The sequence below is a fragment of the Plectropomus leopardus genome, chromosome 21 (assembly GCF_026936395.1).
Source record: "Plectropomus leopardus strain MGB_pleo_1.0 chromosome 21, ASM2693639v1, whole genome shotgun sequence".
In the NCBI taxonomy this organism is placed as follows: Eukaryota; Metazoa; Chordata; class Actinopteri; order Perciformes; family Serranidae; genus Plectropomus; species Plectropomus leopardus.
This window is the reverse complement of record NC_142196.1, coordinates 16,452,219-16,589,466: the sequence shown is the minus strand read 5'-3', so window position 1 is coordinate 16,589,466 and position 137,248 is coordinate 16,452,219. Positions and strand designations below refer to the sequence as shown.

General features: G+C 38.1%; 19 protein-coding genes across 25 annotated transcripts in view; 6 read left to right on the top strand and 13 right to left on the bottom strand.

Moving 5' to 3' along the window:
* The window catches only part of vipr1b (vasoactive intestinal peptide receptor 1b), a 63,853-nt gene extending 48,616 nt beyond the window's left edge, over positions 1 to 15,237 (bottom strand). The window contains exons 1-2 of one of the 2 annotated variants that reach the window (XM_088072036.1): positions 13,682 to 15,237; positions 2,220 to 2,351 (exon numbers count right to left, since the gene is read on the bottom strand). The gene's annotated coding sequence lies outside the window, so the exon portion shown is untranslated. The remainder of the gene's footprint in view (positions 1 to 2,219; positions 2,352 to 13,681) is intronic. The other variant, XM_088072034.1, reaches the window with a different exon arrangement.
* An 8,801-nt stretch (positions 15,238 to 24,038) lies between these two features.
* Positions 24,039 to 33,892, bottom strand: LOC121960816 (uncharacterized). 2 transcript variants are annotated; one of them, XM_042510677.2, is made up of 17 exons: positions 33,406 to 33,892; positions 32,848 to 32,891; positions 32,239 to 32,300; positions 32,008 to 32,153; positions 31,416 to 31,476; positions 31,088 to 31,286; positions 30,839 to 30,922; positions 30,548 to 30,628; positions 30,186 to 30,362; positions 29,358 to 30,046; positions 27,921 to 28,448; positions 26,948 to 27,533; positions 26,791 to 26,861; positions 26,383 to 26,517; positions 25,185 to 25,345; positions 24,952 to 25,042; positions 24,039 to 24,360 (listed from the first exon to the last, which is right to left on the bottom strand). In XM_042510677.2, exons 1-17 carry the CDS (start codon positions 33,427 to 33,429, stop codon positions 24,278 to 24,280), a joined length of 3,222 nt encoding a protein of 1,073 aa, XP_042366611.2. In that variant the 5' UTR covers positions 33,430 to 33,892; the 3' UTR covers positions 24,039 to 24,277. The 2 variants fall into 2 exon arrangements, with proteins under 2 accessions (XP_042366611.2, XP_042366612.2); XM_042510678.2 differs by having other exon boundaries at positions 26,948 to 27,470; positions 33,406 to 33,890.
* Positions 33,893 to 35,114: 1,222 nt separating this feature from the next.
* On the bottom strand, positions 35,115 to 38,627 carry LOC121960978 (uncharacterized). 2 transcript variants are annotated; one of them, XM_088071777.1, is made up of 8 exons: positions 38,588 to 38,627; positions 37,889 to 37,998; positions 37,267 to 37,411; positions 37,005 to 37,118; positions 36,738 to 36,882; positions 36,414 to 36,562; positions 36,176 to 36,315; positions 35,115 to 35,396 (listed from the first exon to the last, which is right to left on the bottom strand). In XM_088071777.1, exons 2-8 carry the CDS (start codon positions 37,986 to 37,988, stop codon positions 35,245 to 35,247), a joined length of 945 nt encoding a protein of 314 aa, XP_087927903.1. In that variant the 5' UTR covers positions 37,989 to 37,998; positions 38,588 to 38,627; the 3' UTR covers positions 35,115 to 35,244. The 2 variants fall into 2 exon arrangements, with proteins under 2 accessions (XP_087927903.1, XP_042366814.2); XM_042510880.2 differs by having other exon boundaries at positions 37,889 to 37,994; positions 38,588 to 38,612.
* Positions 38,628 to 41,383: 2,756 nt separating this feature from the next.
* LOC121960817 (nanos homolog 2) lies at positions 41,384 to 43,313 on the bottom strand. Its single transcript, XM_088071943.1, has one exon. The coding sequence runs from the start codon at positions 41,998 to 42,000 to the stop codon at positions 41,530 to 41,532; it is 471 nt and encodes a 156-aa protein (XP_087928069.1). The 5' UTR covers positions 42,001 to 43,313; the 3' UTR covers positions 41,384 to 41,529.
* Positions 43,314 to 43,967: 654 nt separating this feature from the next.
* kpna1 (karyopherin alpha 1 (importin alpha 5)) lies at positions 43,968 to 54,864 on the top strand. Its single transcript, XM_042510163.2, has 14 exons — positions 43,968 to 44,080; positions 45,278 to 45,411; positions 46,009 to 46,122; positions 46,221 to 46,320; positions 46,657 to 46,751; positions 47,541 to 47,672; positions 47,897 to 47,985; positions 48,098 to 48,197; positions 48,367 to 48,530; positions 48,919 to 48,997; positions 50,332 to 50,457; positions 50,574 to 50,701; positions 51,217 to 51,392; positions 52,869 to 54,864. The coding sequence occupies exons 2-14, from the start codon at positions 45,286 to 45,288 to the stop codon at positions 53,054 to 53,056; spliced, it is 1,617 nt and encodes a 538-aa protein (XP_042366097.1). The 5' UTR covers positions 43,968 to 44,080; positions 45,278 to 45,285; the 3' UTR covers positions 53,057 to 54,864.
* A 236-nt stretch (positions 54,865 to 55,100) lies between these two features.
* fam162a (family with sequence similarity 162 member A) lies at positions 55,101 to 60,570 on the bottom strand. Its single transcript, XM_042510164.2, has 5 exons — positions 60,413 to 60,570; positions 59,283 to 59,384; positions 58,773 to 58,884; positions 58,198 to 58,306; positions 55,101 to 55,896 (listed from the first exon to the last, which is right to left on the bottom strand). Exons 1-5 carry the CDS (start codon positions 60,453 to 60,455, stop codon positions 55,780 to 55,782), a joined length of 483 nt encoding a protein of 160 aa, XP_042366098.2. The 5' UTR covers positions 60,456 to 60,570; the 3' UTR covers positions 55,101 to 55,779.
* A 750-nt stretch (positions 60,571 to 61,320) lies between these two features.
* Positions 61,321 to 64,818, top strand: mix23 (mitochondrial matrix import factor 23). The gene is made up of 5 exons (XM_088072216.1): positions 61,321 to 61,469; positions 62,970 to 63,095; positions 63,197 to 63,343; positions 64,361 to 64,420; positions 64,502 to 64,818. The coding sequence occupies exons 1-5, from the start codon at positions 61,329 to 61,331 to the stop codon at positions 64,550 to 64,552; spliced, it is 525 nt and encodes a 174-aa protein (XP_087928342.1). The 5' UTR covers positions 61,321 to 61,328; the 3' UTR covers positions 64,553 to 64,818.
* A 435-nt stretch (positions 64,819 to 65,253) lies between these two features.
* Positions 65,254 to 66,950, bottom strand: LOC121960835 (stefin-C-like). The gene is made up of 4 exons (XM_088072217.1): positions 66,879 to 66,950; positions 66,705 to 66,787; positions 66,492 to 66,602; positions 65,254 to 65,584 (listed from the first exon to the last, which is right to left on the bottom strand). The coding sequence occupies exons 2-4, from the start codon at positions 66,774 to 66,776 to the stop codon at positions 65,441 to 65,443; spliced, it is 327 nt and encodes a 108-aa protein (XP_087928343.1). The 5' UTR covers positions 66,777 to 66,787; positions 66,879 to 66,950; the 3' UTR covers positions 65,254 to 65,440.
* A 1,621-nt stretch (positions 66,951 to 68,571) lies between these two features.
* Positions 68,572 to 69,671, bottom strand: LOC148186043 (stefin-C-like). The gene is made up of 4 exons (XM_088072248.1): positions 69,527 to 69,671; positions 69,353 to 69,435; positions 69,141 to 69,251; positions 68,572 to 68,902 (listed from the first exon to the last, which is right to left on the bottom strand). The coding sequence occupies exons 2-4, from the start codon at positions 69,422 to 69,424 to the stop codon at positions 68,759 to 68,761; spliced, it is 327 nt and encodes a 108-aa protein (XP_087928374.1). The 5' UTR covers positions 69,425 to 69,435; positions 69,527 to 69,671; the 3' UTR covers positions 68,572 to 68,758.
* Positions 69,672 to 74,617: 4,946 nt separating this feature from the next.
* LOC121960855 (cystatin-A-like) lies at positions 74,618 to 75,538 on the bottom strand. Its single transcript, XM_042510732.2, has 3 exons — positions 75,382 to 75,538; positions 75,172 to 75,273; positions 74,618 to 74,943 (listed from the first exon to the last, which is right to left on the bottom strand). The coding sequence occupies exons 1-3, from the start codon at positions 75,451 to 75,453 to the stop codon at positions 74,812 to 74,814; spliced, it is 306 nt and encodes a 101-aa protein (XP_042366666.2). The 5' UTR covers positions 75,454 to 75,538; the 3' UTR covers positions 74,618 to 74,811.
* A 793-nt stretch (positions 75,539 to 76,331) lies between these two features.
* On the bottom strand, positions 76,332 to 78,130 carry LOC121960366 (stefin-C-like). Its single transcript, XM_042510025.2, has 4 exons — positions 77,990 to 78,130; positions 77,103 to 77,191; positions 76,893 to 76,997; positions 76,332 to 76,665 (listed from the first exon to the last, which is right to left on the bottom strand). Exons 2-4 carry the CDS (start codon positions 77,178 to 77,180, stop codon positions 76,528 to 76,530), a joined length of 321 nt encoding a protein of 106 aa, XP_042365959.2. The 5' UTR covers positions 77,181 to 77,191; positions 77,990 to 78,130; the 3' UTR covers positions 76,332 to 76,527.
* On the bottom strand, positions 78,087 to 78,981 carry LOC121960853 (cystatin-A3-like). Its single transcript, XM_042510729.2, has 3 exons — positions 78,825 to 78,981; positions 78,618 to 78,722; positions 78,087 to 78,409 (listed from the first exon to the last, which is right to left on the bottom strand). Exons 1-3 carry the CDS (start codon positions 78,894 to 78,896, stop codon positions 78,275 to 78,277), a joined length of 312 nt encoding a protein of 103 aa, XP_042366663.2. The 5' UTR covers positions 78,897 to 78,981; the 3' UTR covers positions 78,087 to 78,274.
* A 1,043-nt stretch (positions 78,982 to 80,024) lies between these two features.
* Positions 80,025 to 81,058, bottom strand: LOC121960852 (leukocyte cysteine proteinase inhibitor 1-like). Its single transcript, XM_042510728.2, has 3 exons — positions 80,901 to 81,058; positions 80,703 to 80,801; positions 80,025 to 80,363 (listed from the first exon to the last, which is right to left on the bottom strand). Exons 1-3 carry the CDS (start codon positions 80,976 to 80,978, stop codon positions 80,217 to 80,219), a joined length of 324 nt encoding a protein of 107 aa, XP_042366662.2. The 5' UTR covers positions 80,979 to 81,058; the 3' UTR covers positions 80,025 to 80,216.
* Positions 81,059 to 84,291: 3,233 nt separating this feature from the next.
* Positions 84,292 to 91,056, top strand: LOC121960856 (cystatin-A-like). 2 transcript variants are annotated; one of them, XM_042510734.2, is made up of 3 exons: positions 84,292 to 84,509; positions 89,761 to 89,862; positions 90,080 to 91,056. In XM_042510734.2, the coding sequence occupies exons 1-3, from the start codon at positions 84,471 to 84,473 to the stop codon at positions 90,209 to 90,211; spliced, it is 273 nt and encodes a 90-aa protein (XP_042366668.1). In that variant the 5' UTR covers positions 84,292 to 84,470; the 3' UTR covers positions 90,212 to 91,056. The 2 variants fall into 2 exon arrangements, with proteins under 2 accessions (XP_042366668.1, XP_042366667.1); XM_042510733.2 differs by lacking the exon at positions 84,292 to 84,509 and adding an exon at positions 89,534 to 89,658.
* On the bottom strand, positions 86,122 to 87,455 carry LOC121960854 (cystatin-B-like). The gene is made up of 3 exons (XM_042510730.2): positions 87,271 to 87,455; positions 87,067 to 87,168; positions 86,122 to 86,406 (listed from the first exon to the last, which is right to left on the bottom strand). Exons 1-3 carry the CDS (start codon positions 87,340 to 87,342, stop codon positions 86,275 to 86,277), a joined length of 306 nt encoding a protein of 101 aa, XP_042366664.1. The 5' UTR covers positions 87,343 to 87,455; the 3' UTR covers positions 86,122 to 86,274.
* Positions 91,057 to 92,544: 1,488 nt separating the features above from the next.
* LOC148186042 (stefin-C-like) lies at positions 92,545 to 93,463 on the top strand. The gene is made up of 3 exons (XM_088071934.1): positions 92,545 to 92,700; positions 92,800 to 92,901; positions 93,138 to 93,463. The coding sequence occupies exons 1-3, from the start codon at positions 92,632 to 92,634 to the stop codon at positions 93,264 to 93,266; spliced, it is 300 nt and encodes a 99-aa protein (XP_087928060.1). The 5' UTR covers positions 92,545 to 92,631; the 3' UTR covers positions 93,267 to 93,463.
* Positions 93,464 to 102,297: 8,834 nt separating this feature from the next.
* On the bottom strand, positions 102,298 to 104,017 carry LOC121960826 (cystatin-B-like). Its single transcript, XM_042510699.2, has 3 exons — positions 103,858 to 104,017; positions 103,640 to 103,741; positions 102,298 to 102,613 (listed from the first exon to the last, which is right to left on the bottom strand). Exons 1-3 carry the CDS (start codon positions 103,924 to 103,926, stop codon positions 102,485 to 102,487), a joined length of 300 nt encoding a protein of 99 aa, XP_042366633.2. The 5' UTR covers positions 103,927 to 104,017; the 3' UTR covers positions 102,298 to 102,484.
* A 1,603-nt stretch (positions 104,018 to 105,620) lies between these two features.
* Positions 105,621 to 107,468, top strand: LOC121960825 (thiosulfate:glutathione sulfurtransferase). Its single transcript, XM_042510698.2, has 4 exons — positions 105,621 to 105,827; positions 106,298 to 106,420; positions 106,503 to 106,665; positions 107,048 to 107,468. The coding sequence occupies exons 1-4, from the start codon at positions 105,650 to 105,652 to the stop codon at positions 107,100 to 107,102; spliced, it is 519 nt and encodes a 172-aa protein (XP_042366632.1). The 5' UTR covers positions 105,621 to 105,649; the 3' UTR covers positions 107,103 to 107,468.
* Positions 107,469 to 110,343: 2,875 nt separating this feature from the next.
* drd3 (dopamine receptor D3) lies at positions 110,344 to 136,968 on the top strand. 3 transcript variants are annotated; one of them, XM_088072020.1, is made up of 8 exons: positions 110,344 to 110,689; positions 112,301 to 112,630; positions 119,975 to 120,087; positions 123,066 to 123,202; positions 126,361 to 126,554; positions 128,779 to 128,844; positions 131,475 to 131,850; positions 134,429 to 136,968. In XM_088072020.1, exons 2-8 carry the CDS (start codon positions 112,343 to 112,345, stop codon positions 134,587 to 134,589), a joined length of 1,335 nt encoding a protein of 444 aa, XP_087928146.1. In that variant the 5' UTR covers positions 110,344 to 110,689; positions 112,301 to 112,342; the 3' UTR covers positions 134,590 to 136,968. The 3 variants fall into 3 exon arrangements, with proteins under 3 accessions (XP_087928146.1, XP_087928145.1, XP_042366531.2); XM_088072019.1 differs by having other exon boundaries at positions 131,478 to 131,850; positions 134,368 to 136,967; XM_042510597.2 differs by having other exon boundaries at positions 134,368 to 136,966.
* The last annotated feature ends 280 nt before the right edge of the window (positions 136,969 to 137,248 follow it).

Sequence of the window (137,248 nt, the reverse complement as noted above, 5' to 3'; positions counted from 1 at the left end):
TTTTGTAATCTCAGAATGAGCTGTTTATATCTATCTAAGGAGCAGGGTCCGCCATGTTGCACTGCCATCTTTCTACAGCAGCCCCAGAATGGACAAACCAAACAGCAGCTCTAGATTAAGCCATTCATGTTTTTATGTTGGCCAGTGTAGTTAGCAGCAGCAAGAGCTTCAGAATAACACAGATTTCTTAAAAATGTGAAACCGCTTTAAACATTATTTTTACAGCTCTAAATCACTGGCTTTCTTTTGGAGAGGAAGAGACCTCTGCAGCTAATTCGACTCACAGTAACCCCCAGTAACAAGCCAAACAGTGTCACAGAAAACGACACTTTCTCATCCAAAGTTGTCACATATTGTTACTTTGCAGTGAACTTCTGCGTCTATATATTATGCTCTAGATATCCTGCTGCATCTGCTGTTTATGTTCCAGGATACTACTGACGTCAACAAATCCACATGGTGGGAAGACGCAGCATGTGATTATGTTAAGAAGACACAAGCACATGGCAACCATTGCTGGGATGTCAATGAACTCACATGCTGGCACGGGTGATTAGGATTAGGGGAACGTGGTAAGGTAAAGAAAAAAACCATCACATTGACATGGGACACCAACAGCAGACTCCTGCATGAAAGTCTGGGGTTTGTTGGACCCATCCACCACCCTTCCTACCAGCCCTCACACTACTTACTGTATATTGCATTGTTATCAGCAGCTTTCAACCTGACAGCGTCCTTACATGTTTACCAGGACCGTTTCTGCCCAGCTGCATTCTTATTTGATGCAACATTTTATGTGAATGGAAAAGGTGGCTTTTGCCGTTGCTATCTTCTGCCAAAAGCACTGTAGAAGCAGCAGTATTTCACAAGTTTGGTATGACAACAGGCTGAAGGAACAGTTGTGTGTAACGTGAAACTGTTTTACTCAGCATTTTTACCTATTTTAATCAACTAGTCTATTTGCTTTGAAGACAGAGAGACCTCTGCAGATAATTTGGCTCCTGATAAAAACCTCTTTAACAATGAAAACTAAAGAAATTCTAACCAGGAGAAGTTTCAGATGGCTGCAATCTGCAATCCTCACCACTAGATGCCACTAAATCCCGCTAAAACTCAAACGTCAATCTTTTAAAATTAGAAACATATGCACATATTTTACATATTTGTGAGTATACTGTATATCTTCCTTGCAAAAAAAATAGTTCATCCTTCCTTTTGTGCTACCTTTATATACTTTGTCCTGTTTTATTGTCCAATTTAAACATATAAATGCTACAACTGCATTTCATTTTACAAACCTGTTTTGTATAATGACAGTTAAACTAAAGCTCGAAACCTTGAAACGTTCCTTTGTTATGTGCAAACAATGAGGACAAATGAGTTTGCCATTATTGGTTCAGATCAGGCACTACATGTGTTGGGTTTGAGTGTCAGCAGCCAGAGTTTTCATTATTGTTCAGCTGCACGCAGCAGAGACACAAAAAAAAGGCAGCATCACCGCAACACAGCCCAAAATGAGATTTCAATAAATACAGTTAGAAGCTAACATAAATGCAGCTTTTGAGGATTTTTATTCCATCATCAATCTAGCTTGATGCTTCTCCATGTTGCAACAAATAAATATTGTACATTTTGTATAGATAAGTATTACTGTCAGTCTCATCTCCATTCATCTGGCTCTTGGTCTAATTTGTACCATAGGCACTAGTGCTGGCTGGGAATTTTAAAGCTTATTGAAGGCAGGAGAAAGGAAAAAGAAGAAGAGTCATGTAAGTGGTTTGCAGCCCTCTGGCTTTTTTGTGTCATCAATCCAAAGATCAAAGAAAATACTCCACACAGTCTTTGGCAAGCGTTAAATCAATATGGTTTGGGGTTTTATCTGAGCTGCTGCAATCAGAAAGCAAACTGAAGAGCCACTTCCTGCAGCCTCACACAATTAAGGCAATTGCTCCAGTGGCCAGGCTACCTCCTGGGTGATGCTCACAAACCAAAAGATGAGCCTGGTGATGCACAAAGTCACAAATATGCTAACATTCCCAAAGACAAATACATTACACAAAGGCTTTTCTTTTTGCTGTACTGAATATAGACTTTATATGTCGTCTTTTGTTTAGTTTACAAGAGATTCACTTCCGCACATATGGCTCCAGGCAGTTGGCTCAGTGGTGAGTTCTTGCATGTCAGTAATGGAGGTGCAGGTTTATGTGTGAGTGCCAAACCTCAACATCCAGCGTTCAGCGCGGTCTGGAGGCTTAGGATAAGCTCTCTTGCTTAAAGGCTCTTCATGTCTTGAAGGCAAGTTTGCACTTTGGCTCCTGTGCTGTTTGCAGTAGAAACATGGCTGCAAGCTGCTGGAAGAAGAACATGAAAAACACGATAAACATGGTGCATCATAATGGAGGCACAGTGTGGTGACAGCAATCACATTGACAGCCAACGTAATTTTCTCTGTGGTGAGGTATGGAAGAGCAGCCTGCCAGCTGTGGTACAGCCGCTAAGCTGGTGTTTTTATATTCTAGCTATATATTCTCATTTATGTTTGTCTCTGCATGCACCAAACACAAAGCCAGAACCAGAAATGGAAAGTAACCAAGTACATCCATGAAAGTAGAGTTCTGAGGTATATGTACTTAAATTGAGTATTTCAATTTCATATGACTTTTTCACCTTTGCTCTACAATATTAAAGAGGGAAACACTGTATTACTCCACTACAATTATCTGACAGTTATAGCTACTAGCTAGAACTCTGACAAAGACCATTTTGCCTTAATGGTGGCTACTGATTGGTACTTTTTATTCTTTTGTTGTTAACGTGCGAATGGCCCTATCGAGGGGCGACATTAGATTTGTCCATTTTGGGCTACTGTAGAAACATGGTGGACTCCTTGGAGGAGGACCCTCTCTGTATGTTAAGATAAACTCTGCAATTAAATGTCCTTAAATTCCACCACATGTGACCTTTAAGTAAATGATGTTGGTAATAGTAATATGCTTTTTAAAAAAAATCTGTGCAAGACGTCACCCCTTTGAAACTGAAGCAAGCAATAAGAAATGGCCCAAGAATTAGCAAGAAATTAGTAAAAAGTTATAAGAAAATACCTAAAATAAGCAAAAAAAAAAAAACCCCAACAAAAAAACCCTACGAAACTGGCCTTAAGAAAATGTTAATATTTTTTTCCTGTGTTTTCAAAGAAATCAAACAAATTTTCTCAGGTGTGGTTTAAATTTTCATGAAAGACATCTGAACACAGCACAAGAAAACTGATGCAGATGCAGGTGTTAAAGGGTTCTCTTGCAATTAAGTATTTTACAGTTGCTGCTTTTAAATATTTTTAAATTTAAATGATAAAACACAAAGAATCTGCAGTAACTTGATCGGAGCCGGGTGATGGAATGACTGCAGCGTCTCCCCAAGGACCAACAGAGAGCCTCTTTTTACCTGTGTGATTTGCTCTCAGAGTGTACTTGGCAATAATGAAACCATTAACAGACTGCCGCTGCTGGAGGGAAGCAAGTGTGAGCTTTCTGTTTTATTTTTTATCACTGATATATGGCTGACATCTGTTTCAAGTGACCTAATAGAAAGACAGGTAAAGATTGATCTGTAATCAGTACAAGATGCGTTTAAACACCTAACCACTGTCCTGACAAGATAAAAGTTTCTGTCACTTGTTTGAAGGATTTAAAAATGTCGATGGGAGCGAAGTGACTGTAGCCGACCAAAGTCACTGTGTCTGTATCCTCCTCCACCAAAACTCATCACTTCCTTCAGGTACTTCTGTGTCCATTTTTGACAAAGAGCTGCTCCACTCTCACAACCTCCCAGAGGGGAAATTAGCTCAGCTGAATGCTATTTCACACTGAGACCTCACCTTCGCCCTGCTGTAATCATTGTGTTTCTGGAGTGTAGAACGGTTATGGCCTTGAAATGTAATTGGAGGACCTGCAGTGTCACAATGTCTGAAGGGAAAAAAAAGGATGTGGAGTAGAAGAAAGTATTACTGGTGCTCATAAATCCTTGCAGCTAAGGATTTATGTTCGTTGAATTTAAGTGCATATATTGTTAACAAATGATGCAGGTTGTATTTATAAATATGACTGTGGTGTTAGTTATGTCTGAAATTATGGCAGCTCCATCTGATCAATCATTCAATCCACCCACCCGTCTCTAGTGTTTATCCAGGTCTCACTCCTAACTCGACAAATATGGCAGCTTGGCCAGAGGCCCAATGCTTCAAACTACTGTGCTCTGGATATCCCTCTAGTGTCAGTTCTGGATGCTAAGGGACGGCATTTCAATTTACACTTGTCACATAAATACTACATTATTATCCTGGATAGTTTCACATTTGAGTAAGCTGAAAGCTTCGTACGTCTTATACAGACACGGTGAGTCAAAATCAGATGTGGATGGCCATTAACTCAGCTGCTGTTTTTCCTGTAGGCTTCATCTAAAAATCACATGGGAATTATTTTTTTCTAAAACAACAAACGCAAAAAAATCCAAACGAACTCATTCACCCACAGAGATACGCCATGGTCCAATAACATAAAATTTACTGTAAAACTACAGTATGTGCCGTTTGATATTGTACAGACTTCATGCTCCCATCAGGATGAATTGTAACTGGTGATCCCTTAACTTTCATTAGGTTGTGCAATTCTTTAAATCAAGAGCCCTTTTTTTTTGCAAAACTAATGATGTTCCCATCAGCCTCAGCTTTACTTTTATTTGGTGCAAATGAGCAAAAGTCACAATATGTGGAAAATGTTATGCTAAAATGTAAAACCAAGATTGTTAACATGATCATAATCTTCTATTGTAATGATGTGACTGATTGAAGAAAGTTTTACTAATATACAACCTCACTGACTCAAAATTTCAAACAAACAGTTTCATACTTGATCTTGTTTGCAGTTCGAGGTGTCCTGTCAACACTTTTACAGACGTCTCTTTTACAGTGGTGGCTTATGGGAAAAAGTAGAGTGAGTGGCACTGCATTTGCTTCATTTTTCAGCCCTGGAGGTTGCCACTTGGTCTGCAGCTTCATATAAATGCTAGCGTGGCTAGTGCTAAAATTAGAGAACATTTGAGTTAAAATGATGTAAAACTAATTATAGCTGTTTTATGATTAAGAATGTCATTTAAATGTTTGGTCAAGGTTACACGTAACAAAATCCATGTATACACAGTGATACACACTGGAGGGTTTTGTTTTACTTTTCATCTTCTCTGTGTTGTTCTTCTCTTTTAATAACATATAATTCAGGTGCAGTTCAATATGTGTTCACAGTAGCAGGAGGATCTCGACTGAATACGCTCTGCAAGGACACCTGAAGAGCTGCCTTGGCAATCAAAATGAAATTGGTCCATTTCTAAACCTCAGCGCTGCTGAATAAGAGTAATTTTGCTGAAAGACTTTGTTCAACAGCTTTCATTTGTCAGAGCCGTGACAGATAAAATGGTTACATTATAGTCCAGTGACTAGTTATGTCACATCTGTGTGAGCAGCTTTTGATTCTCCCAATCACCTGCCAAACACAAAAAAACTTCAAATTATATACCCTCATAATTCTTGACTACATGGGGAATACTGGCATGATAACAACAGCACAGTATGTTTGCAGGTTTTCAAAGTTATTCAAAGTCAGTTGACAAAACTGTTGCTGGATTTCATAAAGTAAATATTTAATAAATGAAATCAGATATTCTCTTAGGTATTCATAATACATGTGACACCTGTTGGCTCTGTGTCAGCTCCACTGCTGAGTAACATTTATTTTAACTGCAGGGAGTCATCAGAGTCATCTTAGAGCAGCAGGCCAGCAGAGATCTGACAGGACGGAAAAATGACCCGAGAGAGGTTTCATTAAATATACAGTTTGGGCTTAAACAATAAATCTGTGAATCTGGCATGTGTGTTTGACACCTGAAGTTGAGCCGCTGGCTCAGAGCAGCTTTGACACACAGGTATTGACATTTTGAGACCATCTCAATCAGTCAGTGTTGGTCTATTTCAGTTGACCTAAAACTGGCACTTTTAGTCTTCTTTGTGTATCTTTCTTGTTTAGTTTAATGTCTGGTAACATTCTGAAAATACGATTTTTGTTCTTTAATATTACTAAAACAAATGAGGCACCCAACTGAGTCAGCATCCAACTAACAACACAATCCTGCTGATCATATTATTAAGTCGAGATCATGTCATTTTCCTTAAAACAATGGTCTGATCGAGTCTTTTCTCTGTCTCTAAGCAGCCTAATCATCAGTCATGCACAGCCAGAAGCAAATCATCAACGTGAACTCTGAGTTTTCATGGCATCCAGTCTCTAACAGAAAGCAATACAGTTCAGAGGGAGAATAAGTGAAAGTGTTTTTGTGCAGCTTCAAAATGAAGCACAGTACTTGTCACATGTTTTGCAATTGTTTACTACCTCTTCACTGTCAAATCAACAAAGCAAAGCACCTCTAGATGCACAAATCTGCATCCATAGCATGCAGCAGCAGTAACGGGAGCTGCTCATGTCGCACCAGATAACATTCAATAATCTTAAAGTCAAGTGATTTTCTGTTTTGAGCAGAGATGACACAATATGCTTATGGGATTGTCTGGTAGAATTACATCACTGCTGGGAGGAGCGGGCCATTGCAAGCTGTCCGAGGAAACAAACAAACTAAATAAATAAATAAAAACTAGTCACAATTTCAACTGCAGGCATGTTGATCCCCGGGCCCCAGACAGCTGGTGTGAGCTAAAGGCTCAGTGAATACATTTACAGACAGACATTTATACTCTCTGAACTGAAAATGAACCTTCCCTGTGTTTGCCTGCAGCTTCAGAGTTGTCAGTCTTAGTTTTGATCCATGGAATCAAAGCTGTTCACATGCAGAAGCTTGTTTATTTAAATATATATATAAATATATTCATTAACTCAGCACAATAGAGTCAAAGTAGAGCTGTCATAAACTAGCAACATGTCCCGGGTGTTTCCCTGCCTGGTGCATGCTGGGAGAGGCTTCACAATTACAACACAGTGTGTTTAGGGAGGGAAATGATCCAAAAGTTTGCCTAAAAAAATGTTTTTAAAAATGCAACAAATATACCTAAAAATTATAAATAAACAAACACTATATCAGTTGCACTTATTCAAAAGGAAAATGCAGAAAATGTATAGTGTCAATACATTTTTTGTTAAATAACAATTAGAAATTAAATGTCAATTTGTTGCATGAAATAACTTGGTTTTAAACAACATCTGTGACCACATATGTTATTGATACCCCAATCTGTCAAAAAGTGAAGTAAAACACATAAAAAGAGTGTTACTTACATGTAGACGACTTTGTTTACACACTAGCACACTTGAAGCATCATTTTACATTTGGAAATTTTAATATAGCATATATGGAAGATAATTATAACCATTCTTACATTTTTTTAAAGCTGCTAACTCAAGATAACGAGATAATCAACCCTTTATCCTAAGAAAACAAAAAGGTTATTTCCTATTATTAGATCCTTATTAGACTACTTAAGACTACTTATTAGATTATCAGAGATCAGAAGTGCCATGCCAGGATGCAGATGGCGTCTTGACGACCGTGGCAACTGATTCAAATTGAATATGTCCGATGACAGACTACCAATTACTGATCAATGCATCAAGGAGTACCAATAATTGATCAACACAACTTCAATCAAGTTGTCACACAGACAGAAATCAATTGAGTCTTTACTTTGCTAACACTACACGCATCACAACAACAGACTACAATTCATTTTCAATGGAAGCCGATGACATCAAGCCATAAACTGGTTCTATCATATATGATTAATAAAAAAGAAAAAAAAAGTCTTCACATTTGACAAGCTGCAGCCGGTGAATATTTGGCACTGCACCTAAAAACTGATATATAAATTTTTTTTTAAACACTTCATTGCTATTCAGCTGAGTCACAAAGCTAATATTAGAGTGCTCATTTAGGTGTGTTCCTGCATGTAAAAGCAAAAGTTAAAGGATTTCTCTCTGTATTGAATAAGAGTCCACAAGGTTGTCTAATGAGACCTCGACAGTACGCTATCTTCATTAGAGAGACTAGATTTTATGGCTCATCTGATCCAGTAAATAAACTGGCCTCTAAATTACTCCAGCACCTCCTCCGAGCAGTGCACTTTACCTCATCTATCTGACTCCAGCAGAGCAAATCAATACTTTAAAAAATCTTTTTCTTGATTAGGCCACTTAGCATTGAGTTGTTAACATGTAGATGCTTCTGTGAACAGTTCAGAGCAGATTTTTACACAAAACAAGGACAAAGTAAAATAAAAGCATTGCAAAAAAATAAAAAATATGATAGTGTTATTATTAAAGGTCAGACTGTTTGGGAGCAGTATCCTCACTTATGCTAAAGCACTGTTTGGTGCTGTGCTGCCCCAGTGACCACACATATTAGTCTTTCATCTTCATACCCTCAGGATTACATCATAGATCAATACTGTTTTTCAAACATCATTCTAGGCCACATCCAGATTAAACACTGGCCCACTGGCCAGAAGAAAATGTTGTTCTTGTATGTTTCTGCAAACACACACTTATACGTTTCAGGTATTATCAATCATTATCAATGCTTCTAACATGACGCAGTTCTAATTATACGTATCTGAGCTGAGTTTTCTCATCAGGACATTGCAGGGGCGGTGGATAGCGACACCGGTTGAGACACTGCAACACTTCTAGTCATGTCAGTGGCACCAAAACCAGATATTTTAAGCATAAAAATAATGGCCATAGCTACACTGAAGTCCCCCATTGGTCTTTGGTCTCCTGTTTTGTAGCCTTGGCTACCAAAACACAGCATACATGAAAAAAGTAACACCTGCACACTTACTTCATGCCACAAAAGTTTAATCAAGACAAAGATTTGATCCTACTCCGATTATTATTATTATTATTATTATTATTATTATTTTATTTTTACAGTTTTTGACCTGATGTAGAACCACCCCATCTCATCTGTCTCTTTCTAAGCATAACCAAATGTCTTTTGTGCTTAAACATAACTGCACATTTACCACAGTGATGTTGAAATGTAAAGAAGCTTGAAGTTCAAACATATCAGCCACATTATAATGTACAAATGTTACAAATCAATGGTTTGCAGAAATGTTCAGTGCCAACATTTACTCAGCAAACACTCATTCTGTCTTTTCCTCTCCACATGCGTCACACCCTTTATTCGTTATCATCACCTGAACTTTAAAATAAAAAAAAAAAGTGCCTCTGAGGCACATCTTTTACTTGCTTTCAATCCAACAAACGTTTCACCTCCCAGAATGCGTCTGCAAGTCAGATTAATTTAATTGAAATTCAGGGGGGTCCGTGCGTCAGGCTTTGCATTTATTTCAAAAAGGCGCCCTCTCCACAGGCAACCTGCCCTGCAGCCAGCAGCAGCATCTGAATAAAAAGCATCAGAGATGTTTTTTTACCATGACCAACTTACAGCCAAACCTACACACAGAATATCGATGTAAATTTTAGATGCCATGTGAACAAACTCACCATGTAATGCATTTTGTAGGCATGGACTTTTTTTTTTTATTTTATGACAGCATCTCTGCTCCTCCATCATTGATTTAGTTTACGCTGTTGCCTCACAGTACATAGCCAAGCATGCAGAGTGGAACAGAATATTAACTTGCACAGGCTTTGATGCCAGCTCTGAATAAAACTGCTATTTATCAACACAAGCAGAACTCATAAAAGTCTAGCACACCTTCGCCAAGCACTGAGACCACTGTCAAATAAATTTCTTTTCACAACCTCCTGCTGACACAACAGGTGTCCAGCAGGATCCAGTTAACCAGAAGACATGCAGATGCTTTGTTAAAGACATTTCTCTCTGTGCACACAGACAGTCACGGATAAGGCTGCTGAATTACCACACGGCTGTCACTTCGATTGTGGTCAGAAAGAGGATGTGCACTTACTGAAATTGCAGCCTCTGGACCGCTGTATATGATGGCACTCATCATTGATTCTTGTCTTTACAAAGTGTAAATGGTTTTTGATGAAAATATACAAGGTTTATAAAACTTCCTACTGTGCTGGAAATAGCTCAAATGATTCAATGTTACCTTGCTTGACCTCACCAAGCCTGAAGGATAGTCTTTTTGAGCATATTACCTAACAGGGTATGAGAAAAAAAAAAGGGAAACATGTTTAATGTTTGGAAAATTGTAGAAGTTGACTAGGGCTCATTATTATTATTATTATTATTATTATTATTATTATTATTATTATTATTATTATTTATGTTTTATTTTTTATCACTGATAAGTGGCTGACATCTGTTTCAAGTGACCTAATAGAAAGACAGGTAAAGATTGATCTGTAATCAGTACAAGATGCGTTGAAACACCTAACCACTGTCCTGACAAGATTATTATCAGGATTATATTTCATTATTCTTATGTTGTTAGCCTATATTTGCAAGCCTATAGAGCTCTATCGCGCACACGGAAATGTTGAGTACCTCAAAGTTTTCTGATTAAAATGCATAGTATGGGTCCCAAACATTAGGAAACTGTTGGATGCTAACTTGCATATGTTGGGCAATTTGCATAATATACCCAATTTGCATACATTTGCATAACTGCATATCTTGACAGTATTTCAGCCACTGCCTGGCCAATTTGGACATTATTTGGGTGGTCAAAATTCAAAATGTATGCTTTAAACCAGAAGTCTGCATTTGGGCTAATTTTACACTAAAGAACAAAAAAAGTCACAATGCATTTATCAGGCGTAAACTGACAAGCCATCCCAGAACGTGAACAATAGACGCCAGAGGACACCTATAGCGTGTAATTTGTGGATGTGAACTGAACTGAACAAGCAGTGAATGTTTGATGAGTTGGGGTGAGAATGTGCTGCACAATCTCATGGTGGTTCACCAAAACCGGAGGAACTCTGCCTCTCTATATAGCTGACTTAAGTGCCAACCATCAGCTGTCAGCTTCAGTCACAGCAATCATTTTCTATAATAGAACAAATTACACCATTTTTTTGTGTATTTTCCTCGGGCTGCGCTTCACAGGACACACTCAAAAGGACAACAGGCTTGACCCTATGTCACTTCTGTTAAAGCACCCAGGGGAGAAACCTCCAATACAATTACTGGAGCAGGAGTTTCATTTACCCTTTACACATGTTGCACACACACACTTCACACACACAGTGGGTCATTTAGGAACTGCAGATTCCATTCAAACTGAAAAAACCCTCTAAAGCAAGAAACAAACATGCCTTTGAGATGGATTTTGCCACAAATATTGTGACCTCAATGCTGATGACGTTAGCAAGGAAATTATAAATCCAGCTGTTGATTAGTGAGGCCCCATTATGGGCATGCCACACCTGTCATAAAACAATACAATTTCCTGCCTAATTATTTGGGATTGTTCCTTTCTTATTAGAAAAACTGCTACACAGGTGGCAGAACCAACAACACTAGTGTTACTAGAAAACATCAATTTATAGGAAAAATCTGAATCATCTACACCGATGTTAAAAAGCAGCTTTTAATCCCATTTTTGAGGGGCCATGCAACATTATATGAATGTTTCTAGTTACAGTCAGGTACAACTGCCAGTCCCTCAGAATCAAAACAAAAAGAAAAAAAATCAATATCTCACGAGGCAGCAGCATCAACAGACCATAATGCAACACAGCCAGAGGACATGGTGCATGCGAGTAAGAACTGCAACTCTGAAGTGTAAAATCTCATTATTTTCTTGCCTATTGAGCTAAAACAGCTGAAGTCAACAAGTGGACATCCTTTAAAGGAGGCTGTCAACAAAGAAGATGACTGTGGCTGATCAGATTGTGAAAATGATGATGAGCAGCAGACAGCTCAGATTACCACCACAATACTTTACCTAATCATTTTCAGTGGCTGAGAGAAATTGGGGCCAAATTGAAACACTGGATCAATGATAGAGAACCATAAAGGTGTTGGGTTTTTTTCTTTAGATGTACCTTTATTGTTTCTCTCAAACTTTGTGTCTCTTCCTCCTAAACGATTAAAAAAAAGTGGAGGGATCTTTAACACAAATCTTTACAAGACATATTGTTGTCATCTCTGGCTCTTGAATCGGTACCAGAGAGGGCTGACTCAGCATCTGCTACGGATTAATTTATTCCCTCGGATGAATCTCAGAGGCTGCTGGCTGCTTTTCAACAACATTATATGCGGCTCCAAATGTCAAATTCACAAGGTGAAAGAGAGAAGATCCACAGAGCTTTTACACTAATTGGTGGCTTTATGAGTGCGACAGAGAGAGTGGGCGGTACTACTTTCACAGCCTCTGACAACCCTTCTGGCAAAACATCCCAGCCAGCTGCCCGACTTTGATTGTAGCCAGAAATAAACCTGACCGTGACTAGCCTGTCCTCAGTTTCCTCCTGTGAACATCCTGTCTAGAAACACAGGTGGGAGGTGAGGAACTTAGGGGAAAGAAAAGTCCCAAAACAAATATGAATATTTGATTAATGGATAAAGCTGGTGAGAACACCGTTGGATTAAGTGCTGGAGAGCAACACTTAACACGGAGTAAAAGTACAGATATTTTGCAAACACATCAATTTGGTAGACGGTTAAGTCACAAAAGGACCACTGTGTAAGATTTAGGGGGATGAATTGGCAGAAATAAAACATAATATAAGAAGTGTTTACTTTAGTATATAATTGCCTAAATATAAGAAAGGATTTGTTTTTGTTACCTTAGAATGAGCCGTTATTGTCTACATTCAGAGCAGGTTTCTAGTTTATGGAGATCCACATGTTGCATCACAATGCAGTAACTTTTAACAGTCACTGGCTCCAGATACAGATGTGCGTTTTTATGCCGGCCACTGTAGTAAAAAGCCCAACTGCAATGACCAGCACCGGAGATACACTATTTGTATCATGAAAGCGCTTTATTGTGTTTCTAAAATCACCTGATCCGTTTGTTTTGGAGAGGAAGAGGCCTTTGTGGATAATAAGGCTCTCACTGAAAACCTCCTGAACATTTTGCACGTAAGTTATCGCAAAAAAGAGGTGACTTCCATTTTGTGTCTGTTGACCCAGCAGCCCAAAGCAACATGCCAGAGTGCATTGGAGAAACATCCATTTTTAAACCGAAACTGCATTATTCAATTTTTGATCATTTTAAATCACCAGGTCTGTTTGTTTTGGCGAGGAAGAGACCTCTAAGGACAATTTGGCTCACTGTGAAAACCTTCTAGATCTGGATTGGACAAAGGTGAGAGAAAAAGGGTTAGCATACTGTGGGCTAGCAGCCCATCCTTAAAATGCAAAACTGTGTCAGAGATTTGCTGACTGACATGAAACAGCTTTATTCTGTGTGTGGCGAGAGACGGGGGTGAGAGTATAAGAGTTTTTGGTCAGATTGTACACTTCAACTATATTGTTGCCAACAACGCCACCTGGGGAGTTTCACTCCAGGAATTAGTTTTAAACCAATTTCACATTTAAGGCACGCAGTTCATTTTACTCAAGGCAGAGTAGACACGGTTCCGTTCAAACAAACGTTTTTTATTTTAACAATCGATTTAAAACACCATTCACACAGGGACAAATCAACGGGGGGAACTAAATTAAAGCTGAGGCTTACCGGGGTGCGTGGGCTACTGACTGATGCGGAGAATCCCCAACCAAAAATATAAACACCCAAACACACGTGACAGTCACACACAGCACACACTTGGTAAGGAAACCCAGAACCCAGGGGAGCACAGCACACGAGAAGGGGGGGGGGGGCCCACCACCAGGTCACCACCACCACCACCGGACCTCAGCAACTAAAGAGGAAAACAAAAGAAAATTAGTGGGGTCGCAACAAAATTCAACGAACAGAAATATCCAAAACTTATATACAAATCAGAAACTAAACAATACAAACTACCAACCACAAATGAAAGAAATAAAGACAAATACTGAAAGAATAACCCTCTGCCCAACCAAAATGTCAAAACCAAAGAAATTAGATAACAAATAAGGCAGACAGGCAGAGAAACTAAATAAGTAACTAATGAGAACAAAAACAAAAGAAATAAACAAATGTGGGGAGGGATCTAACCCCACTATTCAATCACTACATTAAAATTGGTGAATTAATGGTGATTAAAACCTTGGTGCAGAAGCAAAGAAAAATAGAAAAAGCAAAAACAGAAGGCATAGCACCAAAAGCAGCACCTAAAACAAGGACAAAGCAGCAGCGGTAAAAAGCAGCAAGAAAAGCAGCAGCGGTCAAAAGCAGCAAGAAAAGCAGCAGCGGTGAAAAGCAGCAAGAAAAGCAGCAGCGGTCAAAAGCAGCAAGAAAAGCAGCAGCGGTCAAAAGCAGCAAGAAAAGCAGCAGCGGCCCCCTGTAGCTGTGGCCATGTGTCACTTTAAACCCGCCGCACCCGATCAGCTGATGCCGACGTCACTCGCGCACTGTTGGGCAGCTGACGCTCATACACTCTTGGGCTGCTGGGATCGGTTAGCAGGGTCGGCTGGGTATGACGCACCAGAGGAAGAGGGAGAGAATCGCGCGGTCATGACTAGCAATTTACAGAGAGGGAGAGAAACTCACCGCAGCAGGCCATCTAAGTGACACACACACACACACACAGGAGTCTCTGGAAGCCCCAAGTCAGCCGCTCTGCATGACACACAAACATCAGCTCCCGGCCACATGTGCCGAAAGCAGCAGGTGAGCAGACAAACCGCGTTACCTGTCCAAGCACAAAGGTCCGACCCGGAAGTGACGTCACCGTCAGGAGCAGCGAGAGAGAAGCGGCAAGGAGGGATCGGCCCCTTTTATAGGAGGGTGCGCCTCTGATAGAGATAGAGATAGATAGGTACTTTATTGATCCCGAGGGAAATTTAAGATCTGGTGGTTGGCTGTGGTGTTGCTTATTAGGCAGGCTCACCCACAGGTCTCTATACTGCCACATGTGTTTATAGCTACATATATAAAAAACAACAACAACCCAAATTTACAAATTATAATAATGATTATGATAATGATTTTAAAAGAATAATTATGATAATTAGAAATATGGCACATTTTCCATAGCTTTTTTAAAAAAAACATATTTTCATTATATAAACTAATCTATTTCAATTTGCAGAAGATTTCTTGCCAAGTTGCCTTTTTTCCTATATGTTTTTGAAATAAATGGAACCCAAAGTTCAAAGGTTTAAATACTTGTGAAAAGCACCTGAATACAGCAAATGAAAAGTGATGTCGATCCTGGTTTCAGAGGGTTAAATGTACCTTACTACATGCTGGTAATAAAACTTTATTTCTTACCTTTGTCTGTTTCCTGCCTTACACACTCGCTTTGTATCAGTCTCATTAGTCCTTCATTAGTCTTCCTTGCACACCTGTCTTGAATAATCCTCTGCCTGCCACACCCTCATTGTCTCCAATGTAATCCTGTCCTTGTGCTTCCCTCCTTATGCCAGTGCTTACCTACTCCAGCCGTGCCTTTTTCTCCTATTTAGTTATTTGTGGCTGTGTTTAAAATCCCTCTTTACCCACGATACAAATTATCTAAAACATTCACACCACCCGCGGGTGAAGTAAATAACTTTGATCATCGCAGTACAATGCAAAGTTCTCATGGGGAACATTTAGTCTTGGCATTTATGTGGACGCCCCTTGACGTGCTCCAAACATCTGAACACCGTTGCAGACCAACTGCACCCCCCTCGTCGAAACAGCACTTATCCTGTCAGCAGGATAATGTATGAAATGAGCGGGGTATCTGAATGGGTTAATGTTTTGGCTGAATGGTGTAGTCCACTACATAAGGAGTTTGCCATTTTTTAGTGATGTCAGACAGTGCGTACAGTTGGAATTATTATACCCTAAATAGTGGACTCAACAATCCCACAATGCATCGTAAAAGTAGTGTACTACAATGGTCACTAACTAAGTGTCATAGTATAACCTGAAGAATATGTTTAATGTGACCAGAACAGCGCTTCACAACACAAGCGACCACATTGCAGCCCACTTTGTGACATTATTCATTAATTTGGGAATGTGGCATGCTAAATCAAATGGGAAAATAGCATTTTGTCAAGGGAACCAGGGTGCTAACTTCTTGGTTGACCTACAACAAAAAAGATAATTAGTCTTTTAAATTTAAGATCTTTGTATTTATCTGTGGGGAATTTAACACCAATTGAGGTGGCCTTGAGGAGTTTGTAAACTCTAATTGAAACTGAATAAAACTGAACCATGTTGAACTTCCGATGTGGCTTTTAACTGAGATTGAAAAGCACAGATAATTAAAAATGTGGCCTGTTTGTCCAAGGAAAACTTTTAAATAAAAACAAACTGGAATAGGGAGGATTTTTATTCATTTATTTCTGTGAATTGAGCTTACAAACTCTGCAATCTCACTTTTTGACCCCTTGTGCCGATTTTAAAATTTAAAAATGAGTCTCCTTTTCCACACAAGAGTTTCTCTCAAGAGTTGTTGATGCGTTACTGGACTTTAATTTTTAAAACATAGAGCTTTATTTCATGACAGATTGTATTTCTGGATTTATATATAAACATGTCCAAGCCAGTGCTTCACCCTGCTCTGATCGGCTTAATGATTCTCCCCCTCTGTGGACTTGATGGTGATATGTTTTTCACACTTGTGTTGGTGAAAGATAGTCGGATGCAGGAGGAGGGACGCTGTTTCACACAGTGAATGATGCACACTGCTAACATGATCATTCACTAAATCACTGTGCAATGACATTGTCAGTTCTCAATTCAACACGCATGAAAAGAACCCAGAAATGTGTTTGCAGCAGGATGATATGGACCAGTGGAGTTGAAAATAAAGCAAAGGAATGTTTCAGATTGACTGGTCAGAGAGAACAAAAACATTATAGACACCTGGAGACAGCAGAGACATGTTAAAAATGTAAAGCCTTTCTGACTGTTTCTTATTGAGAGCAGTGATGAAATAAAAAGCCAACAGCAACATGAGCTAAAGCAGATGAAATAACAGCAACACCTTTATAATGCAACCCAATAGCTCTGAAATATGCACCTCCTTATAAGGCATGGTTGGATTCTGTATTGTGGCTGTCAGAGAAACAGTGATTCAACTCTGTGGTAATTTTTGAAGCTTTGAAGCTCAAATCTGTGACAGCAACACAAATATTTTTGCAACTTTACCTGCCTCCTCATTGCAAAAAAAACACCATGCAACATGCATCACAATTTATTTGGAAAAGCTGATCAGGCCTCAACAACAAATAAGACCTGAATAAGATTGCATTATTATAGAGTATTTTTAATACAGTGCAATTTTCACATTGCTTAAAAGGGACAGTTCAACCCAAAATTTTAAAAAAAAACAAACAAAAAAAGAGACTTTGCTGTTGAGTTTTTCAAATTATTTTGACATCTCTATGGGCAATATCTCAAACACGCAGCAAATAACATCAAACAATCTAGACTGAAAAATAGCACTACAGGTAATAAGGAAAATACGTAATTTTTTTAACGCATCAAGATCCTTTGACTTAAAGTGGTAAACGCAAACTTAAAGAAAATGTAAACTTTCATTAATAGTTAATATTTAGTTTAAAATCTAATCACATTGGGAACTTGGTAGCTTTACACTGTGGGAAAAGATGCAAACTGCTTGACCACATAACAGAACAGGATTTCCTCTGTTTCAGATCTGATCCAATCTATTAAATAAAACGTCACACATTGGCAGCAGTCAGTTTCAATTAAATATCATTGTCCTTCCACTGCAATGCATATAAATATATGAGAAATGTCTTGAGCGTTTTCTCCGCTGTTTCATTTTCATGAAAATTGGTTGTTGATTTCCAATAGCTCTCCCTCAGCAGAGGCAGCAGCTTATATCTTCTATTTTCCCACTCCTCTTATAGACTTTTACTCAGATTGTGTTGTCTTCCTGGTGGTGTCATTGCAGCTGAGCACTGGAGCAAACTTTATTTCCCTCCAGTCTGTACTTTTAAGAGGAAAAAGTTTCTCAAAAAGTCTTTAAACTTAGATTTGAGAGAAACAGATTTAGAGCTTTAGTCACAGAGACAGGGAAGCAAAGAGAAAGAGAAACCGATTAATTGGTGTTTTTTCTGCTACAGCGGTTCTCAGGCGTGTGCTGCTGAGATTTCATTCCAACCAAAATCAGCTGATTGGGTGTCTAATGGTTTAGAAATACCCTGAGTGTGGAGTGTCTTTATCTTCATTTAAACTCATTAAAGTGGCATGACCTCCCAGGTTCGCTTTAGCCCCAGAGCATGACTGCGTGTCGTCTTACTCGCCGTAAGTGTTGCTGTTCCTCTTTGCTAAAGCAGACCTCAAAGTCGTCTTTTAAAAAGTTAAAAGTTTCTCTCTGTTCTTTTTTGTTGGCAGTACTCTCCAATTTATTAACAAACAGGAATTTCTCCCCAATTACTAAGGCTGGTAAATCACTCGACATGTGGTGCTCAAAGCAGCAAAAAAACACATTTTAAAAACTCAACAGCAGTGTCTCTTTCCAAAAATCAATCATCTGAGAGCCAATAATATTGGTGAGAAGGCAGACATCTAAACAGTCAGTATCAGAAAGTGTAGCGGAACGGTTACAGTTAATTGATTTTCCATTTTATTTTATTTTATTACATATTTATGTTATTTTAATTTGGTTGTGTTTTTGATTATTTTTGAATTGAAATTATTTACTTATTCCTACATGTATAATATTTACATGTACGCTACATATTATTATTTATTCATTTATTAAAGAAAAATAAGATTTTTCTTTTAAATCCAATATAATAGATGGCCCCATATCTGTATTTATATCCTCTCCCCCTCCTCCATCTTATATCTCAGAGCCCAGGAAGCCCACAGGCAGTTCATTGATTTCTTTTTCAAGTGATAACTCTTAACAAGCCTATTTAATTAAGTTGACAAAGGAACATGCAAGGTGAAGCTACCAAACCAGCTGTCAAAAGATAATTGGACTTCTAGATTCAATGATGTTTTTTTTCTCCCAGAAGCCTCATCAAGACGGTAACCCTGAACATTTGCTCTATGTAGCTAGTATAATTCATTTCCCTTCATTTTTTAGAGAAACACAGGTCCACCATAAATCAGCCCTGAGTGCTTTTCCTTTGAGAGTCTCTCATGTGTGCAATCATCAGTGCAACCGTGTATCGGAGGACCAGGACTCAATAAACGTGGGAAACGGTGGGTGGATGTGATGCAAGTAGCTGCTGAGGTGTACAACAAGTAGAAGCCTTTAAGGCGAAAGGTCAGCATGGATTTAAATTAATGTGTTCAAGGGAGGTATTATTGTATTGCAATGATCTCTCCATACAGGGTAATGCTGGAAGGTGTGGCATTTAAATTTTGAGAGCATACTAGAAAGTTAAATTTTCTTTCCACTTTTATAATAATAAACTTCAGTTTCAGTATCAGAAAAGCAATTTGCCTCCTTTTCACTCTTTAATTGTTACATTCAAAGGTTATTTTTGAGTGCTACTTATCACATATCAGGGACGAAACAAAACTGTTAATAAAAAGAAGTCAAAGCAATTGCACACACGTCTTTACACCCACTTTGACGTCTCACTCGAATGAACACGAAACAGGTCCGTCCTGGTACACTGAGAGCATCATGTTGTCATTGTGTTATTATGTTGTCAGTCATCTGCTTGGCTACGTAAAAAGACCAATATAATATAATTAATTAACAAGAAATTACAAATGCATCACTTTCTTCACGTCAGTTTCCCTAAAATCAAAGTAATTAAACCCCATTAAAAGTATAAGTGAAATGATATGCCATCCCTTGTAATTTATTTTTAAATAATTCATTTATTGAGCACTGCTTATCCTAGCACAGACAATGATGAATAACGCTTGTAGCGACAAATGTAAGTATTTTTTTTGAAAACGGTCATTTTTGTAGGGTCAAATGCAGGTATTTTTGAAGACAGATAAGGACACATCCAGCTATGTGACAAAACCAGGAATTTTTTAACAATTCGTGACATGTCCAGTTGTGTTTGTAGCAACAAAGCGGCCATTTTTAAATGACAGTTTGTGACACATCATGGCCATGTTTGTAGTGATGCAAGAAGATATTTTTAACAACAGTTCGGGACATGTCCAGCTGTGTTTGTAGGGACAAGAGCAATCATTTTTTAAAAATATTTGGGGAAATGTCCAACCAAACCGGGAAGCCAAAACATCATGTTTTCCTAACCTTTCCCTTTTCTTTTTGTGCCGAAACCTAACCAAGAGTTAAAATTTTAAATTGAAATGTAAATGTGAAAATACTTGCTAAATGCAGCCTGTCCGTGGTTTGCAAAAATCAAAAAAGCATTTATGCTGGTGACTGGGTTGGTAAGAATTGAAGTTATTAAGTCTCAATAGATGGAACACATATCCAAAAGGACCTCATGTGCACAAACTCATAAACGATATTACAACATTTAAACAGTCCTTCCTCTGTGTATTTCCACATTGCACATTGGCTGTGTATATCATTTATTGTCTCAGTGACTTGAGCATTCAGCCTGTTTACGTGAACAAACTCTTCAGTAACTCATGTGGATAATTAATCAATGAAACTCACTATCAGATTTACTCATGTTGTGTCTGGGCCATATGTGTGTCAGTGTCGTCTGTTAGCTGTCAACAAGGGTGTAACCAGGATGTAAAACAACAGTAGAGTTTACCTCGGGTTATGCAGCTGTTTGCTGTGAATTCAGAGTGCATATTTGGGTGCAAAAGTTGCCCAAATGCCTTTAATTTTCCTGTCATATTGATTGTGTTTATGTGGAAATATGCTAAAATAAATATCAAAAAATGAATTTCCTGTTATTTACTTCAACCTGAAAGGGTTCTTAAATTGTTAAAGGATGATTCATGGAGCAACACCTTCACTGTAAAGAGTTTATTATTCTCTCTTGTGCCAGCTGGCCACGAAACAAAAATGCTCAGAGCCAACATGAACAAAGGAAGGAAATCATACTCAATGCTTGAAGTCTGTTCCAAGAAGTGAAACTCAGACTAATCACTGAAAGCTTGTATAGCCTTTGTGTGGACAAATGTATTCATGGCATGCGAAGCTCAGCAAAGGTAAATACTGAGTAATTAATATACTCTGATTACTGAATGTGGTCACCGGATGCCACCTTTTTTAGTGTGACACTGTTTCTTCCTGCTTCTTCAGGCTCACAATGCAGCGTGTGGGATTTGTCATTCAGAAATGTAAATATTTGCAGAGTAAAAGAGGCTTATGTTAGCTTTTGCTGCATCTGTGGTTTAAATATACCAAAAATATGCACAGCCCAGTTCACAGAGCTCTTTAGTCACTTCTCTGTATTGTTATTTCATGAATAATCTCATTGGAGATTAAAACAAAAACTGTATTGTCACTGTCACAAATTGCCATCTGTAATTAAGCCTCTAAGCGTGGTACCTCTGGTGGCTAAATGAGTCATTACTGTGTCAAATTCACTTAAACTAGACGCATTAAGGGAAAGCAGTGTGGGTAAGAAATTGCATTTTGTTTGTGGGGGCTGAGATTAAGCTCCATGTGAAGCAGACTTTCATGAATGCATTATTCAGTGGCTCTCACCACTTAGACTTATCCAGTGATGGGATTCTGCATTTGATTTCGAGTTAAGGCAGCAGACACAAACACACAGCCTGTCCACTTTGCTTTTTTGGCTGGTTATGAGTTATTTATCTACTGCAAGGCTATTTGGATAACATGGTCAATCGGTCAGCTGGTTATTTTTTGTCCAACTGAAATATTTTAACAACTGCTGGATGGTTAACTTGGAAATGTGATACTGATATTCATGATATTTGGACTTTCCGCTGACTTTTCCTTTTGTGCCTGCAGGTCAAAGATTTAAAATTAAAATGAACTAAAATCAAAAAAATCTATAATACCTTTCTTCCACTGCCTCCCAAATCTGAATTGCCATATCCACATTTTTTGTATTCTGTTCTTGTCAAATGGTGAAGTGAGTTAGATTGCAGAGGAGGGCCTAATTCCAGCCTTGCCGAGCTGATCCCATGACTGAATTTAGTCTAAGTGTAATTATTTATTCATTGTCTCGCCTGAACTGAGGGTTTCCCTGATGGGGATGCTGCATAAAGTTTACAATCCTGCTGCAGTAAATTACTCCCAGCTCACCAGGAGGCATCTTTCTCACTAAAACAAATCAAACATATAATCCAACACCTTTATCTTAAAACAATTCGCTCCCCCTTTTCTTTTCATGGACACAGAGCAGATGTATCTGACTGTGCAGATGTTATAGGCAGCATATTTGGTCACAGACATGCTTTATAATTAAAGACCTGGGAGGCCGTCCCTGGGTGTGCTCTGGTGATCGGAGCAGCTTCCACTTCTCTGAAGGAGATCCTGCCCAGAGGCAAGTCAGGGCACGGCTAAAACTAGACGTTCAGGGGAGATACATTTCCTAAACTAGCAGTGTGTTGAAGCTCGACCGTGGAGAGGAAACTCTTTTCATCTTGTTTGTATTCAAGTCAGGGGTGTTGATTACTTTGAGTGGCTCTCTCAGCCAGTCTGCAGCTGCGATTTTACAGCCTGCAGAAACAGACTTTGAATAGAAGGGCCATCATTTCACTGTATTCACGCGGCCTGTAACAGCTAAATCCCTGCGCCACAGATCAAGGCTTCTTCAAATATCAGCGCGAGCAATCCCAAGCTCCTTGTTAAGAAACATGTTGGGATCAGTGTATCATGAACTATTCAGTGGTATAGATAAAAGATAATAGATTCACATACAGGCAGATAATTCAGTCTTGGTGACATAGGTCAGTAAATGTTTGATGACATCACAGGGGGTATGACTTTATGCCCACCAGAGTGTTGTGTTGTGTCAGTGTGGGAATATTAACTGTTATCTATATATCATATCAGTCATATGCTAACTGAATGATACCACCAACTATACTTTAACCACAAGTATTTACTTCCTCTTATGTATTAATGCGGACTCTCTACTTGTGTTGATAGTCATGTCAAATGTACCTTTTATAAATGTGTTACTATATGTTGACAGTCATTTTAAATGTATGTTTTAACCCTTTGAAACCTAAGAAAAGAAGCCTGATTTCTTTCAAGAACACAAACAGACTTCAAGTAGCAACTTTACAAGAAATGAGCATGAAATTAGTCAAAGATAAAAGAAAAACCCCTGAAAGTTTTCCAAAAAAGGTAGAATAGAAAAATGTATTACAATCATAATATTTCTAAATGTAGTTTTCTGGACACCTTTTTACTGTTTTTTGTAATTTGCATGACATTTCTTGCCAGGTTACTGATTGCCTTTTTTTGCATATTTTGGAAATAAATTAAACTCATTTGCTTAGTTTCCAATGGTTTTAAATGCCTTTAAAAGGTGTCTGAATACAGCACATAAAAATTTGCTGATCTAGGTTAACAAATAAAATAATTAAGGATATATGTAAGGTTAGGTTCAGGTTATTGTATATGTTATATGCAATTCGACACCACTTTTTTCACTGAACAAAAATTTAAACGCAACACAGTTTTTGCTCCCATTTTCTGCTCCCAAGACTATTTTATGCACTAAATATCTCTGTCAACTCCAAGTACACATCAAACAAATTGTTCCCAAAGACAATAGAGGATTTCTGTCACTTAAGATAGTTGTTATCACCCTGTTGTTTAAGTCTTTATTTTTCGAAGAAGTTTGGTTATATTTCGTATATTTTAGACGGTTGGAACTCGATACCGTGGAGATTTCTGGCTCCAAATTATGTCACCAGCACAAGATGGCAGCGTCATTTTTGCACATTGGGAGGAAGTGAACACGCATCATCCATCTTTATATACAGTAACTGACACAAAGTGGTGCATAAAACTTCACCAGAATGCAGGAAATGACTCAAAATACAACCAGTGTCAAAGTCTGACTCAAAATATGAACAAGCACACAACTTTATTTGAAATCATTTTTACTTCTGTTTTTTTCTAGAATTGTTTCATTACAAGCACAAGCGCTACAAATCAAACAGGTTCTTTAAAAACTAGCCACACTTTCTCAATTTACAAAAAGTAAAACAATTTACATACAGAAAAAAAGTCTCTCACACCCAGATTTTTCTCTTTTTAATTTACAACATTTAGGGTGTTGAGTCATTTCTCATTTCTGGCAGCTGGTAATCCAGCCAGCAACTTTAGTCTGAACTTTCTTCCAATATCCTGGTGAAGTACACAACTGCAGGCTGAGCAGTGACGTTCTGGATGCTGTAAGCATGTCCTGTGTGAACAGAGCCGTAACATCAGAAAAACACAAACAAAACAAACAATTTTATAGATATACATCTCAAATGTGTAAATTCATGGCTAAAAAGGACTCATCCCTAGGACCAACTGTCTGCCTTGAGCAGCGTGCGAGCAGCTCTGGTGCAACTCGGCTGCAGCACATCTAGAGAACATGAGTCTCGCCTTTTTTTCCCCATTTCATGCATGTGATTTCAGCAAAAATAGTGAAAATGATCTTTTGATAATCATATTGACATTGTACCATCTTTTCCTACAGTTTCAATGTCTGTATCACTCACAGACAAAAAAATATAAATACTTGTTTTAAACTCAACACTTACTGTTTCCGTTTCACAATAAAAGCCTTCTGACAACATCTAATTGTGCAAATATAGCAGTCATAGCAGCAGGCAGCTCTACAGCAGCAGCGCTGTCTGTGTAAATGCCAAATTTGTGCGAGCTGCAGCAGTTTGATAAGGCAGCTGTCAGGCGCTGCTCGTGCAAGCAGTGTGAGCCAGGCATTAGAGGATACATGTGCAGCACTGACATTACATATCACATTATATATCTAATATCACATTCTTACCACATGGCACCAGAAAGGATTGTCCAGGATGGAAGCGGGATTCCTTGCTATCGATGGTTACACTCACAGAGCTCGTTAATAATTCAAAAACCTTGAAAAACACAAGAATGAAAGAAATGATTGTAATAAAACATATTTAGGGCCTCTGGGGTAGAAGAGGACAGGGAGGGAGACAATAAGACGACATTAAACGACACAGGAGTGGAACACAATAATATGAGAAGTTGACTCACTGTCGTGGCGCTGTGATCGACCCACAGAGGCTTCTTCATGTAGGAGCCCAGCAGGATTTTTCCGTTACAGATTGAGCCAGAGTTCAGGTCCACCAGGAAGCCAATAGCTCTGCCTTGATAGAAATACCAGTCAAACTGGTCCGGAGTGATCTCAGCGCCTTCTGCAAGATTAAACAGTGAAAATTATTTAGTGACAGCTCTGGCCATTCATTAACACTGTTTTATAAAGAATCTATTGATAATAAAAATAAAGGAGAGTTTAGATTAAAAATATGTTGTCTACAGTACAGATAAAAAATGCAAAAACCAATTCTCTGTAGAATGTAAGACATGAAACAATGCCATGTGAAAATGAGTTTTATTAATCTATATTTTGATGCAATGGAACATCACTGTGAAAAAATTACTTTGTGTATTCGCTCATATATGAAAGGAATACTTTGCCCATAAAATTGTAATTTGTAAATTAGTTAGTCACACTGTTTTACCTTGAATTTGCAAGCCTCCAAAGAAAACAGCAAATACATTAATTTATTGAATGTGAACTCTAACACGTGCAGTATAATCCAAGTCTCATTTATCCAGTCGTATAAACACACACATGCATTTTCACCAAAATCTTAGAAGTGAACTGAAAATAAAACTTATTTATGACTCATTCAAAGCCAGACTGGATAAATGAGTCTAAGATTATATTGCATAAGTTGTGTGATAGTTTATAAATTGATATTTTAGTATAATTTCACTGTTGTTAAACCAATCATTCAATATGTTTGCTGATTTCCATGCAAAAAACAGTTTTCTTCAGAAATTCAAGGTGACACATCATGACTAGCTGATCTACAAACAGTCATTTTGTGGGTAAAGTATTGCTTTAACAGTGTCCACATTGCGCTTGTCTCTGGTTTGTTAGAAATCACTTCCAAGTTCAATTTTAATTACCATAACTACTGGGATGACAAAGCATACCTGAGACCCAGAATGTAACGGGAATGCAATTAACACACAAAACACTAAATAAAAATAGAAATGGGTTTGAAACTATTTCTGGGAGTAGCTTTAAACATGCTCTGCTCCATAAAGAGTGCAGGCAAAACAACACTCGGTGAATCTGGGCTTTGCTGAGTGATTACAGCGTCCAGGATCGACCACTTCTGTAACTTGTACCCCACAATCACACAGCCTGATATATTCTTACTGTCGACAGGCCATAGACTCTTAAACCACTCTGCCAGGTTGGCCTTATCCTTTGACTGTAACACCAGCGGTCTGAGAGGAGGAGCGCACAGATCTGACAGAGAGAGACCAGCAGGGACCCTGGGTGGCGCCAGAACTGAAACAAAGTAAAGATCATTCAAAAACAAGAAGGCCTGGTGATCCGTCAGAAGAGTCACAGTTTGGAGCCATTTAGCAGGAATCCAATATTTGTCACTTGTATTCAAGCTGATTGAGTTTATCACTGAAACCATCATGTGGAGCTGTTTAGAAAGTTGACGCAAGCTACATTTAGAGAATACAAATAAAGTCTGATTAAGTGATTGATGTCCATCTATTAGAATACAGTGATAAAAGCTGCCAACTGTAGCTTTAAAGTTTAAAAACATACCCAAGTCTTCATCGTCCTCGTACTGTTGCAGCTCTATCATGGAGGACGGCCCACTTCTGAAAAGCTGTAACCTGCCAAAAAATGAATTAACAAATAACTTATTCCAACAATAAGAGAGAGGTGTTAGGAGAAATAACAACTGTTTTTTTTTTTTTACCTGTCCTCTGACTGTCTGTCCTGTGGGGCCTCATGATCAGGAGTGTTTTGTGTCCTTGATTCACCAGCGTCCATACTGAAAATATCTTTGTCAGTCTTGCTGCTTGTGGTACAGTCAGTTACAGTGATTTCCTGAGCAGCACGTGCAGTGACTTTACTTTTTTTATTCTGACCTGTTTCTCTGCTGCTGACCACAGTCGGGGTCTCTGACACAGACATGAAAATGTCTTTGGACGAGGCCAGAGAGCGTGGCTTCAGTTTCAGAGGAGGTACAGGAGTTCCCCCTTGTGGTTTTGATGACACTGCCATGTTGCCATTTTTGGGCGCCCCAAGTCGAGGTGATCTGCTTTGTTTTGGCATGTTTTTTCTGTCCTTACGCGGTTTGGGCTCCTGCTGCTGAGGTTGTGAGGAGATGTCCTCTGACACGTCATCAACCACCCACCAGTTCCCAGGAGGTTTCCTCCTCCGTTTCTGTGGCTCAGCTGCTCTGAGCTGCTCCCTTGGTCCTCTGGTAGAGACAGGTGCTGGTGTGATGGACAGTTTTTCGTTAGGGACACGATGGTATACTCTTTGAAAAACCTGCTCACCTGTAAAATATCACATCTTTGTAAGTTCAGACCAGCAGCTCTCATGTTCTGTAAGGTCAAATTACCATTTTTGGCAATAGAGTTTGGACAGGGCTGTGCGATTAATAGCTAAAGCGGTGAAAATACTGTATTCTAAATAAAGCTTAAACTTAAACTGATACTGATATTTTTTTAAAGTTTAAAATACTTTTAGCTGCTGCCCCTGTACACAGCAGTACCTTGCTTAGCCTTGAGCCAGTGCTCCCGCCTGCTTCTGCAAATTGGTCAACATCTATTATAGCAAATGCACTGACTGTGGATGAATACCTAATACAACTCCCCTGCAAAAAAATCTGAACTATCCCTTTAAATAGAGCATTCCAGTACTTCCTCTGCCACTGAACTTACCCGAGCTCAGGCTGAGCTCTCTGTGTGTGAGGACCAAAGGGCTGGTCTGTTCATCCAGGCTCTGGTCCAGGACCTCCTGCTGCTCCTGCCCTTCAATCTGCTCTGCCTCAGTCGTGTGAAATACTTTGTCTGATGTGTCTCCTTTTGTATTTCTGCTTTTCCTCTGTTTGCTTTTCTTTTCTTTTGATTTATTTGTGTTCTGGCTGGATGAAGGTGCAGGCGGTGTTCCACTTCTTCTCTTTAAAACTCTGTCCTTCTTAGCTTTTACAGGTGAAGGTACTGCTGCGCTGGGCTTTTTGTTGTTCTGCTTTGACTTCTTGAGTGTTGGCTGGTTGTCTGTGATCTTTGTCTCCTCTGTGGTCTGACTGCTCAACCACCACTCTCCAGGCTGTCTCCTTTTCCTCTTTCCAAGAATCTGATTGTCTTCAGATGAACTCTGCTCAGACACAATAGCTAGTTTGTTGTGTTTATCCTTTCCATCTGCTAAATCCTTTTCTGCCTGTGCTTCAGAGCCAACGATTTCTTTGTCTGTGGGGAAAAGAAATATATATATAATGCCATATAGATATTCAAGGAGATGCTAGAAATAACTCTTTTCCTGCTTTTCAGTGATATCTTCATTCATTTCATACAATAGATCTCTAAAAAAATATTTTTCTAATACATTCATCATGAATGTTATTTATTTTGAAACTTAGTTGGGGTCCAGACTCGCGACCACTTTGTCGAAGCTAATGGGGAGCCAAAAAGAAATAAAATAAAATAAATAAAATAATAAAGTACAGCAAAACCATCACAAATTTCATGATGTTATTCTGTTTCACCGTTGTGTATAAAACGTATAATTGCAGATGGGGGCACGGGGCTATCCTGCCTTAAAGCTGGCATTGGAGGTAGTAACAGCTTCGAAATGACATCTGTATAAATGGGACAGTCAGAAGGATGGTATCACGGGCAGCACGGGTGTGACATTTCAATGGCGTATCCCATCATGGGATATTTTAAAAGAAGCTGTTAGCAGCTAACTCAAAGAGGAAGATCAGCAGCTGAGAATCTCGGTACACAAAACAGTGAATCCAGGAGCTCTAACTTCTGAGCAAAGGACGAGATTAGCTGCCATATAACAGGGACAGTTATTGCCATGTTATTCCAATGTTATTGTTGAAAAAGTCACACTGGAGAATGATGCTGTTGTGTTAAATATCACACCTGTAGTGCCTCTTTTGATTCTGTGATGCCGGCATACTGTTTAAAATCACACACTGGAGACTGCCACTGTCATTTAGCTGTGTGTAAAAATGCAAAGGTGGCATAAAGAAGGGACCTCATGGCGGCCCTATAACGCAATCTCTGTGTAAAGAGGGCAGCTGATTAAACTGTGACAATAACTAGCAATGTCACACATATGAAGAGATGTTAACAGTAGGAGGTCCTTACCTGGAAGAGAACCCAGGTCTTCAGCATCTGCATAACCCTCACTGCTCTGACTTTGTTCCTTTCCAGCCTCCTTTACTACATCAGATCCCTGCCTCACTTTTCTGGCCCCCTTTAATGACTTAGCCCTGCTTGTCTTTGCATTTTCATTCCCATCTTTTGAAAACTTTGATGTCTTTGTGGCAGAGGACTTCTGAGCTTTCTTTTCAGCTTGCAAAGCAGGTTTCTCTTGATCTGTTCCCCTGCTGGCTTTGTCTTCAGGCGACTCCTCTTCCTTGTCTCTTTCTTTAGATGGCACCTTCTTTAGTCGTTTCTTTTTGTCTGGTTTCTCTTCTTCCATTAAGTCACCCGCAGGAAGATCCTCAGGCCTGGACAATCCATCCTCATCATTTGCAGACTCAGCCACCTCATTCTTCTTCTCTTTCTCTTCAGTCTGACTTCCAAGTTTGCTGTTTGCCTGTTCAGGTTCCTGCTGTTGTTCTGCAGTCTCTGCTGGGCTTTCCTTGGAGCCCTTGTCTGTTGAGCTATCTCTGTCAGTGCTGGAAGTTTTGCTCTGTCTCTGTTTCTTGCTGGTGGCACTTTTAGTTGGGATGGAAAACCAAAGAGGTCTGTCGTCCTCAAGAATCAGGAAATCATCCTCTGGCTCAGGAGGAGGCATGGCTACTTTAACCGGTGACAGAGACTTCCTGGAACTAAAAAATAAAAAAACAAAACAAAACAAATAAACATGCATTATTAATTATTCTGTGTTTTTAATGTTGAAGTACAAGAGCCTTTCCATTTTTCTATAGGAAGACACCATAGTAACAAATTACATAAAGGTGAACTCACCGTGCAGGTTTGGGCTGCCCAGCATCCCTAAGCTTCTTAAGAAATGCCGTCATGTCCTTTCCCACACGGGTGAGCTCCACTGACGGCTGCGTGTGAACACTTTCTGGTTCTTTTTCAGGAGCTGCAGGTTCAGGCTCCCCTCTAACTGCTGACAAAGGTGGGTCTGCCTTTTCTTGCCTGGGAATAAACAAAAAGAAAAAACAAAAAATGACTGAATTAAGTTCCGCTGTTGCATACTTACTTACTTACATACTTGCATAATTTGCTTCAAATATCCAGTATTGTCAGGTCGCTTTGGATTCAAAGTCGAAGCGCAAAAATAACTGTAACTAATTACACATACAAAAGTCATCACCTCTTACCTTGGTGTTTTTCTTTTGCTCCCCGAAACAGGTGTTTTAGGTTTATTGGGTGTTTTTGCTTTGACTGGGTGACTGTCTTTGCTGCAGGAAAAAAGATAGATGGACTTCACAAGAAGATAAGTACAAACTCTAAAAAAGCAAACATCCAATTCAAGAACACAGGTCCTAGACGGTTATAGGTCAAATATAAAAACAAAAAATTAACCCTTCATACGGTTATTTGTGTGTTTTGCATTCCATCAGATACTTATGAACCATTTGGAAACTTGCGGCAAACTAATCATAACTTACCATGATCTCTTCATCTTGTTTTTGTGACTGGACATCTTGGTTTTGTTAATAACAACTTGGCTTGGAGGAGAATCCAACTCAATTCTAGAAAAAAAGGATAATAATTGAAAGAAACTTGCTATAAATTAACTAGTGAAAAGATACTTACTTCAGTTGATGTCAATGTTGACACAGAATCTTACACTTTAAATTAACAACTTGTTTCCTTCATGAACTGCATCAATAATTCCTTATTCCTTTCCAACGTACCCACTGCCCTGAGGTTCCTGAATTGTTTGAGGTTCTGCATTTGCCTCTTCTTTTCCTTCGTCCTCGCAGGCAAAGAGAAGTGGGGACACGGCTTGGTCTTTTTCATTGTCAAACTCTCCCACAGGCTCCACAACCGGGTTGTCTTCAATAGGGCTGGATGTCTTCACTGGCCCGTGCGCTTTGAATGGGATGTCCAAATCTGCAACAAGGAAAAGCAGCATCCATTAACAAGAACATTTCCACAAAAAAGTACAAAAGACAAGAGCTTGAACATTTAATAAGTGTAATTTCAAAAGACCAAGTACTTTCTTAGGCTGAAGTCTCTTACCAATGTCTAATTTAAGACTGGGTGGCTTTGTTGCAGGAGGCAGTACATCATCTTCAGGATCCTAAAGAGGTACAAAACATACATTTAAGAGCTTAAGGCATCTAAATCTAGTATCAAATCTTGTCTAACTAAAGAAAGGTAAACAAAGGCCATTAACAGATATACAAGAGCTACTGAGTCTATAAAAAAGCCCAAAATCATAAAGTAGAAACTGAGAAAAGCTGCAGCATTCAGGAACAATATGGCTATTTTGTCTCACAAAAGCAAACATTATACCACTGAGTATTGTAAATTTTTTTGGACTGCCTGGCAGATGGACTAAATGTGGGAAAAGAAAGTTGTAGAACTACTGGCTGATCAACCCTTTCAAATGTGAAGACACAACAGCAATGAACTGCTGCTTCTCAGTGACAAAAACACAAAACCAAGTACCTCTGCATGTTGGAATAATCAGAAACTTCTCTGGTACATCCAACAAGGCATCACACTGCATTTCAGATATTTAGCCTCTATTGTCCAACATAGGAGCAAGACACATTTTAACAAGTTATTTGTAACACCAGATGAAGTCACTGTAGTGAATGTTCATTACCATTTCACATGTTGGAAGTTTTTCCTTTAGGTGTCCTTTCTTTGAGACTAGTGAAGTCTTTCTCTCACTCTGGTTTGTCTCAATATCAAAGGTCTGGAGCAGAGGAGATGGAGTTGGTGGGCCATTATTATCATTTGTGGATGGATCTGAAAAGAAGTTAAGTATAGGTTAACATAATAAAAATGCAAAACAAACTGCAACATATTAAAACAAAACGCACACCCAACTCACCCAAATCATCAAACATCTTCTCAATGTCTCCTAGTGTCAGCGGTGCTGTCCATTCAGATGGGCTGAAAATACAAGTCAGATTAATATGACAGCTAAAAGACCAACATCTCAAAATTCCCATACATGGCTGCTGAGACACTCAGTACTATTAAATCTGCATTACACACCAATCACATTAAAATCCTGAAAAACAATGTTAAAGAAAGGCATATGACTTAAAAACTGATAGAAATGTAAATGATAGACTACTAAGATATAAAACTATAATCTTCATTTTATTATTATTTCATTAATATTAATGAACTTTATTTATAGAGCACTTTTAGAAAGGAATAATAAATAAAAGTTATTGTACTATAAGATCCTAGAAAACAATGCAGGATTTAAGCAAAATATATCAGGAAATATAAAGAAAAAAAAGACATCTTTAAAATAAACACTGTGCGAAAATGGATAAAAGACTTTTTTTGAACAGATACGTTTTAAGAAGTGATTTTAAAAATGATTCAGCAAGGTGCAAAAGATGCCGCAACTGCAGAAATCCCAAATTTCCGCTCTCTTGTTTCTGTCTTAAAGCTCAGAGAGCACATACATGCTTCTCAAACATACCTGTCCTTGGTTGTTAGATAGCAGAGTTTCCTCTTTGGTCTCCTCTGTGAACACACACAATGTAGCAAAAAGATACTACTGTAATTTGATTACTTTGTAAATTAGAAAAAAATAGTATCAGCCAACAACATCACTTGAATATCACACTCAGTTTATTAGGTCCAGCCATGGATCCAGCATTTAAAATTACCGTCATGTAAGTATATTTGAGGTATCGGTTATTGTTTATACAGCTAAGCTACATAGGATGGACAACATATTAGAATAGTAGTGCTAATTAACAGCATCGCAAACTTCAGTCTCCAAAACGACCATGAAGTTTACAATCTTTCAGCAAAAATCGTCACATATTTCGGAATTAACTATTTTTCTTCCATGTCTGCTGCTTTGGTTGTAGCTATCTAACGTTACCGTAACGCTATTTAACGTTACACAAAACCGGCAGCTGGGTTTAACTAACAGCCTCTTCCTAGCTCGTCATCGCAACATGCTAGTGCAGTCCTTTTTCCTCAGCAGCACAACAGACAACGGAAATACCAAAACAGGACCCAAACTTACCAAATTAGGGTAATTTGTCTCCATCTCTGTTATGTTTTCTGTCTATTTATTAACGGAAGCGTTACACGACGGCAAGACCCGAGCTAACAGTTAGCTAGCTAACATTTTGTTTTTAATAACTGCTGTCTCGGTTTGCTTTCTAGACGCATTTGTGTGAATCCACTCTCTAAAAATAAAGTCAGGGGCCGCTATGTAATCAAACAATGTAATAATAAGTGGAGCTGGTGGGGGCAGCTGTTGAAAAAAATGATAACAAACGTTAGCGCTAGCAAAACAATGGCGCTATTGACAATTTGTAAATGACCCGCGGTCTCTGAGAGATACTGGCGACTTGGCGCCCTGAGTTCGGTCTCTCAGGCAGCAATATTTTCAACGTGGTAGATGCTAATTCGCTAAACCGTAAACATGGATATGAACAAATCAAATTATAAACTCCACTCTTCAAGCTGATTGAGCGTGTTACTGACAGACAGCATTGATTCTATGGACTTGTTGCCTGAGAGATTGTACTCAGGGAAATATTGAGCCCACTACTTCTTCTTCCACTGTATTGTCTCTGAGGCTGCAGCTGGTCCATTGCGTTGCTGCCCTCTAAAGGTTAATCATGGTTAAATCTAACCAAAATTGACTTCGTATCATTCTTCGTTCAAAGTGGAGGCATGCAAGAAAAACAAAGTTTCACAGGGTTTTACGGGGGTTATTTGGTTACTTAATATTTACCTTTTCCCTGTGAATTTTCTTCATTTTTTGTAAGTAAATTGTAGATATTTGATTTTGAGTATATGGGTGTATGTATGTTTTTAATTAATTATGGTATATGTTTAAGTGAATTAGGAAGCCGGATAGATAAAATTCAATGATTTATGGAGAAACTGTGAGATTAAGTAAGGATTTACTTCTTCTCACTCCTTATTGGATATGTCAACCAAGTCATCATGTGTGTGGCCATTTCTTTTGCTTTATGTTTTTCAGTGTCTGTAGATATTACTTTTGTCTGTAAATATTACTTTTTATACTTCTTTTAATTTACAGAAAGTGCAAGAATACGCAATAGCAAGCCTAAATCTCTCAAATGTCTTTTTTTTTTTTTTTGCTGGATCTATTTGATGCAAGACTTTTACCTATTTAATTTCTTTTATTAATAAGACATTGAGATATATGATAATAAGAATTCAAATAGTATTTGTTTTGCATGATCAACAAGCTTTTTTTCCACCCAGTGTCTGACTTTGTCACTTATATTTTAGAAAAAAATGTTAGCCCAAATAGCAAAAAATAATGTCCATGATGTCTACTCTTTTTTGAGTAGTAACATATATCCACTCGAATTGTGATTGTCTTTTTCATCTGTCACATCATGATAAAAGAGCCCATGCTGCTGAGCTGTTAAAACTATGAGGAACATGCATGATCATTTGCACAAATGCTTCATTCCAAAGAAATTTGCCAGCATGAGAAAACTATTGGAATATAAGTTGTTATTTGATGTAAAAGTGACATACTGTAAAGTATGGGAAACATTAAAAACACAGTCTACACTGTAAAGTGGATGATTACAGGGTTGTTCCATCGTGAAGTGTTATAATAGTCTCTTTATCAGAGCCTAGTGTGTTGTGTTAGCAATCAGCATGTTAGAAAAGAGTCATAAAAGGTTCAGAGATCAGTCAGCCAAAGTTGAAATTGAACTGGTAATAAATTACTTTATGCAATCAGAATCTGATACATATTTATTAGAATTATCAACATGAGTATCAACAACACTATACCAAAACACCTGCACAATTATTTTTGGTGATACATGACATCATCAAGTGTCAGTGTCTTATATCATAAAAATGTTTAGCAGAATATCTTTTTCTGCTTTTCAGCAATCTCCATCGGTTCCATGGCTTCGGGACTGACGTCTGTGTAGAGAGGCTGTTTGATATGTCTCCAAATCACCAAACCAATCCGAACGATAAACAGCACGCAGGCCAAAGCCAGCAGCACAACTAAGAGAAGATTATCCAGTCAGTACAACTTTAAAACTGATTTTTGTGGCCACCAAGATGAGTTAGAGATGAGTTTTTTTGTAAAAGAGTTAGTATTATGAAATTCCCCTAATGCACTGGAAGTAAAAAGGTAACATCTTACTTACTTTGCTGTGGACTTAATTTACTAAAAAGTCACAGCATTTAGGAGTACAAGGGTTTTTTGTTTTTTTTTTTCTTCAATATTGTGTTTTACTGTCCATCATATTGTAGGGGATTAGCCTGATGAAATGTTGGTAATGTGATGTAGATTGTAGAGATGATCACACTTTTGTCACATATTAACTCTTTGAAACCTAGGAAAATGTGTTTAGTTTCTTTCAAAAACATGAGTTGAAAGAAATGATCATCTTAACAAGACATGGCCCAAAAATTTGCAGGGAATTAGTAAAAAAAAAAAAAAAAAGTTCCTGAAAACAAACAGTAAAAATACATTTGTTTCTGTTACATAATTTAATTTAAAAAAAATAATAACATTGTTTTTTCCGGATATTTTCCCTGCATATATATTTTTTTAATTTCCTCTTTTTTAAACTAATTTCCAATTTTTTTTTCAACCTTTTACTAATTCTATGCTGGATATTTCTTGCCAGGTTTCTCATTGCCTTTTCCCTCATGTTTTTGAAAGAAATAAAATCAGTTTGCCTAGGTTTCAAGGGAATGTAGCAAAAGAAAACTGATGTCAGTCCAGGTTTTAAAGGGTTAATAACACATAACAATAGTTCTCCTCGGTGTCTTACCAATGAAGATGCCATTGCGGTTTGGTGATTCAGCATCAAAGTTTTTGTCCAGGTTCCCAGACAGCGCCCAGATCACAACCGGGTAGATGATGAGGATGTACCGCACGTGTTTGTCAAGGACAAAGTTTTCCAAAACGAACCTGTGAAACACGCAGCATAAACACATATTCTCCAGATCTCACTGATGATTTTTAATATTCCCTCTCTAAATGGTATTTTTCAAGTGATGAGCGCTCACCACACAAGCAGCACGACAGTCAAAAGGGAGTAGGAGATGGTGGCAGCATCCGTTGGGGACATCTTTACATCATAAGTCAGCACGATGCTCAGGTTGATCAGTGTTGCAATGGTTGTCCATGTTGTGTATATCATCACACCATTCTGAACCTGCAAGCGGAGTGCAAACATTGTTTAAAAACATTGGAGATTTTTTGATGATTCAACGCAGTAGATGGCCGCAGATGAAGAAAGTGAAGGTTTTAATGTTACATTTTTGTTCCTGTGACTTTCAAAGGGCCAGAAAACAGCTGTGTGCCCACCAACCCCAGTCTCCCCTACTAACCAGCACACGGAGGAGCCACAGGTCTGCTTTTTGGTATTTCTTCAGCCAGGCTCCATAAACATGAAGTCCGTGGCAGATGAAGAATATCATAGAGTAGTTTGTGCAGATGACCAGGAGGAGAAAAACCAGCGCCACAATCATCTGGCTTTGGTAAGAAAAACAAAAACATCAGAAAAAAAAGTATTTAATTATGAAATGATATAAAACAGTTTAAATTAGGTTAATCATTTTTTGATAGTAATCAAAGGGTCCACTGGAAACTCTTACCCTCTGTCCCAAACAAGTAGCCAGCCAATATTAAAACACAGATTGATGCACCAGCTAATGAAGAATCCATAAGGCAACACTGCAGGGCTGCAGTAAACATAACCATAACCGTTCCTACAAGAAAAAAAAATCTTTTAAAATTATGAAAATGTCAACATAACACTGATTGTCAGTTTAGGCTAAACCGTTGTTTTTTGTGGCAGCTGATGATAATTCCTGAATTTGTTTTTTAAACAAGAGAATAAAATAAGTTTGCCGCAACTTTCTGCAAAGTCCCGTGACGATGTAGATGACCATGGATGTCAGCCAGACGTAGATGACGCTCCAGATGTTAAAAGTCCATCCTGAAGGGGTGATCTGGGTGTCAAACTCTGCAGACACGTTGGCTGTTGTGGTATCATAAGGACCTTGAGAGAAAAATGCAAATAATGAGTAATAATGGAGAAAAATGTCACATGTTAAACTAATATTTACAATTTCTCAACAACTTCATATTTCAATCACAATCTCTCTTAAAGGTTCAGTTGGAATTTCAAGCAGTTTACTGTTTATCTACATACTGAGCAGGTCCAAACCCCCAGGAGGCACCCTGGATTTTGAAGCCAATATACAGTGGCTAAATGTGGAAATACCACGTCTGGGTCCATCAAGTGCTATGGGGCCCAAAAAGACTTTTCTCCATACTTACATTATGAAAGAGACACCTGTTAATCAGTGAATACATTTCTTTTCAACATCACAAGTCCTGCAAAATGATTTGTTTGTCTTTTGGATTTGATCTATTTGGTCCAATAACATTTTGAAAACTGTAAACTTTAAAAAAAAAAAAAAAAAGAAGAAGAAGAAGAAAAGACCAAAAACATTCCAACAAAGCTTTGACTTACCAATTCCAACTACTGACAGCCCATTGAACACCAGACTTATTGCAAAGCCAATAACAGACACCAATATAGCAGCAAGACGTCCAGGATTATGTTTTGCCATTATTGTCTACCTTGATAAATGAAAATCAAAAACAGAAATGATTTGTGTAGTTTGTGCATAACCACAAAGAGCAGAATACAATGTGCACAAAAGACAAAGTGCAGTAGTACAATACATTTACAGATAACTCTCTTGGTTCATTGTGGTGTCTTATACTAAATGAGCAAACAGTGTTTTGCTCAAAGAAGATATGTTAGTCCTTCCTTTATTGCTGCTGACCTGCATTTGAACCTGACCTCTGACCTCGGTAAGAGATGATAATCAGTCACCTTACTCAGAGGCCACTCTGACAATTACACCAAGGTGTATCATTCTGTAACTTTTATTATCATTCTCAAAATTCACTAGCTGGTTTTCATTAAGGCTCCTACCACAGAGACATTTTTATTAAAGTCTGTTGTTTCTACATAAACTATTTTCAAAATTCAAGTATCAGTGACATAAACTGAGTTTCAAAGCTACTTGTGTAACTTCCAAATGGTCCATGTGCCACTTCTGCACCCTGAGCTTCCTACTAGATAATAAAATGTTGGCAGCAAATCATAAAGAGTGTCCAAATGGTGATGACACGATAAAGACAAACAACACAGGCACTCTACCTTTCTTTGCCCCTCTCCGTGTGAGCTGAGTCATCAGTGTGAGGAACCAGAGTAACTGTGCAGAGGACGGGCGCTGCCTATTTTATAGAATAGCCAGTTGTGTAAGAGCGAGTTTTACGACCACTCAGAGCATCACGTGCACTTCTTATCTTGTATACATTTCTGCCACAGTGCAGGCAATAAGAAAAGACTGTTTCCCCCATATGATCCATAATTATAAAAAGTTTTTCTATGGGTTACTTTTTAATAAATGTCAATTAAATCACCCTGGAAATGAATATTTGAAAACATCCTGGGACATGACACTCTAAAGGTTTAGATTTATTGTCAGGTGACATTGCCATATCAAATTTAACCCTATAAAGTATTACTTGTGTTGATATTATGGCTATTTGTGTCACCATGGATTGATCTAGTGTATATCTGGAAGGGCTTAAAATTAGACAAAGAACAGTAGATTTTGCTGTCTTAGTTTTAGATGCGATCTGCCTTGTTGTTCCTGAAAGTACAAAGTCCATATAACAAGTCGTACAGGTTTTTTAGTCTTGGAAAGTCAGGATGGAGTACAAACATTATGATTGAATAAATGCAATAAACACCCTAAACAACCCCACAAATCCAAATTCAGATCTCTTTATTTGTCATTTTCATTAGGCACTTCCATACATAAAGAATAACAAAATTTAGCTTCCAAAAAAGACAAAAACAGTGTAATAAATAGCAACGGACGCAAGGCCAACTGTTGCATGTTTTTGTAAAACAAACATAAACACAAGAGTGTAGGTTACCTTTTTATATTTGGGTGAAATATATATGAAACGGGTTGTGGGGGTACTGTTTTCAAGGACAGATTATTATGATGATTAAAATTAACAAAGCAGAGAGGAAGAAGAAATATGTAGGTATTGGTACCAAACATTACAGATGGGGGGCAAAGCTCATAAAAACATTGTTTCTTCCTGGAAAAGAGCCAGGCTTGTGCAGGACAATAACAATGAAAGATGCAGCACTTGCAGAATTTTATCATTTCTTATCAGTGATCTTTTCTTACTAAAATGGGGTAGTTCAGATTTTTTAAACTTGGCTTGTTGGTGGTCCTTATGCATAGTCAGTGTACAGTAGATGTGTACAGAGATGTAAATTACCTACAAAAGACACTAAACCACCCAAAAGACACCAAAACAACCTTTAAGAATGACCTTACAGTAACACAGAACAGCCACAAAGAAGCACAAAATCACAGAGACATAATTCTGCAAAACTATACCATATACTCTGTTTTGTTGTACTATATATTATGTTATGGCAATAATCAACTTCAATTGTTCTGCAAAATGCAAGGAATTAGTAGCTTTGGAATTTATTTTTTGTCCAAAAAAAAAAAAAAATGTCCAAAAAACTTTATTTGTAGTTATGATCATTATATATTTAAAATTCTTTTTACAAAATCGTTATTACTTTTAAGCACTTTTTCCAGGACATTTCCTATCTTGTTGTTTTTTTCCTCATAATTTTTAGGTATTTCTTTGTACTTTGTCCTTTTTTTTTTCTTTTTTTTTGCAAAATTTTGGGCCATTTCCTATTTAGTTACTCATTGCCCTTTTACCATGTTTTTGAAAGATGTTGAGAAAATTTGCTCAGGTTTCAACGGGTTAACAGCTCCACTAACTTAGCTTGTTGTTTATCTACAAATGCTCTTCTGTTTTATTCTACTCTTATTTAATTTTCTTATCTCAGAGGACAGTTTTAAACAACAATTCAAACCTTTTTTTCTTTTAGATATTTAGATACATTATTGTTCCCGTGGGGAAAGTGGTTTGCAGCATATCACAAAGGTATTTTAGCACACAAATACAAAGCCACCATACTGTACCAATATCATGAAAGTCACACATACCAAAAAGTTATCAGTAGACATACATAAAGATAACAGAAATGCTCATTCGTATGCTCATTGGGGTGGTGGGGAAAAAAACAGACCAGCAGGATATTTTTTGAGATGAGGAAAAAGTGGCCACTGTGCATGTGAGATAAGGTGCTAGTGCTTTACCCGTTTAAAAACTTAATGGCTTGATGTGCTTAATGGCAAATTAAAACTTAGCTCTGTTTTTAGTGAATAGACAAGGACAATGTCGTTGCCCTGATGGCTAAAGAATAAAAGAGGAGGCAAGGGGGCCTCTGGTCACTGTCTTTTTAAGATATAACTAGCAGCTGCTGTTTTATCATTTAATGATTGTGTTTTTATTGACTGAGTGGTGTGTAGTTTTTTTTAAGTTATCTCTTTGCAGCATTTGCTTCTGCTGCTGAATTGTAAAGCACTTTGTGTTGCATTCTGTGCCCGAAAGGTGTAATATAAATACATTTTATTCATTATTAATTATTTAATTCTGTTACTATTCTTAACTGTGTTTATCTCTGTCCTTGTACCCCTGCAACACCTGAATTCCCCCACTGAGGATCAGTAGCCGAAAGGTGTGTCCTGTATTATTCCTAAATTAGCCCTACTTAAGTTCAAGCTACTTATAATAATATATTTTGTGTGAAATCTATAGAGCATTTGCATGTTTAAATTTGAAAATATATCTATAGCTCCTTATGTATTTCAGCAAGAGCATTGTTGCAAAGCCCAGTTACAGCAACAACAAAACAGGAATAAATTTCCCATATTTATTATTTATATTATGTACAAACAGTTTTATTTTTGTAGTTTCCAAAATGGCAATTTTGTCACAGTTTCCTCAATGTTTGATAACATTCTAAAAAAAAAAAAAAACACAGCAGAGCAAACGGTCTGCAGCAAGTATGACAGTATGACAGTAACACATTTATGCAAAAACAACATGAAATATTTCACTTGAAACTACAACAGTCTATGTAAACATGAAACACATGACCAAAACATATTTTAATAATTATTACAGGCCTTTGTCTGTCACCAGCTGCTAGAACCTGGAGGGGCCCGGCTGGACCCTCGCTGCCTCCGTCCGCGGTGCCTGCGGGCAGTAGCGGCGTGTGTGCGCATGCTCCCCGGTGGCTTCACAGATGGGACAGGTGTAGTTTCTCAGGATAGGGCAGATGACTCTCCCGTCGTTTGACTTGAGCCTGTGTGACCGGTACACACGTGCTGACTCCCCGTTCTGTTTACAGAAGCGGCAGTAGTCTGAGGGAGTCCCGCTGCAGCTGGTGTCAGACAGGCTGCTGCTGGCTGAACTGGTCCCTGTGGAGCGTTTGCAGTCCTCCTGGCTCAACGCTACTGCTTCTTTCTCTGGGCCCTCGGTGTCTCTGTTTGCCCCCTCTCGATTGCCGCACAGCCTTTTCAGCAGCCATCCTAGGTTCATGTAGTCGTGCCACATGTCGAAGCAGTCCCCTTCTAACAGGAGCGAGCTCTGGACTGGTCTTTGCATTGTTGTCATCTTTGGAAAACAATAATTTTTGTGGGTGTTTTGGAGCGTCTCATATTTGTAGATGTCTGAAATGGCTTTAAAGTGCAACAATGTTTGGATCCTTTAGGTTAGACAGGCCGATGGCAGGTGTCTGGTGAGAGAAAAACAACCATGTTGTGCAGTTTTAAGAGTTCTCTTTCATCTCAAGCCTGCAATTTGAGTTGTCATGGGGGATTATTTTGATCCAGCTGAAAACGAGTTGCAGTTCAGTTTTACTTTATAAGTCATAGGATAGGCACAGGGTCAATGGTAGACTACAATTAAATATATTGGACAAAAGAATGGGTCAGCACTATCGATAAACAGTAAAATAAAATTAATAATAATAATAATAATAATAAATAGCCTAATAATAATAATAATGATAAAACAACACAAAGTGATGATTAAGTTGCAAGATATGTGGATGCCATAGATTAAATATGTCACAATAGGCATCATAAATTATGGATATGATCAGAAAATAATACGATACCACAGATTTAAGTTACTTAAACAGACAAACTTTGTAACATGAATTAATGAGTGACACAAACAACTAAATATTGCACTGCATTAAGGTTTTGAGAATGAATTAGTGTAGACAGGTACTGGTATGACATTAGTTAGTCTGTGGATGATGTTGATACCAGTTCTCAGAACTCTTAAGTTATGACACACAACACAATACATTTTTGAAAAAATGAAGACATATTCTTTGAACTTGTGGTTTTGAAGTGTGTGTGGGTGCATGACTTTGTGTGTGGTTATGGGACAGCATGTCTAAGGCCTTTTAAATTTTGCAGACATTGCGACTGTTTTAGTGAAGTGCTGAGGGGTCAGACAGAGTTAATGCGTTTTTTGTTTCTGATTGTTAGCAATAGTAACCTGGAACAAAAAAGTATTTAGGAATTCAAGTGTATAATGTAAAGTAGGCTATACACAAATAAATGTGTTAAAGAAAATTAATGAATAAATAATACCACAGAGAAGAGTTTTTAATAAGGTAAGTTTAATGTTTTTGGAATAAAGTACTTTAGTATTTTAGGATATTTGGGCTTTATAAACAAAATTGAATACAGCCCTTTGTGATTGGGCCAGAATGAATTTTGACCCGACTAATCTGTAAAGTACTTTGGGTTGCCTTTGGGTATGAAATCCACTATATAAATACATTTCTTCTGCCTCGTGTAATATTTGTCTGATTAATTTGTTTGCTATATTGCCTTTGAGGTATTTTTGCTTTGCTGTTTTATAATATATCCAGCCTGCGTTTGTAATGATTGCTTTAAAGAATATGGATGATTATGGTGGCTTTTTATTTATTCTATTTTTTCTAATCATTTTGACGTTTTTTTTTATATTTCTTCTACTTCTTCCACAACTGCTGGTCTTGCTCATGTGAGCATCTGTGTTTGGTTGTGCAGAGGAGCCAGGCGTCCACTTGGTGACCGCTGGCGCCAGAGATTGTCTGGTCCACTTCAAAACAGTATCATTGTTAAAGATTCATGCAACTTTAACAACACCTGCACACTTAGCAGGTACAACTGAGGAGCCGACGAAAGCGACCAGTTCTTCTTGAAGTTGACCTTGCTGAAAGCTTGGCTCCAGTTGATCTAAAACCCTGCGTAGGTCGTTATTAGTGTTGCTACGTGCTGTGCGCATTTCCATACGATGCTGAAGTTGGCTTATAATTCGTAGCTTCATTAACGAAGTGGTTCTCCATAACTTTCTGCTTAATCGTAAACTAACTTCAGCGTCGTTCTTTCCACTGCGGTTGAACCTTGAAATAAAGTCGCACCCAGCGCGTTGTTACAGTTTGTCAGTCACATGCGTTTTGTGTATTGTAGGCTACTTCTACAAAATTGTATAGCATGTTTTAAGTGAAACATCGGGGCTGGTAAATTACAATACAGAAGCGTTGCGTGGGTGGGGCGGAGTGTCAAATAAGTGCGGGGGAATAGTCCGGTGGGTGGGTTTGATATCGCGCCTGCGCAGTACCATACCGGCGACGGCTGTACAGACGGTGGCCTAGCGAATAACAAGGGGATTACAGAGCCCAATTTGACAGGTCAGTCCATAATAATTTCACGCATTTAGAAGTCTGTGTATGTTAACGCTTCATAATTTAAAGCTAAATATATTCCAAATTTCAGCAAGTTTTGGAAAACCCCGGGCTGTCGTGTGAGCTAACGTTACAAACCAAAGCTAACGTTAGCCACTGTTAGCTGGCTAGCTTATGCTAACAACGGCTATGACATTAGCCAGCTGACAAAGTGTAGCCCTCCTGTGTACCAGTGCTTCAGCAATTTAGCATTGTTTTGTAATTTGCTGGTTTATGAGTCGACAACGAAGTCGGATAATTAGATAATGAGATGTTTGGTTGTTTGTTATCAAGCCAGGACACAGAAAGCTAACCAGCTATCGTTAGCTAGCTAGTATCCCTAGATGCCCCAATTTGTTGAACTGCTGAGAAGATGTTGCCTTATTTAGCTGTGTCAGCTACATTTGGCCTTACATATGGTAGTTTTACATTAGATAGTTAGTTAATGGTTGTTTTAGTAAATCATATAATTGACATATGTAGAAAACTGATTAAGGGTGCCCTATTTTCAGCTAACTCTTATATACTTTGTCTAAAGATACATACATTAATGCATTGTTATACAGTTGCTGTTGTACGTAGCTCCTGACAGTGCTGGAGGAAGTATTCATATTCTTTACTTAAGTGAAGTACCAAAAGCACACTATGAAAATACGCTGTTACATTAAAGGTCCTGCATTAAATATGGTACTTAAGTAAAAGTAAGTGTGTTTAGGAAATTGTACTTAAAGCATTTTAAAATCCCTCAAAATTATTCAAATTAAAGTAAAAATAAAAAAGGCAAGTAGAAAACATCTTCAATGTTTGTCAAAAATAGTTGCCAATTCTTTTTTTTTGTTTGGTCAATAGGCTAATTGATAAAGAAACAAATTGTTTTGGCTGTACTTTTGTTAAATGTTGAGCATAATGTAAAATAAACTATGATATTTTATATAATTGCTCATGCTTTTTATGCCAAAATCTTAATTTGTAAATTAACAAGTATCTAAAGCTGTCTGATAAATGTAGTGAAGTAAAAATGTAGTGGAGCAGAGGTATAAATTGGCCTGAAAGCTAAGTACTTCAGTACTTACTTGACTGACTTTCATTCCACTGGTTCCTATTTGGGAAATTAAAATAATTTCTATGTCTGTCCATATGACATACATTTCTGCATATCTCTAGGCTACACAATGAGTCAGGGTAAGGACAATGCACGACTCAAGAGCTACAAGAACAAGTCCCTCAACACAGATGAAATGAGAAGAAGGAGGGAAGAGGAAGGCCTACAGCTTCGCAAACAGAAAAAGGATGAACAGGTGAGCAAAGTGTGTAGGAAGAAGTTTAGGCCTCCCTGGGGAAGTAATTTGTTGGATTGTGAAGATAATGTAGTCCTCAGTGTTTGTTGAACTTAAACAGCAAAACTAAACTGGAGATGACAAAACTGCTGAACAAATAAAAAACAGTGGTACACAAACAATAGTTAAAATTTCAATAGGCACAATAACCACAATGAATGATAGTACATATTACAAAGCAATATTATATATACACAAATCAGTATCAGTTACATAAAATATAAAATATAGGGATGTAGAATAATTATGACAAGTCATCGGTATTTGCTGATATTGGATTTAAAATTGGAATATTGGAATCAGCCAATAAGCTGATTTCTGCCGATATCATAAACCGTTTTTTGTATTGACAGTGAACATGTACAAAACATCAACCCTAAGTTTAAGTATTTTTGAGTATTTTGCACACTGACTGAATATTACATTCTTTGAAAACCATTGCACCTTATGTCTCCATTTGTTGGTGGGTTAAAAGTATGCATAATATGTTAATTCCACTACAGAAGAGACTTGATCATTAAAGTCAGGTTATTACATATACACACCATTATATTGCAGCTTTTTAAGAGGAGGAATGTTGCCACAGTGGAGGATGATGGCCTTCCAGAGGATGATGGGATGGCAGATAGTGGCTACCTGGAGTCCCAGGCTAACAACATGGACCCACTCACGGTAAGCAACAAAAATATTCCTGCTATCCATCAGAAATGCAGAGCTGTTATTCACTATGTGTATGAAGTCAGATGAGAGAGCATTGCTGTGCTTTATAGGGTGGGGTGATCTCCGAAGACATGACTCAAATGATCTTCTCCAGTACACCGGAGCAGCAGCTAATAGGCACTCAGCGCTTTAGGAAGCTCCTTTCTAAAGGTAAGGATGGCTTAGGTGGCTATTATCCCGATGGATACTTAAGGGCTGGATTACTGCCTTTAGCATAGAAACTTGTACATTGTTCATTGATAGATTATGAACATAGTAAATCAGTTACAAGGGCGTTTTTTTTGATAAGGTATTTGCAGAAAACTGCTGTTAAAGTTTTCTTTGCTGCAGCAGTGAAATACTCATTTTCACCACTAATTAAAATCCGTTTGACTGTGAAAGGAATATTTTATCATGTAATTTTGAATACCTGAGTAAATGTTTATCTATCAATATCAGTATGATGATATGATAAGCGTTACATTAATTCATTTTTGTCTCACACAGAGCCCAACCCACCCATCGATGAAGTCATTGCAACACCAGGTGTGGTGGAGCGCTTTGTTGAGTTCCTGAAGAGGAGAGAAAACTGCACATTGCAGGTACATTTCTTCAGTATGTCTAAATATACAACAAATAGTTCTGACTAAGTCAACTATTTCGACACCAGGCATTCCATTAGTGCTGATGGGTATTTAAACTATGCATGTAGCACTCCACTTTGCAGGTGTTCTAAACCATGTATTGCATTAATAGTCAGTAGCCTACATTAGCTGAAGTAACAAACTTTTCAACACTAAGATGAACATATTCAATATATATACATATCTCACATGCCAAAAAAGCTACCATCATTAGATTTTTATTCCACTGGTTGAACAACAAATGGAAACACAGAGATAAATGCACTTGTTACGTCACTGGCCAGCAGTAATGTGTACACCTACATAAAGAAGCAAGCTCATGTGCAGTCCAGTTGTGGAACAATGATTAAATAAACAAATCATAACCTGTTGTCACTTATTACTATCAATTAATAAATGGTGCTTGTAGATCGGTTGTTTAAAAGAAATATTACACTCATGGTTATGCAGTTGTACTGCTTGTTGCATATAAATATCAGCTGGTTGTGGTAATCAGTCCCTCTCGTGTGGTTTTGCTTAAGCAACAGTGCAGGTGTGAACAAGCTGACTTAGCTGGGGAGGCTTGAAGCTGGTTTATTTTTCTAGCAGGTTTTTGCTCTTGTGTGTTATGACCTCTTTTTGCACAAACCCTGCATTTGTTGTGTGTGTGGTGCAGACGGAGAGCAACAAACATGTTTATCTGTTTAAGTTAAATCTGAGTGAGCAATACACATTAATTTAAAAATACATTTTTGTGTGTTGTTTCAGTTTGAGGCTGCATGGGTGTTGACCAACATTGCATCAGGTACATCCCATCAGACTCGGGTGGTAATCCAGGCAGGAGCTGTGCCCATTTTCATAGAGATGCTCAGCTCGGATTTTGAAGATGTACAGGAGCAGGTAGGGATGAATCAGACATACCTCTGATTTTTCTGGTCATCATCACTTCACTTTCTTAGTGAATTGTCCCCCCACTAACAGTCATTTGAACATCTTCTGTTATGTTTTTCTATTATAACTTTGATGTATATTATATATGTACTGTATATAGTCAACCTGTCTTGATTGAATGTACATTTCAATGTTGTTTTTTTACTGAACTGAATAATTGCTTTGCACTTCAGGCAGTGTGGGCCTTGGGAAACATAGCAGGAGATAGCACAGAATGCAGAGACTTTGTTATAGACTGCAACATTCTGCCTTCCCTCGTGCAGTAAGTACCAACTGAATGCCACATTGACTTTCTCTTAAATCTTCGTACTAAACATAAAAATAAAGGGCAACTTTGATCCTGTCTCCTCAGTAAAAAAATGCTCTTTTTGCAGGTTATTGGCCAAACAGAATCGTCTAACGATGATGAGGAATGCAGTGTGGGCGCTCTCAAACCTGTGCAGAGGAAAGAACCCACCCCCAGACTTCACTAAGGTAATTTGCCAAGATAAACATCACTATGGCAACAGAACACATCTCACATTGCCATCATATCTCACTTTTCAAGGTCACAGGCTGCATGAAGTTGCTTATATCTAAACTGGAAAAACAGCCGCTCCCACTGAACTGAACCCTCCCACCGCATCTCTTTTTTTTCCCCCAGGTGTCCCCATGTCTCAGTGTGCTGTCTTGGCTGCTATTTGTCAATGACACAGACATCCTGGCTGATGCATGTTGGGCACTCTCCTACCTATCTGATGGCCCCAATGACAAAATCCAGGCTGTTATCGACTCTGGAGTCTGTCGCAGGCTGGTGGAGTTGCTGATGTAAGGCTTTAAATGCATACCTACAATTCTAATCTATTACACAACCCAAATATTTATTGTTGGAGAAGAAATAGTTGCTGAGTCTCCCATATGTATCATTTGTCAGCATTACATTGGGTGTGACAGTCCAGATGTGGGTGTGTTGTAAATTTTCCCCAGACAGTATTTGAGTTTGACTAATGTATTACCAGCTGTGAGAAAGTCAGGAGAGGATACATCAAACTCCAAAAAGCTCCAATAATATTTCCTTTTAAAAAAGACTGTTGCTGAGTCATGTTTTCATGATTATTGGATAATTGTTAGGTTATAGTTTCACATTTTCCCATGCCAAGTTTCAAGCTTCAGAAGCATCCTATTGATCATACATTACAATTTTGCTTTGCTCCAGGCACTCTGATTACAAGGTGGTATCTCCTGCACTGCGAGCTGTTGGGAACATAGTCACTGGAGACGACCTGCAGACACAGGTAATGGCAGCATCATGCACACACATACATTAAGGTCAGGGTTTCCATTATCCAGTAATTGCTGTTTTTACTGAGCAGTTGGCATATTTCAATCTCCGTGGTCATTATGTCCACTGACAATAATTTACTCTGCGAATGTGTCGGTGTAACACTGTATCCTAACTGCTAGCTAACGTCGCTCCACCACTTATCAGCTTGAGATCATACTGGATACATAACCACTGAAAACATCAGTGAGTACTTGCTATCTGCCTACAGTTGTACTTTTTTTTTTTTTTTTTTTTACAGAAAATAGATTTTATATAGTAATATTTACTGGAAATGACATACATTTTAGGCAGCAGCATGAAGTCTGTTATTAGTGATGGTCATTAAGACATTTTTGGTCCTTTTCCATATACTTTCAGCCAGCTGCCACCTGATTTAGGTTTTTGTTGTAAAATGAGGAGGTATTGTATAAATAACTCCTCATTTCAACTTCACAAATCAGCTGTACCTTGTCCATTGCAGAGTGACGGGAATAAATAGAATCAGGGTGTCTGACAAAAGTTCTGCTTAAAACAGCACGCTGCGTCACTCTCACCCAGTTAATTGTTTTACACCAGGAACCAAGAATGGACATGGTTGCAATTGTTTGCTATAGCTGTCTTCGCGCCAATCAATGGTAAATCCAAGTAAATAGTCAGCACCAGGATGTTTTGTTATCTTGCAAACACCCACACCAGAGCAGCATCAGCCATTAGTGAGAGTTTTGAGCTGTAATTCAGCAGTAAATAAGCAGCAGTTAATTAATAATAAATTGATTCTAGACCCTGGTGGCTTGTGTTTGCTCTATTTATAAATTTGCACAATTTTCCTTTTTATCTTTTTAATTAGCGTAATCCTTGAACATAAAAACAAGTGTACTTTAAAGGCCTTGAATTTGACTTTCCTCAGTCTGTATGAACTCTGAGACAGGTAAATCAACAGCAGAGGAGATGACATGCCAGGGGTCTTCACAACTCCAATAAAAAGCAATACAATCAAACTGCTTTTGTCATAGACGCTCACTCGTATGCATTCAGTTAGGACACGAGGAGCTGAAAGTTTGTTTACATGTTGCCACAAAAAATGTAGGCTAACGTAATATTTCTTTACTTAATAGCGTTATTATGCACAAAAGTCTATTCAAAGACCAGATATTTTACTTAAATTCCCCCCTTTAGCTCATGACATTGAAATCCTCCAGATTTGTGTTAACTAAAACCACAATAAAGTTATGCTACTTTTGAAGAGGTAATTGATTACTTATAGGTGATATTTTCAGACTTTTTGTGTAATTTGTTGTTGCCTAGGTGATTTTGAACTGTTCAGCACTGCAGTCCCTACTTCACCTCCTGAGTAGCCCCAAGGAGTCCATTAAGAAGGAGGCCTGCTGGACGATTTCCAACATCACTGCAGGCAACCGAGCACAAATACAGGTGCGTGTATGTCTGCGTGGCATCTGACGGAATAATAATAATAATAAAAGAAGGTTGAGTTTGAAAAGTTGACGACCACTTTCCTTATTTAATCAAGTCTTTTCCCCTCTGATTAGATGGTGATAGATGCGGGCCTGCTGCCTCCTCTCATCACTATCCTGCAGGTAGCAGAGTTTCGCACAAGGAAGGAGGCAGCCTGGGCTATTACCAATGCCACCTCGGGGGGCTCTGCAGAGCAGATTAGGTAAGACCACTGATGCAGTTAAACATACAGTATACAGTCATGTACACCACCATATCCAAGGTCTCACATACATTGAACAGTGGCATGCTCCTTTCAGATTAATTACATTTTAAGAGCTTGTGACTCACTCACACCACAGATCATAAACATTGCAGGGCTGTTGTTGGATTCTTCTAATCAATATTAATAGTCATAAAAGTAGTCTGTAGCTTATTATTCAGGGCATCGTTTCATAATTTTAAGGTGGCTAAGTTTGTATTTTAAAACTGACCAAAATTAATAAGAGAAACACAAACACATTTCAGAAACTACAAACAGCTTGTTGCTGATGATAGAGAGAAATAATCATTTGCTAATGCTATTAATTACACCAATATTCATCTTTTAAGGCCGTATGGAGGCTTTCTTTCTGCTGTTATTATGTTGGCATCTATAGTTGAGACCGAGACAGTTATTTGCTTTGAATGAGTAGCATAAGTTTGACTCTGTATCTGTGTGTGTACTGCCCCCTGCAGGCACCTTGTGGATCTTGGCTGTATAAAACCACTGTGTGACCTGCTCACACTTATGGACTCCAAAATAGTTCAGGTGGCCCTAAATGGCCTAGAGAACATCCTGCGACTGGGAGAACTGGAGGCCAAGAGGGGAGGAGGCATCAACCCTTACTGTGCACTCATTGAGGAGGCCTATGGTAATCATTCATGCACACACAATTACAATGATTGCATTCATGTCACATACATTTGATCCAAACACTTTTCTGTTCAGGAAGGAGAAAATATGACAAGCCAGTTGAGACTAATTCAAGTAAATCTGTCAGTGGACGGATCAGAAGATAAAGTTTACTTTCATGAGCACAGAGTTAAATTTGAAGTTTATAATATTGGTCACATAAACAAACCAAAGACTGGCTTTACAAATTTGTGACATTGTTGACCACTTTGTTTTTAGTTTCAGTAGAACTTCCAACAACCTTTCCAACAAACCTTTCTAGGTTTATGGGATATATATGATATTGGAACTTTTTGCTTTTGATCACCTTTGAGATTGATTTAAACCCTCATGAAGTCAAGCTTGGTCCTGAATTAACTGCACATTAACTACAGTTTTGATTGTCAGTCATATTCCTTATTCGTTATCTGTCAATTGTTTTTTCAGTTATTTATTCATTAATGAATAATTCTAGAAAACATCAGAAAATCCCCTTTTAAAATGATTTAAATTTCACATTTTTTTTCTTTTTTTCCCTCCAAATTGAGTTCTAGATTGTGAAAAGGGCTGGCGGGATGTTCAGGGTGACAGTGATAACTTATCCTAATCCTATCTCGGAGTCTTATTGTGCAAAGCTTTTTTCCTCTGTGCACCTGCCTCCAGGCTCAAACTCACCCGGAGTCCTCAGTTGCTTGTTTCTGAAAGCAGTGTGACAATAATACATGTTCACTCTGCAGCTAAATTAGTACCCAGAGGAACATTACCCACCAACTGACAACAGAAAAAAAAAAAAAAAACTGCTTGACTTGATGAATCTCAGGGAATCTCAGGGTCGACTGAGGGGTTTCCAACTGATGATTCAAATCATTGACTTTCAGGGGGCAGCCCTATCAAAGATGTTCAGTTTATTAGGGATGCGTAATAATTGATTTTTGTTTTGCTGATTTCCAATATGGTCATACATCTCAACTTATTTGCCCCATACCAATACCAAGTTTGTTCTGTAGTGGAATCAACATCATATTATGCATACTCTTGGCCCAGACATGGTGATGGCCCACCAGCAGATGGACACATAAAAAAACAATGCTTTTCGGAGTATGTAATATTAATTTAATGTGAAAAATAAGAAAATAGTTCAACTTTGTACATGTTCACTTTGTCAAACAAATAAAATAAAACATTGGTTTGTCATATCCACATGAAATCAGCATGTTGGCCAATTCCAATATTTCATATTAAAGCCAATATCTGTTGATACTGATGACGTGCCGATGTTATTGTGCATTCCTACAGTTTATAGTAATACAAAATTTTAAGAAGGAAAAAAAAACAGGAAATTCTCCAATTTGAGAAGTTGGAAACAGACAATAAGATGTTTAAACTTGATAAATGAACTGTTAATTATTTTAGTTTCTGGTAGTTTATTAATTAGCGCTACCTCCCTTCTTCTCAGGTCTGGACAAGTTGGAGTTCCTGCAGGGCCACGAGAACCAGGAGATCTACCAGAAAGCCTTCGACCTGATCGAGCGCTACTTCAACACTGAAGACGAAGACCCGTCTCTGGCTCCAGCCGTTGATCTGCAGCAGCAGCAGTTCCTCTTCCAGCAGTGCGAGGCCCCGATGGAAGGCTTCCAGCTATAATGCTAAATCCTTCTTCCCTATGTTCTCCACCTTCATCCGCACCTCTGCTCATTTCTCCCCACTCTCTGCCCACTGCCACGATCAAGGGTTACAACGACCCTCGGCTCCCCTCCTCCCTCCCTCCCTCCCTCCTCATCGTCAGAGAGATTGATTTAATCATTATCATGATTATGAAAAATGTAACATTACAGGAGCACGTGTGTGTGCGTACGTCCAACGTGGGTCAAGTTCTGCAGTCTTGTCAGCCAGTTTGTGAAGGTTTCACTCATCATTCTGTCTTGCGCTGAGCTCACCTCTGCGCCTGAACCCCACCAACCTGTTTAGGCCCCGGCGTCTCCTAACAGACAGATTGTCCATGTAACAAATCCTGGCACACTTTTTGGATTTCCTCAGTTTATCCCAGATGAAAAGCACGTCTCCGTGTTCCCGTTGGATTGGCTATCTCTGATTGAGTGGGAGTTTGTAGGACTGCACTGCTTGTCTGATTGAAGCATTAATGACTCACAAGACAGACAAACATGGACGTGATTTTTACCCCCCTTCCACACACACATAGAGAAGAATGATCTAACCTAAACACTGGACTGACCATGAGACATTGACCACATGTGGTCTCTGGACTGACCCGCCCACACTGGGGCCATGTGGCCAGTCCCAACACCAAGGACTCAACTGACCTCTACGAAAGGCACTTAAACGACTCAAAAATGGAGGTTGAATGCCCTCGCCTCCTCTCTCCGGCCATTGGATAAGTGACCACAGATGGACAAATTAGGAACTTGACTGTGTCGCTGAGGGGTGGAGCTACTTTGCGTTCTCTCCAGGATCTCATATCATGCATTCCTCTATCCAGTAATGGGACTCTCCACCTGCACAGGCTTCATCCTGAAGAGTTTAGACTGCCTCTGGTGTGATGTGAATAACCCCATGGAACCATGGGAATTGGAGTCTTCCCTCGCACTGAGACAATTTGACAGACTTGGACGAGACAAAACAGACTATTTAACCCTGGAATCTGTCCAGCAGCAGACCAGTGGGAATTTTTATTATCTTACCATATTTTCATTTCATTTGCAGCACTTTAGTTCAGGACTGATGCCTGCTCTTTGAGAATATACCGTAGTTTTTACAATAACTATTTAATTGGTTGATGACACGGCTCTTCCCTCCTCAGGAAGCGAGGTGTAAAGAGGTGCGGTCTGAATCCTCAGTCCCCTTCTGGTATGAAAAGGATTACTTTACTGTTTACCCTTCCCACAAAGGGACTCAAGCAGATTGTGGACTGAAACTGTTAGCACACTAATTACAATCAGTAGATCATGCTGCCTCAGCAGACCTAGAAGAATTGTATTGTGACAAAGTAAATCAGACTCATGGAAAAAAAATCTGTTTAGCTGTGAGCAGCCTAAATGGCTTTCCAACATGTTCAGGTAGTATCTTACAATTTGATCATGCCAAATCATCCACTCATATATCAGCTATTTGGTCTGAAGTTGTTTTTTTTTAAAAAACGATGGTTTTTTTAGTTGGGGTTAGCATCTACCATGTTGCTGATGGTGCCATAATCCTTATTCTACAGGACTCCTTCCAGATTATTTCAACAAAAATCCAGATAAAAACTTGAAAATACTGGTGATCACCTTAGTTAGCAAAGCTGAATGTTTGTTTACCAAGTCCTCTTAACATTGCTTACTTTTACGAAATTCTCTGCAAGAGATGACCAGCTCTACATGTTGATTACTGTTTATTGTATTGAGTTTGTGCAACTGTCCCCTGTTATGCCATTTGCATAAAAGCTGTTTCATGAACCACAGCGTAAATGAATCGGTTTCATTGTAGTTTTGGCTTATGGTGAATCTTTCTGGGGAGCTTTTCTTTGATCAAATAACTGCCGTACAGCTAAAGAAATGAAGAGGCTTTGTGCAAGGCATCAACTAATGCTTATTTTCATTATCAATTGATGGTTTGGTCTATGAATAGTGAAAATAACTGATCCAGACCTCTGGCTTTAGAGTCACAGTTTATACGAAACCAGATCAGGTCATTAAATTCTCAAGAAGCAGTAGTTTATTGATAATTTTTTGGTGCACGCTATATACAAACATAGATGTCACAACAGCCATGAACAATCCAGCCTAATTACATCAGTATCAGGACACGACAGACCATTGTGCAAATGGTTTGTGCCCGATCCACTTCTTGACAATGTCTTAAGAAAACTAGAAACCATTTGAAACCCTTGAGGCCTGAGCTGTCTTCACAAGCTGGACTGTTGCCTCTGAGGCAACTTTAAAAACATCGGTTAACCCTAAGGCATTTTTGTAGGAGAGCTTGAGAGGTATGTATTGAAAGTTTACAAGAAGAACTGATAGAAAACCTGATTAGCGTGTCTTTTCAACTGATTTCTTGAAAATCATTACATTGCTGTGTTGTAAATACCAAGAAATCATTACAAAGCTTCTAAAACCTTGATCACAGTACCGGTGAAATTGTGCGTCAATGAAAAGATAACACTTGGACACTGGGTTTCAAAACTTATCCTTATTTGTATGTTAAGGTCAATCTTTAAGTTGGAAAACTATTAAGTATCAGTTGCTCTGATATCTTTTGCTCGCTCTCCAGGATGACGGTGGGGAGCTCTGAAGTTGTGATACACAATAAGAAGGGGGACCCTATTGGAACAGTATTGGGGGGCGGGAGGGGCTGTGAATAGTTTTCTTCCATCACTGAGCCTTCTCAGACAGAGCGACAGCGGCTTCCTTCTCTCTCTGTAGTTCCTCCCTCCATCTAGCTTTCTTCTCCATGTTTTGACCCGTCAGGGACTCGTGTCTGCCTGCAGCCTGCGACAAAATGACACAAATGTTGGATAAGATCTGGAAACGTTAACTTAGTGTTTGGTACAAAATGGTTAAAGGTATACTATGCAGGATTGTCGGTTACTGTGCCTCAACATACTCATGTGAAGTGACACATCAATCCGACATCAGACAGTGATACAAACCCCCCCGCTGCATCGCCTCACGTCACTGTGTCTCGGCTAAAAAGTTGCACATGAACACAAACTGACAGCCAACCAGCACGCACATTCTGCACCTGCTTGAAAGGAAATACCCCTCCATACCAGCAGACGGCTGTAATCTGAAATCGTCATTTAAAGGGAAACGGGAAGACCGTGTTGACACTAGTTTGTTTATTCACAACACAATCCTGTGCTGAAAAAAGCATCATATTAACTGTATTTGAGCCACTGAACAAAAATACAAACCACCAGGAAAAAATTCTCCTTAAGAGCTCAATAATCTTACCTCATATAACAAATGTGTTACTTTCTCAGTCCCTCTTGACTTCAGCTGTTTATTTACAATACTCACCTCTGTTTCTCTGGTGTGCTGAGCTTAACTACCAATCAGTGAATTCATTCACCAACAGGTTACGCCTTCGCCAATCCAACATGCTAAATTGGGCCAATGATGTGGGACACGTGGCTGCAACTACAGCGACAGACGCTTACCAACGGCCCAACATTAACCGCCAGCTTGGTGAGTCAGGATCTTAAAAACAACCTGATATTCCCTCTTGGTTGGAATTTTGCTTTGCTGTACATACTTCGCCAGTTTTCAACCAGCTTTGTATCAAAACTGTGGGTAGTATGTGGCGGTGAAACACCGCCAAAGTGATGTAATTTATGTCATTTGGTGGTGTTTCGCTGGCTGTACGTAGTTCTGCATATTCATATTGTCTGCAGCCGTGGACAAAAAGAGTATAGAGCTGGTTCAAGAAACAGGCCTACTACTCTTTCTGTCTTGCAAAGTCAGACCAGTAAAATAAGACAGTGTTGATGGCATAAAAAAATTATGTTACTGCACTGCCTATTTCTCTGCTAATATGTCAGGTCAGGTTAGGATACTTTATTTGGACCCGTAGATAGATTTGGTGTGCAGTAATAAGTGTAAGGCATCCACTGACACAGTTTTAGACACCATACACAACATATGATAAAACATGACAAGATAAAGCGATTAAAGTGGCCCAGTGCTCATCAAAATGTCTTCAGAAACATACTTTAATGTCCTGTTTATAACTGTATTAGTGAAATTTTGTGAGCAAGAAGTGGGTGCCACACTGCTTCCTGCACAGTGTAAACGGTAAAACTAAGCAATGCTGATCAAATATGAGCAAAGATTCTGTTACAGAGTTGAATATTTCTCGTTTTAGCTTACTGTTAAACTGTAACACAAGATCTGGCCAGCCACCACTGTTTCACACGGACCATTGCGCATTACGTCACCCGTTAGTCGGAGCCTTTATTGGTCTTATCAGGCATGTTGTAGCTGTTGATAGTTGTAGATTTTCTACCTCTTGAGCAAAATCTGCCTTTTTCTCTGTTTTCTCTGGTCATGTGTTTGTTTCTTTCTACTGCAGACAGCCCAGTTTTATGCAAGGGCCTTTTTTATATCAGGGAAATACTTCTTTCTAGTACCTGGTCATTATCTTTTCATAAAGCCCCAACCTCACCTGAGCGCCGGTGTGGGGGTAAACATCCGTCAACATCAAAAACACAGAAAATAAGAGAACACTGGCAGAGCCTCTGCAGAAAAATACAGCATCACACACTTCTAGTGATGACGGATTACCTCCGTTTGAGTCCATATGTTGCTTTTAGGGAAATCCTGTTTGTAATTGTTAAGCATAAATTCAGAGACAAAAACTGCTCTTTCACATAGTAAACCAGTGATACTCAACTTATGGCCTGTGGGCCAGATCTGATAGAAATAAAAATAAAACAATTCACTCTGGAAATTGTTTTTGTACTTTTAGTAAAGGCTACATAAAGTGCCAGAGTGCATTAAACAGCATCAAAATAGAGCTTGTTTATCAAAAAAAAAAAAGTGCTAGTCCTCCTGGCAGAGGTCCTAATCAAGCCCCAGGTGTCCTAAAATCCTAAAAACATCCTTTAATCCTAACATCCTGGAAATGTCCTGACATCCTAGAAACATGTATACGGGGCAGCTGCGACCGGCCTCGTTTTGCAAAAGTGGCCCTCACGCAAAGCAAGTTGAGTAGACCTGCTTCATTCAGCTAAGATTTTCCTCCTTGTAAACAAATACGGGAGAAAAACATTGTAATCTGTTGTCACTCACCCGTTTTCCCAGAAACACTGTCACCAGACAGGCACCTATTGTGGCCGCCATCATCAGGTAGCAGGCTTTCACTCTGACTTTGTTTCTGGCAGCATCAATCGTCTCAAACCTGCAGATGCACAAACACAGTGCGGTCGGATATATGAATGCTTTGAAGACAAACAATATTCTAATCAAAAACACATCGACAAGCAGCCGTGTTGATGTTTGCTGCTGTTTTAAGGTTCAGCGCCATATTCACAGTGACGTGCATGTTCCCTTTTTTCTATACTGGTTCATTGTGAGCGCAGGCGGTGGGAGGTCTGCAGTTTGTATGCGTGACAATCGGCTCTTTTATCACATCAGATATGACCTCCACCCTGATTTCAGGAACAACAGTAATTACCTTCAGCCCAAAAAACAGACGCCTTGTTTGAACTGCAGCCATCTTGGAACATCAGCTACCCCACAGCAGCACCGCCGCTCATCCATTTAGTTAGCTCTGCTCTTGTGATGTATCTTAACTAAATCACGCCAAGAGCCAATCAGATCCAAGTGTGCGGGAGGTCTGGTGTAAACAGGAAGACGCTACTTACGACACAAGCTCTGGTATCTGGTCTGCTGTCTTAAAGCGTCCCGACCAGACCAGAAACTTCTTGTCCATGTTTGAGGGTCTGTAGCCTGGGAGCCTGAATCCGGCACGAGGTGCTGCATGAAAGAAAGCAAACGTTAGAACAAACAAACAGATTAAGTCCATGAAACCATATCTTGAGGAAAAAATGCAGAGAAGTTCAGTTTCACAAGCCCCAGTTGTTAGCTCTATCACCCCAGTTGTAACCCCACTTCCTGTGTCCTTCCTCCTCCTGGGACTAAAGAAAACTTTCACACACTTGCTGCGGCAACAAGTGACGTGATGTACAAAATCCTCTTGCAATCAATACAGGGATGTTCAATCTCTCTGACGTGTTCTGAGAAATACAACTTTAAACTCAAAATATTTTATGTGCAAAGCTGCTGCACACTTATTATTGGTAAATTCCAAGTTTGTTAAGTGTTTGAAATTAATAGGAATCAGTAATCTGCCTGCCTATGATTCAAAACGCTACCTTGCGCTGGGACTGCGGGCGGAGGCTCGGCTTTGGCCTCCTGCGGTTTATTACACATCCCTCTGTGGCTCCATGTTTCAGTGATCTGTCTGCACCTCTGACCTGTTGAAATATTAAAACAAATAGATAATAAATAAGAGGAATCGTCACTGTTATTTTCATACTGGTTAACCTGCTGAGTATTTTCTCGAATTAATCATTTTGTCTATAAAATGTCAGAGAAAAAAACAAACTTAGTATGCGCATCTTAATTTCTTTTAAGTGATTTTTTGAAGGTGTTTGTCTTGTCAAAGAAACAGTCAAAAGGGCAAGGAGCGATTTGTCAAGAAATGTCCGATGAATTGCAAGAAATACGTCAAAGGTAAAAAGAAAAATACCTGAAATTTCGCTTTAAAAAATGAAAAAAAAAATGTTGAGAAAACTATTTTTATTATTTTATAAATTTGATCATTAAAATGTCACAGAAAAATACACGTTAATTTAATTTAACTCAATTTTCCTCACTTTTCAGGTAATTTTTTTTTTCTTTTCTTCTTTTTTGTGCCTAATTTCAGGTAATTCTCTCTTACCCATTTACTAGTATCTTGTTCATTTTGGGGGCATTTTTTTAAAGTTGTTGATTGCCTTCTTCCCACGTTTTTTTAAAAAAAGAAATCAAGCCAATTTGCTCTGGTTTCAGAGGGTTAATCAAAGCATGTAAAAATTCTCCCTTTTGAAAATAACTAACAAAAAGGTGAGATTCGCGGTCTGATTGCATAAGACAAAGGTGTGTCAGCTTAACAAAGCTTATTGCACAATAATAAAAAACAAATAAAAAGTTTGCTTGCTTGGTCAAAGTACTGTTGTGAGGCTTTTTATTATGAGACATTAAACACGAATTACAAATTTCACAATACAGGAACTCCCTTTAACTGTCAGCACCTTTAACAGCCACGTAAGAAGCATTTACTGAAATTACTGTTTAGCAATCAAAAATCGAGGGATCGAAAAGCATGAAATAAAATATATTTAAGTATATTATTACCATAACTGCTGTTTTAACGATTAATTAGTTAACGTCACATGTGGGAGACGCTGTCAGACAAATATTGATCAAAAACTACACGTAAATTAATGTCAACAATACGCACCTATGAGGTTGCCGATGGAAAGACGAGATCTGAAGAAATTCATGTTTTTATGTGACAGTAAATGAAGTACAGCGTGACTCTGGTGCCATCAAACCTCCATCAGCTGTTTGTTCAAAGTCAGCTCGCACAAACTGATCCAAAAGCCCCCGACACATAACCGGAGGAGCCCGAGCTGTGTGCCTGATCACGTTTACACGCGTCTTTCGTTAACCCTTTCAAACCACAGACTGAATACCATAAACTGCAAGTCTGTGGTGAATACTAGTAATGTGGGACGCTATCTGGAAATTTACCTTGTACATCATTGTAATTATGTCTTAGTTTTTTCTACTTATTTATTTATCGAGTATTTATTTCAACATTTTATTCTGTTTTACTAGATGGTATATTATTGTTATTATTACAAAACAACATTTTTATATATTATTTGTGCTGTCATTCTTTATTTGCCTTTTATCTACTATCCGATTATATATATATTTTTTCTTTATTTATTTTTATATGTGTTATTAATATTCTATATTTATGTGTATCTTTAATCTTTCATTTTGTCCTGCCTCTTGTGTTTCCTCACTTTTGATAGCGTTTCCTCAGTTCCTAGTTTTAATTATTGTGTTCTTTGTGTGTGTGTGTGTGTGTGTGTGTGTGTGTGTGTGTGTGTGTGTGTGTGTGTGTGTGTGTGTGTGTGTGTGTGTGTGTAAATAAAGTCCGTTTAGTTGTTTAATACAGAAAAAAGAAAAGCAGATTAAACGGAGGAGGATTCTCGACAACATGTGGAATAAATATAACAATTTATATACACGTGCACATACATCCATGCAAATCACGCAATGATAATCATATGACTTGATCACAACTATTCAATAAGAATAATTTGAAAATTATTATGGGGGGGGGAAAGCATTTGATATTAGGAATGAATGCAACCGGCCTGGCTGAGTTTAATTCAGGCAGTGTTTTGGACAGCCGTCGCGCGCTGTGTCTTCAGAGGACCGTGCAGTCCACCATGGCGGCGCCCGGTGGAACTTTAAATTGTGAGGACTTTTCAATGTTTCAGGTAATTATGACAAAGATTAATCGATCTGTGCTGACTTGTCCCGTAATGGCAGCGATCCGAGTCGTAGCGTCTTGGAGGTCCACGCGTCGTGCGTGTTTTGCGTGAGTGGGTGAATGAGTGACCCTCCTGATCACTGCAGCTCACACTGTTTGCTCTGAAGAGTTCAAGCAGCCAGACTGGACCAGCGGCTCTCAGATAATGGTCTGCATAATGGTTTAAAAGTCGCTGTCACTGGTGTAACCGGCCAGCATGTGACACCTGTCCTGCTGAAGATGTTTAAGTGGCTTTTTTAGATCCTCAAACTTACTTATATCCAAACCAAACTGGCCTGCTAAATTTAAAAAGAGAGATCTGTGTGTGAAGTGTGTGTACCAAGATATCAGCAAACTATTACCTCTTAAAATATCCAATTCTTCAACAAGGAGGCAGTCACTCAGTGCAGATTTGGGAAAAATATAGCACTTATTCAATAATAATAAAAATAATATTATTATTATTAATAATAATAATAATAATAATAATAATAAAAGAAACGTTATTTTAATAGCACCTTCCATACAAGAAATGCAGCCCAACTAAAAAATAAAGTGTATAAAATGCATAAAAATGTTTTTAAACTCTTCAATTAGGGACTGTTTATTATTTATGAGAGGAGGTGGTTCAAAAGGGGGGAGGAATGTCAATTTTTTAAGCACTGGGGAGGGACTTATGTTTTGAAGGCATACACCTTTGACTGGCAATATTTTGTTATTATTTTACTGCCAGTTTTTGAAGAAAACATGCCTGTTTTCTTTAAAAATTGGAAAAATTAAGATCAAATATTAACATATCAAAATATTTTATAAAACACTTATAAATCCCTTAAGAACAATGTTTTACCCCAAAAACGAAAGAAGCATCTTGATAAGTTATTTTGGGGGGTTTGTTTTGTTTGGTTTGGGGTTTTTTTTTGGCACATGAAGTTTCATCATTCTTAAGAATAGATGATTTGTGATAATAATAGAGATGTTAAGCTTTAATGGATCACAAAAAGGCTTTGAGTGCAGGCTGAGCGCTGAGCTTGAAACATATTGCAGTTACGAGCAGCTATTGTCCAGTTTGTGTTCCTTTGGCTTTAGTGTTTACTGTAGTGAAGAAGTTTTGCATATTTAGGATATTTTAGGACTCCTCTGCACAGCTCACAGAGAGCCGCTGCTTCTGTGTTGATACCCTTTTAGAGGTATTGACAGAAAAAGTCCCACCGTTGTTAAAAGTCTATTAAGAAAAATTATTAGTTCCAATTCTGATATGCAATTTCAATATGTAGTGATATGTTTGTTCTGGGGTGTTTGCAGGATTTAGTGTGTCGTTTCTGAGACGTCACACTATGCTCCAATGACCAGAGATGAATTTAAAAAATGTTAATTCAGCACATTTTTTTCCCCTTAAGATCATTGCTTGGAGGGTTTTAGTTGAAGTGAAGCTGCTGACTGTCAGTTTGACTCCCTGTGTGTTTTTCAGGAGGTGCTGAAGGTGATGCGCACCATCGATGACCGCATCGTCCATGCCCTGAACACCACCGTGCCCACAGTCTCCTTCTCAGGCAAAGTGGACGCCACACAAACATGCAAACAACTCTATGAATCTGTGAGTGGCAGTCATGACTAAAATAATGTGTTTGTGTTTTTGTCTGAAGTATTACCTTCTAGTTTTTCTCATTTCCTGTAATAATCTCATGCGTTCCACAGATGATGGAGGCCCATCTGACCAGAGACAAAGCTATCAAGTCCTGTATCGCCCAAACATCTGAGGTGGTGGGACAACTGCGTCAAGAAAGAGCCAAAGACAGCGAAAACCTGGCGCTCATCAAACAGCTCAGAAAGGAGCAGACCAAAGTGAGTCCTGTCAGTAACACTAGAGGGCGCCAAACACCAACGAGCTGTGAGGTGTGAGCCATCTTTACCATCTGAGACCTGAATCCATATCAGTTTTCTTGTGCTGCATTCAGAAGCCGTTTGCAAGTGTTAAAACCCCTGAACTCTGAGCAAATTGGTTTGATTTAATTTAAAAAAAAATGTGGAAAAAAGATAATGAGCCACTGGGCAGACATGTACTGCAAATTGCAAGAAATTCAGATTCTTGATTTCACTTTTTAAAAAGCTGGGGACAAATCTTCAGAGAGATATATATGAAATGATCATAATTGCATTTTTTAAAAAAATCTATATATTTGATTAAAAATGTGATTTTTGTGAATTTCCAGGTCATTTTCTTGTACTTTTTTCTTTTTTTTTAACTAATTTTTCGCTCATTTCAGAGTCATTTCTTCTTAAGTTGCTCATGTTTTTGAAAGAAATAAAGCCAGTTTTCTCAGGGTTAACCTATGAAAACGGTTGCATTAAGTCCTAACGTCACCTTGATGATGTCATAATGATGTCATTAGGGTTGTCTGGGGTTGGACACAGAGAATAAAACATTTTGATTGAAAGTCTGCATCACAAACTGGAAGTATAATATATAATTTACTACTTTAGGAAGAAGTTGGGAATCTATTAATAGATGCCATCAAGGTGCAGGATTGAGTGTTTTTGGAGTTTGACCCAAAGTCAAGACTAAAAATCAGAATATTTTGGCTTCTGCTGTTTCAATGTGACACGTTCTCTTTGTCCGATTCTGTTAATATGACTGAATTGCTGGAATACCCCTTTTTAGATTAAATTTTTTGTACAAGGAGCAACATAAAGTACATTTTTTAACTGTCTGCTTAGCATGAGATGTTTTTGTTTTCGCGGTCAGGGTGGACTGATGCTTGCAGATCAAAATTGCTGTTTTCATTAATGTATATCACTGTTCTGTCATCATGCTCTGAAAATAATACATTTATTAATGCATCTTTTCTTCCTTGTCTCCAGTTAAAGCTGATGCAGTCAGAGCTGAACGTTGAGGAGGTCGTCAATGATAGAAGTCTGAAGGTATGCTCACTGTCCTATTGACACGCATAAATAGTCCGTCGTTATCTTCCGTGTTACTTCTTCCTGATCCCCTGTGTTCAGGTTTTCAGTGAAAGGTGCAGAATCCACTACACGCCTCCGAAGGTGAAGTGAAGACGGAGGTGTGAAGAGAGGAGCCGCTTCACTCGAGGTCTGAATCCAGACTGGAGCTGAAACTGTGACCTGCTGCTGAGTCCTGACCTGCAGGCTGCAGAGCACCCAGACCACTCTGACCTCTTCTCCAACACTTAAATTCCATTGTGATTGTTGTAAGGCATTTCCACACCTGTAAAACAGTCATCCGTGTGCGTCTTTGATGAGAAACATTGTACAAAAAAAGAGTTTTTTAAAAAGAAAAAAAATGAAACGTTTTCAAGTGACGCGTGTTGTCTGTGATTTGAATTCGTTGTGAGTCTTTTGAAGAACTCTTATCTACTTGCAGTGTAGTGCTGCAGACTCTTTGCTTTTATTTTGTTCAGGTAAGTCTGCAGACTGGACTCAGTGTGAGTGTATTTCCTTGCATGGTTAGATTAGATATGCTCCACACTCATTTTGTGATCTCATAGTACGTATGAAGTTAATTTTCCTCCTTCAGGACGCCTGTTAAGTAACTGACAGAGAGAAAATGATTCCTGGTTCATGTGTTCAAAACTCCCAACATGAAACGGTTAAAAATCCAGAGATTCGTATTAAGGTTTATGTAAAGTAGAAGGATTTACCTTGTTAAATGTACTTTTAATCATTTCTTCTAGCTAAAACGACGTCTAGTTTAAAAATTAATCTTCACAATAGAAAATCAAATAACGACAAGAAACTTTTCTAATGCATTCATCTTTATTTCTTCAGAGGGTAGTGCATTCAGCTGGCTGCTTCCAAACCAAAGTGTCTTTATCTCTGCATTTTACATTTTAAAATAATGTCAAATTATGCCAGAATTAAAAAAAAACAGTGTTTTAATATGACATTGCAGCCAATAAGTATTTAACTTGAAAAACACTGTGATCAGCTTGTCAAAGGTTCGAGGGGGTCGTCTTTGGTTTTGTTCGTCTCGACGCTGTGCAGCAACGGTGGCCTCCCTGCTAACATGTCATGCATGGGTATATAGGAGATTCCCAGATGAATGTAGTCCTCTTCTCCAACACCTACCTGCAGATAAATGAGAAAAATTGCACTTCTGATAAAAATATATATTCATCTTGATCTTGTGTTGCTGAACAATAAAGATCTTCGACCGTCAGGGATGTTTTTAACTGATGTTTCCTGTCCAGCTGGTAATTTGACATGACATAAGGCTCAACTGGATGTCACAATTAATTCAACTTGTATATTATACAAAGACACACTGAGGCTTTCAAACTCTTTTTCAAATATTATAAAATACTGTGGTGAGGAAATAGGGGGAGGGTCACCCTCTCCTTATGGAGGAGTGTGGGGAGGGATTCCCACATACCTGATGACTGATGACGGTCACCTGTGCTCGGATGGGGGAGGGGGTACATTGACTCAAAGGTGGGCAGAGTACGGGAGAAAGACTGAACTCTTGTCCGTGGCTGCGGCACCGTGGCGGGAGGCTGCTGTTCGCAACTTTTAGTGTTGCCGGCAGCGAAGACAGTTGAGTAGGGGAACCGTTCCTGTGTTAGGAGGGGAGGCTGGATGCCTCCTTTAGGTAGCGAGGGACCGGGGAGTAGAAGGTGCCTGTGCAGCGTTGGGCGGATCAGCAGCCTTCCTGCCCAACAAACGCTTCACGCTGTTCAGCCGCTGCAAGCAGGTTATCCACCGCCACTGCTTTGGCGTCCTGGCTGTATGCCTGTTTCTTCCCATGTGCGCTTCCTGACTCTACGGGAGGATCCAAGACTTTAGTGACGTGACACCCTGACCATTTTAGGGGCAGTATCTGTGACTTTGTTAGCCCTCTGCCTCCCCCTATTGTATGGAGTGGGTTTGACCTGCCTACAGTTTGGAGCAGTCCATATTGGTGCTGTGCATTCAGATGTGGTGGCAGCTTTATGCTATCCTAAATCTTTAACAACCAGCAATTATTACAATACTTTACCTTAACCATGAAAACGTCTCCCTCTTGTGCACCCCAACTTTTAATCCTGTATTTAACTGCCTGGTACATCTCATACTTCAGGCCTGTCCTTTTCTCCACGTCGACCTTCAACTGTGGATGAATGAAATAAAATATGATGTAAATCTAAGCTGAGTGCAGATCGGAGAGTTGGTGTGTGGCGCTTGTGAAAAGTGAAGGTAGATCGACACTCACCCGATCACAAAGCTCCTGAGTTTGCCTGGTGGCATCCCGTGTCTCACTCCATTTTCCAAACTCTGTAGCCATTGTCACAAGATCTGTTGAAGTTAACACAGAAGTCAACCGTTTGCGTCTGTGGATTGTGGCGCTTGTGGTGTTGATGTGGTAATCAAAGGAACAGGGACTTACTTTCAACGATGCCACACGAAAAAAAGGAGGAATAAGGGGTATCAGGAAGTGGGCGTGCATTTGCGTCAAAGTTACAAGCTGGGTGGGACTGAGGCCGGCTCTACGCAGGGGCAAGAGGGGGCAGCGCCCCCTCAAATAAATGTCTTGCCCCCTCAAATCAAAATTTTAGAAGTTGAGAAAGCACATTTTTAATATACTCACAAAATTAATACATTACAAGTTGACAAAATTATCTGCAGTAGCGGAAAAATCCGCCAAAAAGGGGACACGTACTCGTACTTTTCATATTTTTTATATTTGTATCTTCTAGACTCGTACTTTTTATATTTTTTATATTTTATATTTTATATTTGTATCTTCTATTTTATGTTTTGTTTGTTTGTTTGTTTGTTTGTTTTTCTTCTATATTTATGTTGCAGTAACCCACCAGAACAAATTCCTCGTATTGTGTTAACTATACCTGGCAATAAATCTTTTTCTGATTCTGATTCTGATTCTGAAGACGATATAGTATCAGCTTCCTCTCATCTATCTGTCCCTCCGCTGTGCGTGTATTCAAAGGCTGGTCAGCGCACACACACACACACACACACACCTCCCCTCAGCCCTCAGTAAACATCCAATCACTGTTAGTGTGCAAATGAGCCAAGACGTAGCCGGACAGTGTGGTGTCAGGTTTCAGAAGAAGCAGCTGCGTTTTCTCAGTTACAACAAGCGCAGAAATGAGTCCACGTCCACTGCATGTGACAGACTGAGGACAAATGTCCGGTGTTTGACAGACCCCTACGTAAAGCCCCGCCCCATGCTGTAGTTCTGCACTGCTTTGTTTCATTTAATCACAGCGGTTTTTACAAAGCCAGCTTACTTATTTTCCACTCAAGCTTCCTGCAGCTCACAAAGAGGAAGTTAATGCTGTGTGATGCATCCGTTTTTCAGAGCTTTTAAAAAGTGTAGTGCAGCTCCTGCCTGTACTAACAGTAGTAGCAATGATGCTCCTGCTCCTGCTCCTGCTTGTACATCAGAGACAGCAGCTAGCATAACTACTACTTTATTGTGGTCAGGGGGTTTACGTGCTTCAGTGACCTTAAGAGCTATACCAGCAGGAGCTTAGTCTTCAGGTGGGACACTCAAGTTGGACAGGTCTGAAGGTAGAGGCCTGACTAAGTGCAATCCACTTCTCTAGGTTGGGGTTGGACACATAGCTAACAACCCAATTCAATGAAGAAAACACTGTAACTATAAGCACAGGGGGAAAAAAAGTGCTGGAGCATGATGTGTACATATGATGCCCCCTTCACATTTCTGACTGCCCCCTCATATATGCCTGCCTACAACTGGCCCTGGGTGGGACCCTGCAATCTTGAAAGCCAGACTCTTCTCCGGAGATAAGCAGAGCACCCAGACCACTCTGACCTCTTCTCCAACACTTAAATTCCTTTGTGATTGTTGTAAGGCATTTCCACACCTGTAAAACAGTCAGTTTTCCTCCTTCAGGACGCCTGTTAAGTAACTGACAGAGAGAAAATGATTCCCAGTTCATGTGTTTAGAACTCCCAACATGAAACGGTTAAAAATCCAGAGATTCGTATTAAGGTTTATGTAAAGTAGAAGGATTTACCTTTCTTCTAGCTAAAACGACGTCTAGTTTAAAAATTAATTTTTCAAAATAGAGAATCAAATAACGACAAGAAACTTTTCTAATGCATTCATCTTTATTTCTTCAGAGGGTAGTGCATTCAGCTGGCTGCTTCCAAACCAAAGTGTCTTTATCTCTGCATTTTACATTTTAAAATAATGTCAAATTATGCCAGAATTAAAAAAAAACAGTGTTTTAATATGACATTGCAGCCAATAAGTATTTAACTTGAAAAACACTGTGATCAGCTTGTCAAAGGTTCGAGGGGGTCGTCTTTGGTTTTGTTCGTCTCAACGCTGTGCAGCAACGGTGGCCTCCCTGCTAACATGTCATGCATGGGTATATAGGAGATTCCCAGATGAATGTAGTCCTCTTCTCCAACACCTACCTGCAGATAAATGAGAAAAATTGCACTTCTGATAAAAATATATTCATCTTGATCTTGTGTTGCTGAACAATAAAGATCTTCGACCGTCAGGGATGTTTTTAACTGATGTTTCCTGTCCAGCTGGTAATTTGACATGACATAAGGCTCAGCTGGATGTTACAATTAATTCAACTTGTATATTATACAAAGACACACTGAGGCTTTCAAACTCTTTTTCAAATATTATAAAATACTTTACCTTAACCATGAAAGCGTCTCCCTCTTGTACACCCCAACTTTTAAGCCTGTATTTAACTGCCTGGTACATCTCATACTTCAGGCCTGTCCTTTTCTCCACGTCGACCTTCAACTGTGGATGAATGAAATAAAATATGATGTAAATCTAAGCTGAGTGCAGATCGGAGAGTTGTGTGCGGCGCTTGTGAAAAGTGAAGGTAGATCGACACTCACCCGATCACAAAGCTCCTGAGTTTGCCTGGTGGCATCCCGTGTCTCACTCCATTTTCCAAACTCTGTAGCCATTGTCACAAGATCTGTTGAAGTTAACACAGAAGTCAACCGTTTGCGTCTGTGGATTGTGGCGCTTGTGGTGTTGATGTGGTAATCAAAGGAACAGGGACTTACTTTCAACGATGCCACACGAAAAAAAGGAGGAATAAGGGGTATCAGGAAGTGGGCGTGCATTTGCGTCAAAGTTACAAGCTGGGTGGGACCCTGCACTATTGATAGCCAGACTCTAAAACCAAATGGGAGCTTTCGTTTTTGCTGCTTTCCTTCCAGCTCTTCTCCGGAGATAAGCAGAGCACCCAGACCACTCTGACCTCTTCTCCAACACTTAAATTCCTTTGTGATTGTTGTAAGGCATCTGTTGTGCGTCTTTGATGAGAAACATTGTACAAAAAAAGGAGTTGAAAACAATGAAACGTTTTCAAGTGACGCGTGTTGTCTGTGATTTGAATTCGTTGTGAGTCTTTTGAAGAACTCTTATCTACTTGCAGTGTAGTGCTGCAGACTCTTTGCTTTTATTTTGTTCAGGTAAGTCTGCAGACTGGACTCAGTGTGAGTGTATTTCCTTGCATGGTTAGATTAGATATGCTCCACACTCATTTTGTGATCTCATAGTACGTATGAAGTTAATTTTCCTCCTTCAGGACGCCTGTTAAGTAACTGACAGAGAGAAAATGATTCCTGGTTCATGTGTTCAAAACTCCCAACATGAAACGGTTGAAAAATCTAGATGCGTAATAAGGTTTATGTAAAGTAGGATTTATTTTCCCCTTTAAAATGTACTTGTAACCATTTCTTCCAGCCGAACCAAATCTAGTTTTAAAATCAAACTTCAGAAAAGAAAAGCAAATATTCTAAGAATGACAAAAAACATAAGGACCTATCTAATGCTTTAATTTTTATTATTTCTTCAAAGGTTTGCACTCAGCTGGCCACTTCCAAACCAAAATGTCTTTGTTTCACATTTGAAATCAATGTCAGATCATTTCAAAATTTAAAAAAGCTGTATTTTAATATGAGACTGCAGCCTTTAAGTATCTAATTGTGGAAAAAAAAGTTGTGTGATCATATTTTAAAAGGTTCACGGGGGTTGTCTTGACTTTGTCCTCAGCTGGCAGGTTTCCAACAGACCTGCAGATGATTGTAGTTCTCTCCTCCAACATGAATATGCAGACAAATGAGAAAAATATACTCAGGTTAATTTGACATGACATGCAGGTTTCACTGGATGTCTCAATCAATTAATTCTACTTGTATAGCCTTTTATACAAAGACACACATCTGAGGCTTTCAGTATTTTCTTACATACCTCAGGAAACCACCATGGATTTATCGTGGAGAAGGTACCACGTGCTCTTGTTGATGTCGGACAAGCGCGCATGCGTGAATGCGGCTGCTACGCTAGAAACTACGGGCTAAAGCAAAAACATGTCGTCAGTAATTATTTTCAAGACAAATAGGCACATCGCGGCTTCAGGACACTTGGAATACGTCGGACGAGCATCATGGAGACGTTGTGTGGTTTTATTTATGTAGTTTATAAACGTTTCCTGGTCGACATTTGCTTCAGTTTTTGGGAGATGAGTGCAGCGCCTTTTCCGGTGAGCCTCCGGCAGTGTTTTGTGGACTGTAAAACTTCACCTGACTTTCCAGCGGCAGGGTGAGTAGATGATGACTGAATTTTCATATTTGGGTGAATATCAGCTTGAGTGTTACCTTATTAAAAAAGCAAAAAGAAGCCGGATAATTTGGGAATTTAACCCAAGGAGTTATAAGCATTTCCCCCCAGAAATGACACCAGTTAGCGTAGGGGTCAAAGGTTATGTGAAAAGTCAGATGAAAACAACACAAAAGTGATGTGGCTCCAGATTTCCTCCACTGGCACTTTTTTGTTTCATTTTTGATAAACAGACTCTGTTTTTATGTTGTTTTTTGCACTCTGGAACAAAATGTGTACTAAAAGTACAAAAGAGTTCACAGCATTAATCATTTTATTTTTATTGTCAATTAGAAAATGGTTGGGAGGCAGATCCAACAAAACTAACTTCTTGATTTAACAAATATTTATTACTTGCAAAGTTTGCCATTGAAAACATATGGAATCTTTTTAACCTAACTTTTAACATAATAACAAAATATGTTGAATCATAACTTTTTGTCTCTGAAATGAATAAAGACAAAAGCTATGAAGCCTCATAACCTGACAGATGAACTTAATGTCGCAGAGAACCTCTAGAACCCTGTGTCATATATTATTTTTCTTTATCTAATTTGGTTTATTTTGTGGGTTTTTTAAAAAATTTCTTTTCAATTTGTATAATTCTCTGTTGACTACATGTGTACTGCGTGTGTTTCGTGCTTGCTTGTCTGATGTTTTGATATGAAGGTGTCACTGTAAAAGGCCATTTATGTTTCTAAATGTGAAGTTTTATCAATGAAGTAAAAACAAAATCAAACATATCAATTTTAGGATATTGCTTGCTATTTGTTGACTAGGGAAGAGGCCCTTGGCTGCACCCCTCCAACAGATGGAAATTTTTAAATATCTCTTGCATAATTACATCTTCCTAAATTCACCCAGCATATTTGGTGTGATTAAAATGTTTGAATTTCCACTAGAGGTTCAAATAAAGCTTTGTGTGTTTGAATAATGTTTAAGCACGCAGCATGACTTTGAAAAGTCAAGACCATTGTTGGGTTAGTGGGTGTGAAAAGGTTAATAATAGCTCTATCCTGCAGCTTCTCTCAGATCATACTAATATTGTCTACAAGCAGTGATGCGGTGCAGTTTAATCCACTCTGTATTCAACTCATAAACAGATTGAAATATCTCAAAGATCTCAACAACCGTCAGGTGGATTGGCACAAAATCTTGTACAATTTAATTTCTTCAAAAAAGTCTGCAGACAGGACTTATTTTGAGAGTATTTCTTTGCATGGTTAGATCTGATATTCTCCACACTCATTTTGTTATCTGATAAGTATGAATATAACATATTTTCCTCCTCCAGGATGCCTGTTAATTAACTAACAGTAAGAACATGTTTCTTGTTTGGTGTGATCAGATCTTTTCCTGACCATATTGCAGTTTGCATGTGTTGCACTGAAGTGTTTCGTTACCTGAAAGAAGCATCTGTGAACATAATCCATGCAGTAATAAAGGAAGGTAGTGCATTCAGCTCACTGCTTCCAAACCTGAAATATCGATATCTTTGTGTGTTTACACATTTAAATCTATGTCAAATCATTTCAGGATAAAGAAGCAGAGTATTTTAATCAGAGACTGCAGGCTGTAAGTACATTAACTCTTGAAACAGGTTGTGTGATCAGATTGAAAAAGGTAGGAGGGGGTCTTCTTTGGTTTTGTGCTGTTCTACACCATGCAGGGTTGGAGGCACTTTGTGCCGCTGTCTAAGCTAGTTTGTGTTCCTTTGGCTTTAATGCCTACATTAGTGCACAAGTTTTGCATATTTAGGATATTTTATAAGTCCTTTGCACAGCTCACAGAGAGCCGCTGCTTCTGTGTTGAGATTTTGACAGAAAAAAGTCCCACTATTATTAAAAATCTATTAAGAAAAAATATTAGTTCCAAGTCATGTTCTGTATCAGCCAAACATCTGAGGTGGTGGGACAACTGCGTCAAGAAACAGCGAAAACCTGGCGCTCATCAAACAGCTCAGAAAGGAGCAGACCAAAGTGAGTCCTGTCAGTAACACCAGAGGGCTCCAAACACCAACGAGCTGTGAGGTGTGAGCCATCTTTACTATCTGAGACCTGAATCCTCATGCTGCATTCAGAAGCCTTCACAAGTGTTAAAACCCCTGAACTCTGAGCAAATTGGTTAAGATTGTTTTTTTGGGTTTTTTTTACCACCGATTTTTTTTTGCTCATTTCAGAGTCATTTCTTCTTAAGTCGCTCATGTTTTTGTAAGAAATCGAACCAATTTGCTCAGGGTTAACCTGCAAAAACGGTTGTATTAAATCCTCTGCAAAGCGGGAGTTTCCCAAACACTGATAAAATAAAAAATATCCTTGATGATGTCATAATGATGTCATTAGGGTAGTTTGGGGTTGGACACAGAGAATTAAACATTTTGATTGAAAGTTGGCATCACAAACTGGAAGTATAGAATCTACAAGATGTGGGCATTAATAATTAATAACAGATGTCCACTACCTTCCCAAATTCACCCAGCACATTTGGTGTCATTAAAACTTTTGAATCTCCACCAGAGGTTCAAATAAAGTTTTGTATTTAAATAATGTTCAAGCGCACGGCATGACTTTGTTAAGTCAAGACCATTGTTGGGTTAGTGGGTGTGAAAAGGTTAATAACAGTGATTTGTACCTCCATGCTGTTTAACAAATCTATGTAAATGAATGTCAGAGTGGATCTTCCTTAGATGAGATGTAAAGCTGACTGATCACCTTCAGAGGGTAAAGTCTAACCTTTAAAATTATTAATCAATCAAGAACCTGGAAATCTGTCAACAGCAAACATTTAGCTGGAACAAAATCTAACTACTGATAAGATCTGTTTTATCTTTTTAGCTTCTGTGGAAAAATGTCTTTGTCCAGCCCTTTTTTAATGCTGCCTGCCAGCTGAAACTTATGGCTCTATCCTGCAGCTTGTCACAGATCATACTGACGTTGTCTACATGCAGTGACACGGTGCAGTTTAACCCACTCTGTCTTGGATTCATAAACAGATTAAAATATCTCAAATATTTCAACAACCGTCGGGTGGATTGGCACAAAATCTTGTACAGATATTCAGGTTACTAGATACTGAATCCTAATGTCAATATGAGCATGTAAGCATTTAGCTCAAAGCACCACTGAGTCTTCTTTTTGATTTCTTCAGGAAAGTCTGCAGACAGGACTTATTGTGAGGGTATTTCCTCGCTTGGTTGGATTTGATATGCTGAACACTCATTTTGTTATCTGATAAGTATAAATACATTTTCCTCCTCCAGGACACCTGTTAATTAACTACCACTAAGAAAAAGATTCCTTGTTTGTGTTTGTGTCTCCCAACATGAAAAGGTTAAAAATCTAGATTCGTAATAAGGTTTATGTAAACTAAAGAGATTTTTTTTTTTCATTTTTATGTCACCATGTCTTTCAGCCAAGATGAGATCTAGTTTGAAACTCAAACTTTACAACAGAAGAGCAAATGCTGCATATAAGAACAACAAGAAACATACAGACTTTTTAAAAATGCTTTCATTTTATTATTTCTTTGAAGGTAGTGCATTCAACCTGCTGCTTCCCAACATCAAATATAATTCTCTCAGGCAATATATTCAAAGTCAATGTCAGGTCATTTCAAAACAAACAAGCAGATCATTTTAATGAGACTGCAGCCTGTAAGTATCTAACTGTAGAAACAGGTTGTGTGATCAGTTAGTAGGAGGTATGAGGGGGTCGTCTCGGCGTTTGTGCTGCTGTACATTGAGCACTTCAACTTGTCCTCCGTAACATGGAAGTTTTTGAAAGAGCAGCAGATGAAGGCAGTCTGCTCCAACATCAACCTGCAGGTAAAGAGAGGAAACTTATACATCTACACAAATATTTTCATCTGAATCGTGTGTTGATTTGCAGAAAAGATCTTGTACCATCAGACATGTGTTTAACTGCTGTTTACTGTCCTGCCATGAATTTGACATGACGCTTGGCTCAACTGGATTTCACAATTCATGCAACTCAAAGACAAACATCCCAAAGTTTTTATTTTCTTCAAATATCACAATATCATTTACCTTGATGAGGTAGTTTTCTCCAGCCACCAACTGATCCCTGTATTTCAGTGCTTTGTACACCTTATAGACCTGGTCCGTCCTTTTCTCCACTTCGAGCTTCACCTGTGTTTGAATTGAATAAAATATGTGAATCCAGACTAAAATGCAGATCAGAGAGTTGTGTGTGGACTTTTTTTTAAAAAAAAAAAATAAAGGTAGATTGAAGCTCACCTGATCACAAAGATTCTGAATTTCCTTCGTGGCATCCTTTGTCTCACTCCATCCACCGGGCATGTTCGCCATCGTCACAAGGTCCGATGAAGTTAACAGAGAAGTCAACTGTCTGCTTTGAAATGTCTCAAGTGTTTATTATCAGCTGGTTATGGAATATATTTATACTGTGTAACCACGCCTGGATTCAGACCGGAAGGTGGTGCTTGTACGTGACTTTGTTTAAGTCTAACCTTTAAAATTATAAACAATCAAGAACCCGTAACTCTGTCAACAGCAAACATTTAGCTGGAACAAAATCTAACTACTGATAAGATCTGTTTTATCTTTTTAGCTTCTGTGGAAAAATGTCTTTGTCCAGCCCTTTTTTAACGCTGCCTGCCAGCTGAAACTTACAGCTCTATCCTGCAGCTTGTCACAGATCATACTGACGTTGTCTACATGCAGTGACGCGGTGCAGTTTAACCCACTCTGTCTTGGATTTATAAACAGATTAAAATATCTCAAATATTTCAACAACCGTCGGGTGGATTGGCACAAAATCTTGTACAGATATTCAGGTTCCCAGATAATGAATCTAAATGATGATAATGAGAAGTCTGCACACAGGACTTATTTTGAGAGTATTTCCTTGCTTGGTTAGATTAGATATGCTGCACTCTCATTTTGTAATCTTACAAGTATGAAGACAATGTATTTTCCTCCTTCGGGACACCTGTCAATAACCAACAGTAAGAAAATATTTCCTGGTTTGTGTAATCAGAACTCCCAACGTGAAAAGGTTAAAAATCTATGCCTTTTTAATTTTCATGTCAATATGTCTTCTCGCCAAGACAACATCTCATTTAAAAATCAACCGTCATGATAGAAATACACATGTTGGTTTATAAGAATTCAAGAATACGAATATATATATTATGTATAAGAATACAAGAAACATATTTAGAGACTTTGTTTAAAACTTTAGTCTTTATTATTGTTTCAGAAAGTACTGCATTTTACATGCTGCATCCCACAACCCAAATACATGTATTTCTATGTGTTGATATATTCAGATTCAATGTCCAATCATTTCAGAATAAACAGGCAGCGTATTTTAATATGAAACTGCAGCCTGTAAGTATTTAACTGCTGAAACAGGTTGCATCAGTTTGTGAAAGGCGCGAGGGTGTCATCCAAGGATCTGTGCTGCAAGACGCCGCGCAGTTTTGGTGGCGGAACATCAGTGAGAAATGGCATTCCTTGAAAGATACTCAGATGATCGTAGTCCTCTCCAACATTAACCTGCAAGAAATGAAAGGAAAACTGGACTTTTGCAACAAATATATCCATCTGAGTCATGCATTGAACGCTGAGTATCCTCTACCACCAGACATGTGTTCAAGTGGTGTTTACTGTCCTGCGGTGAATTTAACATGACATTATGTTTGACTGGATGTCACAATTAATTCAACTTGTATATTAAGCAAAGACACACATCTAAGGCTTTCAAATATCACTGTATTATTTACCTTGATGAGGGTGATTTCTCCTCTTGGCCCAGGCCCAGTCCGGTATTTCACTGCTTTGAATTGCGTATATTTCTTGCCTGTCATTTTCTCCACGTCGCCCTTCATCTGTGTATGAATCAAATAAAATACAATAATGTAAATCCAGACTGAAATGCAGATCAGAGAGATGTGTGTGGAAGTCGTGGCAGATGAAGGTAGAGTAAAACTCACCAGACTACAAAGATCCTGCGTGTTCTCATTGGCGTCCTTCGTCTCACTCCAATCAGTCTTTCCAGGAACGCTAGACATTGTCACAAGGTCTGTAGAAATCAGCAGAGAAGTCAACCAGTTTTTGATGTGTCTCAATAGTTCCTACTCTTTATCACATGTATTTATACACAGTAACCACCCCTGGACACACCTGACAGGTGACTCCACAATCATAACTGTGATTGTGATCACATATTTTCCCTTTTCTGATTAATATCTTTCTAAATTGCATTTGAAGGCTTTTTTTTCAAAGGGATGCTTTAAATCTTATGATTCAGATTTTCATTGTGTTGTCATGATTTTAAATTCAGAGATTAACATTGTCTTGATGCATTAAGGAAGGACATATAAATCAATCAAGAACCAAGAACAGCAAACATTTAGCTGGCACAAAATCTAACATTGCGGAATCGATGTGTTTGTCTTAATTGCTTCAGTGGAAAAATGTCTTTGTCCAACCCTTTTTTTCACACTGCCTGCCAGCTAAAACTGAAAGCTCTATCCTTCAGCTTGTCACACATCAACCTGTGGAACTCAGTGTACATGCAGTGAAGCAATGCAGTTTAATGCACTCTGTCTTAAGTTCATGAACGGATTAAAATATCAGAGACATCTAAACAACTATCGTATGGATTGTCACAAAATCTTGTATACATATTATTTTTCTTTATCTAATTTGGTAATCAGATCTTTCTTTGACCTTACTGCTCTTTGCATTTGTCGCACTGGAGTGTTTTACGTAAAAGAAACACTGTCTGTGAACATAATCCATGCAGTAATAAAGTTGCTACAAGAATTTTTGAGGAGACAGTGTATTCCGAACAGAAATTAAGAGGATTTTTTTTTACCTTTTTAATTGTATGACCATTTCTTGCAGTCAAAACGACAACTAGTTTAAAAACAGACAATAGAAATGCTGCATTTAGAAACCACAAAAAAATATGATACTGGATACATAAACTTTATTTCTTCAGTGCATTCGACTCACTGCTTTCAAACACGAAATATCGATATCTTTGAATATTTATTCATTTTAAATCAATCAGTCAAATCATTTCAGGATAAAGAAGCAGAGTATTTTAATCAGAGACTGCAGCCTGTAAGTACATTAACTCTTGAAACAGGTTGTGTGATCAGATTGAAAAAGGTACGAGGGGGTCTTCTTTGGTTTTGTGCTGCTCTACACCATGCAGGGTTGGAGGCACTTCGTGCTGCAACCCAGTTATTTGGTGAACATTCAGATGATCGTAGTCCGCTCCAACATCAACCTGCAAGACAAAAGAGAAGAGAATGAACTTCAGAAAATGCATTTTCATCTGGATCATGTCATGTTGAACAGTGAAGATCTACCAACAGAGCTGTGTTTAACTGGAGTTTATTGTCCTGCCATTCAATTCATTCAACTAATATATTTTACAAAGACACACATCTGAGGCTCTCAAACTCAGTATTTGCACATATCAGAGAATTATTTACCTTGATGACAAAGAATTGTCCTCCACACAGACTCTTGATCCTGTATTTAACTGCTTTGAACACCTTATAGTTCTGGCCTGTAATTTTCTCCACTTCGTTTTTCACCTGTGTGTGAATTGAATGAAATTTGATGTAAATACAGACTGAGATGCAGAGCAGAGAGTTGTGTGTGCAGGTTGTGATGAATGAAGGAAGACTGAAGCTCACCTGATCACAGAGCGTCTGAATGTCTGCAGTTGCATCCAGTGTCTTACTCCATTCTCCAAATTCTGCAGCCATTGTTTTGAGGTCGGTTGAAGTTAACAGAGAAGTCAACTGTCTGCTTCTATCTGCCTCAAGTGTTAATTTTCAGTTCGTTTTGTATGTATGTATTTATACAGTCTGGAAACAGGCGGGCACTAGACTAACACATGAGGTTTTGGGTGGAGCTATACAGTGTGTGCTTAGTGTTGCTCATACTCTTTGAATTATCCCCCTGGTCCTGTTTGCTTTGTGGCACTTCCCAAAAATTGTTTCAAATTGTGTAATGTATATGTGTGTGTGAGTGTGTAAATATGTATTTCCTGGTTTGTGCAATCAGAGCTCACAACATGAGAACTATCCATATCAGTGATAAGGTCTTTCTAAACAAAAGGGATTTATTTACCTTTTAGATTTTTTTGTGACCTTTTCTTCCAGCTGTGATGACATCTATTTAAAAATAAGACTTCACAATAAAAAAATGCCAATGCTGCATATAAGTGCTACACAATACGGAGCTGTATTCTTCTCACACATACTTTTTAATTCAGTTTCAATAATGGCCAAGTCTTCTATAAGTGTAAATGATTTTGGTCTCCACAAAGTCATTTCCTCATGGTCCATAGGTCATTTTGACCACTTTGAAATGATCCAAAATTATGTAGCATGTGATCAAAAACTCCACATCTAATGAGTTTTAGAAATCTTTTCATCTGAACATCAAAGATAAAAACTATTGCCCAAAAATCTCATTTTCTGTGGCTTTATATAAAATATTCCTTCTCTACAATAAAGCACACAAAATTTAACATGTAAGTTAAGGAATATTATATAAAATGAGTAATAATACTAATAATACTGAGATGCATAAGCAGAGCATTTTCAAGGAGAAGTTGAGAGAATTTTTGATGTCAGGAACGTTTGTAGACAGGAGTCTTTATGTTTCAGACTCATTCAACAATCTGATAGGACCGGTCAAGTAACTGACTGAGAAAATGTTTCCTGGTTTGTGTGATCAGAACTCACAACATGAGAAAGTAAAAAAATGTATTTAACTTTTTGTAAAATAAAAGTATTTATTTTAATTTTTAAATGTATTTGTAACCATTTCTATCCATAAAGACAAAGTAAAAGCACATGTTGCATATAAGAACCAAAAGAAGTAAAGAGATTTTTTGTGTGTTTATTATTTATTATTCCTTCAAAAGGTAGTGCATTCAACTTCATCACCAAACATCTTTATCTGTCTGTGTTAATATGTTTGAAATCAATGTCAAATCATTTCAGAACAAAGAAGCAGAGCATTTTTATATGAGGCTGCAGCCTGCCAGTGTTTAACTGTTGAAACAGGTTGTGTGATCAGTTTGAAAAAGGTACGAGGGGGTCGTCTCTGGTTTTGTGTTGCTCCACACCGCGCAGTATATCCACTTCCTGTGGCACGGCATGGAGAAGCCAAATGAATTGGAGGACTCTCAGATGAATGTAGTCTGTCCCTCCAACATGAACCTGCATATAAGAGGATAATTGCAAGTTTAAAGTAGATATTTTCATCTGATTCTAGTGTTGCTGAACAGTAAAGACCCTCTATCATCAAACATTTTACTTTTTTGTGCACATTTTGGGTAATTTTCCATGAAGTTGTTCATTGCCCTTTCCTATGTTTTTGAAAGAAATTAAGTCAATTTGCTCAGGTTTCAAAGGGTTAACTGCTGATTACTGCCCTGCCATGAATTTGACATGCCATCAGGTTCAGCTGGATGTCTCAATTAATTTAACTTGTATATTATACAAAGACATTCCTCTGAAGCTTTCAGCATTTTTTTTACATACCACAAAATGTTTTACCTTGATGAGGAAGAGTTCTCCGCCAATAGAATGACGGTATTGAACTGCTTTGAATTCAACATAGTTCTTGCCTGTCTTTTTCTCGACTTGGACCTTCACCTGTAAATGGAATAAAATATGATATAAATCCACACTGAAATGCAGATCAGAGAGTTTTGTGTGCAGATTGTGAAGAATTAAAGTAGAGTGAAAGCTCACCTGATCACAAATGTGCTGAGTTTCCTCCGTGGCATTTTCTGTCTTGCTCCATTCAGGCTTCTCAGCAGTGCTGGCCATTGTCGCAAGGTCCGTTTAAGTTAACAGAGACGTCAACCGGCAGATTTTTGATGTTTCTCAAGAGTTTTACCTTTATGGCATGTGTTCATACAGTATTTATACGCCTAATGGGTGGCTCATTTCTGGGTGGAGCTGCATGTGGAACAACAGCCCTCACGCGATCGTGATGGAATTTGTTCTTCAATATTTCTTAAATATTTCAGATATTAGTTGTGCCATTCAGATTTAAAATACAAAGATAATTAATGTTTTATGGTCAAATGATGCAGCATTAAGGCAGGACATCGATCCTCCTCAAGAATGGTGACCAGCTGAGCTAAAACATCCACAGTGGTGCTGATACTTAGTTTTAAACATCTCACACTTTAACATTTAATTCAAATTAACAATGTCCAAAAAATGTCTCCTGTAAACAAGTGTAAGTTATTTCTGTCTCAACAGTCATTTTCTAATATAGATCACTTTGACAACTTTTAAGTAAGCCAAAATTATATTTCAAGTGACATAAATCTGCACATTTGAACTTTAAGGAAGTGATGAAAAATGCCAGAAATCTCATATCATGTTATTTTATTTAACAGTGTCCTTCTTTAGAATGAAACACTCAACTTCCTCTTAACACTGCATAGCCTCCTCTGTTAATACAAACAGAACTGCATGTGACTTTATTTCAGAGGAATATTATGTATAATGTGCAATGAAATAAAAGAGCAGAGCTGCAGCAATTCAGTTAAGAGACCGTGTTGATATGAAGAGGGTTTGCAGGTGTGCCTCAATGATGTATTTCCTCATTTGGTCACATTCTGTACCTCCCACACTCATTTTGTAATCACAGAAATATTTGCTCAGTTTATCTCCTTCTTCCTGATACCTTTCAAGTAGCTGACACAAAGAAAATGTTTCCTTGTTTGTGTAATCAAATCTTTCCCTGACCTTATTGCACTTTGCATTTGATGCCTAATGTAAGAGTGAAAGTGGAATAAAGAAGGGGGAAAGAGGGGAATTTTGAAGTGTGGTTTGAGCTGACTGGGCATGTGTTGGAGTTACTAAAAGTTACGAGGAAAACACAGAATGTGTTTGGTCTGATTTATTCCTTCACACACACCCATGTCACGTACACGGACACTGTAGTGTGTCATTACCTGTAAGAGACATTGAATATCAAGATAAGCAGTAATGTAGTGATGACCTGTTGTCACAGGAACATAATTAAGAAAGGACATTAGTACGATACAAGAATACAAGAACAATATCTATTGTTAGTTCATTACAATACTTGGTTATTTTATTAATGTTTATAAATTATAACAGTGTGATTTTTGTCACCATTTCGAAGATTTTTTCAAAGTATTGTGATGGTAAATGTCTAGAACACGTACATGGAAAATTTACTGGTGCTGGTAATAACACAACACCAATGGTCACAAATTGATATATGTTGGTATCCCAATATAATTAGGCATTATGTCAGTACACAATTTATATTTTTTTCTTTCTTTTTTTTTGCATTATTATGAATGGCCATGTAAACTGTTCAATAGAGGCCTATAGACCTACTTAAAAAATGATGTGATGTGTTGGAAGGAAAAAAAGAAACATTGGTTTTGGTTATTATAAAGCCAAGGAAGTAAAAAAAAAATGCAAAGGAAAATAGTTTCATTTGCTTTTTTTTCTTAGTGAGGACATAGACACTTCAACGCCTGCATCAGTTTTCTTGTACTGCCTTTAGATGTCTTTCACTAGCATTTAAAAATCTAAAACCTGAGAACATTTTCTTGATTTCTTTCAGAAACACAGGAAAAAAACCCATAATGAATAACATGGAAAGAAATATCCCGCAATTGTCCTGCAAAAGCAAAACAGACAAAGAAAAAAAAAAGAGTCAAAGGAAATGGACCATCTAATTTTCATATCCATTTTAAAAATGGATATGAAAATTAGATGGGATTATTTCATATTATCAAAAAAATGAGAGGAAATTGTCCTGAAAGCTATATTCATAATCCTCTTAATTATATTATCATAATTATATATTAATACTATATATTTGAAATTATGTTACAGAGAAAAGTTTTTTGAAGCACTTTCTTAGTCTTTTTTCTTTTCTTTTCTTTTCTTTTCTTTTCTTTTCTTTTCTTTTCTTTTCTTTTCTTTTCTTTTCTTTTCTTTTTTGTTGCTTACTTTGAAGTAATTCACCTGTACCTTTTTTAAAAAAAAATAATTTCTTGCTAATTCTTCCTCCTTCTTAACACTGCATAGCCTCCTCTGTTAACACAAACAGAACTGCATGTGACTTTATTTCAGAGGAATATTATGTATAATGTGCAATGACTGTGAAATAAAAGAGCAGAGCTGCAGCAATTCAGTTAAGAGACCGTGTTGATATGAAGAGGGTTTGCAGGTGTGCCTCAATGATGTATTTCCTCATTTGGTCAGATTCTGTACCTCCCACACTCATTTTGTAATCACAGAAATATTTGCTCAGTTTATCTCCTTCTTCCTGATACCTTTCAAGTAGCTGACACAAAGAAAATGTTTCCTTGTTTGTGTAATCAAATCTTTCCCTGACCTTATTGCACTTTGCATTTGATGCCTAATTTAAGAGTGAAAGTGGAATAAAGAAGGGGGAAAGAGAGGAATTTTGAAGTGTGGTTTGAGCTGACTGGGCATGTGTTGGAGTTACTAAAAGTTACGAGGAAAACACAGAATGTGTTTGGTCTGATTTATTCCTTCACACACACCCATGTCACGTACACGGACACTGTCGTGTGTCATTACCTGTAAGAGACATTGAATATCAAGATAAGCAGTAATGTAGTGATGACCTGTTGTCACAGGAACATAATTAAGAAAGGACATTAGTACAATACAAGAATACAAGAACAATATCTATCTATCTATATCTCTCAATTATATTATCATAATTATATATTAATATTATATATTTAAAATTATGTTACAGAGAAAAGTTTTTTAAAGCACTTTCTTAGTCTTTTTTTCTTTTCTTTTCTTTTTTGTTGCTTACTTTGAAGTAATTCACCTGTACCTTTTTTTTTTTACTAATTTCTTGCTAATTCTTGGGCAAGTCAGTTGCTCAGGTTTTAAAGGGTAGGGGTAATAAACACCAAAAAAAAAAAGAGCCAGAACTCAATATTAAAAAAAAGATTAACAGACATATGTGACTGATACACATTTAGAAAAAAATAGACAACTTAATCTGAGAAGCTTGTCATCTATTCTTCTACGTTGTTATGATCCAGTTGGTATTTACCATTTTTACATGGTGAACCTGAAAGCCTCAGCCAGCCTTTCAGTTCCACTTTAATTAGGTGCCATTTGTTTCCACTTCCTCTTTGAGCCGCAGCTAAGAAGCTAGCGGGCGACACGTCCGAAGTAAGAAGTAACAACATTGAACTTGGATTTTGAAAAACCTACTAAAACTGATGAAAATGGAAATACAGCAGTTTTTCTAGATACTCTCCCCTCGACCGGATGATGAGGCGTCGCTGGTTGAAGAGGAATACCGCTTTGGTGAGATATATTTCGACTGCTAAAGTTAGTCGCTAATGCTAACCGATAAGCGCTAGTCGCTAATGTTGACAGCTAAAGGCTAACCGCTAATAATAACATATAAACACCAGTTGTTAATACTTACAGAGAAACACCAATAACAAATAACAGCTTTTAATTTTGAAATAGGAGCTCTGGTTGCTGACAGTGAAACGCTGTTTGTAAAAATAATAAATACACGAGCTAATGCTAACGACGTTGAAGTTAGCTTACGAATCGTAGCTTGCACATCTGCAGTAAATCCATAATATATCTGTTTGTCTTTCTGCCCGAATCGGCTACCTTGCTGGTCAACTGTGTGTGTGTGTGTGTTTTTTTGTGTGTGTTTTTGTGTGTGTGTTTGTGTGCGCGCGCGCGCGCGCTTTGTGTTGATGTTTGCTGCTAGGGAAAATTGTGCTACTTGTAATTAAGTCTAGTAAAGATGATTATGTATATGTGTGTGTGTGTGTGTGTGTGTATGTATGTATGTGTATATGAGTGTGTGTGTTATTGCAGTTAACCTGTGAAAGCCTGGCCTTCATTCATATTATTACTATGATTGGCACACACACCCATGCTCATACATGCCCCTCCTTCCCCAACACACACACACAAACACATGCACAGGTGATAAGAGAGACATTTAAGGTGAATTGACTATACATCATCACATGTTGGCTTTGTTAAAAATCTCAGAGGAAAAATATGTGAATTGACATTGTATGCAGACTCTTGTTTCATCCTTTCTGTCCATTCGGTTTTGCCTAAAAAGGCCACAAAACCTTCAAAGGAGACAGTAAAGGCTTACATCATGCCTGAAAATTGAAAATTTTAGTTCTGAAACCTAAATTGCATAACCTATAAGCAATGTTTATGCCTTAGTTTTTGGTTGTATGTATGCCTGTTTTTTAAAGGTAATTTGAAATTTAGTTTATTTTTTTTCAGTTTTTGCACTTTAAAACCCAGAAGGCAGTAATATAATACTTAAATGTGTTAAATGGGTCTTGTTTAAATAAATATAGTGCCCGTTTCATGTCAAAATAAATTTTTCTGATTAAAACCCAGAATGTAATATGGCAAACATTAAATGCACTAAAAATGGGTTTAGTTTACTCTTTTAGTACATATTGCACAAAGACTTTTGCAGTGCAAAAATATTAATTTTTCTAAAGGAAAATGCAGTTAGTTGCTTGTTCATTATATATATTTTCTCCTGTGTGTATTACTGTTACCCTTCTAACGCAACAAAAGTAATTTAATGAAAACATTTTCATGTGCATATCCAGTGACTCGATTAATCGCAAGAATGACCGTAGATTACTTGATTACTAAAATAATCAATAGCTGCAGCCCTATGGGAGTCACAAACCTTAAAGTTTCACAAGGAAAATAATTTGAGCATGCTAAAATACCAACTAAGATTGTGAACACAGTAGCATATTGTATGCGTAAGGTTGACGTAAACTTAAGGGATTTATTCACCTTTTTGAATGCAGTTGTCACCATTTCCTCCAGCCAAGATCACTCTTATTTTAGAAATCAGACTTTGCAAAAAAGAGCAAATGCTGCATGTAAGAACCACAGGAATTATGTGTAGATTTTTAATAATGTTTTATTCTTATTATTTCTTTAGAACAAAGTAACTGCTTCCGAAGACCAAATATCTTTATCTGTAAATGCTAATACATTGAAGCAGAGCATTTCAATATGAAACTGCAGCCTGTTAGTGTTGAAACAGGTTGTGTGATCATTTTGTGAAAGGCAGGAGGGGATCCTCTTTGGCTCTGTGTTGCTCTACACCACGCAGCACAAACTCATCTCCAGAAACCTTTGGTAAATGTTGGACACTCAGATGGTTGTAGTCCTCTCCAACATCAACCTGCAGGAGAAAGAGAGTTAAACTATGTGTCTTAACAAATATATTCATCTGAAACTTGTGTTGCTGAGCAGTGAAGAGATTTCTACTATCAAAGAGGTGATCTGGACTGTTGTCACTTTTCTCAACAAGTATTTAAACCTTGTTTTTTTTGCTTTTTTGTTGTTGCTTTTTTTAAACATGGGGGGAAAAGACCATGAGCAACTTGGCAAGATCTTATCCACAAACTGGAAGAAATGAGAAGATTGGGAAAATTGTTATATATGTACCATTATCACCATAATATTTAACATTATTTTGCAGCATTATTGTATTTTTAAGCACTTTTCAGGCCATTTTCTCATTTCATTTTATTTATTTATTTAACTTAAAAACAAAAGCATTTTTCCCTGCTAATTTTTCTGTAATTTTCTGCTACTTTTTACTTTTGGCTTAAATTTTGGGGTGATTTCTTCTAAAGTTGCTTATTGCCTTTTCTCATGTTTTTGAAAGAAATCAAACCAATTTGCCCAGCTTTCAAAGGGTTAATTGGTGTTTACTGCCCTGTCATGAATCTGACATGACATCATGTTCAACTAGATGTCACAATTAATTCGTATATTAAACCAAGACACACATCTGAGGCTTTCAAACATTTTGGTGAAATATCACAGTAATATTTACCTTGATGAGGAAGTTTTCTCCAGCCACAATCTGATTCCTGTATTGAATTGCTGTGTACGCCACATAGTTCATGCCTGTGAGAGCCAGCACTTGGTCCTTCACCTGTGAGCGAAATAAATAAAATATGATGAAAATCCAGACTGAAATGCAGACCAGAGAGTTGTGCGTAAAGGTTGTGATGAATGAAGAAGGACTGAAGCTCACCTGATCACAAATGAACTGAGTTTCCTCCGTTGCATCTTTTGTCGTAAGCCATTGTCCAACCAAACAAGCCATTATCACGAAGTCTGTTGAAGTTAACAGAGAAATCAGCTGTTTGCAGCTTCGTGTCTGAAGTGGTTATTTTCAGCTGGTTTTCAAGTATATTTATACTGTCTGGATAGAGGCTGGAACAGGGTTCTAACTGCATGATGTTTTGGGTGGAACTATAAGGTATGTTTGGTTAGTGGTGCTCATCCTGTGTGAATCACCCCCCAATTCCAGTTTACAGTGTGACACTTCTCAAAACTTGTATATTTCAAATTGTGTAATTCAGATGCTGCTTGTGTCGTTCAGCGGGCAAATGTTGTCTGCAAAAAAAAGTTCCTCTCAGCCCGCTTTACACAACCTGCTCAGCACCAAATAGCAGAAAGACACAGTTATTGACTTGCTGGTGAACATAGTGGAGCATTTAGTTAAAATGTTGGTGGAGAACAAAACAGAGCTAAAAGGAGAGTGAATATTGGACTCAAAATCATCAGGTGGCCAAATATACTCTCTCAATGAATGGACTTTTTACTTCATGTCTGCTGGATGTTTAAATAGGCCGCTGTTTGCAAACAATTTAGCCATATTAACTGTACATTTTTATATTAAAGTAAATTATATGTGCATGTGATGATTTCAGAAGTTCAAGGAGGTCAAAGGATACTTGCAGGTCACTCCACTTCCTCATTTAGTTACGTATATTTTGTAATGTTGTGTTCACTCCCAGTATGAAAGAAATCCTCCTCCACATCACTTTTACTCAACAGTTAGGGAGAGTTTCTTGGTAAGTGCAGTTACAACATCACAACCATTTTGCATGACATTCAACAAGGAAGGAGTCAGGGAGGAGTCAGCCAATGCTGTGTTGGTACATGTTTGTGAACACTGCTGAATGCAGAGTTTCCTGAGAAAGATGACATGTTGAAATGGGCTTCGTCGGGATGGAAAGTTTATTAGGTTTTATAGCATACAGAAGCACACTGCAGCTTTAGTAAATGAAGATAAGATAAGATAATCCTTTATTAGTCCCACAGTGGGGAAATTTCCAACATTGCAGCAGCAAAGGGATAGCAAAATAGCAAGATAATACTGTGCAAAATAAACTATATTAATAAATAAATAAGTACAAAAACGTGCAGGATGAAGATGAAGGAAATAAGCACAGAGGACGACATAAACAAACAATATACACAGTATTTACAACGCAGAGAAACTCAACAGTTCACAGTTGCATGGGTGAAAGTGAAATTGCACTTGTGGTATCAAGCTGTACAAGTGGAGTCAGTGAAACATGGTGATAAATCAGAACTATGTGGACACAAACAATGATTAGTTTTATTTCAACTTCAATCAAAAGATGTTTTTCTTTTGTTTTCATTGTATATCAGTTTATAAATGTACAGGACCATTTGGGGGGGAGAGAGAGAAAAAGACATTGCAAAAGGCAGAGGCTTTAATCACAGCTACAGGTGCAAAGATGCAGCAGCAAATAGTGGACTTAAATGCACAATGTGCCACTCAAACCGGTAGACTCAAAAACAGGGCTTTACTTTAAACAAGGTACAGTACACAGGAAGTCACTGTACTTTCAGTCTTGATATGGCAGGACAGCAAACACAGGGGCTTATTATGAGAAGATTTTCACAGTTTAGCAACACAATATCTAGATAATAAATTGTGATATAATATACTTTCTAAACATATAATTGTCACCTTTTCCTGCTACAATCATCTGCGTATCTTCTAATTTGCTTTGCTTATCCGAGCCTGGCCCTTACCCAGTTGTTTTACTGCGAAACTGAATAAATAATCAAAAATACGAAGACAAAATGAACTTGCTTGATCTATCTGTTTTTAGCTCTGTTTTGGTCTCCACTGACTTCTTAACTAAATGCTCCCTAATTGTTGAGTAATTCTAAAAAGTGATGTTGAGAAGGATTTCTTGCAAACTACAAATTTCAGCTTTCATGAGGGGTGAAAAAATATTGGAGTGAACACGACCTTACAAAATCTGTTTTCTAAATGAGGAAGACAATCAGAATCTGAGGTACGCAATTTGATTTGAGATTTGGGGTGTGCTCCACAGCAAACTGAAATGGGGGAGTTGATTCATACAGTATGAACAACACTAACTGCATATACTGTATAGCTCCACCCAAAACGTCATCTGTATCCAGATAGTATAAATATACTAATAAACCAGCTGAAACTGAACACTTCAGACACACAAGCTGAAAGTTGACTTCTCTGTTAACATGAACGGACCTTGTGATAATGGCTAAGATTCCCGGTGGATGGAGTGAGGTAATGGATGCAACTGAGGAAACTCGGTATATTTGTGATCAGGTGAGCTTCAATCTACCTTCATTCATCACAACCTGCACACACAATTCTCTCGTCTGAATTTCAGTCTGGATTTACATCATATTTTATTTATTTCGCTCACAGGTGAAGGACCAAGTGCTGGCTCTCACAGGCATGAATTACGTGGTGTACACCGCAATTCAATACAGGTGTCAGACTGTGGCTGGACAAAACTTCCTCATTAAGGTGAGTATTACGGTGATATTTTACCAAGAAGTCTGAAAGCCTCAGATGTGTCTTTGTGTAATATACAGGTTGAGTTCATTTAGACATCCTGTTGAACATAAAGTCGTGTCAAACTCCTCGTGAGACAACAGTTGGTAGAAGATCTGCACTGCTCAGTAATACAAGTTTCAGATGAATATATTTGTTTAGACATAGATTAACTGTCTTTTTCCTGCAGGTTGATGTTGGAGAGGACTACAACCATCTGAGTGTCCACCGTATACTTCGGTGTGATGGAGATGAGGTTGTGCTGCGCGGTGTAGAGCAACACAGAGCCAAAGATTACCCCCTCGTACCTTTTACAAACTAAACGTGCAACATGTTTCTACAGTTAAATACTTACAGCCTTCAGTCTCATCTTAAAATGCTCTGCTTCTTTATTCTGCAATGATTTGTCATCAATTTTAAAAATGTCAACACAGAGATAAAGATATTTGGTGACGGGAAGCAGCAAGTTGAATGCACTACCTTTTAAAGGAATAATAAAGATTAAAGCATGAAAAAAACATCTTAAAATAGATGCCATCTAGGCTGGAAGGAATAATTACAAACGAATTATTTCTTCTTTATTCTGCAATGACTTTACATCGATTTTAAAAATATTAACCCAGAAAGAGAAAGATATTTGGTGACAGGAAGCATCAAGTTGAATGCACAACCCTCGTGGTTCTTATATGCAGCATTTGCTTTTCATTTGCGAAGTCTGATTTTCAAAATAGCTGTTGTCTAGGCTGGAAAAAATGGTTACAAATGAATGAAAAAACGTAAAGGAACTCCTTTAGTTTACATCAACGTTTATATGGACATTTTTAACTTTCTCATGTTGTGAGTTGTGATTAAACAAACCAGGAAACATTTTCTGACTGTCAGCTACTTAACAGATGTCCTGGAGGAAGAAAATTCATTTCATACATACCCTTGAGATAACAAAACAAGTGTTCAACGTAAAGACTTCCCCAATTCCAACAAGTTCTCTCATTACATGTGGAGTTTTTGATCACATGCAACATATTTGCTTATTTGAAAGTTGTCAAAATGATCTGTGGACTATGAGAAAAAGACTTTGTTGAGTCAGAAATGTAATATAAATGTTTTAAGAAGACTTGGACATTGTTATTTTGAATTAAATATTAATGTGTGAGATGAATAATAGTATCAGCCCCACTGTGGATGTTTTAGTTTAGCAGGTCACCACACTTGAGCAGGATGAATGTTTCTTCCTGAATGCTGCTTGTTTTGATATCAAAACGATGTTAATCTTTGAATCAGAGAGATCAGGACAACACAATGAAAATGTGAATTATAAGATTTTGAATATATAATTGTATTTGGAAAGGAATTAATCAGAGAGGAAAAAAAAACAATCACAATCGTGAGAGTTGTGGTTACACATGCAGCTCCGCCCTGCACGTAGTGGAGCCACCTGTAACGTAGACCGAGGAGTGAGTACTGTGTATGAATACATGCATTTGTGATAAACACCAAAAACTCTTCAGATAGTTGAAGGCAGATAGATGACTTCTCCATAAACTTAAACGGACCTTGTGACAATGACTGCAGAATTTGGAGAATAGAGTGAGACAAAGGACGCCACAGAGGAAACAGGAAACTCTGTGAGCTTCAGTCTGCTTTTCTTTTTTTTTATCAAACTCCACACACTCCCTGTTCTGCATTTCATTGTGGATTGACATATTTTATTCTATTCACACATAGTTGAAGGTCCAAGTGGAGAAAGATACAAGCAAGAACCTTAAGGTTTACAAAGCAGTTAAATACATAAATCAGTGTCTTTGTGGGGGAGAAATGTTGTTGAGGATGTTTTTTTTCTTATACAATATGAAGAATTTTTTTACTAAAATTGAGAGAAATATAATTATTAAATGCATAAAAAGCCGTAGATCTTAAACTTAATCCTTTGAAACAATTAGTACAATTTCTTTTAAAAGAATCATTGATCATTTTGGGGTCATAATAATAATGGGGTCATTTCTAATTTCATTGCTCAATGCCTTCTTTCCATGTTTTTGAAAGAAATCAAGCCAATTTGCTTTGGCTTCAAAGGGTTAAACCTGTGAAAAATCAGAGGCAAAAAAAGTGTCTTGCATTTGAGTTTTTCTTCATTGTAGTTTAGCATGTTAGCTTGCTAAAATCTATTTGTCCTAAAGGTGGAAAGTTTATGTCCAACAGCCACATGATCATATGTCCCTCTCGCTGGTGCTGATTAATATGGAATGAAAAAAACACTTCTGAAAGTCCTCAAACATTTCATGTCATGGAGGTGCTGCACGAAGTAAAATAGTGGAGAAATATGGCAAAGACGACCCCATCGTACGGAAATGCTCAAATTTTCTCTTGCAATGGCCAGTTTGTTCCTCTTATTTTTTTAATTTTGGCCTTTTTTCAGTGTTTGAAAACTATAAATAAGTGACAAATTGGCACAGGTCCTTTGTCACATTTTTCTATCTTATTACTTTTGGAGATGATGACCTCAAACAATCAACATGAGGTACATTTATTCAAATGGCACAAAGGAAATCATTTGGTTTCTTTGTGTGGTTACACCCGTTCTCAGCTCCAGCCACAAAGTCACGTACAAGCACCACCTTCCGGTCTGAATCCAGGCGTGGTTACACAGTATAAATATATTCCAAATCCAGTTGATAATAAACACTTGAGACATTTCAAAGCAGACAGTTGACTTCTCTGTTAACTTCAACGGACCTTGTGACGATGGCTAACGTTGGTGGATGGAGTGAGACAAAGGATGCCACGAAGGAAATTCAGAATCTCTGTAATCAGGTGAGCTTCAATCTACCTTTATTCTTAAAAAAGTCCACACACAACTCTCTGATCTGCATTTTAGTCTGGATTTACATATTTTATTCAATTCAAACACAGGTGAAGCTCGAAGTGGAGAAAAGGACGGGCCTGGACTATAAGGTGTACAAAGCACTGAAATACAGGGATCAGTTGGTGGCTGGAGAAAACTACCTCATCAAGGTAAATGATATTGTGATATTTGAAGAAAATAAAAACTTTGGGACCCTCAGATATTTGTCCTTGAGTTGCATGAATTGTGAAATCCAGTTGAGCCAAGCATCATGTCAAATTTATGGCAGGACAGTAAACAGCAGTTAAACACATGTCTGATGGTACAAGATCTTTTCTGCAAATCAACACACGATTCAGATGAAAATATTTGTGTAGATGTATAAGTTTCCTCTCTTTACCTGCAGGTTGATGTTGGAGCAGACTGCCTTCATCTGCTGCTCTTTCAAAAACTTCCATGTGACGGAGGACAAGTTGAAGTGCGCAATGTAGAGCAGCACAAACGCCGAGACGACCCCCTCATACCTCCTTTTTAACTGATCACACAACCTGTTTCTACAGTTAGATACTTACAGGCTGCAGTCTCATATTAAAATGATCTGCTTGTTTGTTTTGAAATGACCTGACATTGACTTTGAATATACTGACTGACAGAATTATATTTGATGTTGGGAAGCAGCTGGTTGAATGCACTACCTTCAAAGAAATAATAAAATGAAAGCATTTTAAAAAAGTCTGTATGTTTCTTGTTGTTCTTATATGCAGCATTTGCTCTTCTGTTGTAAAGTTTGAGTTTCAAACTAGATCTCATCTTGGCTGAAAGACATGGTGACATAAAAATGAAAAAAAAAAATCTCTTTAGTTTACATAAACCTTATTACGAATCTAGATTTTTAACCTTTTCATGTTGGGAGACACAAACACAAACAAGGAATCTTTTTCTTAGTGGTAGTTAATTAACAGGTGTCCTGGAGGAGGAAAATGTATTTATACTTATCAGATAACAAAATGAGTGTTCAGCATATCAAATCCAACCAAGCGAGGAAATACCCTCACAGTAAGTCCTGTCTGCAGACTTTCCTGAAGAAATCAAAAAGAAGACTCAGTGGTGCTTTGAGCTAAATGCTTACATGCTCACATTGACATTAGGATTCAGTATCTAGTAACCTGAATATCTGTACAAGATTTTGTGCCAATCCACCTGACGGTTGTTGAAATATTTGAGATATTTTAATCTGTTTATAAATCCAAGACAGAGTGGGTTAAACTGCACCGCGTCACTGCATGTAGACAACGTCAGTATGATCTGTGACAAGCTGCAGGATAGAGCTGTAAGTTTCAGCTGGCAGGCAACATGAAAAAAAGGGCTGGACAAAGACATTTTTCCACAGAAGCTATAAGGAAAAACAGATCTTATCAGTAGTTAGATTTTGTTCCAGCTAAATGTTTGCTGTTGACAGATTTCCGGGTTCTTGATTGATTAATAATTTTAAAGGTTAGACTTTACCCTCTGAAGGTGATCAGTCTGCTTTACATCTCATCTAAGGAAGATCCACTCTGACATTCATTTACATAGATTTGTTAAACAGCATGGAGGTACAAATCACTGTTTTTAACCTTTTCGCACCCACTAACCCAACAATGGTCTTGACTTAACAAAGTCATGCTGTGCGCTTGAACATTATTTAAATACAAAACTTTATTTGAACCTCTGGTGGAGATTCAAAAGTTTTAATGACACCAAATGTGCTGGGTGAATTTGGGAAGGTAGTGGACATCTGTTATTAATTATTAATGCCCACATCTTGTAGATTCTATACTTCCAGTTTGTGATGCCAACTTTCAGTCAAAATGTTTAATTCTGTGTCCAACCCCAGACAACCCTAATGACATCATTATGACATCATCAAGGATATTTTTTATCAGTGTTTGAGAAACTCCCGCCTAGCAGAGGATTTAATACAACCGTTTTCACAGGTTAACCCTGAGCAAATTGGCTTGATTTCTTCTGAAAATATGAGCGACTTAAGAAGAAATGACTCTGAAATGAGCAAAAAATCAGTAAAAAAAAAACAAAACAAGAAAATGACCTGGAAAAAAACCAAAACAAATACACCCACCACCTCCACACCCGAAACGAAAATTATTTTTGCATCAAATATATACGTTTTTTAAATTTGCAATTATAATCATTTCATATAAAGTTCTCTGAAGATTTGTCCGTAGCATTTTAAAAAAGGAAAAATCATGTACTGATTCTTGAATCTAAATTTCTTGCAATTTGCGGTACGTGTCTGCCAAGTGGCTCATTATCTTTTTTTCGTGTTTTTGAAATAAATTGAACCAATCTGCTCAGAGTTCAGGAGTTTTAACACTTGTGAAGGCTTCTGAATGCAGCACGAGACAACTGATATGGATTCAGGTCTCAGATGACAAAGATGACTCACCTCACAGCTCGTTGGTGTTTGGAGCGATGTGTTTATGAACTTAGGACAGAGTGGATTAAACCGCACCTTTTCACTGCATGTAGACAACGTCAGTTTGATCTGTGACAAGCTGCATGATAAAGCGTTAAGTTTTAGCTGGCAGGCAGTGTGAAAAAACAGTTTGACAAAGACATTTTTCCACTGAAGCAGTTAGGACTAACAAATCTATTATGCAGTGTTAGATTTTGTGCCAGCTAAATGTTTGCTGTTCTTGGTTCTTGATTGATTTATGGTTTTAAGATAACAACTTACACTCTGAAGTAAGTCAATCTGCTTTATGAGGTAGATCTACTCGACAGATTTATTAAATAGTATGGAGGTACAGCTCTCTATTATTAACCTGTTAAACGCCATTAACTTGATAATGGTCCACACTTTTCAATGTCATGCTGTGTGTTTAAGAATTATTCCAACACACAAAACTTTATTTGAACGTCTAGTGGAGATTTAAATGTTTTAATGACACCAAATATGCTGGGTGAACTTGGGAAGCTGTGTATAAAGTCATGCACAAGATATTTAAAAATTTCCATCGGTTCAAGCGGTGCAGCCAAGGGCCTCTTCCCCAGTCAACAAATACCAAGCAATATTCTAAAATTTATATGTTTGATTTTGTTTTTACTTCTTTGAAAAAACTCCACATTTAGAAACATAAATGACATCTTCATATCAAAACATCAGACAAGCAAGCAAGAAACAGAGTACACACGCACAATAATACAAATTGAAAAGAAATTTAAAAAATAACACAAAATAAACCAAAGTAGATAAAGAAAAATATGCTGCAGTCAGGGGCCTCTTCCCTGGTCACTGAAAAGTATAAGTAAAATCCTAATATCGATATGTTTGATATGTGTTTTTTTTTTTACTAACTTGATTAAAAAAACTCAGAGAATAATACAAATTGAAAAGAAATTTTAAAAATAGCAAAAAATAAAGCAAATTATGGAAAGAAAGATAATATATGACATGGGGTTCTATAGATTCTCTGCAACATTAAATCCATCTGTCAAGTTGTGAAGCTTCATAGCTTTTGTCTTCATTCATTTCAGAGACAAACGTTGTGATTTGACATTGACTTTGAAGGCATTAACAAAAATATTTGGTGTTTAGAATCATCAGGTTGAACACGCTTCCTTCTAAAGAAATAATAAAGATTAAAGAATGAGAAATATCTAAACTTTTTTTTCATTACTGAGTGCAGCATCCGCTTTTCTATTGTGAAGCCTAATTTGTAAAGTAGATGTCATCTTGGCTGGAAGAAATGTTGTTTTTTTTTTTATTTTAAAAGGTTAATAGATACTTTTAGTTTTTACAAACCTCAACATAGTTAAAAAGACTTTCACTTGAGTGTGAAAAAATAAACTTAGTGAGTTCTGATTACACACCAGGGAAACACTTCCTCATTGTGAGTCACTCCAGTGTTCTGGGGAAGGAATAAAATGCATTGTTCTGAGATTAATACAGTCTGATCTCACAAGGAAATACTCTGACAATAAGTCCTGCAGACTGTGAGGCTGCACTGAGTGCAGCATCCGCTTTTCTATTGTGAAGCCTAATTTGTAAAGTAGATGTCATCTTGGCTGGAAGAAATGTTGTTTTTTTTTTTTATTTTAAAAGGTTAATAGATACTTTTAGTTTTTACAAACCTCAACATAGTTAAAAAGACTTTCACTTGAGTGTGAAAAAATAAACTTAGTGAGTTCTGATTACACACCAGGGAAACACTTCCTCATTGTGAGTCACTCCAGTGTTCTGGGGAAGGAATAAAATGCATTGTTCTGAGATTAATACAGTCTGATCTCACAAGGAAATACTCTGACAATAAGTCCTGCAGACTGTGAGGCTGCACGGAGGCTCAGTAAATTCCCCTGTAACACCTATCCAAGGCAAACACAAAGTAAACTGAAAGCTTTTCTTGTTTCATGTTTAGTGCATGTGCACAGTCAGAATCACTGTAAATGCAAATGTCGACAGTGATGAGTGTGATATACACACTGACATAAAAGTTTTTCTTTTTCTTTTTTTTTTAATCTTCGCATAAATATTTTCTTGAAAAAAGACGCTGAAGATGACTAGAACTGGGAGTTGAAAGCTGGAAAACACAATTGGGCCAAAGTATGAGGCCTCACCTTGTCAAATTTCAAAGTAGATAATAATACCGCAGAAAATAAACATTTTACGCATCTCATTATAAGGTTTTTTTTCCCAAGCACTTTTTATGTTAAAGAAGGGGGGGGGCAGGTAAAACTGAATGTGTAAATACGAGCTTAAAAAAAACCTATGAACTCTGATGCAAATGTCTATTTAGGAGCTCACTGTATATAAAACCTCAAATTGGTAAGACAGACTTTATATTCCTTAAGACAACAGAAAAGCCATTTGTTTATTATGCAAGTACATTGATAAAGGTTCATGATGCCAGCAACCTGTTCAAAAGTAAACTTGAGTTCAAGAGTGTCATTCACTACAAGACCCATAAGCCATCAGGCCAGCTGCTTGGTTGAGATTGGCTCTGTAACCTAAGGAGTGAGGACAGTATTTGTTGTCCAACACAGGCTCTCATTGGCTGTTGTAGGCCGTAGTGACAACATGGAAGCTTACTGGGACAATTGGTTTAAAAATATGAACATTTGAAATTTATGCAAAAGGGCACCTTGTGGATATCTATGGATTTAATGCACAAAATTGTGCAATAAAAGTGATTTAGTGGAAGACGCTGGCTCACTTCATCAGCGGCTAAATGCTCCACTATGTTCACCAGCTTTTCACAAACTGCTGTTTTAATCTTTTGGAAACTCCCCCTGGAACCAAGATAATGTACAACTTTGTTCACAGGTTGAGGAGTATTCCCCATGGCGAGCTAACCGAACTTGACTGAATGCTATGTGTGAAATTGTGCCACTTTTAAAAAGCTTTTCAAGCGTACTTCTTTCAGGCATCAGTTTCACGAATCCTCTGAATCGTCCACAGACCTGGATGTGGCTGTGAACAGATTTCATGCAACTATTTTCTACTGAAGTAACAGTCCCTAAATTTGTCCACAGTGAGTTTGGTAGGTTATCCTGAGGAACTTTAAGACCAAATCAGTAAGTTAAAATAAAGTGACGATAAAGTAAAAGTGAGAAAATGTTTTGTTTTGGAGATTTGGGTGAACAAAGCCAAATCCTCTCAATACCAGGAGTTCCTTTCAATAAATCCTCTAGCTGCAGGTGGCTCACGTCGCTCAGTTTGATGGTGTTTGGAGGCCTCTAGTGTTACAAACACGACCTACTTTGGTCTGATCCTTTCTGAGCTGTTAGATGAGCGCCAAGGATTCGCAGTCTTTATTTTCCTCAGATGTTTGGCTGTGTAAAGAACCTGATAGCTTTGTCTCTGGCCAGATGGCCCTCCATCATAGGTTGAGGGTTACCTGCATACTGTGTGGGGTTTCTGGGAAAAGCCTGGAGCAACCACAGCCACTTTCTCAACATAATGTCCCTCCACTAGAACTGAAAAGTGACACAATATAATTTTTGTGTATTTAAGAGATTGATGGGAAATCAGTGCTAGTTTACAAATTAAAAAATTAATTAACTTTTACTCAAACCAGGATCTTCCACAAATCTAAACTGATCACTTTAATTGTTTCAAGCTTTTCCCTTGTTCCTTTCAAACTCTCGTCGATGCATTAATCTAGATTATTTTAATCGGCGAGCTTCAAAGATGTCAGTCACTGACTATACCTGCACGCTGCTCTGCTTTCTCTCAGTAAATGTTCATCATTATGTCAGTTTTGCTCAATCATTTATGTAGTATTGTAACATTTCATACAAAAAAGTAGTCTCTGTTCATGAAGTCCATTTTCTGTACATTGGAGGAAAACTTAATTTATGTAGATGTGTTTCTTTTATCCTACAAGTTTATCCAAACTTTTTCTGCATCTTGCACTCTGTTGGTTGTCTTAAAATATTATATGTAATTATTTATTATTGTTCTAAGATGCATTTTGGTTTTCTTAAGCTGCAGAGCATTAAGCTCTCGGGGCTGCAGTCATAAGAAAACTGTGGAACTGGCGAGGACAATCGTTTCAATAGTTACAATTACAAACTGTGACCATCACTTGCTTTGAGTGATTTGAAAATATATTTCCTGTCAGTTTTTACTTATTTCACCTTTTCCTGTCTTTAAACTAGTGGACGATGGATGAATTCAACATGCTCCATAAGGAAAATAATCCAAGGAGGCCACTTTAATCAACTATGGACCCAGTGCATTTATATCATTAGCATTTTAAGAAGGATAACTTTTGGCAACAGAGGGGCAACTTTGTGTGTCAGTGTATTTTTCTCTTTTACATTTTCAGTAGGCTACTCTTTGGAAGTCATTTTTTTCCCCTTAGGCCATTTGTCGGTATGGTACTGGGAAAATGCCTTTATTATAAAAGGTCTTTTAAATTAACATCACAGATCCAAAATATCTAAAAAGAACTGCAGACCCAAAACATCAACTTTCTTATTTATTTCATTTGTCATAGGAACAAAAACCATGCATGTGATTAACAAAGAGGAACTGTAGTCACAAGATGACACTCAGAGGGATGTGACTGATGTGTGAAGTCCAGAGATTAACAGATGTGCTGACACACAGTCTGATTAAGCTCAGCGTGGCTGCAGTGCGATCTGTCGATTGGTTTGTGGTTCAATCAACAGTTTCAACATGTCTGACCATGTGGCTAACAGGATTTGGTCTGACTTGGCTGGAACTGAGGCGATTACTTGAATGGGAGGTTTCACAGATGTGTGGAGATGATTTAGATGATTTCTGCTGGGAAATATTTTCATCGTTGTGGCATAAATGTTGAAAGTATCATCAGAAATTACAGTTGGAAATATTGTGAGTTTGATGGAGGTTTATGTGAGAGCACTTGAGTGCTGAATATAAAAGTGATTGCATGTTTTCACCTGTATTAGTGTACCAGAATATTGAATATTAAAATATTTTGAATTAGTTTTGAATATGGAAAACACACCAACACATAAAACAGTGCATGAAGACAATACACACATAGCCGGGAGGGTATAAGAAAATTAAAAAGGGGGGTAGAATGGTAGACCAATAAACTTTTCATGGAAATGTATTTTTTCAAAAACCAAACAAAAAAACAACTAAGTGAAATTAAAAATATGAAAAAGTACATTTGTAGTGTGAATTAAAACTTAGTTCATTTAGAGCTAGTAGTTAATGTTATTTTTTAATGTCATTTTTTCCAACTTCATCATCATCAAGTTCGTGGTTCACCTCCAGTGCACCGTGATTCATAGTTTGCACAGTGTGCTTTTGTTTAAATACACAGCAGGAACTTATAGACTCCATATGACTCACGCAGATGTCCTGAAGGTTGGGTGTGCCTCAGGGTTCGGTGGAAAAAAATGCTCTAAAAAGATAGACACAGTTTGTTTAGGGTGTAATCTAACAATTTTTAACCAGATACATGTAACATATAACACCTGATGTATTGACACAACCAATTCAATCTACTTATGAATGATTCACTTTTTTTTTCACTTATTTTAAGCTGCTGACCATGTTTTTGAATTAGAAAAAGCAATAAAAAAGCTAAGATAAGAGTATGTTACATGTCACAAATATTAAGTGGGATTTTTTGTATGTAGTTTTTGGTACTAAAAGCTTGTGCAATGTAGTAATCATGAACAAATATGGAAAGGACTACAACTTTTTGAGTAATAAGATTTTTTAGTGTTTTGGGATATTATTTATTATTTTTTAATTGCAGTTATTGGGAGAGTTGTGTCATAGATATGGGCGGTGAAACTATCTATCTGTCTATCTATCACATTTGTTTGCATTTTCTGTGCAAGTTTGTGCATGTTACAATACCTTTTAATTCATGAAATGTATTCACTGTAATTTTGGGGTTTTATTTTTATTTTATTTATTTAATATTAGTCAATCTTTTCTGTTGGCATGTCGGACAGCTAAACCAGACCTGGCCTCAGCCTCTTAGCAATTTTAAGTTTGTTTCATGTAGTTGCTACAGTTTCAAATGACAGCAAAGCATTAAAATCCTTTCAACAGGAGCTACTTGCTGTGCACATCTATTTGTTTCTACTCAACCACAGCACTCCGTCTTCACTTCTAAGCCATACCTATACATTCGCTGTTTTAAGATGTAGCCCCACACCCTGCAGTATGTTGCTTAACATTTCACGGACATTTAGAAAGGATTGTGAAACTTCAAGAGCATCAGACCGTGAATGTATTTTTCTAACCTCTTGAAGTCCATTCTTTAACTTAAATGCATCCTTAAAGCGATCTTTAGTTTGAAAAAGCCTCATAATATCACAGTGTGACAACATCACACACGTGGATCAGCTTGTTTCAGATCTTCATTAAAGTTCTGTGATGTTTACGTGAAACTAAACTAACTGAGATTTTATAGGAATAAATAAATTGTATCTTAAGTAATAAACTGGAAAGGAGTGATCAGATTATTTAAGATTCAGTAGGAATATTTTTGGCAATGTATATACTGAATTTATGAAAAATATTACAGTTATGTTACTCAGGGATGGGGGATCATCATTTTATACACGTTTTTCAAAATTTTTCTGACATATTTGGTATTGGTAGAAACTCTGGGATCTCCACTACAATTGTAAGTCTTGGGGGTTTGAATAGTGTTTAACTGAATTTGAAGCTAACCTGGCAGGTCAGTTGGGTCAGAGGTTAAAATATTCATGTATGGGATTTATCTCCAGAAAATAAACACATCAGAGTAATCGTGCCCAAACAGAAGCGTGTTTCACAAATCTGTAGAATATGCCTGAGTGGCTTTTCTGGTTGCGTGAACAGACTGCAGCTCCAGAATGGACGTGTTCTTGCAAAATCCACAAAATCAATCAAGAACCTGAAGCAATGTCAACTAGTGCCACTTAGCATTACAGTAGTGAAAAGACTCCATCTGTCTTCATTTCTTTTGTCCAGTCTTTACTTCTTGTCACTGTGTGCGAGCTGAAGCACACGCCCTGACCTGCAGCTATTTCACAAATCACATACCACAAAAAACAGAAACACTCACTCTCTGAACAAATCAGATTCATTTATTTCGTACAAAATAGTTCCATTTTGACTCCTTATAACATGAACTACATTACAATACAGTATGTTGTTACATCTTATACATGTAAACTGCATTTAACGTTGTCTTCTTATGAGACAGGATACTTTCAGGATACACTGATGCTTTGTTTGGTTTCGGGATCTTGTTAAAAGTGCACAATCTCGTCTTCAACGCTCTTGGGGTGCTGTATTCCATGTAGCTGTACTTCTTCTCCTGCATGTGGCAGGGATTTAAAGACACGCAGGTGAACATGATCTTCTCCTCCAACATGAACCTGCAAGGATGTAAAAGTAAAGTTTCATTAGATCTTTCTCTCATCTCGAGGTTCTGACAAAATCAAACATGTTGGATAATATTAGACATTTTTAGTCTTGATTTATCCAGAGAGGTGCAAGAAGGTGAACAAGTCTCAGAGAAACTGGTGGAGTTATGGAGTGAAAATGACCCTGTGTTAAGTTCAGCACGTATTTTAGTTAAAAATCTTTAGTTTTGAAATGGTTTGCCTTTCATTTCTATGGTCTCCTCTTAATAAAATAAAGCAGCCAACCAACAGAAGCTGGTGGCATGTTGAGGCTGCAAAATTTAAAACATAAAGTTTGTACTTCCCTTACTTTAAAAGATTGTTACATTTGATTGTAAATGAGTTTTTAAAGTTCTGGGGTGTTTTTTGTTTATTTTTACTCTTGACATTAAAGTTGCAGTCCTGAAGACTAAAACAAGAGCTGATGCTCACTTTAAACCTTCACAGAAATTAGGGGCTCAGTGATTATCCTTGTGTGGTCATCCCAGGGCTATAAGTAACCCCTTTTACATAGACGCACTGTATGTGATAGGTTATTAATGTTTATATTAAAAAAAAAACAAAAACTTATTAGCAAGCTGCTTCCATCCCTTTGAAACCTGGATCAACATCAGTTTTCAACCAAATTCTTTGGTTTCTTTCGATAACATGGAAAAATGCAGTGCAATGCTATATATATATATATATATATATATATATATATATATATATATATGTGTGTGTGTGTGTGTTTATGTATATGGGGGGGGGGGTTCTTTTTTGTTTCTTTCTTTTTTTCGCGTATTTTTTGTTAATTTTCTTATACCTTTTCACTCATTTCTGGGCCATGTCTTGTTGATTTGCTTATCTGCCTTCTCCTCAAGGTTTTGCATTTCCTCGGGTATCAAAGGGTTAAATCAAACCTGGTCTTGTTTCTACAGAGTGGCCTAAAAATCGTATCCGGTCGATCATTCAGGACTTGGGGGCTTTCGTTGTAGTTGTGCTGTTTTTGGAAGTTACCTTGATGAAGTAGTTGGTCCCGGCCACAACCTGAGTCTTGTAGTTCCTGGCTACGAAAACAGCGAAACTCTTCCCAGCTTTTTCCTCTGCACTGGCCTTTATCTGAACAACAAAGAGATGAGAGAAACATCTAAACACAGACACTGTTTACGGTGAGCAGACACTTTCGAGGGAAAAAAGACAAACAAAAACAATGTTCTTCCTCTCTCTCTACTTACGCTGTCACAGATCTCCTGGATTTTGGGGTCGGCCTCTTTCAAATCGCTTAACCCTCCACACATCGGCATGATGGCAGATATTAAAGGTGGAAAACAGACAGAAAAGGGAACAAAATGATTGGAGTCTGTTCAGTTCAGACCTTTCAATTTGAGTCAGAGAATCATATGACTCTGTGTTCCGGATTATACCATTAGTAGAGGAGGGGGGTTGCTTTTTAAGAGATTTCACAAAGGGAAAAAAAACACACACACACAAAAAACCGTGTTATACACAGCTGTTATAAGGACACTTGCTTTTGAGGCTGTATAGTTAAAAGAAACTGGAAGGAAAATTTCAAGAATACATTTGAACGCATCTCTCCGGACCCCCTCTTTATATATGATATGGTTTAATCCGAGGCGTGGCTGTGTTTGGATGTGACAACGAGCTGAAAAATGACGATGTTTTGCTGATGGACTGGAAAAAGTCATGATGAACTTGTGGGTTTCTTGTTTGGAGATTTTGAGGATGAGTTATGCGCTGTATAAACAGCTTGTCTTCTTACTTGTATTCCCTTTGTTGATAGTCATTTCTGCTCCACAAAAACAAAGACAGGCGTCACTCCTGCGGGACTAAACCCGTCTCAGTTACGACTTTAAAAAAACTTTCCACACGTGCACTGAACAGGTTTTGTGACAGTGGGTTATTGAAATATCTAGGACAAAGTTTGAATTCTCTTTTGAAACCACAATTCTTAGTCGATAAATCACAAAGTGCCAGAGGGAGCTAATGAGTCATCTTCTGTCTTCTGCTTTTTGATTTCCTCCATTCATTCATATCCGCAGGCTACTCTTGTAAGACCAATTTTGAGATAGCATTAGTCGACTTTACCTGAGTACTAACTAACTAATTAGGCTATGCAGTTCCTTTACTTAAGTAGAAGTATAAATACCACACTGTTAAAATACTCTGTTACAAGTAAAAGTCCTGCATTGGAAATGTTACTTAAGTTGTGGTAATTAATTAGAAACGTACTTAAAGTATGAAAAGTAAGCATAGGTCTATCCAGTGCAGGAAAATCTGGGAAACAACACCCATAAATCCATCAAAATTATTAAAAAATAAGATAAAATACAAGAAGACTTGAACGTATAAGTAATTTGCATTTAATTGTCTGTCAGTTTGCTTATTGATAACTTGATCAATCATTTCAGCTGCACTTGTATAAACTGTTTAATATTTTAATTAGTAACGAAACATATTTTTCTAAACTTTTCTTATGTTTTTTTTTTCTTTTTAAATGCAAAAATCGTTTGTCCTGGTCTGCATAGACCTCTGACTCTAACCCCTTTAAGTAAACATTAGGACAGTTCCCACAAGTGGTAGAAGTAGCCTCAGATACTTAAAAAAAATAGCAGTAAAACAGTGTAGAAATACTGTCCTGCTGACAGAAAAATCCCAGAACAATGGGTTATCTGGATCGAAAATATTAACCAGTTTGACGCAGGGATCAGAGATCAGAGATTAGATTTTTTTTCCTTTAATTTCCTTTTTTTTGGACTTGGTAATTATACCCTTAAATTTATATATATATTTATATTTATATATGTGTGTGTGTGTGTGTGTGTGTGTGTATAAAACTCAAGCATCTTGTTATTTCTAGCAAGTTGCTTTTTTCTTTTTTTCTTTTCTTTTTTCTTTTAATTTGAGAATCACTTTTCAACCTCAGGATGGCGTCCAATGCAGCGTTTATTTAGGACATGTTTTTTTAAGGAGAAGAAGAAGAAAGGCGGCCGTGTGAGCGTCGTGGTCATGTGTCCACACAGTCTCAGCGGCGCACTTGTCTTCACCATGCTGCTGACCTGTGTGCTTTCCCGAGGTTTCTGCCAGGTGTTTGCGGAAATAAACCGCAGGCCTTACCCGACTTATGGGCCTATTTTACGGGCTTTTACAACTTCAAGTCCCAAATGTGGAGACGCATCCGAGAGCGGTAATGAAATATTTCATTGTAACTTTATATACTTTTACAGCATCTAACAAGGATTACTTTAATATCCCTGCGCGGTGAAATGTCGCGTAAAGTGCTGTATAATGTTATGTGCTCGTTCATGGCTTTTATCACAGGCTTCCTGTGCATGTGCTGCCAGAAGTCACACTCAATAGACTGCAGAGTGTCTATCTAGTGTTTTTTCATGTGATTGTTTGAAACACAGAGTTTGGTTGACTCTGGCATTTTTGTTTGAAATGGACAACAATGGTCTGTCAGTAGGGAAAAGGTATCCTCGCTGCACTGACCAGCACTGTGTGATGAGTTAACTCAGGTGACTGTTAAATTGATGGATGGTGAGTTTATAGACATAAAAGGCAACAGTTACAAAAAAAATAAAAATAAAAATAAATCCAGAGTCCACATATTCAAAGGCTGGATTTTAACTTTTACATCTTTCGTTTACTCCTCAGCTTCGGTGGTGACCTACTCGCAGCTGAAGACCATGCTGTCCAACAGAGACATTCAGCTGTTTGATGTGAGAAATCCTGATGAATACCAGGCCGGACGCATTCCACATGCTGTCAACATCCCATGTAAGTGTAAACACATCACAAAGTGGGAAAAACATGTGGTTTTCTGTGGGTTATTACTCCTATTTATGTGTTTATACATCAGTGGGCAACCTGGAGGAGTCTTTGAAGTTGTCTCCGGAGCACTTTGAGCAGAAATTTGACGTGAAGGCTCCTGGAAAAGATGACGACAACATCGTGTTTCACTGCAGAAGTGGAAAAAGGAGCTCCACGGCTCTGGAAATTGCCCGTCAGCTGGGATTTAACAGGTAAATAGCCGCAGATGCACCTGCACATGAAACACCTAGTTGTCCAATTATGTCATGACAAATTAAAGGTGACAGTTATTACCTAAAGAGCAAGTAATAAGCCATTGATTTAACTTTAAATCTCTCCAAATTCAATAATGCAAGGTCATATGGACCTTGCTGAATGACATAATGTGCTACACTGGAGCAATGTATCACCATAAGTGGCATTTTTTTATGTGTTCTTATTTAATTATTAATCAGCCCTGGACGGCGCTGCAGTTAGAGTACAATGTCCTCAGATGCTTCTTTGGTTTATTGAACACTGGACGACCTTTTAGTTGAAAAACAAACAGCAGTGATAAGAGACTAAGCTCTTTTTCTTATGCCTCTTTTTTCTCAGGGCAAGACATTATAAAGGAGGGTACAGTGAGTGGGCAGAGCAAGAAGGAAAATGAGTTTGGACTGAACTGTAGTGCTTAAGTTCCATATTTTATCCAAAATACAGCTAATACAAAACAGAATATAAATGAGATGTCAGTTAATCTTGAGCTACATTCTGTTGATTGTTATAAGTTACAAAATTGCATCAATATTGACTGTTTCCTAAGTTTCACATTTCATTCATTTTAACTGTTATTTAGTAGGTAAATACCACTTTAAACATTCAACTTCACAATTTTACATTTTTAGCTGCAGGTTTGACTCATTCTTCAAGGTTTCAAGGTTTCGCATATGCTCTGCATCCTTCTTATTCTGTGATTCACGACAAACTGATTAATGTGAAAGTGATTGATGTTGATTAAATTATGTGCAAATTTCAACATGTCTGTACGTCTTTATAGACCTGCAGTTTGTCCACATTTGTACATATGCACAGTTTTTCATATTCCTTTACTGCTGGTACAGAAACACTGAGCATATGACTGTATAAATGAGATCATACTGCGCAGTGTTTGTATGTTTTGAGTTCATTTTGCTGTTGTTAAACAGAGTCCCTAAAGACTTAAATTCATCAGTGATTTTCTTTGTTTTTTGGGTTCTTCCGTAATCATAGAGGCATGTGAGAAAAGCAACGTTTTCTTCATGGATTCAAAGTAACACGGGGTGAGTTTTGAAATACAAACTATCATAGGGGGCTTTTTTCTTAAAATATATGCATACAGACTGTTTTAGATGTACTTAATTTTCTAACAAATACACACTCAAAACCTGCTGTCAATATGTAGTTTGTAGTGTGTAGCTTTTGAGTTTGTGTGTTAGAAGCAGTTCAATCTTTGCACCAGTAGATGGCAGCAAGATTTCAGCCAGTTCTGAAAACGTTTATTTCCAGTCTTCCACCAACTGTCCTTTATCATAACTGCGGTGATGCTCTCTCAGGCCTGACCTTCACACGGGTGCTGCTTTAGACAGCTACCGATCCTGTGAGTAACTACTCTATGAGCAACTGTCAGGGGCCCAATATGCACAAGGTCCATAAGATGCCTCATTCTGAGGGAAAGTAGATCCCATTTCACCTTCAACCTCAATCCCATCCTTTCTCATTGAAGCAATTTACAAAACATGAACAATACAGAGGGTCTGTGTGTGGAAATCAATGCTTTATTTATGACCTCTGCATGAAGTGACATGGTTATGATGGTGTATTTTGGGTTTGAACATCAGATATGATCCTCTAAGTAACCATGTAAAAGGACCTTTATTATTTTTTGCACATTTAAAACATAAATCAGCACATCTGAGATGCAGTAGCAGCTCCAGAAAAATGACACCCAGTTTTTGGCATTCATGTGGGAGAGACTCAGATTGATTTCCTGAATGTTGCATAATGTGCGTAAATGAAATGCAAGGGACATCTGGGTTTATTTGTCACGCTCTTGAATGAGTGGAGAAACCACTGTGCACTCATCCAAAGTGAAAATTTGGCATGTGTTATGGATGTCACACACAATTGAGTTTGTCAAGTTTCAAATGTATGGATTCATGCCAGCCACAGAGTGTATCACAGCTCTCTGCAGCTCTGCAAAGCACAGGAGATATTTAGCAGCCTGCTGCTGTGGAGGAAAAGAGGATGGCTCATATTTCCAAGGTCATTTGGACACTTAAACATTAGTTAAAACATAAACTGACTGCAGGTTGGAGGTGAAAAATATCAGTTAGGGCTGTTTGTCAGCTGCTGTGGTTACAGCTGGCAGATCATCAACCTCCTGCTGTGCACTGCTTTAAAAAAAGGCACTTTACAGGAATGAAATCTATAGTGAGTGCGTGTGCTAAGATTTGTTAGGTATAGAAATATCTGGAAATGTGAGCTATGTGATCTTCATTTGCCTCCCAGTTTAAAGATTACTGTAATGATTAAAGAAACCATTATCTATTTTAACAAAAATACAACCAGCTGCCACAGAAAGGTCTATTGGATTTTCTGTTTTTGTAAAAACAGTTGGGTTTTTTTTTACAATGAAACTGGACTGTTTACAGTTTGGAATTAATTTAAAAAAAGCAGTGGTGGAGCAAGTATTCAGTCCCTTTACTTAAGGAAAAGTACTAGTACCACACTGTGAAAATACTGTTAAAAGTAAAAGCCCTCCATCCAAGATAATCTTTAAATAAAAGTAAGTATAATCAGGAAAACTCATGCATAAAAAAAAACCCTACTCGGAAAAAAATCTCCAAATTTAAAAATACTAAAAAAAATGACTTCAATGTTTATTAAAATAATTGCCAAAGTAGCCAAATCAGAAAAAAAAAACCAAAAGGTCAAACCTATTTAAAAAAAAAAAAAAGAAAAAAAAATACTGAAGTGTATATTAAAATAGTTGTTAAAGTACCCAATTAAGAAAAATAAGAATAAGTTGCTAATTAATTTTCTGTCATTTGGCTAATTGATTAATTGGCCAATCATTTCAGCTGTACTTGTATACAGTTGAGTAGTTTAATTTATTGCAAAACATCATTTTATGCACTCTTCTTATGTTTGTATCTAATGACAAAACCTTAATCTGTGAAGTAACTTAAGTTTTCAGTTAAATGTAGGGCAGTAAAACAAGTACAATTTTTCCCTCAGAAATGTGGTGGAGTGAGTAAAAAGAAAAGACTCAAGTAAAGCAGGAGAACATAAAAATATGTACTTCAGTTGAGTACTTGAGTAAACATACTGCGTTACATTCCACCATTGTTAAAAAGACACCTTCCCATGGTGCACTTTTCATTGATTAATTTGGTCCAGATCTCATTTGTTTGCTGTTCTCCTGCGGGACCTATTAATCTTATCTTGAAAATGCCACTTAGAAGATAGCAAAAAACAAACTGGCCGGCTTTGTGAGATATAAGCCGTAACCTGTTGGTTCTTTTTATCTGCATGGACACCGTTTTTTCTTTTTTTTTCCCTCCTTGTGTGAAAAGGAGGTGGAAAAGGGACCCATAGGATGCCAGAGCGTCAGTCTATACATTTTTTTTCACATATAGAGCAACCCTGACCTAATTTACGCTCTGTATGTTTTACTAGTCCTGTTTTATGAGGCCAACATTGGGCTATTTTTGTACGAATGTCACTTCCAGCAAAGCACGACCCAGACTGGTTCAGGGTCACGAGGAGTACAGCCAGGGGACATGACTGTGGCACGATTCAAGCATATGTATAAAAGAACATTTTAACTAAATGTGAAGGGGGGGCATTTTTTGGGTGGGGTGGGATAATAATTGGTCACCTTAATTTGCGTCACTACACGCGCAAAGGGAGACACCTGACGTCTCCACCTCGTACGCGCGCCTCCCGTGTGGCTGCAAAATCAAAGTGTAGATAGAAAAAAAAGCTCAGTGCGTGTAACCGACAGTCACAAAGCAGCCACGGAGCGTCGGTGGAAATGTAGTAAGAGAGTTGCACATCTTTGTGCTTCCCATCTTCACGTCGCGCGCAATGGCACCGAGCGCTCCTCCCGCTCGCCTCGCAGCGCAGGACGCGATGACCGGATAACTTTTACCTCTGCACGGATGATGCTTTTCCTCGATGGCATCTGATGAATTCTTCACCGGTTAACAGTAACAGGTAAGTCTGTTTACTTTTTCTGCCTGAAAAAATAACCCTAAATTGTCAGTAAACGCCCTTTTAATTTTTTCTGCTCCTGTGTTTGTGCCTAAAATTAAACTCTTACCTGCTGTACTTGCTGCCTTTTTTGTTTCACCACGCGCGCGCTGTGATGGGTGGTCATATGGGCTTTTTTTGCGCTGTTACTGCACTATATTTGACCCCAATCTTTCTGGAAGCAGGATTAAGGAGACAGATAAGGTTTTTTTTTATCTCTGGATTTAATTGAGTTTCACGTTTAAGGTTTGACCTGTGCAAATTGAGCTTCTTGGGCAGCTGTAATACAATTATAAGAAAAGAAAAACAATAGACTTTGGCTGCATAAGCCTCGATAACAGATGATTGTGTTATTAATAATATTGTTACAGCTAAATCGTCATTAGGTCTTCTCCCCCTTCTTTTTCCATTACATCCTACACATACAGTGTATGCCTGCGGGCATGTGTATGTATCCACATGATGGTCCACTGATATTACACACTTGTAGGAGGTCAGACTCTTGCATGTTGACATTAGGGAACAAAAGAGTGAAATTAGTTTCAATTAGCACTTAACCTAAAAACAAACACTGAGCACTGTTCAGCCTTGTATCACATCACAGCTGTCCTCAGATTAAATATTCATAATGTGTAGATGTGGTTTGATGACTCCTTATGACCAGTCACACCTGAATGTATTTTGATAGGTTCCCATTAGGAGACTTCAAGGTGATTTGAATTTTTTTCTTTGCTTCTTCTTGCGGAGAATCATATGATACCACAGCCATCGAGGCACTGAGTGGAATTATAGACTGGAAAAATCTTTAGAAGCAGTCTGGGTTGGAGCCAGATCTAAAAATGATGCCACTTTCTCAGTATCTTTCTCCTAGTTTCTGTCACAGAGAGAGGGACTGAGTATGAGTGATCACTTTGTTTAACATGTAGATACAGGTGTGAGCACTAACACAGTGCTGATGTCTGGATTCAGGCCAGTTAGGGAGCTTTGGGAATAAATAGTGGAAGGATGGAGTGTGAGGACCAAAGCCTGGGATCAGAGCCAACCGGACCTCTCAGGGTAGCAGCACTGACTTATTTCCCCTCCCTGATGAGCTAAACTCACTGACACTGCTCAAAGGCACACTGCCAGCCTCCCATTAAAGTTATCATGTCTGGGAAATAAGAAAGGCTGTACATATGTGAGGCTGGTTGGAACAACCATAAAGGCATTACAGTGAATGTTGAGGGGTAGTCTTTATGGAGTTGATTGTCTGAACAGGAGCCACAGAGCTTTAGGATCAATCAATATGTGTTTCCGTCTTTCATTCAGCACTTGTGCCAGAGTAAACAGCAAGGGGCACGACTACAGGGATGCTTTTCACCCATTTAATTTATCTCTTCATCTGACTACTGTTGCAAGGAGTCGAGATTTTTTTTCCACTTGACCTGAAATGATGCTGCCACCATCATCGCCATCATCTGTACACTAATATGCTTCACTTTCATCTGACGAATGAGATGTGAGAAGTGTTAATTCTGTGTTTGAGTTGTGTGATAAATGGTTAAAACAACAAACTATCCTCTTTTCCTGTGGTAGGTCTGCCAACCATCTCACCTTTCATGTCACTGGGACGTCTCCATGGCGATGTTTAGCAGCACAGAGAGGCTCTGGAATGAATCAGAGCGCCTCGAATGGGACTCGGAGAGGAATGACAGCTCAGAGGTGCCATGGCAGGATGAGCGTAACTACTACGCCATGTTCTACTCCCTGCTCATCCTAGCCATCGTGTTTGGAAACGTGCTGGTGTGTCTGGCTGTGCTGAGGGAGCGTTCCCTCCAGACGACCACCAATTACCTGGTGGTGAGCCTGGCTGTGGCCGACCTGCTGGTGGCCTCGTTGGTGATGCCCTGGGCCGTTTACCTGGAGGTGAGGAGGTCAGGGTGTCTGTGTTTACAAAATATCTGTACGGGCCGGTGCTGATCGCAGTGGTTCAGTACTTTTTATTTGTCTGGCCAAGTTACATTTCATTTAAAGGGGACCTATAATGCTCATTTTCAGGTTCATAATTGTGTTCTGGGTTTCTGTTAGAAAAGGTTTAAATGCTTTATGCTCATACTGTCTGTGCTGGAGCACCTCTGTCTAAAATGCCCATATTTAGCACCTTTCTCTTAAGTCCTCCTCCTAAAAAAGCCCAGTCTGCTCTGATTGGTCAGCTTTATTCTTTGTCCTCTACATCTCAGCATTTATGCCAACATAATCTAACTCCCAACTCATCACATATCATGGCATGTTCAGCTGACTTTTGATGTCTATATACAACATGCAAGATATCCTGGGTGCATTTGTTGTTGATGTTCCTGGACAGCGAATCAATTAATGTACATTTTATGCCACTCATTGTTTCTCTTGTGTTGGGATAGTACATACTGTGAAAAAGGAGCTAAAAGTGACCCTCAAAATGGCGATATATAAACTATGTGTGTTCCTTGTTGTTGTGGTGCAAACACAACAAAAAGGAGGGTTCTTAGAGCTATGAAATAATTTCTCGGGTCCAAAACCTGTTGTTCATACAATTGAATTGCTAACGTTTACTACTATTAAAACTTGTAGTGGCAGAACCTTTTACCATTTATTTAGTTGAAATAGACATCAAAGTGATCAATAAATGATTGAAATAACTGTTGTTCACGAAAAGTAAACTGTTGAAATTACTCTAGCTTACAGATAAAAAGTTGAAATAATTAGGCCTATGCTCACTAAAAATATCAGATTACCTGTTGAAATTGTTAGCCACAAGCAACCTTAAGTTTATCCTGTTATCCTGTTTATCCATTAATTACTGCTATTTATATAAACTTTTTAACCATTACTCCAGGATATTTGAAAAAAGTTTTGACTTCTCTGCTTGCTTTCTAACTGGTTTTCTTTTTGACAAAACACAATGGCCTTTAGGTGTCACAATTACCTCAGCTTCATGAGTAACCTACTGCACATTATAGCTGGTAGCTTATTGGTCACATTCTCAATAAATTGACTAAATTACCAATTTTCTCTCCTAATCTCTACCCATCCAGACTTGTGCTACAAGTAGACCTGGTTTGAAATCGCTGATCTAGCTCTGGAGGGAAAGAGGGCAAAGAAAGTGGAGAGGAAGTACAGAGGATGTAGAAGAGGCTGAAATACAGATACTTGGCAATGAGTGAGGAGCTGATGCTGGAGAAGAGGAAAGAGGAGAAAAGAGAAAACGTTACTTGTGAGACAAAGTGGACTTTTGAAATAAGAAAAGGAGCTACAGTCAGAGAGAAAAAGGATGAGGGTCATTTGGAGCTTATTACGTACTGACAGCTGTGTGGGTGACAGGAAGACAGTAATGATGATATAAAGCTGGTTTAGGTAGTGCCTAACTATTCATGTAGATTATGCATAATTGCTGAAGTACGTTTTGAATATTAACAAATAATGACTTCATCTGCTGAGCTACAAATGACGTAAAGGAGCAACTGCACGCAGGTGAATTTCATTTTTATCGAAGCTTCCAAGGCAAATTGATATTTTTGTCTGCCTTTAATTCATTTTTGCAGTTAACAGATTAATCAATAGCATCACATAGTTTGTCTGCTTATTGTTAATTTTCTCAGCCTCCATCCTTGTATCTTTGGATGGATTAATAAATAGGCTTACTGGGCTCAAGCTCAGGGGCCCAGAGTGTCAGGGCCCCCTTGGCCTTTATCTACAAAATGTTGCTCAAATTAACTCATAGCTGCAAAGAGACACAAAGAGACTCACAACTGCTTTAAAAAGAGGCAAAACAACCACAAAGAGACCCAAAATGAAACAGACAAAAACATTCTAAATGACAAACTCACTCGAAACCATTACAAAGAGATGCAAAACAGGTGCAAAGAGACACAAAATGACTTTGAAGAGATGTAAAATACCAAGGAAAGAGATGCAGAATGACTGAAAGGATATTAAAAATGACTACAATGAGACAAAAAACGACTAAAAAGAGATGCCAAACAGAGACAAAAGAGACTGTAAAAAGGGTAAAACAACCACTAAGTGACACAAAAAAACTACAAAGAGAAACAATAAACTTTGAAGGGCTGTAACATGACTATAAACGAAACAAAATTACCACAAAGAGATGCAAAACAACTATAATGTCTGCATGTCTTGCTCTTGTGCAGGGAAGGTGGTGGGGCATTTGCATGTCTGTGTCCAGGGGCCCATTGTCTCATAATCCACCCATGCTTGTCACTAACTGTTCAGTAACTCTATTTACTTTATGGGCACAGATGACTCAGACATCCACATTTCATCAAAGTAATACTTTGCACACTGAAAATGACTGCAGAGGTGTCCTGTTAAGCACACAGGCACAGGCATGTGTGTAGAATACTAATCCTTGAAGCTTGGGGGAACAAAGTGTGTAGCTCATGGGCAGGTGTTTGCCCACACGAGGTCTGAAAATCATCTGGTTGAAGTCCAGTTATATTTAACGAGCAGCCACCCCGCTGCCCGAAGTTTGCTCACTGTCAGCAGAAAACGCTATTACTCACAGTGTGCAGAGGATTCAACGGCAGGTCAACCGTGAAAATAAAAAAATAGATTAACACACTCAGTGAGCAGAGGCTGACAAATTAAAGATGATTACATCCTATGAAAGGTAAATTGAGGTAGCTGGGAGTCTCGCCGGTATTCAGTCATGAGTTTAACTTCCATGCAGGCAGTCATGCTGTTAGAGCATGTGCTACCTTTTTCAGTTCAGATTTAAAGGGTAAACTCACAGTCCCATAAGGAATGAGTCATTAAAAGATAGTATGACGAAAAGGTACAGTATTCATTAATTTAGCAGGAATGTAAAGGTCATTTATATCTTGGATGAGGCTAGAAAAAAAACATATGGCGCAAAAACTTTTATCTCCCAGCGCTGCGAGCAACATCACCCTCCGAGCTCTAATCTTAAGGATGGGGGATTAACTTGTGACTAGAGGGTTACTGGTTTTCTTCTGGGTGTGACTTGGCAGGAAAAATGAGTGAGTATCTCTTTGCCCACCAATCAGCACATAATGATGAGCACTTGGATGGTACGTTTGATGTATGATTTGTACTTGAAGGAAGTGGTTGTATTGGCAGCAATGACTGAGTACTCACATCATACAATTCCTTTTAAATGACGCTCAGCCGCAGCAAGTGTGAAACAGCTCCATTTGCAGTGTGGAGGTTTCCTCTCTGTCATGTCAAGATTTAATCTGTAGTGTTTATTATATGGAGTACAGGGAGCTCTGACAGTACCACATGATTAATTTGAGCTGGGTGATATGGAGAAATTCAAATATCATGGCATTTTTCACCAACTACTTTGATATCAGTACTGCACCATTATTGCAGGGTTGACTATTTGTGCTTTTGCTAAGTATTTACACATGACATTTTTTGATAATCTTCAGTAATGAGAATATAATGACTAAGTGGTTAAAGGCAAATAATAATAATAATAATAATAATAATGAACTTTATTTTTTATAGCACCTTTCATACAAGAGATGAAGTGCAAAGTGCTTTACAACAAGCGCATTAGACAGAATGAACATAAAACTGGCCAACAAGGCTATTAAAAACAAAAATTAAGTAATAGCAGAACCATAAATTATAAACATAAAATCATAAAACCGTGAATCATAAAATCAAGTACAAAACAGCATTTTAAAAGAATTGCAACCGTGTGAATTGTAAAAAGAAAGAGTTTTATCCGTAAAAGGCTAGAGTGGAAAAAAACATGTTTTTAGTTTTCTTTAAAATGATTTTGTGAGCTGGATTCTTGATATCAATAGTCGTGCGTTTCATAGTTTTTCGTAACTGACAAAGGCTGCATCACAGATTTTTTTTGGGTGTTGCTTGCAATAAACCAGCAGCCGATAATCGCAGTGTTCATGAAGCTAAACAGTTAACAGGGGAGTTAGAAATGTAGCTCAGTCCGAGCCCATTTAGTGCGAAGGAAGGAGGACCTTGAAATCAATTCTAAATGTAACAGGAAGCCAGTGCAGAGGAGCTAAAACTCTCCTCTTGGTTCTGGTGAATAGCTGAGCTGCAGAGTTTTGAATGAGCTGAAGTCTCTCAGTGGTGTAATTCAGAAGGCCAGTAAAAAGTGACTTACAATAGTCGAGTGAGTCTGAAATAAAGGCACAATTTTTTTGTTAATCTTCCCGGTCATAGTGACAAAACATTGGTATTTCACAACCTGGGAAAGAAAACAAGATGATATTACAATTTCCAAAAGGTAAGATGATCAAGTCTCATATCATGATATCTATATAATATCAATATATTACCCAGCCCTAAGATCAAGTGATTCAAATGTACTCCTCCTTATATGCAGTGCTGATTTGTTTTTGAGTCAACAATTTATTCCTCCAAGTTTTGTCAAAAAATAAATAAATCTAAATGCAGCTTTGTCATCTGCAACTGTTATATGATAATCCAACTTTTTTTTCATCATGGAAAACCATGGAAACACAAAAAGATCCCTCGACAGATAGTCCATCTCCTGTCCAAGTGTCCAGACAATTTCCACCCCCACTGTGTCTCTTTGCTGAGACATTTAGCACAATTGACAGAGAAAGTACAGATCACATATGTTCAAACACTCGATTCGAGGTGTCTGCAGAGCCCCAGTGAGTCACCGTCATTTTCCCACTCTGTGCACACAATGTTCAGTATGTGCCCACATGTGTCCCTCAATCTTTTTGTATGAGGGGGTGACTGAGTACAAACAAGTACGATGTACATGCCGCGTATAAATTGTGTGTATTGATGTTATTTCTGTACTTGAGAGGACCAAATGTCCTTACAAAAATTAAAGAAGACCTGCCTAAAAGAGGACATTTTCTCAAGACCGTGTCCATATTCCACACTACAAACTCATTGTATTCAGTATATACAGTAATATTTTGTCGGAAGATACTACTCTTGCATGTCAAATCATACATACATTCCTTGCTATTTTGTAGTTCTTTCTGTCTCATTAGCAATTTATTTCATTTTCTGCAGCTGTAAGCAGAACTCCATGTCCTCTGTGCTATGCAATGTAAATCAATAGTGTGCACACTCATAAATCAAGCCTATGTTGAAAAGCATATGAACTTTATTGAGTTTACATTTTTTGTCACTCCCGTGTGAGCACACTCTACACTCATAACCTATAAAATGGAATTGGGCACAGTGTGAAGCTCAAAAAATGCTGGTACACACAGATTCCCCAATGTACTTGAATGGTATATTTGATTATTCAACTGTTTCCGCAGTCTTCACCAGAATAAATGGAGACATGCAAAACCTCATATGTAGCATTTATATATTATTTAGTACTTTAAAGTTTCACTGACAGTGTGGTTAACATGGTTGTGTTGAGGCACAAAAACCACTTGGTCATGGTCAGGAAAAGATCATGTTTTGACCTAAAACACTCGTTTTTGGTGCCACAATTTCTGCAGCAATGTCTCCTAAAAAACAACTACTTTTGGCAATGTCTCAGTAAAAAAACAAAAAACAATCACTTTTCATGGCACTGTCTTGGCAGGAAATGCAGTGATTCTCTGTAAACACAATGGCTTTACGCAGGGATGTAAATGTAAAATTAACAACCATTGCAGCGATGTCTGGGGAAAAACACTTTCAGCAATGTCTGATAAACAGGCACTTTCAGACTGATGTATTGATAAAAACAACCACCTTTAGCAATTTCTCAATAAAAATCAATTGCTTTTCATGGCACTATCCTGTCAGAAAATGCAGCAGTTTTCAGAGGGAAAAAAAGTGGCTTTATGCGTGCCTTAATAAAAATGTCTCTCTAAAGCCAATCACTTTTGGTGATGTCTCAGTAAAAAATAATAATTTTCTGAGCAATGTCTCACAAAACAAATCACTTTAGGCAATTTCTCAGGAGCAAAAAACGCTTTCAGCAATGTCTCGTATAAGACAACTATTTTCAGCAATGCCTTGGATAAAGTCAACCAATTTTAGCACTATGTTGGTAAAAAAAAAACAATTGCTTTCAGCAATGTCCCTGTAAAAAATAACCGGTTTTGTGACACCATCCCATCAGAAAATGCAACGATGTCTCAGTTAAAAATCAACCGCTTTTTAATGGCACTATACCTAGAAGAAACACAGCAATGGGTCACTAAAAAACAGTCAGTTTTGCTGTTTGTTTGTCCGCAGTGTTTTGCAGCCTGGCAGGCATCTTTTCCACCTCCTTATGTCAAAATCAGCCAGTTTATATCGTCACTTTGTAATTGCCAATATGATATGAAATGCACAAATTTTACGCATTTGTGGTTTGCAGAAACAATGCCAACATTTTCCTCTGGCGATTGTGCTGAATCATGTAAACTGATTTTTTATGCATGAAAATGGGGGGTGCTCCTTTAAAAATGAATAAAAATTAATATTTATGGGTATATGGTTGAGTTAAGATTGGCATTTGTGAGAGGACTGGGTGGGTTAGGTTTAGTAATTAGCATTTATTAGCAGTGAATGTTTTCACACTAGTATGTATAAATGTGTATCTTTATATGTGTGACAACCACAGTCTCTGCAAGAGAGACTGCGGTCTATTTAAGTCTTGATACATGTGTGTGCCTGTGCATTTTCCCATGTGTGCGGGCCACCTCTCTGTGTAGGTAGGTGTATATTCCCATCTTGGAGTTAAGAGATTCAGCAGGCAGCCGGTGGAGCTTGGATCCCATTTATCTCTGTCAGACAGTTATTACCAGGCATTATGGAGCCCAAGTGAAAGCCTTTTGTGGAGGGGTGGTGGGGAGGAGGGTTGTTTGGAGTTTATCTGTTTTGCTGTTCAATGTCCTTTGAAAATTGGAGATTTCCTTGAGGATGATTAGATTTGAAAACACTGTGTATGTTATCCATCATGGTGCCATCACCACAGTATTTTCACACATTTGCAGGTTGTGTTATCTGAAAACAAGTGACATAAACATTTAACTCATGTATAAATTAGCCTAAATAATATCCCTATTAGCATATATGTGGTAATTCATTATATCAAGGTGAATATAGTAGCGGCCTATTGTTCTTCATCTTTCCTTGTAACAGTGGATGCACTATCTCCATGTGTTTCTTCCTCCTTGCCTTTCTGTCACATGTACAAGTGTGTGCGCTCATGTGCACTCAATAGGTGTGTCACACTTCACGCTGAAGATGGGGAAGAGAAACGTGTGCATTGATAATCTGCCTGTCTGTCCTGTGCAGGTGGTCGGCGGTGCCTGGCTTTTCAGCCGGCTCTACTGTAACATCTTTGTCACGCTAGATGTGATGATGTGCACCGCCAGTATCCTCAACCTGTGTGCTATCAGCATTGACAGGTGAGTGTGCAGCATCTGTGTGTGTGTTTACCTTCTTGCTGCAGTTACTGTATATAATTACAGATATCTTTACAGTATAAATGCCATCCATTGGAGATTTTTTCTTTTCTTTTTTCTTTTTGAAAGTCCTTTTCTTAGCCTCACCTTATAGATATTTCAAAACGTCATGGAGAATGACAATAGTTTCCCATTTTCTTCGTATCTTCTTGATAGATGTGTGTCAGATGAAAGATGCTGCAGAAGAGACAGAAATGAGAAGATTTTGTGTACAGTGTGGTTTTGATTCTATGTTTTCAGGTTCAGACTCAGGTCTGTTTGTGTCTAATTGCTGTGCAGTTGTTTGCAATAGAGCTGTGCCGTGCATCAGTTTAAACCTTTTCCGTACTTGTATCTTGTATTTAAATTATTTACTTGCTTCGTTTTCTTTTTGTGTCAGTTAATATTTAATCGCTCTCTGCGGCCTTTGAACTTATACTCTGCAGGCATCAAGAGTTCAGCTACATAGAGCGGATAAAGAACTACATAAGGAGTGGAGATGTCATGGGGAGGCTTTTGTATAGTTAGTAAGACTTTTTGAAAGGTGCTTTTATACAGTAAGACACACACTAGTGCAAAGCAACAGTTAATCTCCTCGCTGTAACAAATTGCTGTAAAAATCTTGCCAAATTCTGTACCGTTTTTCCAAAATACAATAAAACACTGTAAAACTTGATGCTTTGAAACAACAGTTAACACAAACAGTAGGCTGCTGTATGGTTTACCAGCTTTTTGTAGTATTTTTTATTTCATCAGATGCCTCATGGGGTAAACTTTTTGTGCGGTGGAAATTTTCCTTTGTTTTCTGAGAGCAAACAAAACTTAGTGATATCCCAACAGATTGTGAGTCCACTTTGTTTGAGACAAAACTGATTAAAATTGTAAAAAAAAATATTCTCAGGAGCTGGTAGAGACCAAAAATGGAGCTAAAATAGAGCGAGTATTAGATTTACATTCATCAGGTCTCCAGAAACACGACTCTAAATGAGTGTTGTTTGTGTAACTGTTGGTTAACAAGTTGGCCATATCAACTGAAATGTGATTTTAAATTGTAATTTATTCATTTAAAAAAGGGATTGTGTACATAAGTCCAAATTAAATTAATGTAAATGTACCCGAGTTAGCTGGGGAGCTCATTTTAATTGGTATTCCCTTGCCTGACAGTATGCACAATGGTTAAGACTAACAACATTAGGATCAAAAGGCACGCAACATACTGTAGTTAAACATTTACAAGCTAAGTATATGTATCACAACTTAACATTATAAGTGGATAAAATCTAGATAGCAAATGTTGCAGGCACAGTATGAGTACAGTCCTTTATAAATTAGGTAAAATTAGCCTAAAATCAGGGCTGGCATTGTTGGTTTTAAATGAACCATTTTAATTAGTGGTCAGAATTTCTTTGTGCCGCCCCCAATTAGCCAACAAAATCAGTTCAGTCAGACAACTTATGTTTGAAATGTATATTTCAGCAGCAGAACATTGTAAGAGTTTGGCATCTAGACTCCAGCCTCATCAATCATCACCACCCCGTGGATATTTTTCCTTTGTTTTTTTTAATAATATCTTATTATCCCCCCTCAGCCAATTTTCACGTCATTTCCTTGTCACCTTTTACTTATATTTTGTAGTTTGCAGGACATTTCTTGTCAAGTTGCTCATTTTTGGTTTTTTTCCTCATGTTTCTGAAACAAATCAAGCCAATTTTTTTCAGGTTTCAGAAGTTTAAATGCTTGTGAAAGGCGTCTGAAGGCAGCACAAGAAAACTTATGTTGATCCAGGTGTTAAAGGTTACATGGTACATGCACAAGGCAGATGCCCCAGAGACGCTAACAGGTTAATCAGGCTGTGGTTATGTTCAGTAAAAGGTACCAAACCCCTTGCATCATCTTTAATTGCACACGGTTCCACGCCTGCTGGAACATATGTTTGTGCGTCAAATGAATAATTTGCTTCTGAGAGTTGAAGTCCTCTGGAGCCCTGTGGTTCCCTGTGATTGATTATTAGAGTCAACAGCACATCATCATACGCTTTGTGAGGTGCTAAATTAAAACAAAGCACCAGGGGCATTCTGTGTCATTGATAGTGTTCAACACTCCCGCATTACCTTTGTGACAGCATTGTTTATTTATAAGTTTGTCGCGGTGGTTGCTGTGATAGCGAGGGAGACTTGTTGAAAGGATGAGTCAAATCAGGCTATTCGGAGGCAGCCGAAATACACCAGAAAGGAAGTGTTTGTGAAACTGCAAAGGTCGTGTTTTAAGTTGCATCTCGGAGCTAAAGAGCCTTATTCTCATCCTCAACTAAAAGTGTAGCTTTCAGCAGCACCATCAATAAATCATGTACATTATTTTTTACCTACTGCACTTATTCCTGACTGCTTTATTTAACCAGACAGCAGCATGGTGGGTGTAGGGGGGTATTTTTAGTGAACATCAGTGCTCCGGGTTTAGCCCTTTATTTTGCCCACAGAAGAACCCAGTGTAATTAGTCTGATGATGATAAACAATCATGGCAGTTATCTGGCTCTAAACAACATAACATCACATCAATTTTGGGTCGGGGTCCAGCGTAATTGCTGCTCCTTCTGAGCCTAGTTTTCCCGGACTCATTATACACTCTCGGCATATAGTGTGCTGATTAACTCTTAAATCAAAGCTCCACTTGGTTTAGTGCTGAATACCCAAATTGTTTCTTAATAGCAATGCCTGCTTTGCTGCTCCATTGTTGGTCTTTATGTTATCCGCTTTCTCACAGCAGTGCGTTTCTTGGCATCCCTGAAGCCCAGTTATTTTCAGGAGCGCCCTTTTTCTCACTCTAATTATTCCCCTATATCAGCACTTCTGTCTCCATTCATATGCCACCATCTGTCCCCTGAATGGACACATCTTTAGCGCTGGTCAGACTCTAACGTGTGTGTGTGTGTGTGTGTCTACAGGTACACAGCAGTAGTGATGCCTGTCTTGTACAACACCACCCATCGCTCCAGGAAAAGAGTTTTTTTGATGATTGCCACCGTGTGGATCCTGGCTTTCACCGTCTCCTGTCCGCTGCTGTTTGGTTTCAACACCACAGGTCAGGTCAACAGCATTATGACTCCATCTTCCTGTCTGGATGTGTCATAGCAAAGAGTCAAGTTATGCAGGATGCAGAGTAGAATGCAAAGCACGGAGGCACCGTGTTAATATGAAATTCAGAATTCAGTCTACATGCGGTTCAGGGTCACTGCTGGGACATGAAATGTGATCTTTAATGGGATTTAAAGGTGCACTCCACCAATTTAGCATGTCAGGGTCAATTTAATTGTCATGGCCTATGCTGCTCAGCCTCTGAAAATGTTGTGTAATGTTTTCTGTGAAGCCTTGTGAAGCCTGAGAAAATAATCACTGATGGTGAGTCTTCGGATTTTTAATTGAGAGCCAATGTTACCAATTGGAGCATGTTGGATTTGAAAGACATGGCCAATTAATAATATTCACGTTTTATCACCCCGTCTGTAATTAGCTGCAGCTGAGTGGGAGAAACTGTGTGCACTGGAGTTTTACTTAGTCAACAAATCTGTAGAAAGTCAACATTGCTGGTAGTTAAGTCTAAATTAGATCCACAATTATAATAAGGCGAGTTGAAACTTGCAACCCTTGCAATATGCCGGTCTGCAATGTTTTGAAAACCTGCCAGTTTACACCAATACAATGAGATGAGACAAGAAAAGACAATGCATCTTCATAGCAACAACTCTCTGTACTTCTGTTCTTACTTTCAGCGTTTCAGGATTACTTTGTAGCTGATTATTATTTGTTGCTTCTTAAAATATGAATCAGGACAGTTATAGTCAGATACTTGCTACAGTTGCATTTCTAGTGATGATGAAAAGGCAAAAAAGTTAACAAAAATATCTGAGCGTCAGATAAAACATGTTCATAATAAATACACCACAATAATTTAAATCCTGGGACCTGGGTCTGTGACAGGGGTCTAAGATCCCTGGGGGTTCTCAGAGTAACTGTTTGATACTTTTTTGATTTTTTTTCTTTCTTTTTATTATTTATGCAGGTAGGGGTTTGCTGCTCCATCTCTCTTTCAGCTAAGAGGTCCTTGGCCTGAAAAATATTGAAGACCCCTGATTTAAATTACTAGCCACAACAAAAAGTATGTGTGTGTGACATGCACACACACAGCGCGCAGCAGCAGTGACACACTCTCTGACACCGACACACCTTCAGGTGTGAGATTGACTTATGTGTCAACAGCCGCAGGGATGTAAATGAGACGGACTTGGCAGGTAGAGGGCAAGCGTTCACACCATCCGCATGCAGTTTGTGACTGACTAGGACAGCAGACTTTGCTACAAGCTGATAGCTGTTGAAACAGGTGATGTGTCTTACGTTCTAAAATCATCAGCTGTCGACTTGTCAAGCTGAGGTGTCAGGTGACACTATCTGAGTCGAGCTGAGAAAGGGCCGGTTCATACCACTGCTCTGTTCTCTAAAACGTTCTAAAACTGTTTTGTTGCTTGCAGGCAGCTGAGCTTAGAGAGATGGCGACTGTGAGTGGTGGGGATAACGTTATAGGACTAGCAAAAAAGCAGTTTATGAGCTATATTAGTATCTAAACCCAGCAAGACTTGTCTAAGTAGGCCAATTGCATTATGGACACAGCATCCATAAATGCCACAATGACTTATATCAACTGTAGCTTAGCTTTAATTCTTCTTTCAAAAAAAAAAAAGAAATTTAAATTCTGAGATCTGTAAAATCTGCAAATTTGTTTATTTCTGTTATGATTTTTAGCCTTAACTGTAATGTTTAAAGATATTTAGTTGGTCTACATATGGTGGTCTGGCCTATCTGACCTTAATGCTGTGCTTATTTTATTTGCTGTGTTGCTTTTAGCATCTTTGATAAACCAATTCTACAGCCATCAAAGCTAAACAATGTCCTGCTGCAGACAGGCCGAAGCAAAACTTATTTCAGCCACCTTAAGACATCATTGCAATCTAAGCAAATGCCATATTTGGAATATTTTCACACCGTCTTTTTTTCTGTTGTTGTCTTGTTTTCTGTTTTAATATGTTTATTTAGAAATATATTGTATGTGAATGTTGAGAGAATAGTAGTAATCGCAGCAGGAATTTTGTCAGTCAAGTGAAAAACCTTTTCTTATTTTAACTTTTCAAATATTGATCCCGGTTAAATTAGGTAACTGCATGGGAAAAGATTTCAACAAGTGCTTCTTAAATGATTCTGAACTATGTTTTTCTGCGGGGGTTCGAGTTCTACACAACTGAACAACTATCGTGCTGATGAAATCACGTCTTCTGCATTTGTGTGGCGAAAAATGAACCGCTGAACAGCAAAACAGACAGAGAAATGTGAGAGACATCACCAGTAGCTATTTTAATTTCAATAGCCAGCAGCACGGATGCATGACTGCACATACACAATTAAGAGCATTAGTCAGACACAATGTAAAGCTACTCACAGAGATGCAGGCATTTGGTTTAGTCCACTTACAATCAATGCAAAACAATAGCTGGTGATTGCAGGAATCCCACTTTTTTGTCAGTATGCAACCAGGCATCAGCACTGAGAGGAGGGACCGGGGGTTCATGTGAGGTCCAGGGTCCTTCATCGGCCTTCACAAAGAAAGGGATTGAAAAAGAGCAGTTCGACAAATTCTGTACAAGAGCCAAACAACATAATATGAATCTTGAAACTGAAGGGGGTTTGGAGTGTGGCTAGAAATAGATTGTATCTGTCTGCCCGTGTTTTCATCTCTCTGTGTATTGAAGTATGGGGTATTGATCCGGGTCAACGTCCAGGGAGCAGCAAATTACGTCAGTTTGTTCATGCCACTGACATGCAATATGCATTTCACAGCTGTGGTCAGAGCTTGTTATTTTTTTGTCACATTTCATTTTATGGAACTATTAGTCCTCTTGATAGATTTTCAACCTTGAAATGTTGAATGACACATTGGTCTAAATGCTGTTATTATTATGTCAAATGGGCTCTTATTCTGAATTAATGGCACAATTATGGTACAATTATTATTAGTCACACCTCCACCATACAGTCATTGCTGTATGATTAAGTGTATGCAGAATATGAAGGAGGAGAAGCCAACAAGGTCATTTCAGCATTGGCTCAGGTCAGAGGTCAGCCTGCTCTCTGTTTTTTTATTATCATGTGATTTCGAGGCTGTTTTGCATAATGATGTTTTGTTTTAATCAGATGACCCCATGGTGTGCTCCATCTCCAACCCGGACTTTGTGATCTACTCCTCGGTGGTGTCCTTCTATCTGCCGTTTGTGGTCACTCTGCTGGTCTACATCCGCATCTACATCTTCCTCAGGATGAGACGGAAGAGGATCACTTTTGGCCAGACCAGCGGGAAGGTGCAGCCAGGCTCAACTCCGCCATCAGTGGTGAGAAGTCATCTATTATTATTTCCTTTGTCAGTGTTTTCGCTTTTTACGTAATAATGGTACCCAAGGGTGTAGGTTTTGTTTCAAGATTGGTAGTGACATATATGAAACGGCATATTTTTTGTTCATTAATGAATTAATGATTTCTACAGACTGGATGGTTTATTATTTTATATTATGACTTACTAACATTTATAATGGCAGTCTTGTCCTGCAACTACAGCGTTCTCTTATTAACAGCTTTTAAATTATTTTTAAAGCATTAGTAAAAAATTATATTACATCTATTAATGCAGCCATTAATTAGGCCCTATGAACCCTTAATTAAGGACGTCTTATTAGTAAGTGGTTCCTAAATTATTGTAAGAATAAAAAATACCGTCATCCACCATTATAAAACTCTGTATATCATATTGTATGAAGTCAAATATTAATGGTGGTCAAGCTCAGAATAATGCTGCTATTAAACTGACTCTTTGTAGATGCAACGTTTTCTCCTGACTGCAGCTTGAATATTTCACATGTAGATACAATCTCTTCCCTCATTCACATTCACCCACTTAATGCATATAATGCATTTGCAGGACCTGCAAATTACAGTTCACCTTCATACTAGATCTATTCTTTTTAACCTCCCCCAAAGCCTCGTAGCTGGATGCATTACAACATAAGAGAGAACCTTTTTGTCTGAAACATTCAGTCAAATTGTCAAAGTACAAGCCATTTTTTTCATTTGCACAAATTTTTATGTGTCATTTGAAGGTAAAGTGGTACAGGCGAGATGTCGGAAAAATGTCAGGAATATTATTTTGTTCTGATCAGAGAGAAAAGAGTCTATAAATGTAGGCTGAAACACATTGAAAAAAAATGAATATACAGACAAAATGTAAAGGTCAGTTCAGATGCGGCTGATCTGCCTGTTGTCACAAAACAGAAGTTTTTCTTAATAAAATCTTTGAAACGTGAGCAAATTGGTTTGATTTGTTTCAGACATTGGTAGAGGGTAATGAGCAACTTAAAAAAGGCGTGGCTCAGAATTCTGCAATCAATAAGGAAAAAGGTTATAATAAAAATTACCTGAAAACAAGCCAAAAAAACTCCAAAACAAAAGGCCTAAAAAGCGCCAGAAAAAAATTAATTAAATGTAAAATTTTGATAATATTAAAATAGTTTTCATTACATTTTTTTCTTTTTTTGGATTATTTTCTTATTATCCTCCCCTCTTTTTTCAAAACTTATTTTTTGTTGCATTTTACAAATTTCTTGCAATCTGTAGGACATCTCCAGCAAAGTTGGTGATTGTCTTTTTTTCCCCATGTTTTTAAAAGAAATCAAAACAATTAGCTCAAAATTCAAAGGGTCGAATAGCTTGTGAGAGGCGTCTGAACCTACACAAGAAAACTCATGTCAATCCAGCTTTCAAAGGGTTAAAATGGCTTGTAGGTTAAAAAATAGTCAGTCTTCTCTTCTTTTTTGTTGTATTTTGGAACAAGGGTGACACTGCTCTTTAAATCCCTTTGTGATGCAAATATGAATAACTGTTTACCACCACCTGTCACTTCTTTGATGACATCCCTCTTTCGAATATTTGTCCCAGTTCCATCTATCACACAAATTATGGCTTTATCTTTTAACCAGGGGCAAGGAGACACCAGGTCATGTTCTATGTGTCTGCATCTACCCTATTTTTAAAATACGGTGTACAGAAGACACTAATAGATAATTCAATCCAGTAACATGACCAGTGGTGGCGTATCCAAGCGCTTCAACTCTATTTTTTCCCCTTCATTGCACACTAATTTACAATCAAGTCCTCTATTATAACAGCAGGTTACACATGATTGGATGAGTTTGGGATCTCATCCATGATACGTTGTGAGATCCAAGCCCTGGAGGAGATCAGGATGAGAGAGCTTGAATGGAAATGTGTTTTGAAATAATATAACAGGACCAAACTGAGGGATATTGATATGAAGAAGGAAGCTTGCTGTCCTTATTTCTGCAGCGAGCTTTCATTGAGTGGCAGTGTTTTGCTCAGTAGTAAAGGCAATAAAATAACAGGTGAATTGTAATTCAAGGACACTCAAGATGAAAACATCCTCTTTTCTAGTGAAAAAACTTTCTTTACCTGTAGATTGAAGGGGAACGGGTGTTGTAAGGGTGATGAGGAGGGTTAAGCATTTCTCTGGAAAATAGTTTCCTAAACTTCCCTCTGATCCCCTAGGAAACCTGTCTACAAGAGGATACTCCCAAGGCGAAACAGGACCTGTCACCTATAAGAATCAAAGTGGTAGGTGCTATTTTAAACTACATATCCTACACCGTTTTTGAATTGATTTACTTGAGTGCTCCAGTTTCGCTCAATGCAGTGCAGCCTAATGCCTGACTAACTCTCATATCGACTGTGTTGGCGTATTGTGACATGGTGGCACGCTGAGCGTTTCTGTTTTTAGCTTTTCATGTGAGTCTGTCAGTGTGTGTGTTCATGCACACTTGGGTTTTTCGTTCCGCTGTGTGCTCGCAGCCCAGGGGCCTGAAAAGGAGCTGAAAATTGTTATTCTGAAGTGTGGCTTGTTGCCTTTCGTCACCTGGTCACTTCTCAGCTGAGCAAAGTCTGTGTGACGCACTGCAGCACCTGCATAATCCACGGACCGCACAGAGGCGGAGGGAATAACAATCTGTAATTTTCCCTTGAGGAAAATATGTGAAGAGATAAATGTAAGAGTGAAAGAAGCATGAAAATTAATGTTTCTGGCTATACTGGAGATACACGTTGCCCAATTAGCACAACTAATTATGCTTCTTTTAGCCCCAAGGGAGAAAAGCCTGATTGGAGCTTCAGTTGCTGAATTTGCAGAGTTTAAGATTGTGGAAGTATTTTCTGGTATGCTATGAAAATGAAATATTGTATTTTGAGGTAACTTATGGATATTGCAGTCGCACTGATGTATGCTGAATGCTAACTGTGCGTCTGTGATTTAAAAACTTGCAGTGGAGGTATAGGAAGAGCTTTCAGTCTGTCTGAGCAGCACTTCCAAGATGTATTGGCCATAATGTTGAACTCCCCACTTTTCTGGCTCACTGGAGTAGCACTCAGCTTCAAATATTTTCTACATGTATTCAAATAAGATAAGATAAAGGTTAGTTTTGCGATAGAGAAGAAGTGTAGAAGAATAAAGGCAGATAAGAGGCAGATCGATGAACTGTGATTAAAGCTGCAATAATTTAATTTTTTTGGAAGCTGCAGACAACAGAAGAAGATGGAAACACAGAATTGCCATTATCAGCTATATGAAGTTATCAGAAAACAGCTATTTACACACTGAGCAGACACAGAGCACCATTGAGACACCAAACAAATGCAAAGGTCCTTGCACATCAAACCCTTTTTTTGTGTGTTTTTAAAACATTTGATCCAATAAAAATAATTACACACACCTTGCTCGCTAAGTCTAATGCATTTTATTGATCTGTTTATTTTTAAAGTTCACAATACAATATAAATTAGGAAAGCAGTTTTCCTCCCCTGCATCTCTCCACTGTTAATACCTTATGCTGTCACCACTCTCTGCTTGTGTCTTGCATTTGGCACCGCAGCTACCTGAATTATGAAATCAAACTGTGTCTATAAATTGCATTTTGCTTAAAGTATCATCTTTAGATGATTACATTGGATATGATAACAATTAACTGACAATTGGTTATTAGGAATGAATCAAACATGTAAATTCAGTCAATTAATTGATAGGCTATGCCATACAAAATGTTGTAAGTATATGCTATATGTTGTTGTGAACTTTGATTGAGAAAAAATGCATTTGGTATTGTTTGAAATAAGCACAAGTTTTTATGTTTTTTTTTTCAAATAATGATTAATTGATTGTTGGTTAAACTAATAATCAGTTAAGGAAGGTGCTTGTGATTTGGCTGTGGCTGTTTAATACAAATGCGGAGCTGTTTGTTTCTTCTTTTACCATATAGAGTCTGAGAGTCTGAACAAGGTTCAAAGGGATGTGACAGTGACATTCACATAGTATAGTAAACAAGCCAAGGTAGAAAGGCTGAACTGAATATTTGGATGAAACAAGTATCACAAGTATCTGGTACAGATTATGGCTATCATCTGTGTAAAATGTGTCAATATCTGTTCCCCCATTGAAGAAAATACTCATGTGTAGCTATGTTTTATGTCTCATTCTTAATATATAAAATTATAAGAGGCTCATTTCTGAGACGTTTCTGTAAATAGTTTTTTAAATAAATTATAAAACTAACAACTTCTGATCAACCTTTATAAATTTCATGGCTTTCATATAATACCACCTCTTTTTCTTGCGGGCTCCTTGTCCACATCTGTCTTCATACTCTATGAAAAACAAAAACTACAGGAACTCAAACCTGTTCCAAAAACTTCTATGATAGACAAACATTTCAGATTTGGGGGAGATACAATGTGAGGTTGTATTATTTTTACACACCTGACTATTTCAGACACCAACCAATGAGACAAATATGCAGCTCTTTGGAGAGTTAAATGCTCCACTATGTTCACCGGAAATCATGAAAGAAGAGTACTGTACTGTAAGTTTTTAGACAGTTTTTTAAATTTTATTTATTGATTTTTTTATGGAAAGTGCTGTCTATTGCAAGTGAAACAAAGCATAGCTGCAGACCAGAAACCACAACAGTGGGCTGAAAGACGCTAAAACAGCAGAGAGGAAATGCAGAGTTGGGAAGCAGGTTTGTCCCTAACAGACACCTTTCATATCGCACATACTCATTTGATGCATTGTTTATGTAAGCTTTATGCAACTTTAATGATGTCACATTGTTATTACAATCAAACTGATAAAGTTACTTGTCATTAAATGTGTGTTTGTTGTGCGGCATCTCTTAACCGTGTATAATTTTTCCTGACAGCAGAGTGTAGAGCATTCAGATGCCTCCAAGCCCAACCTATTGTCAGGATGCCTGTGGCACAAACGCCCAAAGACAGGACCTGTGGAGGACTCTGTGCTGCGGCAGGTGGACATGCAGAACTGCTGCAGCATGAGCCATGCCTCCTGTGGCCGCACAGAGCTGGATCTGGAGCAGGAGCGAGGCGAGGAGGAGGCGAAAGAGAGCAATCAGGCTGAACGTCCACCTGTCAGGATGAGCTGCGAGGTGAAGGACCTGTCCAATGGACGGACACACACGTCACTGCGGTCGATGGCTCATTCTCATTTAAGTAATCCACGATTCAGGAGCATGCATGCGCGGGAGAAAAAGGCCACTCAGATGCTGGCCATTGTTCTGGGTGAGTGACGATTGGGTTAAGTGGCTGAGGGAGGAAATTGTAAATGTCATGGTAACACTTAATATATGCAATTATATATATAGTTTTTTTTTCCGCTTCAGATCTATTAACATTTTCCTGATGGTCTTTTCAGCCATATGTACCCGGTCACCTGTGCTGCTCTCTTGACTGGTGTTGATGGCACCAGCACATTTTCTTACCCCCCCCGTGCATATGCTGCATGTTTTGCAGAGCCACAATAAATCAAGCTGAAATGTCAGAAAATTCTGGCTGGCTTTGGGTTCACAGTGTGTATCCAGACACGCTGTAGCTCCTGACACAGCTTCCACACGCTCCAATTATCAGCCAGGTTGCTAGAGGCCTGGTCAAGTATAATAAGTTAGCAGAGCAGCAGAGATCTCGCTGACAATAATGTAATCAGAGGTGTCTCATTACGTTACACTAGTGTCAGTGAAAACTGTGACATGCACAAAGAAAAAGATGTCAGTCCCACCTACTTCCCACCTGCTTTTCACCCAAATGACCGCTTCTTTGCTATGATGTTGTGACCCCAATTATCGTGCTTGAATTTAATGAGTGTCTGCAGCATCATAGTTGTTTATACCTAGTAAAGTATGTCCTGTTGGCCACTGCTGGTTACAATAAGTGACTTCAGAACTCGAATAAACACTAAGCAGGTTAATTAGAAACACAGTGTTTTAAATGACCCCTTGCTAAGCCTGTAGAGCTTTTTGTTCTAACACAACACACATGCAGTTTTCAGTGAGCAGCAGATTAGTTGAAATTTGTCATAATTTTTAAAGCAATGGGATTTTCATTTTACACACAAGTGATCAAGGCAGGCCAACTGTATCAGCCAACAGTAGAATTTGTGGGCTGAAAAAATTGTTGTTAGATTTTATTGGTTGTAGTTACCTAATTAATCAGCACTAACTCCATGAGTTGGCTGAAAAAACAGACTTTTTAATGTTTGTATCAGCGTGGTTTTAAAATAGCAACTATAAGAGTCTTCAATAAGCAGGACCCCAGGAAGAATGCTTATGCTGGTGCTGATTGGGATCCAAATAAAGAAGGAAAGAATAATAAACACAGTGTAATGCTGAAAGGCTAAAGCTAAGTTAAAAGATCAGCACCCTTGCCAGTCTGAATATAACAAATTTTATTCTAAATCAATAACAGTAGCTAAATGAGTTCCAAATAAAGAAAGAAAGGAAGAATGATAATCAAACACAATATGATGCTAAAAAACTAGGTTAAAAGACCGCATCTTCGCCAAATTTTACTCTGAACCAATGACTGTACATAATGTCTCTGTTTAAGAAGGAGAGCCAACTGTTAAACAGGATGAAATACTTTCTGGACGGGGCTTTAAGCTTTATGTATCTATTATAAACATTTATTTATTTATTTTGCAGAAAATTAACAAAAACAACGAAAAGATCGGACGAGATACATGTGAAGCTTTGTTGTTTCAGGACCAAGGACAGCACTGTTTTGTTACGCGTACGGACCATTGGCGTGTGTGTAGGACACATGTGCTATCCATAGTGCTGAAACATTGCTGGGGAGATTAATAGCCTTTTCTTTTTTTTTTGCCCTTGTTTGGTTTTTAACGAGATTATAGCAATCCACAGACAGAAAGAAAACGACAGGGCTAAGTTTAAAACTAAACATTTTAGTAAGGCCATAACTGAGAATGAATTCTTCATCTGATTTTTGAGTGGCTACGTGGTTGTCTGTGTGTCAATCAGTGTGCTAGGTTTTACAGCTGCTTAAGCAGGAACTTGACATGGCTTGGCTAGTGGCTCCAAAAGTGCACAGTGTCAGCCTCCATATCCGGGATATTTTGGCTTCAGTTTTGCACAGCACAAGGAAGAGCTAGAAGAGTCTATGCTCTAAACTCTGATACAGTAATGCTCACATCTTGGCTCCTGCACATTGTGTCAGTTCTGAACAGGGATTTTTCAAACATAACCTGTAACCAGTGGTGGAATGTAACTAAGTACACTTAGGTGCAAGGTTTCAGGTATTTATACTTAACTTAGTATACGGTATATATTAATTAACTGATTGACAGGAAATTAATTAGCAACTATTTTGATAAACAGTATTTTTTTATATATATATATATATAGTTTTTGTGTTTTTTAGATTTTTTAAATTTTTCATATAAAGTACATTTTCTTGTTCGTACTTAGTATTTTAACAGTGTGGTATTGGTACTTTTACTTAAGTAAAGGAACTGTATACTTCCTCTACCACTGCATGTGACCCATCATAATAGTCAAAGTAGTTTTCTAATGACGTCATCAATTGTTATGCATTGTTAGCTAATACTAATATTTGAAGTAACACTTAGGTGAAAATTAAAAGCAGCTTGGTAACTATTGGTGGTATGCTAGTTAGTCGAGCATGCTAATGCTTGCAGCACACAAATAAACTGTTTCTTACTTTTTTTGCTCTTGTGTTTTTGTTTTCGTCCTCTCTCCATACCTGTCTGCTCTCTGGTTGCTCCAGGGGTGTTTCTCATCTGCTGGCTGCCTTTCTTTGTGACTCACATTCTGAACACCCACTGCAGGACATGCTACGTCCCTCCTGGGCTTTACAGTGCTTTCACCTGGCTGGGTTATGTCAACAGTGCCCTCAACCCTATTATCTACACTACCTTCAACATCGAGTTCAGACGGGCCTTCATCAAGATCCTCAGCTGCTGAGGAAGGCCGCGCGCCAGGAAATTAAAATGGAAATGAGGCTGTGCACTTCTGCTACAAGTCAAGCGTGGTGCATTTGTTAAACAGTGACCACAGATGTATGCTGGTCATGGACCAAAAAGACAAAGGAGTTGCACAGGAGCAGCAAGGTGAAGCATGAAAAACAACTGTGATTTGCAATATATACAAACAGAGGAGGATTTTTACTTCAAAACTATTACTTGTTTTTTCTCAGCAAGGCTGGACTTCATTTGGACAGTATTATTCCAATAAGACTAACATTTCCATGCCTTGCGTCTTATTGATGGTACAAGGTGTTGGACTTTCTTGTGGATTTGTCTTGTACAGTATGTGCGCTGCTCTTTGGCACAACACCTTCCAATCGATGTACATCTGGAAGCTCATTGGACCCAAGATGAAGCTTTAAGGCTAAATTAATCATAGGGCTGTGGACCACTTTGTCCTGAGACCTGCTGCCACAGCACTGTGTACATCAACTGATGTTCCTCATCTCCCCCTTTCACCCCGTACTTCACCATCATCATCATCATCGGTTACTCTCCAGTGCATGCACACATCAGATTTCAAGGGTGCTCAATTGAATTGTGCTGGAAGGATTGTATTGATCCCTGCCAAGACTCACATTGTTTCGAAGATTGTCATATGTATTGATGTGGAGCTGTTGTGCTCAGTGTGAATTCATTAGAATAAAAATTGTGAGATTTTGATGTAAAGCAAAGTGGAAACTATTTGTTTTCTTTATTAAAGAACCTTGCTGTGATGTAGAGCTCTGCTGATGAAGACGGGAACTGATCCTAAAGATATACTCTGCAGGATTTTCCCGAAAAACAATCTATAGACTCGTACTGAAGCCTTTTCAATCATCGATTATGACCTAGTAGAAGCACATGTCACCGTATTTTTCCGTAGAGGCTCTGCCCTTTGCTTGTATATTCCTATTTTCTTCTTATTTTCTGTGTTCGACATTTATGGGTGTGTGTCCCAACAGCACTCAGGTGGTCAGGCTTTGTTTTCTTAATATTATTTTTTGAGACTTTTAAACTTCTTTTTTACCTTGACAGGACAGTACCAGCATGAAAGGGGGCAAAAGAGGGGACAATATGTGGAAAAAAAACCCACGTTCACTTTGGTGAGGACACAGACCGTGCACATGAGGCGCCCGCTTCCCCAGGTGAGCCACTCACCTAGTCAGGGCTTTATGAAAAGGAGGTGGCCAGCTGCCAGATCTTAATGAGGAATGGATCCAGGAGAGAAAGTGCTGAAAAAATGCAAATATAGAGGCAAAACACCAAACTGGATTAAATCCGGGGTTGGCTTTTATAAGCCCTATATCAAAGAAGTTGGGACGTTCTCTAAAATACACATAAGAACTTATTTGCAAATCCTTTTCAACACACAGCAGCAGAAATAAGTATTCAACATGTCAATATAAGGATTTAATGCATCCTTTGATGAAATTTAGACCAGACATTGGAATTAATTCAATAGAAAATGGTAATTTCTGTAAAAATGTGTATCAGTTGGACATTAAATATCTTGTCTTTGGACTGTATTTAATTGAATATAGGATGAAAAGGACTTGAAAATCATTGCATTTTGTTTTTATTTACGGTTTATACAACATCCCAACTTCTAGAAAAATGGTTCTACCTTCTCTTTTTTGCTGCTGAGCATATTTTTGAACAGTAATTAACAATCCTGCATAGCAGACCTTAAATAAATCAAGCAAGACCGTAAACCGTATGGGTTTCAGGTTCGTCAATGACAGTGTGTTTACTGCTGTGTCTTGTAAATAAAAGAACTGATGAAATGTTTTCCAGGCTATTAATCCAGTAGGATATTGCACAGCTCATGTGTGCATGTGTATGTCTGAATGTTGCTGATGATGGGAGACACCATCAGATACTGAGGAGTGTTAGTGGGCTTTCTGTGAGGAATAAAAGAGGAAGCAAGCTGAGGGAGCAGGATAATGGGAGATTTAGGGACAGAACAAGGAGCAACAGTGACACAGGAGGAGGATGAAAAACACAATACGTGATGGGGGATGATGGGAGAGTGGATAACGCCAAAAAGAAATGTGAGAGAGCAAGGATCAAAGATGACTAGGAGGAGAAAAATGAATCAAGGGAAGCTGCAGAAGGGGGGGGTCAGCCTGTCGCAGCCCACATCTCAAGCCCTCTTTTTCTCCGAGAGGCATAAACACCTGCTCCTGACTTGCGTCGTCTCAGCCTCGTTCCACTGAGAATATTTATGATGATGATGTGTGACTATTTATGGGTGTACACCCTGATGTGAGAACAACCTCCAGTCTGTGATTATCATAACACCATTAACCCATGGTATAAATTTATGCCTGTATTTTCTTAAAAAAAAAAAAAAAAAAGATCCTAATGCAACTGAAATCAATATTTCATGTGATGTAGAGGCTTAATGGCGTAATCAGGACATTAAAAGAAATCCACGGTGTTTGCTCTTCTGTTCTTTAATTGAAACTGAATGTGAATTAATTTAATTAAGTATGCATTTCATGGTGTTACTGCACAGCTGTGCACATGTGCCTCTGGATTACATTCAGTCACTCAGAGACTATAATAAAAACCTCTTACTGTAAATTAACTGCATATAAGGCCAGGAGCCGCTTTGCAGACCCCCAGAGGCTGCAATGT

Bases quoted from the DNA above. Each gene is read 5' to 3' on its own strand.
- LOC121960816 (XM_042510677.2), bottom strand. From the start codon at position 33,429: ATGGAGACAAATTACCCTAATTTG. The intron at 32,301-32,847 runs GTATGTTTGAGA...TTGTATTTTCAG, and splicing joins TATCTAACAACCAAGGACAG to CCCATCTGAATGGACAGCAC. The intron at 27,534-27,920 runs GTAAGTTCAGTG...GATATTTTACAG, and splicing joins AGAGCTCAGCCTGAGCTCGG to GTGAGCAGGTTTTTCAAAGA.
- LOC121960978 (XM_088071777.1), bottom strand. From the start codon at position 37,988: ATGGCAAAACATAATCCTGGACGTCTTGCTGCTATATTGGTGTCTGTT. The intron at 36,883-37,004 runs GTAAGAGTTTCC...TTCTTACCAAAG, and splicing joins CTACTTGTTTGGGACAGAGG to CCAGATGATTGTGGCGCTGG. The intron at 36,316-36,413 runs GTGAGCGCTCAT...CGTGTTTCACAG, and splicing joins ACTGTCGTGCTGCTTGTGTG to GTTCGTTTTGGAAAACTTTG.
- LOC121960817 (XM_088071943.1), bottom strand. From the start codon at position 42,000: ATGACAACAATGCAAAGACCAGTCCAGAGCTCGCTCCTGTTAGAAGGG.
- kpna1 (XM_042510163.2), top strand. From the start codon at position 45,286: ATGAGTCAGGGTAAGGACAATGCACGACTCAAGAGCTACAAGAACAAG. The intron at 46,123-46,220 runs GTAAGCAACAAA...TGTGCTTTATAG, and splicing joins ACAACATGGACCCACTCACG to GGTGGGGTGATCTCCGAAGA. The intron at 48,531-48,918 runs GTAAGGCTTTAA...GCTTTGCTCCAG, and splicing joins AGGCTGGTGGAGTTGCTGAT to GCACTCTGATTACAAGGTGG.
- fam162a (XM_042510164.2), bottom strand. From the start codon at position 60,455: ATGAATTTCTTCAGATCTCGTCTTTCCATCGGCAACCTCATAG. The intron at 59,385-60,412 runs GTGCGTATTGTT...ATATTTCAACAG, and splicing joins TTCCATCGGCAACCTCATAG to GTCAGAGGTGCAGACAGATC. The intron at 55,897-58,197 runs GTGAGTGACAAC...ATTTTGTCGCAG, and splicing joins CAGTGTTTCTGGGAAAACGG to GCTGCAGGCAGACACGAGTC.
- mix23 (XM_088072216.1), top strand. From the start codon at position 61,329: ATGAATGCAACCGGCCTGGCTGAGTTTAATTCAGGCAGTGTTTTGGAC. The intron at 61,470-62,969 runs GTAATTATGACA...TGTGTTTTTCAG, and splicing joins AGGACTTTTCAATGTTTCAG to GAGGTGCTGAAGGTGATGCG. The intron at 63,096-63,196 runs GTGAGTGGCAGT...TGCGTTCCACAG, and splicing joins GCAAACAACTCTATGAATCT to ATGATGGAGGCCCATCTGAC.
- LOC121960835 (XM_088072217.1), bottom strand. From the start codon at position 66,776: ATGGCTACAGAGTTTGGAAAATGGAGTGAGACACGGGATGCCACCAGG. The intron at 66,603-66,704 runs GTGAGTGTCGAT...ATTCATCCACAG, and splicing joins CTCAGGAGCTTTGTGATCGG to TTGAAGGTCGACGTGGAGAA. The intron at 65,585-66,491 runs GTAAAGTATTGT...ATTTATCTGCAG, and splicing joins GAGACGTTTTCATGGTTAAG to GTAGGTGTTGGAGAAGAGGA.
- LOC148186043 (XM_088072248.1), bottom strand. From the start codon at position 69,424: ATGGCTACAGAGTTTGGAAAATGGAGTGAGACACGGGATGCCACCAGG. The intron at 69,252-69,352 runs GTGAGTGTCGAT...ATTCATCCACAG, and splicing joins CTCAGGAGCTTTGTGATCGG to TTGAAGGTCGACGTGGAGAA. The intron at 68,903-69,140 runs GTAAAGTATTTT...ATTTATCTGCAG, and splicing joins GAGACGCTTTCATGGTTAAG to GTAGGTGTTGGAGAAGAGGA.
- LOC121960855 (XM_042510732.2), bottom strand. From the start codon at position 75,453: ATGGCGAACATGCCCGGTGGATGGAGTGAGACAAAGGATGCCACGAAG. The intron at 75,274-75,381 runs GTGAGCTTCAAT...ATTCAAACACAG, and splicing joins TTCAGAATCTTTGTGATCAG to GTGAAGCTCGAAGTGGAGAA. The intron at 74,944-75,171 runs GTAAATGATATT...CTTTACCTGCAG, and splicing joins GAGAAAACTACCTCATCAAG to GTTGATGTTGGAGCAGACTG.
- LOC121960366 (XM_042510025.2), bottom strand. From the start codon at position 77,180: ATGTCTAGCGTTCCTGGAAAGACTGATTGGAGTGAGACGAAGGACGCC. The intron at 76,998-77,102 runs GTGAGTTTTACT...ATTCATACACAG, and splicing joins CGCAGGATCTTTGTAGTCTG to ATGAAGGGCGACGTGGAGAA. The intron at 76,666-76,892 runs GTAAATAATACA...CATTTCTTGCAG, and splicing joins GAGAAATCACCCTCATCAAG to GTTAATGTTGGAGAGGACTA.
- LOC121960853 (XM_042510729.2), bottom strand. From the start codon at position 78,896: ATGGCTGCAGAATTTGGAGAATGGAGTAAGACACTGGATGCAACTGCA. The intron at 78,723-78,824 runs GTGAGCTTCAGT...ATTCACACACAG, and splicing joins TTCAGACGCTCTGTGATCAG to GTGAAAAACGAAGTGGAGAA. The intron at 78,410-78,617 runs GTAAATAATTCT...TTTGTCTTGCAG, and splicing joins GACAATTCTTTGTCATCAAG to GTTGATGTTGGAGCGGACTA.
- LOC121960852 (XM_042510728.2), bottom strand. From the start codon at position 80,978: ATGGCCAGCACTGCTGAGAAGCCTGAATGGAGCAAGACAGAAAATGCC. The intron at 80,802-80,900 runs GTGAGCTTTCAC...TTCCATTTACAG, and splicing joins CTCAGCACATTTGTGATCAG to GTGAAGGTCCAAGTCGAGAA. The intron at 80,364-80,702 runs GTAAAACATTTT...TCTTATATGCAG, and splicing joins GAGAACTCTTCCTCATCAAG to GTTCATGTTGGAGGGACAGA.
- LOC121960854 (XM_042510730.2), bottom strand. From the start codon at position 87,342: ATGGCTTGTTTGGTTGGACAATGGCTTACGACAAAAGATGCAACGGAG. The intron at 87,169-87,270 runs GTGAGCTTCAGT...TTTCGCTCACAG, and splicing joins CTCAGTTCATTTGTGATCAG to GTGAAGGACCAAGTGCTGGC. The intron at 86,407-87,066 runs GTAAATATTACT...TTTCTCCTGCAG, and splicing joins GAGAAAACTTCCTCATCAAG to GTTGATGTTGGAGAGGACTA.
- LOC121960856 (XM_042510733.2), top strand. From the start codon at position 89,587: ATGGCTAAGATTCCCGGTGGATGGAGTGAGGTAATGGATGCAACTGAG. The intron at 89,659-89,760 runs GTGAGCTTCAAT...TTTCGCTCACAG, and splicing joins CTCGGTATATTTGTGATCAG to GTGAAGGACCAAGTGCTGGC. The intron at 89,863-90,079 runs GTGAGTATTACG...TTTTTCCTGCAG, and splicing joins GACAAAACTTCCTCATTAAG to GTTGATGTTGGAGAGGACTA.
- LOC148186042 (XM_088071934.1), top strand. From the start codon at position 92,632: ATGGCTAACGTTGGTGGATGGAGTGAGACAAAGGATGCCACGAAGGAA. The intron at 92,701-92,799 runs GTGAGCTTCAAT...ATTCAAACACAG, and splicing joins TTCAGAATCTCTGTAATCAG to GTGAAGCTCGAAGTGGAGAA. The intron at 92,902-93,137 runs GTAAATGATATT...CTTTACCTGCAG, and splicing joins GAGAAAACTACCTCATCAAG to GTTGATGTTGGAGCAGACTG.
- LOC121960826 (XM_042510699.2), bottom strand. From the start codon at position 103,926: ATGCCGATGTGTGGAGGGTTAAGCGATTTGAAAGAGGCCGACCCCAAA. The intron at 103,742-103,857 runs GTAAGTAGAGAG...TTTGTTGTTCAG, and splicing joins TCCAGGAGATCTGTGACAGC to ATAAAGGCCAGTGCAGAGGA. The intron at 102,614-103,639 runs GTAACTTCCAAA...ACATCCTTGCAG, and splicing joins GGACCAACTACTTCATCAAG to GTTCATGTTGGAGGAGAAGA.
- LOC121960825 (XM_042510698.2), top strand. From the start codon at position 105,650: ATGTGTCCACACAGTCTCAGCGGCGCACTTGTCTTCACCATGCTGCTG. The intron at 105,828-106,297 runs GTAATGAAATAT...TTTACTCCTCAG, and splicing joins TGGAGACGCATCCGAGAGCG to CTTCGGTGGTGACCTACTCG. The intron at 106,666-107,047 runs GTAAATAGCCGC...CTTTTTTCTCAG, and splicing joins CGTCAGCTGGGATTTAACAG to GGCAAGACATTATAAAGGAG.
- drd3 (XM_042510597.2), top strand. From the start codon at position 112,343: ATGGCGATGTTTAGCAGCACAGAGAGGCTCTGGAATGAATCAGAGCGC. The intron at 126,555-128,778 runs GTGAGAAGTCAT...CTGATCCCCTAG, and splicing joins GCTCAACTCCGCCATCAGTG to GAAACCTGTCTACAAGAGGA. The intron at 128,845-131,474 runs GTAGGTGCTATT...TTTTCCTGACAG, and splicing joins CACCTATAAGAATCAAAGTG to CAGAGTGTAGAGCATTCAGA.